Genomic DNA, 144,179 nt, shown 5'->3' with positions numbered 1-144,179 from the left:
AATGGAAAATGTGGGAGAGGATGATAAGACCATGGTAATCTTTATAGAATTTGATTTGTCTGCAGTGCAACTTCTTGCTCAAGGCATAAGAAAAGATAAAATATGCAATTGTTGTGGAAAATAAATACGCACAAATGTAGGCTTCTTGAAAATGCCATGCCACAAACTGGATCCCAAAAGTTTTTTTGGAAATCCCATTTTTACATAATGGTTGTGAATGAATTAAGAAATGAGAATGATACAATGCCACTCAGGATGAAAATAAATGCTAATTTTCATCAGTACTGAACTGCTTGTAGAACATTACAGTTTGATAAATCTATAGTTTTCTTTATCTGCAGCAGAACTGGGAGTATTTCAACAAGCCATGTCTGCATGTTGTAGCACCCAATGCTAGGGCACAGAGGCAGTTTGCAACACCTCAGAAGAAATGTTTTTTTCCTTTGTTCATGATTTCCAAGTTGAAAGTCTTCAAGAGGTAACAACTGCCAAAATAGGCAAAACATGCTGACATTTCAAAAGGAACAAAGCTATCATGACCATTGAGAAATGTTTACAAATGTAAGGACATTGGTTTTAATTTGAATTTAAGCAAGAATTCCTAACCCCCTTTTAAACACGTATCTATATTACCTGGGAATTTTGCACTGGCTGTTTGGAATAATGTGTGCTTCTCTGTATGTACAGAGTGAGATATTTATTAAGGCTGTGCAAAATTATCGTTACTCCTCATAAGTCGGATTAAATTTATTACATTCCTAATTACGACACGATATCTGACACGTGGGCATGGCCTGTGCCAAAAACTTAAGAATCAAAACTTACCCAATACTTTTTTATTTGAATTTTGTAAACTTTAGAAGCCTCGCAAAGTCAGTTTCATTTCCAGCACAAGCAAGCAAAGCCAAGCCAAAAAGGCTCCCATCTCACCATTAGGAGAGGGAAGCAGCAAGGAAAAAACAGAGTTCCCTGGGAAAGAAACTGACAATGCACAGAATTCTGGGAAATGTAGTCTGCTCAACATCAGAAAGCCCCAATCAGGATAGCGGAGAGATTTGTCCCTCCATGGCAGCGGCCAGCCAAACTGTTGAATCTGCAAAGAGGAGGACTGACTGATACTACTAGTAAATAAATCCCTGTGCTGGGCTGGGAAGAAATCCCTAAATGGAAGTTCTATTGGATAATATGAGAGACATTCAATGAGGCAGCTGTTGTAGCTTTTTAAAAAAAAAATTGTCAAAACTCTTAGAAATTCCTTAAAATCAGTAGATGTATGAATATTTCTGAAAGTTGGGGGGAGGGGGAATGATCTGTTATCTTGTGTTGTTGTATAGAAAATTCAAGGAGGTAGCTCTTGTAGGGTTGTTGTAGGTTTCTCAGGATATATGGCCATGTTCTAGAAGCATTCTCTCCTGATGTTTTGCCTGCATCTATGGCAGGCATCCTCAGAGGTACCTAACAACCTCTGAGGATGCCTCCATAGATTCAGGCAGAATGTCAGGAGAGAATGCTTCTAGAACATGGCCATATAGCCCCAAAAACCTACAACAACCCAGTGATTCTAGCCATGAAAGCCTTTGACAAGCTGTAGTTTTTAAAAAAAATGTTGTTTATAAAAACTTTGAAAATTCCCCAAAGTATAATTAGGGAATTTAAAAAATTCCCTAAAATCAGTAGATGTATGAATATTTCTGAAAGTTGGGGGGAAGGGGAATGATCTCCTGTTATCTTGTGTCATTGCATAGAAAATTCAAGGAGGTAGCTCTTGTAATTTTTTTTAAAAAAATGCTGTTTATAAAAACTTTGCAAATTCCCCAAAACTCTATGGATAAGTGAAATGTTTGGAAACTTGATGGGCTAACAGAGGTAAATGTGTTCTGCCATTGTAGCAAGTTTCAACCCAATAGCTATAAAAATGAGGGAGAAAAGAGCTCATGAAGTTTTCCCACTTGCTCTCATTATAGTAGCGAAAGTTTCACTAATGATACTTTAGAAACACTTTAGAAATGAAATACCAGTGCCCCCTAATTTTGTAATGAGTTTTGAAACATTTTTTTTCATCCATCGCACAGCCCTAATACCTATACAATTTAAGGACCGGTCCTCAAAGACAGGAGATTGGTCAATACACCTTATTGGATATGGTTTCTAGGTCAGTGGCTGTAGCCTACAGTCTATTCTAAGACCAGTCTTTTCTCAAATGAAACATTTATTATTCAGATACTATCTGGAGACAGCTTCTGTGGCAAAGATAGTTGTATCCTATGAGTTACAGTATTGGGGGAAAATGCTGCAGAATTGTGAATGACATCCTGGATTATAAATTGAGCATGTCACTTCATCCCATCTTCCTCAATATGGTGAAATTGAGATTCTTTGTGTGTGTGTGTGTGCATGTGTATTATAGATCCTTTGACTTCATATATGATAACACATAATTTTTAATACACATGTTGTTTATTCGTTCAGTCGCTGCCGACTCTTTGTGACCTCATGGACCAGCCCACACCAGAGTTCCCTGTCAGCCGTGGCTACCCCAGTTCCTTCAAGGTCAAGGCAGTCACTGCAAGGATGCCATCCATCCATCTTGCCCTTGGTTGACCCCTCTTCCTTTTTCTTTCCATTTTCCCCAGCATCATTTTCTTCTCCAAGCTTTCCTGTCTTCTCATTATGTGGCCAAAGTACTTCATCTTTGGCAAAGTACATTGCCTCTAATATCCTTCTCTCTAGTGAGCAGTCAGGCTTTATTTCCTGGAGTATGGACTGGTTTGATCGTCTCGCCGTCCAAGGCACTCTCAGAATTTTCCTCCAGCATCACAGTTCAAAAGTGTCTATCTTCCTTAGCTCAGCCCTCCTTGTGGTCCAGCTCTCGCATCCATAGGTTACTATGGGGAATACATTGCTTTACCTAAGTGTTTTTTCATTGCCAGTGTGATGTCTCTACTCTTCACTGTTTTATCAAGATTGGTCATTGCTGTCCTCCCAAGAAGTAAACACATAGAGGTCCTCTTTTATGGCAACGCGTTTCCTTATTCTGATGATACCCATGTGGTAATCCTATGAATTGTTTTTGGAAAAAGCACTAAGATTGAAAAGGAATGCACATCCCTAACATAATGTTAGGCAAAAGAGTAATGTTTGAAAAAGAAAAAAAGCCAAAAGCTTCTGCCCTCTGCCATGTGGACCTAGTTACATATGATCTTAGAAGATGATGGCACACAGGGATGTTTTAAGCTGGCATCCATCATCACGTACAAATCTAAGGAACTATAGAAAACATGCTTTAAGTCATAGATCGACATTTTATGTGAAGTTAAAGATGCCTTTCTTGTTTAAAAAAAACACACTATAACAAAACTAGCAAGTCCATAAAATAAAATATCACTGGCACCTAGGAGAATTAAAACATGTGACGTAAATGGTTTATGTATTAGCAGTATATAAATCTCATTGCACTGAAAGCATGTGTGATCTTCTGCCAATATTTCTACAGTCATGGGTAGCTCTTTCTGGAATATGTGTGCATCTGCATGTGTGTGTTATATATCTTTTGGGTTATTAGGTCAGGGCCATGCTAAGCATGACATTAAGCAGAAAGTGTGTCGCTAGTTCTCAAATGTTACAGCACCCTGCTATTAGAAGCAATAGCAACAGTTAGGCTCCAAGGGAGTATCATAAATGCTAAAGCTTGGAAGCCTGCGTTGATGAGGAAGATGGATTTCAGGCCTCCCCCCCCCCCTTATCTTTTCCTTAAGCAGAATGAGTCAAGAGAAAATTAAAAGAAAATTGACCATGTTAAGTCTGGGGAAGCCCTCCTGCATCTGTCCAGTGACTAGTTTGTGAATGCCTGACAGTCACAATGTGAAAAAAAAAACCCATGATGGCAGAAGATATATCACTTTGAACATATGTGAATGAAAAGTTTATCTCCATCGAAAAGTTCTTTTTGAAAAGAAAAGACAAGAAAGCAAGCTGCAGGGCACCAGTTGCTCAGAGATGATAATTTACACATTTTACACAGTATTACTGTGCTATCCCTTAGCAAATGCGTAGTTACCATGGCAACTCCCACATCATATGATCTGAACGCTATTTCTAAGATTTTTTTAAAGGACTTCTTAAAGAACCAGTCTGCATCTCCTAAAAATACTGGAAGAAAAAAATTGCAAGGAGCACCCAATTTTCTTCTATCCACCAGGATATATTTTAAATGCAACTTCACTATGAGTAGGAATTACATTGGGAGACATGCTGAATGGGGGATCCTAAAATCCTAAAACTCTTCCAACTCCCTGCTATGTGGGAGTACACAATGGAAACACTCCTGAAAGGTGTCCATCCAAATTTGTGTAAAATCCCCAAAGACTTTATCTGGGAGAATCTTGTATTTTACTGCTGAACAACTCTAATAGTAAAAAAGAGTTCCTCCTAATATTGGGGTGGAATTTCTATCTGTTGGTTCATGTTCTAATCTCAAGAGCAGCAGAAAGCAATCTTGGCCCCATCTTCTACATGAAATAACTTTAAAGCTTTAAAGACAGTGATCGTGTCACCTTCCAGTCCTCTCTTCTTTAAGCTGAACATACGCATCTCCCTTAGTTGTTCCTCATAAGGTTTCGTTTCTTAACCTTTGATCTTGGTTGCCCTTCTCTAGACATGTTCCAAATTGTCAATATTCTTTTTGAAGAGTGGTGTGCAGAAGTGGACCTAATATTTCAGGTGAAGTCTCATTGAAGCAGAATAGAATAGCACAAATGCTTCCCTCAATTGGATATTATGCTCCTGTTGATTGTATTGTTTGTTTGTTTTTGGCTGCTGTAACTTATATTAGTTTGTTATGTTAAGTTTGTGATGCTGTGACTTATGCCAATTTTTTTCTAAGCCTAGATTGTTTTCACATGCTCTCCCACTAAACAAAGCATGATAGGAAATGACATCGAATTTGGATATGCACTAGTTCTTGGACTCAGAGATAGTCAGTTGGGTTTAAATATGCAATCAGCTAGTTGGGCCATCAGATATAGAAGGGAGGCATTTTTGAAGGAAAGTTTGAGTTGAAGCTTACATAATAATTAGATCTGTTCCCAAAGCAACATCTATGCATCATCATCATCATCATCATCATCATCATGAAAATGGGGAGCCCCCAGTGGTGCAATGGGTTAAACCCTTGTGCTGGCAGGACTGAAGACCGACAGGTCGGAGGTTCGAATCCAAGGAGAGCATAGATGAGCTCTCTCTGTCAGCTCCATCTCCCCATGTGGGGACATTAGAGAAGCCTCCCACAAGGATGGTAGATCTTCAAAACATCCAGGCATCCCCTGGGCAATGTCCTTGCAGACAGCTGAGTCTCTCACACCAGAAGTGATTTGCAGTTTATCAAGTCACTCCAGACACACACAAAAATCATGACATTTTTTTTATTTATTACAGCCTGAGGCATAAGGAGAGGGAGATTTTGGCCTGGAAAAAGAACCCATACATTAGAAAATCAATCCTGAGAGTGTTCTTCCCAGCATGATTTAACCTTCTGTGTTTTGAGATGTGCCAATGGACCAATCTGTCAATTTCACTTCTTTTTGGAAAAACCAGCTTCTCTGGCCCTAAACATTTTGAAATGGCTCCACATTTTTCCTGGTGAGTTTTTAGGGACATCTGGGGGGAAATGGGATACTAGGAGTGCAGAAATGTCTGACCTAATGGATTTTCGCTCTTGCTGAGTTAGGGCTTGAGAAAAGCTGAGAGGCTTAGACCTCTCAGATTCACAATTCACTGGTGAACATGGATCAATATCCCTCTTTTTGCCTAGCCTCTTACATGTTAGTGGAAATAAAATGGAGATGTGGAAGAACTGTGTATGCTATTTGCTTTTACCTTAAAATCTTATAGTGTCTGTCTATCTGTCTACTTCTTTGCCTGGTACAGATAGAGCTCAATGAAACTAAGATTTATAATTCCTGTTATTAATAAAATAAAACAATGTAAAAGGTGGACTGTTGTTATTATTCTTGTTGTGTGTTTTTCCCCCTGAATGCCAGTCAGTCCCACAAGAATGTAATACTAGCAGAGTTTAATTCGGAGCAAGGACTAAACAGGATCAACAGTGCTTTACAGGACAGCTGTTTCTTGTGCACAAGGAAAGTGCTGCATTGCTAAATGCACTGGTCATAGCTGGCAGGAAAAGATTTTTCCTCCTAACCAAAAATAAAAACATGTTTTCAACATTTGTCAAAAACAAAATGAATAAAAGAACCACCAGCAAGCTTGGAAGGCTTCAGAATCAGAAATCTCATGTAATCCTTAAATGCTTCTATAATTACACACATCTGCATCATTGTATACAGATGTTTGTGATTATGAATGTATTATTAGAACAAGGGAAACAAGCAAGGCAGAACGGTTACCTTGCCAGTATGTAACTGGCCAGGGTTTCATTTCAGACAAGCCATGTTAAAGATGGTGCAATTTATCTTGAATAGGATTAACCAATAATAGCTACCTATAATACAAACATGGGCAGTGATATATATATATATATATATATATATATATATATATATATACACACACACAGAGAGAGAGAGAGAGAGAGAGAGAGAGAAGGAAGGAGAGAAGGACAGAGGGAGGGAGGGAGCCATGATAATCAGTGAAAAGCAAACAGGAACTCAAGTATGTCATAAGTTTCTTGAATGACAGTAACATATGAATTTGACTAAGTTTCATTTAGTTTCAAACTGCATTAGATAGCAAATGTATCTGGGGCCAAAACAAATATTCTCACAGAGTGAACCTTAGACTAACTTTCAGTAAGCACATCAACATTAGCTAACAACTTGTGCAACAGATAGACTTGGAACAATGTGCAATGACCATTATGCTCGAGGGCTCCCAGATTATGCTCGTGGAGTACGTGTTTAACTCTAAATGTATTGTTTTTAAATATTTTGATTATTATTAATGTACTTTTAAATTCTATTTTAATATTTATTTAAATGTACATTGTGTTTTAAGGCATCAAATCATTGCCTATATATAAAGCCGCCTTGAGTCCCCTCTAGGGTGAGAAAGGCGGGATCAAATCAAATCAAATCAAATCAAATCATTTATTTCGGTCATTGACCAGCACAGGAAATAGTCACATTTTCATACAAACTTGGTATGTTTGGTACATTCAAAATATAAATATAAGGCGGGATAGAAATGTAATAAATAAATAAATAGACTGTAAAGATCTAAAAGACCTGCATTAACTTATGCAACCCTTTGAAAAATTAGGGCAAGAATTATAATTTGAATATTTCTGGGTCCTATGACATCCTATCCCACTCCTACAACTGTATAAATATGCTTTATGCCTGAAGCACCAATATCACTCAGTACTGGACCTGAAGAAGTGAGTTTATATCAATGAAAGCCCATCTTAAAATAGACAAAACCAGTCTCTGTACTTTGCTGTACAAACCCACTATTACACTGCAGTCATGCTGTGATTGATAGCAGATGCATACTGAGTTGAGCACCTTTGATATCACATCTCCCTTCAGTTCCTCTTATCACAGGAACAAGTTGTGGGAACAAGGGAGAGAGCCTTCTCTGCTGTGGCCCCGTGGCTGTGGAACTCACTACCTGGTGAGATTAGGCAAGCCCCCACCCTAGCAGCCTTTAAGAAAGATCAAAAGACTTGCCTTTTCCAATGTGCCTTTGGAGAGTGACCATATGTTCCAGTCCTGTTATTTCTCCTACACTGTTTCCCTCATAATGCACTTTCCCCTACTTTATTGAAAGTCGAATTCCACTGTTCAGTCCCCTACAAGCTCCCCCTCCCCCCCACACACACAAATGTACCTTTTCATTGCTATCTCATCCAGAGTTTTATAATTTTATGTTGTGCATTTGGCCCACCCACTGTGTTTTATTTTTCATTATATTATTTTGTACTGTTTATTTTACTTGATTGGTTTATTTATTTTATTATGATGTTATTTTGTTGTTTATATTTTATGTTGCTGTAATATATTGCTGGGCTTGGCCTCATGTAAGCCACTCCGAGTCCCTTTTGGGGAGATGGTGGCGGGGTATAAATAAAGATGATGATAATGATGATGATGATTATTATTATTTTATTGTGCTGATTCAACAAGTCATGATCCCCAATCATCCATCTTCATCCCCTTGTAACCTCCCTTCCCCATACTGTCACTATTCCATAATTAGTTATATTTATTTCAGAGCTAGTTTGGAATTCTAACTTTGAAAAACAGAAAAAGGCAAATATAAGTATAAAATATAAAATGAAAAAAGACAACTTTGAATAGTGAGAGGAAAGAAGGAGAATCTCTCCCCCCCCCCCCCCGATGGCGAGATTCCAACATTTTGGAACAGAAGCAGAATGGGCCCAATACAAGATCGGATATTGCAAACTTGGAAGCTATTGACAGGGACGACTGAATTATAGAGAGGAGGCAGACCATCAGCAAGATGAACACAACTGGTTTGTGTCGCTGTCACATTCCCCCCTCCTTTTTTATACTGTAGCATACAATCTTATGAATTAATAGTATTGTTAATTAATCAATCAATCAATTAATAGCATTATGAAAATGAACAAAATCTGGCTACCAGTATTAAACAATTATAAAATCAGGACAATAAATAAAGATGAACACTCCAAAAACAGGGGAACTCCAGAAATTAATTCATCAGGGCCAGCTAACACCTCCCAACAAGGTGGGATCCCGCCAGGCAGCAACCAGCCAAGCTTTAAGCTGCAAGGCCATTCAGTGCTAATCAAGGTAGCAAATTGCAACATTCACACCTGCCTCAAATAGACAAAAGTTATTTCTCCCACCCTGGACATTCCAGAGATATACGTATAAACTTCACTTGCTTAGTTTTCAACAGAACTCACAACCTCTGAGGATGCCTGTCATAGATGTGGGTAAACAGTCAGGAGAGAATGCTTCTGGAACATGGCCATACAGCCTGGAAAACTCACAGTAACCCACTTATAGCATTATGATTAAGTGAGAATCAGTTCATTCCATCCCTTGGCACACTGCGTACATCCTTACCTTCTCCCATCTTTCTGATGTCAGTAAGACTTTTTTACACATTCAGATCTACTTTCTCTGCTTTGTTTAATGCCATCACAGAGGCATCTGTTATCAGAAAAGCTGCTGCCCCTTGTGGGAGTGACTATGTGATTCTTCAAAAGCACAGTGTGGTCCCCACAAACGCAAGGCTCGGCGGTGCCCCACTTCTTCACTATTATCCTCTGGGAAACAATGTGAATAATGCCACAACAGTCTTCAAGATCAGGATGGAAAATGAAATGAGACACTCTCCGCTTTCATCTCAATCAATTAAATTTTAATATGTTGCAAGATGAGATAGCAGCAGGTTGCAGTATTGGATTTAATGTGCCTCTTCAAAATTCCACAGTAGGTTGATGCAACGGAAAGAAAAGCACCGTCAGTCTACAGTATACACAATAACTGTCTATTTGAACCTCTTCTCTTACAATATGGCATTTTGTTTTGCACAAGGCTGTGTTATGAGAGGCACGCTGTAAAAATGTAGAGATGCTGCCAATAATTAGGCGGCTGGGTGGCCCACCAGTCTTCTCCATTACACTCTTGTTTCCTTGCCAGTTCTCCATGTTCTCTACTGAAAGAATGTTTTGTTTGTGTTTACACAGACCTTGCAGGCAAAATGAAGAAAAGCCTTTATCACCCTCATAGTTTTCTGCTTCCACGTGTATAGATTCTGTACTAGATAGTGTTTGGAACACTTTCCTTATTATGAAATTGACACACCATTTGACCTGGAGTTCAAACCCATTCATGGCAAGAAAACAGTGTCTGTAGAAAATGAAAAGTGACATTTTCCCTCTATTGGTACAGATGTGCAAATGTTTAGCTCCAGATAGCACCTTTTTAAGAACAAAAGAGGAGTCACAACCAAAGGACCACCTAATGAAGAACCTTACTTTCACAGTGGCCAACCAGATATTTATGAGCAGCCCATAAGTAAGACATGAAACAATTGCACCATTCAATTTGGATTCCTCACCAAGTGGTATTCTGGTACTTGATAGCCATCATGGCCCTTGTGCTGTATGTATTTGTCTGATCCTCTTTTAGAACTATCTGTATTGCTACCTATAATGGCAAATTGTGCATAATATAAGGAAGTACTTCCTTTTCTCTTCCCCAAATCTCCCAGAATTCAATGTTAATATTATAAAAGACAAGTGTTATTATTATAAGAGACAAAGGATGCATCTACAAGTATAGATTACTGCAATGCACTTTGAAGGCTGTTTGGAAGCTTCAACTGGTCCAATAGAGGGCAGCCAGGCTGCTTACAAGGTACAGGAAGCACACAACTCCTCTGCTGCATCAGCTCCACTGGCTCCCAGTCTGCTTCTGAGCACAATTCAAAGTGTTGGCTTTAGCCTACAAAGCCTTATAGGGTTCCGGCCCAGTTTACCTGTCTATGAAACACCTCAGAGATTAAGATCATCTGGAATCGGAGGACCTGATCGATGCGGTCGAAGTGGTAGGATCCTTAGGGGCAAGTGACCATGTGCTCCTGCAATTTGAGGTACAAAGGAAGGCCAAAACTAAGACAAGTCAAACCCGCATTTTGGACTTTAGGAGAGCTGATTTCCAAAAAATGAAGGAAACGCTGAGCAGCATTCCATGGACACAGATACTAAAAGACAAGGGAGCTACGGATGGATGGGAATTTCTCAAGAGTGAAATACTCAAGGCGCAATTGCAAACCGTGCCAACAAAGAGAAAAAATAGGACAAGTGCAAAGAAGCCAGAATGGATGTCCAAAGAACTTCTAACTGTGCTAAGACACAAAAGGGACATGCACAAGAAGTGGAAAAAGGGAGAAATCACCAAAGAAGAATTCAAACAAATAGCCAACACCTGTAGGGAAAAGGTCCGCAAGGCTAAAGCAAAAAACGAGCTCAGACTTGCCAGGGACATTAAAAACAATAAAAAGGGCTTCTATTCTTATGTCAGTAGAAAAAGGAAAAACAAGGAGGCGATAGGACCTCTTCGAGGAGAAGATGGGGCAATGCTGACAGGGGATAGGGAAAAGGCAGAACTACTTAATGCCTTCTTTGCCTCGGTCTTCTCACAAAAAGAGAGTCTTCAACCTCAGCAAGATGGAGTGGGTGAGGGATTGGAGGACATCCAACCCCTAATTGGGAAAGAAGTCGTCCAGGAATACCTGGCCGCTCTTAATGAGTTCAAGTCCCCAGGGCCAGATCAACTACACCCCAGAGTATTGAAGGAACTAGCGGAAGTCATTTCGGAACCATTGGCAACCATCTTTGAGAGTTCTTGGAGAACTGGAGAAGTTCCAGCAGATTGGAGGAGGGCCAATGTGGTCCCAATCTTCAAGAAGGGAAAAAAAGACGACCCAAACAACTACCGTCCGGTCAGCCTCACGTCGATACCGGGCAAGATTCTGGAAAAGATTGTTAAGGAAGCGGTCTGCAAACACTTAGAAACAAATGCAGTCATCGCTAATAGTCAACATGGATTTATCAAAAACAAGTCATGCCAGACTAATCTGATCTCTTTCTTCGATAGAGCTACAAGCTGGGTAGATGCAGGGAATGCCGTGGATGTAGCGTACCTGGATTTCAGTAAGGCCTTCGACAAGGTCCCCCATGACCTTCTGGCAAGGAAACTAGTTCAATGTGGGCTAGGCAAAACTACAGTGAGGTGGATCTGTAATTGGTTAAGTGGACGAACACAGAGAGTGCTCACTAATGCTTCCTCTTCATCTTGGAGGGAAGTGACGAGCGGAGTGCCACAGGGTTCCGTCCTGGGCCCTGTCCTGTTCAACATCTTTATTAATGACTTAGATGAAGGGCTAGAAGGCATGATCATCAAGTTTGCAGACAACACCAAATTGGGAGGGATAGCCAATAGTCCAGAGGACAGAAGCAGAATTCAAAACGATCTTGACAGATTAGAGAGATGGGCCAAAACTAACAAAATGAAGTTCAACAGTGACAAATGCAAGATACTCCACTTTGGCAGAAAAAATGAAATGCAAAGATACAGAATGGGGGATGCCTGGCTCGAGAGCAGTACGTGTGAAAAAGATCTTGGAGTCCTCGTGGACAACAAGTTAAACATGAGCCAACAATGTGATGTGGCGGCAAAAAAAGCCAATGGGATTTTGGCCTGCATCAATAGGAGCATAGTGTCTAGATCTAAGGAAGTAATGCTACCCCTCTATTCTGCTTTGGTTAGACCACATCTGGAATATTGTGTCCAATTCTGGGCACCACAATTCAAGAGAGATATTGACAAGCTGGAATGTGTCCAGAGGAGGGCGACTAAAATGATCAAGGGTCTGGAGAACAAGCCCTATGAGGAGCGGCTTAGGGAACTGGGCATGTTTAGCCTGAAGAAGAGAAGGCTGAGAGGAGATATGATAGCCATGTATAAATATGTGAGAGGAAGCCACAGGGAGGAGGGAGCAAGCTTGTTTTCTGCTTCCTTGGAGACTAGGACGCGGAACAATGGCTTCAAACTACAAGAGAGGAGATTCCATCTGAACATTAGGAAGAACTTCCTGACTGTGAGAGCCGTTCAGCAGTGGAACTCTCTGCCCCAGAGTGTGGTGGAGGCTCCTTCTTTGGAAGCTTTTAAGCAGAGGCTGGATGGCCACTTGTCAGGGGTGATTTGAATGCAATATTCCTGCTTCTTGGCAGGGGGTTGGACTGGATGGCCCTTGAGGTCTCTTCCAACTCTTTGATTCTATGATTCTATGAAAGGCCCTGCTTTCAGTCCCACCTTCTTCGTAAGCATGATTGGTGGGAACGAGATAAAGGGCCTTCTCAGTGGTGGCCCCTCAACTGTGGAACTCCCTCCCTAGCAACATCAGATCAGCCCCTTCCCTTCTCACCTTCAGAAGGAAAGTAAAATCCAGGCTCTGGGACCAAGCTTTCAGAGACGAGTGTAGTGCAATATAGATCAGATTATGTGCAATGACTATGGAATTGTCCTTGGACCACAATCTTTGGATAGCGTGATTTTAATACTTTACTTAACTCAACTCAACTGATTTTAAGTTTTTAATGTCTATATGTGTTGCAAGGCATTGAATAATTGTCATATGTAAGCCGCCTTCAAGGCAGAGAAAGGCGGCGTTTAAATAGGGTAAATAAATAAATAAATACAATGTAGACAGAATCAGTTTGACATCACTTCAACCACCATGGCTCAATGGTCTGGAATCTTAGGATTTGTAGTTTAGTGAAGCATTCCCTTTAACCAGTGAAGTCTAAAGACTTTATAAAACTATACCTCCCATGATGTGGAGTTATATGGCAATTACACCAATAGAGCCAGTGACAGCTGACTGTTATCAAACCATTATCTGTTTTTCCCCTCTAAGTCACCGCATCACATAAACATTAGCTGTCATGATTAAATTGCAGAAATACTCTTCCTAAGGTGCTATACAGGGATGATACTTGAGTTCAGAGAGGGAGTGCATTTGTTGAATGCCGAGAGAACAGTGCTCTGTTTTGACAGAAAAGAGGATATCTACATATCACTGACATGCCATTAAAGATGTCAGGTGCTACTAAGCCATTTCATTCCATTCAAGTGCTTTTTCTTTTATTGCCTGCCCTTTAACAAGATTATGGAAATGATTCGACAATAGCCAAGATGTAACTATAGATACTTCTTCAAAGTAAATAATAAAAGCATTTTATCAGAATTGCTGTCACTTTCCAGTTGAGAGAGGCGTGGGTTTCATAAAATAAATACATTCCACCCAGCCACCCCCGCTTGTGGGTTTGCCTTTGGTGAACCATCTATAATTTAGTTATATTGATAGGTGATGGTTGTAGCACTCTTCCTAACCACATTAACGGATTAATAGGGCACTCGTTTTGAGAGAGCCGTTTGCAAATAGGGACAAAGTGGATTGGTTTGGGACTGCAACCTAGTAAGAATGGATTTTGCAGGAGGAGGATTGGAAAATACGTTAGGTATGCAGTAATTTGATATCTAAAATACACCTTAAGCAAAACTAATTTGGGGGCAGGAAAGAAATCTACAGTGTTCATACAGAAACTCTGCTGGTAATGTATAGCCTGCAGTCAGAGTTAGTGGATTAGTCTTCAGTCAATTGGCCATGTATTCTGTCTACTACAACATGTCATGATACATCCTTTGAAAAGACATTTAGCAATGTGTGTGCATGTGCCTTCAAGTCACCTGTCAACTTAGGACCACCCCATAAATTTCAAGGAATTTTCTTAGGCAAAGAATATACAAAAGTAGCTTTGCCAGTTCCTTTTTCTGAAATATATATAGCCTATAGCTTCCGGTGTTCATTAACAGTTTCCCATCCAAGTACTGACCAAAACTGACTCTTCTTAGTTTTCGAGATCCATCAGGATCTGGTCTATTTAGAGTACAGATTAAATATCCCTTCTCTCATATGCTTTGTACCAGAAGTTTTGGGAATTTTGAAATCCCTGTATATCTATTTATGCACACACACAAAATAGGAAATGGGACCCAAGTTTAAACACAAAATTCATTTATATTTCTCACAAACCTTAAGAATGAAGGCAATTTTTACAATATTTTAAATAATTTCGTGTTTGGAACAAAGTCTATGTCCAGAAAGCAAAGATGCCACTGTGTTTGTTACCCATGTGGATAATGTTAGATATTGTAGCACCTCAGATTTTAGAATTCCAGACTCTCTCTAAACATGAGCCTGGACAGTCATCAACTAGGAGAGTCCATTCACCCAACTATACCTATTGGGGAGGCAACCTAAAGTCATTGTCTGCCTCCTATAAAATTCTGCCAACCCAAAGTGAAATGTTTCTTCAGTCCCCAAATGTATAGCACAACACAGAATTTTGCACACATTTGTTCACATATTTGCTGTGTTTGCCTTCCCTTGGTAATTGTGCCTGAGCTTGTTATTCCAATACCTAAACTGGATTTCTAAGCACCTTGTCAGATGGGCAGGAGGAAAGTGGGGACAACGAGGTAAAACAGGAATCAGCAGAGGGAACCATCCTGTCAGGGTCCATCTTCTTTCTTCCTACATAGTTTCCCTGTTGTTTCCCTCTTTGCCACCTCTTTTCTTCTTCACCCAACTCCTCTGGACTTCATTTCTCTCCACTGCCAGAACAGAGTGCCATGGAGTCCTGCCTTCACCACCTTGGGTCCAGTACTGGGAGAAAGGTAGAATATTTATTAATTAGTTAGTTTTTATTAGATAGAGATTTTGAACATCTGTAACTATATCCTGGAAGACAACTACTGAAATTGATCAGACTGTAAAACAAGATGATGAAACTACTGAGAAAGTCTCTCCCCCCCCTTTTCTCTCTTGCTCTCTCTCACACACAAACACACTTTAAATCTATGTATACTTTCATGTACTAAGGTATCAGCCTGGCCCCATTATTTGAATTCAAAGCACACACCTGTAATATTCTAGCTGAAGCAAGGAGAGAGGGCATGCCAGCCACTATCTGGAGACCCATTTAAATATGTGCTCCATTTAGGGGATCAGTCACACAGCTCATCCTTCATCTACAGAGGAAATGAAAAGAGTGATGTCTTCGCAGGCATTGCTGCCAAAAGATTCAAAGCTGCTGCTCTTTTCAGAGGCAACTGTCCTGTAACATAATACACTGTTCTCCACTTAAATCAGCATAGGGTCAAGTTTTATTAAGAACCACACATTTATAAAGGATATGTGAATGCTGTTCAAAAACATACACACCAGTCTCTCATAAGTCTTATTCATTTTGCTCCTAAATGGTAAGGTCAATCCGAACTTGAAAAAATAACTTTTTCCCCAATACAGTGTCTGCAATTCCCCCAACTCGAGGCCAATGTGGGATTCTGAAAGTCATAGCACAAAAAAAAACCTTTTACAAGCTCTTCCCTGCCATCCTGTACTGCAGAAGGAGGATTCAGAATATGAAGGAGTGAATTGCTTGAAGCCACCCAGATAAAACCCACTCATAGCTATTTTCACACAATCCCTGCTCTATCCTTGCACACCCAAAATATTTGAGATATTTCATTAGCAAATAACTATGTTACTGCCTTACCAGGGTAAGAAAAGAAAAAGAAAAATCACAGAACTATCTCAGGGAATTTTTTTGAGAAAACTCAAAATTCTCAACCAGCATTGAGTAGCCTGTTTTAGAGGAAATTCAAGTGAAACAAATTAAGTATGTATACATTACAACGTGAGAAACTTCTCAGTTTTGTATCCCCTAGCTAATAGGGTTGTGTAATGATCTGTTTTTCAAAACAGGCTGTTTCGGCTGATTTGGCCCTTTCAGCCAGCTATAACAGTACAGGCGCTGCCGCCATTTTTTCCCCAGCCACAACAGACCACATGGATACACAAAATGATTGTTTTTGTTTTATTTCAACTACACATGGAGCATGGAGAGGCAGTCACACCCACACAAGGTTTCCCTATGATATACTGGAACCCAGCTGGCTTGAGGCTTAGGGGGGGAAAGGGTGAGTGAAAGAGAAATAGCCAGGTCTCCCCTTTTAAAGCCTGAACCCAGCTGGCTTACTGAGGCTTAGGCTTCCCTCGTGTGATGAGGGGAAAGCCTGGATAATGCGGGATGGTTGCTGGATCAAAAAACGAATTTTTTCCTGAACCAGATTTGGGAGCCTCCTGAAAAATAGATCTGGGGCCACCAAAATTTGAATACCAAAAACAGAACGGGGTTTAATTGAATTGTACACCCCACTAACCAGTGTGGGGATTTCCAACTCCTAGTGTAAGCAACATGAAAAGCAAAATCTCTTAAGGCATGTCATCATCTGTCCAAAAATAGTCAGTCTCCCACTTATTTGCCAGGGATAGGAACATTTTGTAACCCTCAAAAGCTTTTTGTACTATGACTTCCAGAAGCCCTGGTCGATGCAATCAAAGGTGAGGGATGATGGGAGATGAAGTCCAAGGACAAGAAGGACTGCAAACTGTCTAGTTCACTACAAGCAAGACCTGGCCTATCCAAACAGAAAACCTTCTTGCCTGCATGCAACTCTGTCATTGTGATGAGATGGAACTGAGCAGAATGCAGTTTCCCTTATTAAATCAAGTTCTAATACACATGGAAGTGTTTGCTACATGCCTGGAGAGGACAGAAATGAATAGTGTTATTAAATGCTTATTATTCATACACTGGCACTAAGCTGAAACTAAAAACCCAGTGACAAAATTCTGCCTTTTCTATGCACAGACACAATCCCAATTGACATTGCATTAGGCCTTGTGCGCTACAGAAAAATGTCACTCTTCCTGCATTTTAAACTATACCTCCAAGTATCATAACTAAAAGAAGCAGAAACATAGGGGTAGTTTTTAGCCAAGGCTGACTTTTAAATTACTCTGCCCAAACAATACGTGTAAGTAGTCAGTGCTTCTTAAAATCCATCCTGCATGATATAGGTATTGTACTGTAAAGTACTGGTTTATTCATAGATATGGAGGAAACTGCTTTTGAATTCCCATATTCTCTCATAACTTGGATTTCTTTGTTTTGTTTATTACTTTTCTACATGTTTTCCTCCAGGGAGATCATGGAGATATACAAGCAGGATTATTTCAGGATTGTTCTAGGCCCTGAGGTTTCTAGGCCAAAAACCGAGACCTTGGGCTGGCTTGCTGGTGATGTCATTAAGTGCTATATATTGGAAAACCCAATGTATTTCATGGAGCTGCCATAAGTTGACAGATGACTTGAAGGCACAGACATTCATTAAGTATCAACCACATTTGCTTATAGCTGTCACTCAAAATCTCATCATTCCACTAGGGGGGTGTAGGGGGGAAAATCTTCTTATTTATATTTATTTTAAAGATGGAGTCTTATAGAACTCATCAAACGATGCAGGACTGTTTCTGGTGGATTTCATCTTCAAAGTGTGTAGAAACAGATACTTGTAAAGCTGGGGAGGAATTGACTCCACTGCTCCGTCTTCACAAAGAAACAGCTGAAACCAGATGTTTGTGATGGGATGGGAATTACTGGATTTTAAGGTGGGATGGGAACTGAATGCCATACTCAGAAGATGATTTCCCCCACTCATTCCTTTGTGGGATAAGGTCCTCAATCACACAACCACAAATACAGAGTATATTTTTACTCTTTGGAAATTAAGACAGAAATCTTAACTTTAGGGACTGTGAGATGAAACAATTGTTTATCTTCTTCTCTCATTTGCTTAGAAAGACAGAATAATTCTTTCCAAGTTGCAGCAACACATCAATTAAGCCATGGAAATTGTAGAAAGCTGCTGTTCTGCTAGCCCAGCTGGAGATTAACCCCCAGCTAATACAGGTCCTGCAAATACAGCTCCTCTTCCTCCACTCACCACATTAGTGGGCCTCTCCTGCTGAAGACAGATGAAGGTAAGGTTTCCTCCTCCTTTTTGTTGCAGAAATTTCACCTTTGTTTTTATCCTCCCTGAGAATCAATATCCTGCTACAACAAAAAGTATAGCAGCCACATCTAGATGCTGGCGGATGAAAGTAATTGATGACTCATGTCCAGTTCATTTTTGCCTGGATCCAAAGTTGATGCTCATTGAGGGAAAAGGCAAAGGTACAGCCTTTGCAAAACAAAACTTGGTTTTATCTATTCTCAAGGATCTGCTACCTTACTAACACTGAACAAGTGAAGAACTCCAGTTTCTCTCTTCCCTAACAATGTGAAAATCTGTGCACCGAATTGTTAAGGCCCTTTCATAATCTCTATGCCTTGCTGCCCCAGACTGATTCCACATTTTGTTTCTGGTGTTGCTGGATTGCTTGAATTCTCTATTAGGACAACTTTAAATACAAGGAGCATCCATTCATGACAGAAGAAAACACTTATAACTCAAAGTGGCTGCAAAACAAATATAAGACTTTTAAACCTCCTTGTTTGTGCATTAACTACAGTGTAAACAGCACTGCTATTATTCCATTATCTAACATTACAATGAACTTAAGTACCTACTTTGTTACCATTGCCAATAGGAAATGAACCAAAGTGACTTAGCTTTAATTGAAAATTCGAAGCATAACTCTTAATGAAGAGGGAAATCCTCTAGCGACTAATGTTCCAGTGCTCGTATTCTGTGGAGAAGGGAGAGACGTATTTTGGCAATGTCGTTTAAAAATGTAATAAGTGTTCAAGAAGTTAGTAAAACATATTCCCTTTTTAAAGTTTTAGCATTCAACCCTAAGTTATCATGGAGGATACATACATACAACATGCTGGAAAAATCGGTTGCCTCTCTAACCAAAATCCAAGAGAATAAAGAAGACTGAAAACAGCTTTCCTTTCTATCGAAGAATGCTTTCCATTTTTGAAAGGACACAAATTAGATGCCACCTGTTGCACTCCAGGTCAGGAAAAAGTCCTCTGACTTTAAAGCACACCACACGAAGAGTGAAGAAACAAATCTTCTTTTATTGAAGCTTAGTAACTATCCAGAAGAAATAAATGCTTGTAAGAAAATAAGAAAGTTCCAAAAAGTAAAAAGTCCATAAAAGGTGGTAATGCAAAGCAATGCCCACACCAGATATAAAAGCAATCCAAGACAATTTGGCAATTCAGGATTGTTTTCAGGTGCCAGAAGAAAATCTTGCAAATGCACAAACTGTCTTTGGCTTGGGGGAGGGGGGCATTTTTCTTTAATATAGCACAGATGTGTCTATGGCACTTTATTTTCTTTAACAAAACCATTATGACAATGCAGCTGTATGGGTAGGGCAAACATTTTTAAAGGGCTAAATTGTTCAGAATGCATTATTTGCTTCATGCAATTATACTTGACCTTTGCCTGAGAAAACCCTAAAGCTGACTATAGTGCCGTTTATGATTGCTTGTCTCCTGAATCACAGGAACTAATCCCATCGCCTCTTATTCTATTAACATCAGTGGAAACAAAGAATGCTCAACATCCTCACACAAAACATGAAGCATCTTGTAAGATTCGTGAGAGGAGATATTGGGTGCAGCTCAAGAGGAAAAGGAAGTGGTTGAAAAGTCAAGAGAGAGGAATCTCTGGTAGATCTAAAGTAGAAAATACTGAAGCTTGGTAAAATTCTTTTGGGAGAGTATAGTTCTTAGAATCCACTCTGCTTTCAATTAACCACATCCCACCAAATTCCCCTTGCTACCAGCCATGACAACTATCCCAATTTGGCAGAGAGAATTCCAATTACAGTACAGTCTCACTTATCCAACATAAATGGGCCGGCAGAATGTTATCTAAGTGAAAATGTTGGATAATAAAGAGGGATTAAGGAAAAGCCTATTAAATGTTAAATGATGTTATGATTTTAAAAATTAAGCACCAAAAGTCATGTTTTACAACAAATCAACAGAAAAAGCAGTTGAATACATGGTAACATTATGTAGTAATTACTGCATTTACAAATTTAGCACCAAAACATCGCAGTGTATTGAAATAGCTGTGGATCTGGGTGGGAGGCAGACTGAGTTGGATAATACAGAACGTTGGATGAGTGAAGGTTGCATAAGTGAAACTCTGTTGTAATCATTAGTTGTTCCACTTTTTCAGCTGCTAGAGTGCATTTACACTGTAGAATTAATGCAGTTTGAGAGCAATTTAACTGCCATGGCTCAATGCTAAGGAATCCTGGGAGTTGTAAATTGATGAGGCACCAGCACTCTTAGGCAGAGAAGGCTGAGACTGTAAAACTATAGTTTTACCTCCCTGATTCCACAGTATTGAGCCATGAAAGTTAAACTGCATTAATTCTGCAGTGTAGATGTGCCCTTAGCTAAAATCTCATGATTTTAATCATCCACCAATAAAGAATTCCCTACACCATAACTCCTTGTCACATTCAGTATTCTGATTTAGCCAAAGTACTATCAAAAGTAATTCTCATTCTCATTGCGGGTTTGGAATTATATCCTAGAAAATTCTGCAAGGTTTGTATATGTTGACATTTTTAGAATTCATAGAAAAGGCTGACAAAAACCTTCTCATAAACATCAAAAGACATGCAGACAATAGTTGCTCTCAGAGCACTCAATTTTTTTACAATAATAAGGAAAATGAGGGGGGAGAGAAGGGGAAAGAAGAAAGAAAGATAAAAGGGCTATGAGCTAGTATAAAACTGATACTAAGTGAGCAGAAGAAGTTTAAAGTTGCTCTCCAGAAAATTGTTGTGAATGAATTTCATCATTCTTGTTACAAATGTGTTTTTCTGACACTTTAATTATGAAGAAACTATTCCTGAAATGCGCAAAATGAGCTGAAGCTGCCATACATTTAAGCAAAAGGCTATCACATCTCCATATTACCAAATTCACAGTGCACTTCAAATTAAATGGCATTTTATTGTGGTTGTAAGAAATGAGCATTGCAAAATGGAAAAGGTAATACAGAAATACAAGGAACATTCCAATCATTTTATTTCATATCTTTAAAAAAAAACTCAGGAAACACTGAAAATGGGACACTGGAAACCTTGACGATGTAATGAATATAACCTCCATATTCTTCGTATACCCTCTCTATAGCCTTCATATAACTGTACAGAAAAAGTCTTATCTATTTGCAAATGGACCAGAAGGAACCATGCAAATATAATGATGACAGACTCATTAAAAAAACAGGAAGTAGACAACACGTTTTGAACTGCTGAGTATGTCACATACCAAAGTAATCATAACTATGATTTCTGTACATACATCTCATTGTATTTCACTGATATCCTGGCCTAGCCTATTTCAAATCGAATACCATTGTTGTAATTAAATGTATTTATGTTGGGGAGGGGATTGCACCAGAAAGCATACTGGAATAATGCATTCAAAATATTTTATTTCTCTTATTTTCATGTATACTATTTCATCCACAATCGTTTTAGGACCAAGGCTTGATTGCGTTGTTACCATGCATGACTCTAAAACAAAAGTCTTGGCTCTTTCCACACTACACAATAATAACACTGTGATGTCATGTTAACTGTGATGGCAACATCATACACAATCCTAAGTAGCTTGTCTCACTGAGAATTTTTGATATTGACCACAAATTGCAAATCCCAGAAATCTATTAGACCAGTGTTTCTCTTTCTCAACCTTCCTAATGCTGGTTCCTCTTAATACAGTTCCTCATGGTGACCCCCAACCATAAAAAAATGTTGCTATTTCATAACTGTAATTTTGCTGCGGTTATTAATCATCATGTAAATATCTGATATGCAGGATGTATTTTCATTCACTGGACCAATTTGGGCACAAATACCCAATTTGAATACTGGTGGAGTTGGGGGGTGGGGTGGTTTTGTCATTTGGGAGTTGTAGTTGCTGAGATTTCTAGTTCACCTACAATCAAAGAGCATTCTGAACTCCATCAATGATGGAAATGAACCAAACTTGGCACACAGAACTCTCATTACCAACAGAAAACACTGGAAGGGTTTGGTGGGCATTGACCTTGAGTTTTGGAATTGTAAACAACATCCAGAGAGCACTGTGGGCTCAAAACAATGAGGGATCTGGATCAAACTTGGCAGTATTCAATATGCCCAAATGTGAACACTGATGGACTTTGGGGAAAATAGACTTGACATTTGGGAGTTGTGGTTACTGGGATTTATTGTTCACCTACAATCAAAATCATTCTGAACCCCACCAATGATAGAATTGGGCCAAACTTTCCACACAGAACCTCCATGTCTGGAAGGGACGTGCTGGTGCGAGCCTCCCTCCAGCCTCACATGTTCCCCTTTAGACGAATTATAATAGATGAAGCAGATTATTGAGATGAAGCAGGTTATTATTGTGTGGTGTGAAAAGCCATCTTGACAGTGCCTTATTGTCACTATCCTGAGCTTCGACTGTCTAAGAATGCCTCTTTTAGCATTATCTTGCTATCTGTAGAAATTGCAGAATTTGCCAATAATGTCATGGAGACCACTTTCCTTCACTTAGTGCCTAGACATTCTTAACACACTCCAGCTGTAGATGCAGCCTAAGATGCTTGCAAACCTTAGGCTGCATCTATAGCATAGAATTACACTGGAACCATGGCAATTAAAGAGGTCTCAAACTGCATTAATTCTACAATTTAGATCCATCCTTAAATGAAATCCTGCTACTTTAATCCCACACTAACTATAAGTCAACCAAGTAGATGATCAACATCTACTACAAGTAATTCCTAAGTGAGGAAACCTTTTGAGTCCATGACAGTATGAAATGATGTTTCATGCTGCCTTCCTGATTATGAGGAAATTATGGGCAAGGACATGTCTATCCAACAAAAAGTTCCATGTAAAGCACAGACCACATCATGTATCCATTATTTATCAGCTGAGAGGAGGCTATACAATGTGACCTGCGGGTTCCTTGCCCTTTCTGTACATTGTTTTTAGGCAGTTCATACTGCATCTCAATTCTCACCTCAGCTTGTTTGAAGCCAAAACCTATCCTTATTTGAAAGCTGAATATCAGCCAAATAAAAACTAATTAACAAAGAAACAGGATATCAGAAACACTTAAAGCTGACCTTTGTCGAACAAATCCATAGAAAATTAAGCACAACTTACAATATCACTCAGCCATGAAAAGCAAACTTGAAAAAGAAGTCTGCTTGGGAGAATCAGTTTGGGTCAGGAGTGGACAGAAAACATTGTGATTAATATTTAAGTCTTTGAATATAATCCACATACAATGTCCACAAGTAAATCAATTTTAACAGACAGGCAATTCTAAGCAAAGAGGTCCAGTATTTTTTTTTTAATGAAATCCAGGGTTTGGACTACAATGAGGGTTTTAGAGGTCTAGACTTTCATTTGCATCTCCAGGAGTTCTTGCCAGGATCATTGTCTCAAACGTTAGCTGAGCCTCAGTGGAGGAATAAAACCAAAAGGCACAACTCGAGTGTTCTCCTTTCATTGTTATTCCATATCCTCCAACTGTTCCAGTTTGCTAAGGAAGGTCCCAATCAATCCTCCACTCAACTCACTTTTTCAGCTACTTTTAAAATGTTTCAGCTTCTCTCTCATCCTCTCAACTTTTTTCTTTGTTCCAAGCTCATTTCAATGGCTGCAAACTGAGTTACACATCCAGAAAGATTAATTCGGTCAAGCAAAGAGGAGGGGCAGAATCTTGCTGCTCCCAGTAAGCTTAAGCAAAAGGAAACTCTTGCAGCATCTCCTAGCTTAAATTTTCTTTCTTATTAATAACTTTTGTCATCTTGACCACATTCTGAGGCTGCTTGGCCATGACTCCTTGTTTTATTTGAGACATGTTGGAGGTTATGTCATTCCCTTCCTTCCCTTAAACTGGGTTGCATAGTAGCAGGAGGCAGAAAAGAGAATAGAGATGGAAAGGAATCCTGTTTTGAGTTAGAATACTCTAAAAATGAATCAGCTGAGATCCAAAGGGGTTCAACTGAAGCCATGAAATGCAGAATCAAAGAATCATATTCTTGTGGTTATAGGAGATGGGCTAAGCCTATTAAGGTACACAGTCCAGGCCTAAAGGACAATGATCTGACAACTTCCAGGATCCCTGATCCAGCATGCTCTCATGTTACTTACATGAGAAACCCAGGTTTTCTAGGGCTTTGTTTTCGAACTTAACTCCCAAGGCTCATCTTTGGGATAAATGGATTAAATGAATTGTAAAGAACCTCTGGGCAAGTGCAGAATGTCTTTCCCCTTTCTCTAGCAATTGTAGTTAGCTGCATGTTTAAGATTAAAAGTACTGTGACTTCAGGGCTGGCTCAAACTCTAGGCCTTCTAATTTTTCTCAGACACTGAATAAACAAATTAAAAACACCTTTTATTAAAATGCTTTTATTAAAATCTGTGCATATATGTTGTTCAGGCACAATTGTGACCTCCACTCTTCCCCCTGACCCACTGTGATGCAATTATTTCATCAGTGCTTTCAAATATAAACAATAAAATGTGAACACATTAATCAAAGATATTGATCAACATCAGATGAGAGCCTGTGTGAATACATAATTGCATCATAAATCAATCATCCTTTTTATGAAGCTACAAATTCAATACTGTTTTGAAGAAACAGCAATTACAAGGTTCTAAATGTCTGTTTGAGAATCGAAGTGCTCTGGGGTCAAATAGCCTGTTACTAAGAAATTATTTGTTCCCAAACAGCTACCTGCTACCAACTGTAGTTCATTTTCTGATCCTACCATCCATGCCTTCATCTTATCATCAAATACAATATAACAGAAATTTGCAAATACACACACAAAAAAAAAAAACCAAACAAGACTCTCTCTCCCAAGTCCAAATACAACAAATAGTATATTTGTAATTCTGAGCATCAGTGGGCCACCCAGTAAAATAATTCACAATCTTGAGGATCACCCTTTCAGAAGAAAGGCAGATAATAAATCTAGCCACTGTTTCCCCTTCAAAGACTTTCCTACAGTCAGCAAGTCTATATCCATACATTTTCCTTTCTAGGTAACAGACAATATGCTTAACTTAATGGAATCCCTTGAGCAAAAAGCCCACAATTCTGCAGAAAAACATATATTTCTGTTTTTCTGCAAAAAAATAAATAAATCATATTTTTATATCAAAACCCCCTTCACATCCTTCTGCAGTCAACTAAGCTATTCCAAAACTTGTGCCAAGCATTTCCCAGCTCTTTGGAACAATTATAAACAGCTATGAAGAGGATGCAAGGAGGAAGAAGAGGGGGAATTGCTCTACCCCATCTGAGTCTATTGCTGGAAAGATTGTATTAAAAATGCCACTGCACTATGGTCTGTGGCTGCTACTTTACTGATATCCTTTGAAGCTGCGAAATAACTCTGAAGAATGTTCAGAAGTCTTTCATTCTTTTCGTATGTTTAGCATATGGGTTTAGCATTAGAAACAAAGCTGAAAACATTAAGCATCAGGTGAAATATGTCACTACCACACACCTCTTCCTCTTTATTTGGAAATGCACTAATTGACAAAGTTACACTAAATACTTTTTAAAAATTATTCATTTCCATAGCCTATGCATCTCTTTATCTTTTAGTGCAAATGTTTATATCATTGTAAACTACAACTACCTAAAATTAGATGTTGAAATTTTCTAAGAATAAATAGCTGGTTGGGCCTGTTTTGTTTTCTCTATTTTTAAATTTAAGTTGTAAAAATGTTTATACAAGGTGGTCTGAGGGTGGCTTATTTAGGGTTTTTCTTTCTCATGCATCTCTACAGCACAAATGTTCTCATAAACATTTGTTTAAAGTTAATTTGTTTATGTACCGCCAAGTATGCCTTGTCCAGCAAACCATGTGAAACTTATGGCATCATCAAAAGTTGGCAGGTGACACAAAAGCACACTCACCATGCCCTGAAACCTATAATAATAGTAATAGTTTTATTTCTTGCCTGCTTCTCTTCATGGCTTGAGGTGGATAACAGCATTACTAAAACATAAACAAACACATAATCATTTTAAAATACTCCATAAAATATGCATATTTTAAAATAAATTAAAATACAACCTGCCCGATCATTAAGATCTTCCAAAGAGACTCTTCTCTCATTGCCACTGCCTTCACAAAAACAGTTGGTGGCAGAAAGAGAGAGGGCCTTCTTGGTAGCCACCCCAACCTTTTGGAACTCTCTCCCCATTGAAATTAAAACACTCCCTTCCCTGTTATCTTTCAAGTAACAGTTGATGACCTACCAGTTCAAGCAATCTTTTGATGAATGAATTCAATTGGTAATGACAGCAAAGTTGATTTACACTGAGCTTAGTGAAATATACTATTTAAATGATGAGTCTCTACAATGATTATAATTGGTTTTAAATGTTTTTAATGCTTAAAAATTTATCTTATTTCTGGACATTATTATGCTTTGTGTGGTTTTTGTCTTATATTTTATGTTAAATGTGCTTTGATTTGTATTGTATTATGTTGTGAGATGCTTTGGGTCCCGTTAGGGAGAAAAGTAGTATATAAAAAAGAATTATTATTATTATTATTATTATTATTATTATTATTATTTGAAACACAGCAAGATGAGTCCACAGCAGACAAATCATTCTGTTGGCTGTTGTATTGGATCACACGTTGGACAGTTCAATCTTTAAATCCTCATATCGTGTCAGCTTTTCCAGTTGTTTTTATTCAATCCTGTTGTCACCTGGTATTGCAACAACAACGATCCATACTTTGTTTTTATTATTATTATTTGTTGTTGTTATTATTATTATTATTATTATTATTATTATTATTATTATTATTTCAAAACATGCCTCCATAAAATACGTATAAAAACACACAAAACAAAAACCAGAAATACAATGGAGTTTTAAATTCACCATTAAACTGTCTATGTAGGCCTGGTGGATATAGGTCTTCACTTAGATCTTAAATTCTGACAACTGATCCAGCTGTAGGAGCTCTACAGGTAGATTGTTCCACAGTCGTGGAGCGGCCAATGAAAAGGTCCTCTGGGTGGTGGTTGCCAGTCAGGTTTTGGCTAGTTGGAGTAACTGCACCTCCAGATATAGAGTAGAATATAAATATGTTAATAAAACAAACAAGTCAATAAATATCCACAGCAGAGGAAAGAATGAGGATTGTAAAGTATTCTACTCATATTATTCCAACAAAGAAACTGTTAAATCTTATTATAGTGAAGAAGGTCTTTGCTAACTTGCAGTGCCAGGGAGCATGGCGATTTGAACATAAGAATTAAATTATTTACGGCTGTTATAAAGGCTTCTTTCTTTAATATTCATCTTCCTGTGTGTAGGCTTGGCTGACCGTGATCTCTCCAAAGCAGAATGGTATAAATCAAAGCCTTAGAAACCCTACAGAAGTCTCATTATATATGTATGTATTTTATGAATTTATTTCCAAATATTTTTAGTCTATGCCTTAATTCAGAAACTTCTCAAAGCAGATGACAGAAAAGTGGAAGAAAACAACAGTTTAGCACAACAGACTAAAAATAATAAAGCCTTAATAGCAGCAAGTTCAATACGCAAAGGCTTTAAAAAATAACATTGCACAGAGCAAAACATTGTTGTAAATATTCAATACGAAATTTTCTCTATGCCACTTTTCAGTGAAATAAAGCCTCTTGCATATAAATGTATGGTTAAATAGAAGGTTTTGACCGTACATCTGAACCTTTTTAATGAAAGCAGTGGGTTTCTCAGGAAAAATCCTAAACATATTGCCTTCGCTGAAAAGACCATTCCTGCATTTGTCAGCCAGTACACATAGGAGACTCTTGCCTCCAAAGCATGTAGGCAGCTCCTCCAATGCATGATAATATGCAAAAAATAGTTCATCCCACCTTAATAATAATAATAATAATAATAATAATAATAATAATAATGGTATCTCATGATAAGATGACTCTTCTCAGCCCACAGGTTCTAATTTAATCCTTCATATTAGTCAGCTTCTGAAAACAGACTTCGGAATTTCTAGTTTACTTGTATTTGATTTCATTAAAACTGGTATTTGAATAGTTGACCTGCTGAGAAGTGAGAGTCAGGATAGATTTCATTTTTAAAATCAAATAAAAATGCAATCCTGAGCAGACTACTACTGAAAAGCATATACAATTTTATTTATTAGATTAATTTATTCCCTTCAAATGGCATGTATTGACATGACCGAATCTGTATCTTCACGGTTGGAAAAAACAAATTAGTACAAGAACGGAAGCACCTCAAAAGTGAATGGTTTTAAGCTAAAGTATCTTATTCAAAACTATTAATTACACCACCCATGCTAGAATGACCATAGAAGATCTACTAAAGTTGCTCTATTCATTATCTTCTGAGTAACCTATCCTATTATGAATCCAGTTCTTTGTAAACTTCAGACTCTTTGCTTTCTATGCCTGGAGCTAAAGCTAACTCCATTGTCCCTCCCTTTGACAACTAAACAGTTATCTCTTGTTAAAATACCTGACCTTTAGTAAATCACAGAAATAAATACGGAGGATGGGGTTGTATGTGGAGTTGCCCACTAATTAAAATTTAATTTTGTGGTTTTGGACATCAACTGCCAGCAGTCCCAGCCAGCTTATCAGCTGTTAGGAATTGTGGGAGCTGAATTCCAAAACACCCGAAAGAGCAAAGGTTGAGAAATGCTGGTTTAGTTCATTACTTCCCTTTAACCCAGTGGTTCTCAACTTGTGGGTCCCCAAATGTTTTGGCCTTCAACTCCCAGAAATCCAAACAGCTGGTAAACTGGCTGGGATTTCTGGGAGTTGTAGACCAGCTCCCAAATGTTGAGAACCACTACTTTCACCCAATAAATTGCATGTAAATATACTTTCTGTTAACTCTGCCTAGGTGATTTTTAGAAGACAGCAGAAGATATTAAAGAATATCTAAATGTAGTAGCTTGTCCAACTACCGCCACGTTGCATAGAGCTGTGGTGCCACAGCAAACAATCAGATTTGCACATGTACTTTAAAGGAGAATTAACATTATGGCATATTGAAGTTATCACGAACTGAACAGTGAGGTGGCGATATTCTGGGTTTTTTCTAGTTCAGAAACCCATCTTTCCAGAGTGGGTGGCATATAGTTCTATCATTATCAGACTGAAAACATAAAAACAAGCTTCATAACTTCTTCATGAACCATAATGAAAAATTTACAATAAATGGAAAAGGTGGTGATTAATTAAATACTGCCTCAGTTGTATTAAATACAAAACCTAGTTGTTCATCCCAAGCAGATAAGTCAGAGCCAACAATAGGATTCAGGCTTAGTCTTGTTCTCCCCTTTTTCTATAGATACTGTTGGATTTCAGTTTCCAGTACTGGAACTGTCAATGGTAAATGATGGGAATTCTAAACTTCTTACATGGGAGGAACCATATTCTGAGGAGGTTTATAAAATCTTGTCAGCCAGAAATGGAGGAAATGGAAATAGTGATTCACTGAAATGTCCACCTGAACATTAAATTTGAAAAGATGTCTGCCTATAGCCTAATCTTGTTACACAATGGTAGCTCTCTAGTGACAAGCTCATTGAAAGCTATTGTCTTGTAGCAGTTAAAATGTGAGGTTGTGAATTGAGATATCCACGTTTCCACTGAGCTAAGAATCTTACTGGGTGACCTTGAGTTGTCATCTCTCTCTTTCTCACATATACAAAGCCTGATCTACTCATAGGAAATAAAACAGAGAGGAAGACAGCTTTGTATTTTACCTTAAGTTCATTAAAATAAAGTTGGGCCTCCATTACCAGAGAACTCACCAGCTTCCAAGGTAACGTGTTCTTCAGGTAAACCACTCTTACAGTCGTGGTCTTCCTCACAGTATCACTAATGGGGTGAAGTGCAGAATAAGAATTTGGTATATATCCTCAGTGTGCATGGGAAGGATTAAACCACTGCAATAACATTCTTCCATACAACTATTAATGGCACAGAGGCCCTCTTCACTTTTTTACCTGACTACCCAAATCTCAAAGTCTCTTTATACTACTTAATTATACCAATTTGATTCTGCCATGGCTATATCCTATGGGATCTGGTGCTTTATAGTTTGATGGACTCGGGCAGAGAATTCTAAACATGCCAGAAAATTGCAAATGTTCAGATTCCACAGAATGGAGTCATGTCAATTGTGCTATAACTGTGTCGTGCAATCTTTCCCAAACTCTGCTGAGGTTTAAGGGAGGTGAACTAGAGTTTGGGAGTTAGAGTAGTGTGGATAAGATTCATATGGTTTTAAAAACGGGGGACAATTAACAGAGCTTGTAATAGCTACTTCTTTGGGCTTTAGCTCCCAAGATTCCTAACAGCCATGGTGAATGGGGGATTTTGGGAGCCAAGCTCCAAAGGCCTATTGGTAGCATTACTATGTTGGCTTTACTTATCCTTTGGGTCTATCAACCACAATCAGTTCCATTTCCTTGTGGACTGGGAGTTCAGGCACTTTGTTTCAGTATTCTTGCTGCTCAGGAAAGTACTAAGAGTTGCTATGGAAAGCAATGATGCCTCGAGGGGATTAAATAATAGGACTTAATTCAGAAGAAGATTCAGAATGGTATCATTCTTAAAATAGCATTCATAAACAAACCAGGCAGGCCTTGAAGCTTGACTTTATTTTTAATGAGTTTCTAGATATGATTATAATAACCTTCTCATCGAACAAGATGATGCTGATACCCCCATTATGTAATGTTCAAATGTCCCTGAACAACAGCAGCAGCAGCAAAAAGGAGGGGAGCAGAATATTAAAAGGCCATGAAAGGGTCTATGTCAAAGTTCTTCTATCAAACAACTGTGCTTTAATTGTGCTTTTCCTACATGGCAGGGCAATACACTAGATGGTCCATATGGTCTCTTCCAACTCTATTAAGTCTATGATTCCAGCTGAACCCTAGGTAAATATGTATTATCGTTTTTCTTTCAGGGAAAATCCTCCTACCCAATGACACCCAATCCTGGTCTCTACCTACTGGGTAAATTAACCAAACCCAATGCTGAAAAGCCTGAATGAAAGCAACAGTGACACACAAGTGATGTTCTTTTATGTCAAGAAGGCAAAATGATCTTCCTAGGGAACAATAATTAAAAGCAATTAGCTTGTAACCAGGTGAAACAGGTCACACAGGCTACTAGCTTCTTTCAGGATACAAAGTGCAATTGATCAAGAAGATAATGGCACAGGCAGAATGAGTCACTGAGATGGAAAAAGAGGTTTCATAAGGGGAGAGAAGGATGAAATTAGTTTTCAAATAACTCCTGGGCAAGTGGCTTTTCCAGATGGGTGGTCTTCACCAACTGTAGCTTTGCTGGGAATAGATAACATCAAGCCAACAAATTTGGGATCACCTTGAGATTTTTGAGATGAATGGGGAATTGGCTTTCACTTGACTACAAAATGAGTGGATCTGTACGTCCTTAACTAACAGGAAGACTGAAATTTTCCTTCCACCCTTTTTCTCAAATCTCTGACATTTGAAATACAGATATTGTTGGATTTCAGTTCCCAGTTCTTTTTGTTTTATGTTTATAAAAATATGTTTAAGGAAAATTGTGTGCTAAATGAAATGCACATTGGTTGGGAGTGTGTGGGCAGAGATAATCCACATAGTTCTAAAAACCCACATTTTTGAGAGAGGAGAATGCAAAACAGAAAGCCAATTTTGATAGTAGTTTTTACTACCATACTATACTGTTTTGCTCCCCAGTGTGTGTGTGCATGATCATTGTAAATAAATATATTGTCTTGAACTTGATATAAAGCAGAAATTCAAGACATGAATTTATAAAAAGTAAGCTGTTGTCCCTTTGAGCCAATTTTACAGACAGAGCTTACTGCACCCTAGGGTGGAAAAGTGCTCTTTTAAAAAGAATAAGAGAAGTAAGTTATATTTTGACTTGAACTGTTTTATGTTCAGTGCCTTGGTATTTATGCACAGCATTATTTATTTACTCTTATGTGAAAACTCAAGCCTTGTGCTTTTCATTTCATTTAGTGTTTCAGGTCTGATCGGAGACCCAAGAGAGTTATACACCCACATAGTTTATGTTCTGACAGCAGTTATATAATGAACATGGTGGGGATGTTTTTTCACAATTTAAATTAAAGGTAGCTTTAATTTGCAATTTTAATATACTGCAAAGATTATTATAGAGTAGCATGCCTGCCAAAGGAGATCTATAATTTTAATGTGAAGAAGGTCTACTGTGGATGAATATGACACTAGAGAAAGGAAATAGAATAATCAAATGAATCAAATTATGAATGTGAAATAATTCCACATACTACCTATTCATCAAAGGAAAGATGATTGCTCAAAGCAGAGTGCAACCAATACAATCATTCAAAATATTCCTACACACAAAAAGCCCCATGCTGAAAAACATCTAACCAACTTATCAAATTCCTATTCTCAGTTCCTTTTGCTGCATTAGGTCAAAGGGCACAAGGTACTTAAAATAATGTTTTTGATAAGGTTAGCCTGCTCCTTTATCCTATATCATTAGCCCTGTCCTGAACATTTGTATAGGATACTTGTAAGTTGAGACAGAACAACGACTGGCTAGGTCAGAAGTAATTGAAAGATGTCTCACTAGGTTTGAGACTATATCAGGGGCGCATGATGCCAGGCAGAACTGTGAGATCAGTTTATTAGGCCCTACTTATGCTCAATTTAAGAGCAGTTAGGATGGTGAGAACCTAGAAAAGATCTTTGTTTGTTTGTTTGTTTGTTTATGTACGACATTTCTACCCCGCCTTTTTCCACCCCAGAGGGGACTCAAGGCAACTTGAGCTATTTGATGCTTTCAAAAACAATGTAAATTAAAATAAGCAGATAAAATAGAATTATAAAATATATAAAGCATTTAAAACAGATAAGCAATACCTTCACTGTTAACCAAAAGTCATTGCACATAATTTCATATTTATCTATTTCACAAGGTCTCCAAAGGCTTGATCAAAAAGCCACGTTTTCACTTTCTTACAGAAGGTCATGAGGGAGGGGGCTGATCTAATATCCCTAGGAAGGGAATTCCACAGCAAAAGGGCCACCACTGAGAAGGCTCTGTCTCTCGTCCCCACCAGTTGCACTTGAGAAGGAGACGAGACCAAGAGCAGGGCTCCCCAGATGATTTTAAACTCAGAGATGGTTCATAGGGAGAGATCCATTCAGACAGGTAAGATGGGCTAGAACCATTTAGGGCTTTATAGGCCAAATCCAGCACATCAGAGATTGGTAGTGGGTCTTTGATGGGGATAACCATGGGTTTTTTGTTTGTTTGTTTGTTTTTTCATGTCAGGAGCAACTTGAGAAACTGCAAGTTGCTGCTGGTGTGAGAGAATTGGCCATCTGCAAGGATGTTGCCTAGGGAACACCAGATGTTTTTTGATGTTTTTGCTATCCTTGTGGGAAGCTTCTCTCATGTCCCCACGTGGAGCTGGAGCTGATAGAGGGAGCTTATCCACACTCTCCCCAGGTTGGATTCGAACGAGCAACCTTCAGGTCAGCAACCCAACCTTCAAATAATTAGTCCTGCCAGCAAAAGGGTTTAACCCACTGCGCCACCAAGGGGTTGATACCTGGTGTTGAACAGTGATTGTCATGACAGGTGAATATTCAATCTATTCTAGGAGTTGGATAGCTATAAAAATATAAAAGGTGCTCAGCTTACTTGAGAGGATTAAGTACTATGGATAGCTCCTTAAAGGTGAAGTTAGTGTGCCACTGCATTCGCATGGGAGCAACTGGTGTTGATACTCATTGATGCTGAGCCATGATACCAGCCTTGATGCCAGAACATGGAGCTCAATGCAAAGAATGTTTGTCCAAAAGTAGAAAAGCTACTGCTTTTCAAGAAGAAAGATTACAGCTACCTGCCCTCCTCCACTGATTTTGCCTAATAATACTTAAAGTAACATTTCAGCTTTTTTAATGGAGATCTGATGGTTTATGCAGTCTAACTAAGATAATTATCTTGGATTCTCTCTCTCTCTCTGTATGTATGTATGTACACACAAACACATACACACGCACACATCAAAACACTACTTTCTCTAATCATATTCTAGACCTTCCTAGAATTCTATGGTATGGGTTGATGTGAGTTTTCCAGGTTGCATGACCATGTCCCAGAAGCATTCTCTCCTGATGTGGCCATACAACCCGGAAAACTCTGGAACATTGCCATACAGCCCAGAGAACTCACAGCAACCCCATGATTCCAGCCACGAAAGCCTTCAACAACACATTCTATGGTATGTTTCCTCCAGAAGTAATTAATTTCAAGTGGGTCCCATGATGTCCTATTGCAACGGTACGTCCAGGAGTGTATCCCATACAGATACGGGGATACTACCATAGTCACAATTCTCCATCCAGATAAGTTGTATACACAAAGGCAAAACCCTGATTCCAATAGTCCTTTGACTTACTGGGATTTAAGCCTACAGTGTACAGAGCTGCAGCTGGCAATTATTACTTGACTGAAAAAATAGTGCAGTCTATTTTCTTCTTTCAGGATATGTTGTAAACACTATTTATTTCCATTCTCTCACTTTTAACATTTGGTTGTCAACTAAGTGCTGAGGTGCTACAGTCAGCTGGTGCTTCAATTAACACCTTATTAACTTCCAGCAGTTCAGCTGGGAGTGCTGGCCCAGCCGTTATATTTTCTAATTCAAAATTACAAATTACATCATTCTTTTAAATGGTACTTTCCCCAGAACCACACCTAACCCCCACCCCTATCCCACCCCCATTCCAATCCGGCAATTAGTACACAGCTATTCTTCATGCCAAAAAAGCGGTATCTTTCCTTTAGAAAGAAGGACTTTAAATATATTTGTTGTCCTTTCAAAGCAAGTTAACATCTAAAGTCATGTGTTTGTCTTGGTTACACTATTATGAATAGTTGTTGATATTTTGAATGGAAAAGTAATATACAATTATTTTTATTTATTACATTTCCAGTTGATGCCAATACCAGAAATCTATAAATCAAACTAGGAAAAGTTACTTTTTTGACTGTGACAGAATCCCTAAACATAAACATTGGTCAGAGCTTTGGAGAGTTGTAATTCAAAAAAGCAACATTTCAAGGCTCTTTCCAACACATTATTCAAATAAAATGTGGTTATCAAACCACTTTGAAGTAAAAATCTTTGACACCCCTCTTTTTAAATGTACATTTACATCCTAGAATCATAGAATAATAAGAGTTGGAAGAGACCACCTAGGCCATCAAGTTTAATATTCTGCCATGCGGGAAAAGCACCCCAACTAATGGCCATCCAGCCTCTGTTTAAAAGCCTCCAAGGAAGGAGTTTCAACCACACTCTGAGGCAGAGTTCCACTGTTGAACAGCTCTGGGCTTTTGCTCCATTCAAAGTACAATAATCCTAGTTTAGTTGCCTTGCATTCTAGTGAGAGTTTAGGTTTGATTTCCATGGATCAATTTATTTATCTACTGTCAAAAATATATAGCAAGGAAACCCTTTTTGGAAGACATGGCATGTATGGAGCCTACACTTGAGTTTGTATTTTAACTAGAAAACATATTTGTATCCTTTTCATGTTACAACAGATACAATCCTAGATTGCAATAGACCACATTTAGGAAACTGCCTTGCACCCCAATAGCTATTAAAACAGAAGTATCCTTCATGCCTAATGCTGGAAATGAAATACTAAATAAATGACACATGTTATCCTTGGATATAAAGAGGCAAGAAATTCAAGACATTTCATATAATACTCTTCTAAATTTTGGCCAGAGGAGTAGTTCCAAGTACCCTGAAGCAAAATTGGAGGGAACTTACATTTATCCTCATTCCTATTAAACATAATACCAAATTTCTAGGAAGGACGTTCCTTTATAAAACACAAGAGCTTTGACAAACAGAGAAAAAAGTACTGATGACATACAGAATTTCCAAGAGAAAAATGTGGTTCATTAAGAAGACTAGGGTTTAGAAAAATGAAGGTCAAATGGTACTTATTGGCCTTATAACCAACATAGTCGGGGCCTGTCTACACTTCTTCTTGATTTTCATCTCTATAGAGAATTATTGAAGAGAGTATTGAAAAGGCTTCCAGGCAACAACACTGCACAATTATAGTACAATGCCTTCCAATATTTTATAGATGGAAGGCAGGATAGATGAGGCCAATAAACATCAGATTGTAGTCAGGTTTGCAAAAGATATTAATGAAAAACACACAGCCAAGATGATGATACATAGGTTGTTGTGGGTTTTCTGAGCTGTATGGCCATGTTCCAGAGGCATTATCTCCTGATGTTTCACCTACATCTATGATAGATATCCTTAGAGGTTGTGAGGTCAATAGGGAATCTAGGCAAGTGAAATTTATATATCTGTGGAATATCCAGGGTGGGAGAAATAACTTTTGTCTGCTTGAGGCAAACTTGAATGCACAATTGGCCACCTTAATTAGCACTGAATAGCCTGGCAGCTTCAAAGCCTGGTGGTTGCTGCCTGGGGGTCCTTTGGTTGGGGATGGGGTGTTTGTTGGCTCTGATTCAGGCCCGTAGCCAGGATTTTGATTCGGGAGGGGCTGAGTTTGATTCGGGGGGGGGGGCTGAGTCTGAGTGAAAGAGGGTTTACCCAAGCAAACCTTTTGTATCGTTACCCCCAAACCTCCATGCATATTGGATATATTGAGCATAGTGATCAGATTATGATATAAATAAACATAACAGTTTAAATAATGTACCATTAAGGCCTTCTCATGGACCACCATGAGAATTTCGGGGGGGGGGCTGAAGCCCCTCAAGCTCCCCCTCTGGCTACATGCCTGCTCTGATTGATTCTTGTTTGGAATTCCACTGTTTTTTGAGTGTTCCTCTTTATTTACTGTCCTGATTTAGAGATTTTTTTATACTGGTAGCCAGATTTTGTTCATTTTCTTGGCTTCCTCCTTGCTGTTGAAATTGTCCACATGATTGTGAATTTCAATGGCTTCTCTGTGTAGTTTTACATGTTAGTTATTAGAGTTGTCTAGCATTTCTGTGTTCTCAAATAATGTCCTCTGACCAGTAGTTTGCTTTTGCCTAAGTCTATTGTAAAGAAAAAATGGCCTCCATCTGTCTTCTGAGTTCAAAACTGGGATTTGTATAGCCAAGAAACATGAAAGTGTGGTGAATAAATTGAGTTCAATTCAAACTATCTTTAAAACATTGAATTCAGTTTGCAGCAACTGAAGAATGTTGAGGACAAAGGGGAAACTGGGAGAGAACGAAACTGGGACTTTTAAAAATCAGCGGGAGATGTGGAATGGCAGAGGATTGAGCAGGATCCCCCCTGCTAAATCTGGGCAGCTGCTGAATATGTAATATTTCCAGTTTCTATTCATGCTTGTGAAAGTTGGATAGTGAAAAGGCTAACAGGAATAATATTTGAAATGTGAAGTAACAAAGAAAAATTAATGGGTTCTAAAGCAAATCAGGCCTGAACACTCCCTAGAAGTAAAAACAACTAAACTGGGGCTATTGCTCTTTGGATATATCATGAAATCACAACAATGGTTAGTAAAGTGAAAAAAGAAGGACAATGTTACAGGTGGATAGGCTCAATCAAGAAAGCTACAGCCCTGAGTTTAGAAGATCTCAGCAGGGCTTTTAATACAGGGTCTCTTGGAAGCCTCTCTTCAAACAGACATCATAAGTCTAAGCTATGACAACAATGAGTAATGGCTTTATTCTGATTAAGACATGAAATCTGCTGCCCAAGTGTGAATAATAGAAAGTGGGCCCCTTGATTCCCAATGAACTGTATACTATTAGTTACATCAGCAGGGCAGACTATAAAGTTGCAATGAAAGATTTTGTTTGTACGGTTTTTGCAGCCTTGTGGAAAGGAGCCCTGAGGAGGTAACATTAGGCAAGAAACATTTGTGTGTATCTGCACTGATGTGCATATGTGTGTGACTTCACACACAGATTTGAACCAGCCAGTCAATTCTTTGGCTGCCATTTAATTGGATCCTTCCTCCTAGGCTTCTGTCACACCCCAGACATATCACTGTGTCAGGCAATCCAGCGTACAACACACACATTAAACAACATCTGGCCTAAGTAGAATTCCACCCCATCCTCCGGCTGTATTATTATTCACCTCCTGGTCCAGTTGAAGAAAAGAACAATAATAATAAAGCAGAGGGCAGCTGCTCTCTGCTAAAAATGCACAACAGTGGAGAACCCCCTCAGGAGAAGTTCTGACACCAAGGACTTTTACCTCATTGACAGCACAGCGAAGCTTGTTGGCTTGTCTGCTGCTCTCAGGAAGAGAAATGGCAAAAGTTCAGGCTGTTAAAGGAGTGATTGATGGGTGCTGTCAGTCCCTACCTGTCAGCCTGCTATAATGGCAGCAATGAGCTACCCTCCTGGGACTCAGCCCTTCACAACACAGCCGCCGATCCCTTTCAATAAGAAGATAATATCCCCCCACCCCACCCCACAAGTGGTAGTCTACTTCACAGATAATCTCTCCCTGTCTCTCCCTCTCTCTCTGTTTCTCCCTCTGCGGTGAGAGAACAAAATAATCCACTATTTTAACAATGAGAATGACAAACTGATACTGTATTTTACAGTGAAAGCTTTTTGACAAAATACTGCCTCATATAATGATATAACCCCATGGAATTTGTTGGTCAAAGGAAGTCCATCTGCCCTAATTTTACAGAGGCTGGTCCTCTTTTGCAGCAGCCTCCTGTGGTTGTGGGAAGAGGGGACTGTACAGCAACCCCTACTTCAATGCATATGTAGGGCCCTTCCAACAGCCATATAACCCAGAATATCAAGGCAGAAAATCCCACAATGTCTGCTTTGAACTGGGTTATCCGATCTGCTTTGAACTGGGTTAGTAGATAATGTGGGGTTTTATTCAGCTGTGTGAAAGGGGCCTTACACCTTCTGGCAAAGCTTCCGGCCATTATAATTAGACATCTTGGCTGCAGCTGCCCTAGCAAATCAGCAGCAACTTTGGCCAGCCTGGATAGCACAGGAGGGTACAAGATTGCCCATGTGTATCATACAGCCCTGCCCTTCCAAAGGAGTGTTGTTCTCAAAAGGAAGGAAAGTGCCAAACACTTTGCCACTGTTTTTGAAAACAATTTTGTTGATGTATTGTCAAAGGCTTTAATGGCTGGAATCACTGGGTTGTTGTAGATTTTTCGGGCTGTATGTCCATGTTCTAGAATGTGGCCATACAGCCCGAAAAACCTACAACAACCCAGTTTTGTTGATGGTTGTGGCACCAATTTCAGCAGTTCTGTTTTGAAGATGAAACACAAGAGTCCACACGATAAATTCAGTTGGAAAGACTGTGCACTCCAAATTGAAAGATACAGAACCCTAAGAAGAAAAGGAAGGAATCTGAGAGTTGTATATCAACACCTAGACCTCAGACTAAGCAGGCACACAGACCTTGGTCCCTCTATTATGGAAATCATAGAATCATAGAGTTGGATGGAGCCTCATGGGCCATGAGACCAAATCACTGCCTAATGCAAGATCGCCAGTTATTGTATTTCCAACATGTAACTCTCAATGCTCTGTTTGAAAATGTCCAGGGAGGAAATGGCATCGCCTTTTCTAGCAATTGAATCCATTTCCAAACCACTCTGTCAAGACGTCCCTTCAAATGTTCAATCAAAATCTACTGTCCTGTTACGTAAAACCATTAGACCTTATGCTACCCTCAGAGAACAAAGATGTCTATTGTATTTCTGTATAATTTATAGTAGTCCTGTCTAAGCCAGCAGCTGCACAAATAAATCTGTGTCTGATTTTGTCATCTCTTTTGGTGATATAAGGGACAGGGATAAGGGACTGGGGATGTCATTCTTGGCTATCTTGTCCTTGTATATGAGGATGGACATTTACAGTAGCTTTCTCCTTATAGAGTTATCTCATGATTTCTTTTCTGAGGCTTGAATAGAAAACGAAGGAAGCTGGGAATCTGTAGCCTTCCAAAGAGATAATTGCACAATAGAAAACAGGATTATCTACTCACGTATAATCTTGAGGAATCTGTATAACAACCAAGTAGAAACAGTAAGAACAGACCATGGAACAACAGACTGGTTCAAGATTGGGATACAGCAGGGCTGTATGCTCTCATCCTACCCATTCAGCTTGTATGCAAAACACATCCTGCAACGTGCAGGGCTTGATGAATCCGAGGGTTAAAATTGCTCGACAAAACATTAACAACCTTAGATACACAGATGATACCACTTTGATGGCTGAAAGCAAGGAGGAGCTGAGGAACCTTCTAACCAAGGTGAAAGAAGAAAGTGCAAAAGCTGGGTTGCAGTTAAACATAAAAGAAACCAGGATTATGGCAACCAGACTGATTGATAACTGGCAAATAGAGGGAGAAAACATGGAGGCAGTGACAGACTTTGTATTTCTAGACACGAAGATTACTGCAGAAGCAGACTGCTAACAGAAAATCAGAAGATGTTTACTTCTTGGGAGGAGAGTAATGACCAATCTCGTTAAAGTAGTGAAGAGTATGTATCACACTGGCAACAAAGGTCCACATAGTTAAAGCAATGGCATTCCCCATAGTAACCTATGGATGTGAGAGCTGGATCATAAGGAAGGCTGAGAGAAGGAAGATAAGACACTTTTGAACTGTGGAGGAAAATTCTGAGAGTGCCTTGGACTGCAAGAAGATCAAACCAGTTCATACTCCAGGAAATAATACCCAGCCGCTCACAGGATGGAAGGATATTAGAGGCAAAAATAAAGTACTTTGGCCACATTACGAGAAGACAGGAAAGCTTGGAGAAGAGAATGATGCTGGGGAAAATGGAAGGAAAAAGGAAGAGGGGACGACCACGGGCAAGATGGATGGATGTTATCCTTGAAGTGACTGGCTTGACCTTAAAGGAACTGGGGGTGGCCACAGCTGACAGGGACCTCTATGAGGTCACGAAGAATCAGAAGCGACTGAATGAATAAACAACAACAAATGAGCTTTGACGACCTCCTAACTGTGATACCTCATCAATGATCCACAATAATTTCACTGACATTTATTACTTCAGAATGTATTTGCTATTAAATTGAATTGAGATTATTGAGAGGAAAATGTTAAAAATATTTTTGGCACAATAATACTGTGCCAAGCTACTAACATTTGATGCTCTTGGGGTGAGGTAGGCCAAAAACAATGTTTAAATAAACTGCTAATTAAAATTATGCTCATTCTATCAGAAACAATCTATGAATGGAGTTTTTCTAATTATGCTCTTTGGTCCTAAACCATGGGTAATAATTCCAGCTGGCCAGCATCTAGGGTTTCTCTGCAGCCCAATAGTCTGCACATCTGGATTATCCTACTCTATAAAGGAGCATTTAATTTTGAAAGATACGAATAAGTCTTTCATCGAAACGATTCCACAGTTCCCTAAGTTAATTAAATGCTAATTTTCTTCTGAGGTGACAATAATGGTAGGGACCTGTTATCAGCATGGTAGCTGATGCCAGCAACCAATGAGAGAGCTTGTGCTATTATTAAACCCCATTCCTAGATTAATTAATTACCTTCACAGCTGTATTATTCAGAAGTGGGACAGCAGTGTGGATGGTAGTTAAAGAGGAAAAATATACATTATTAGCAGTCACTTTGTGATAGTTATTGTTTCTATGACCTTGTTGTTCTCAAAACCTCTTGTGTGTTTGCATTCCTGTAGTGCTACTTTAGAAAGAACCATCCAGGGAAAACTCTTGTTAAGTATAGGCTTCCTCTTGCTAAAGCCATTTCAGCAACTCAAGAACTGGGTACTTGAGTAGACTGTTAATTAAGGACAAAATGGTTTCTCTGAAATGTTTGCATGTGGGGAAAATAGCCTAGGAGGAACTGCGCCCTTATTCCCCCACAGTTTGTGAACAGGACAAAGTAGGTCTTGTGTGTGCCATAATTTTGGTTGAAATATAAGAACATATTCTCAAAAACCAATGGAATTTATATTTTTAAATAAAAATGTAGGAGAATGTGTGAAGATGAAGTTGAATGGTGGCAACAAGTGAGATAAATTTGTGCAATTACCTTGCAATGATATCTATCCACATCCAATGACACTTTCTCTGGTCATTCTCCATTGTCAATAGCAAAGCAGGCTCTAGCAGCTAGGTTATTTATGGGACATGAGATAGGCAAAATACTGTATCACTTTTCATATATGTCCATGCATTCTAGTTCATGTTTGAACTGCCATGTAATTAAACCTTCAATCCTGCTTTCCCAAATTTACCTGCAAATTGTTGTCTGCTGGCAAACAATTTCCGTCTTATGGTGACCCTAAGGCAAACCTATCACAAAGTTTTCTTGGCAAGATTATTCAGAGAGAGTTTTGCCTTTGCCCTCCTCTGAGGCTGAGACAGTATGACTTGCCCAGGGTCACCTGTTGGGTTTCCATGGCTGAATGGGGATTTGAATCCTGGACTGCAGCTTGTAGTCTAACACCCAAACCACTACCTGCCACTCAGTACTTAAATACATACTATAAAAATATTTTGCGCTTAGAATACAATTTTCTAAATATAGTGTCTTTTGAAATATTTGAAAATGCATTTTTAAACACATTTTATATATTTTTTCTACTTCAATGTGTTTTGGAAGAGCAAAGGCCAGTGCAAAACTAAATTCTGAGACTCAAATTAGCCTAGACCAACACTTTCCAAACTGTTTGTTGCAGCACATTAGTGTGCCAGCTGCAGTGTGGTGTGTTGCACAAATGTGACAAGAAATGCGACAAGAAATAATCTTGGAAATGTATGTCATTCTCTTACAAATCATGTATTTTAAATACTATAAATGAAAGGTTTTATGAGATATGTTGTGTTCCCACACATCTCGTTATTACACTTTGTGAATGTGTCCATATCTCTTATAAGGGGTTGGTTTAACCCAGGCATGGGCAAACCTTTGCTGTTAAGAATTGTGGGAGTGGAAGTCCAAAACACCTGGAGAGCCAAAGTTTTCCCATGTCTGGTTTAACCCCTGGTTTGCTAGTTAACCTGAATTATTGACTCGCAAAATGATGCGTGTCTAAAAAAGTGTGTCACCAACATGAGAGTTTTGGAAAGCTCTCGTCTAGACAATTGACACCAAGAACTGACACAGATATTCATAAATATCCCATTTTTCAAATATCATAAAATACCACAATTGTTCCTCCTCCAATGCCGCCTCTTGTATACAAAATTGACCCTTCAAACATATCACAGCTTGAAAAAGATCATTTTTTGAACTACAACTTCCAATGGCCAATTTGGTTTAGAAATTCTACAAGCTGTACTCCCAAAAGTAACTTTTCCAAGCTCTGGTCCTTAGCATTCAATAGGTCTAGGCCCATTTTATGCAGGTATTTTCTAAGTACTTAAAAATGGGAGAACTGACTTCATAAACTGAGCCTAACATGAGCAGGCTTTGTTTGTGATGTTCCAAACCGTTGGGCTACAAATCTGATATATATATTTTAAAATATTTTCTCTTTTACAAACCATGTAAGGCTGGTGCCCTTTAAAATGATGTTTCATGTTAATAATGCAAATTGTTAAGAGATCAAGAAGATTTTTTTTCCCCACAGCCTTGATATTTTTCACTTGGTTTTGACAGAAAAACACAGTTTAGCTGGTGCTAATCACTTTCTAGCTAGGGCGTTTTTATAACTATCATCTTAGCAATACCGGTCCAGTCATAATAAGTAACAGGTTTGGCACACCTGTAAGGATTCCTTGGAGTGTTCTACATAGCAGATGTAATGATGTTCTACAAATGAATTCAAAAACCTGCCAGGATAATAAAGCTGTAATGTGAAAATCATGTTTGAAACAGTTTAGGGAGGGGGAGAGTAAAAGCTCAGTTGTTTATTGAATTCACATAAATATCTCTGAGTGCCTCTTACAGACTGCAAGTCAATATAAAAATCCAGTGCGGGGAAAGAAAAAGAAATCCGGAGGAGTAGGCAGACAACTATTATGCATGAAATGCATTTTGCTTAATGAAGAAGCGACACTTTTTTCTCCATTTTATCTGACCCACTTTCTAGATGGCAATAAGATCGCTTGAGTTTTATGCAACACCTTTTCTTTTGAAGCATTTGAGAAAGAAACCGTTTTAACATGTTGTTGAGGAATTCTTTTGTCCTGGGATTAAACTGTTTCTGCCCCTTCTGATTATGGGTGTGTTTGTATTTTAATAGTGGGGGGTGGTTCTCAGTGGAAGAGGTAGAAAGAACATTTTCACACAAAAATATAACAATGTTGAGGATTTTAAAACATCTTACATTCCGTATAATGTACTAGCAGTAGTAGGATTGGCTTTCATCTTCTCCTGAAAAAGCCTTTTACAGATGGCAGTAAACTCTTCAATATAGATGACCAAACATGCAGTTTAAAATATATTCCCTTTCCTGAGATCCATTAAAAATAAGATTTGATCCAATCATCAACATGCCGAGTTACTGTGTGTAGCAATCATCGTATGTCTACTTTGATGTGGAGGCATGGATGGCTTTCTGAAGGTGCATGTACACTGTAGAATTAATGCAGTTTGACACCACTGTCATGGGTCAATGTTATGGAGCAGGCATGGGCAAACTTCAGTACTCCAGGTGTTTTAGACTTCAGCTCCCAGAAATGCTTTGGATTTCTGGAAGTTGAAGTCCAAAACACCTGGAGGGCCGAAGCTTGCCCATGCCTGCTATGGAGTCACGGGTTTTGCAAGGTTGTTAGTCTCCTCTGCTGATGCCTCACCAAACTACAACTCCTAAGAGTCCACGACACTGAGCCATGGCAGTGGAATCAAATTGTATTCATTATACAATGTTGGTGCACTCCTAAAGACTTTTCTTTCTTCTAATCAGTAAAAGCATGATAAAACTCATTTGAAAGATGTGCTGATACACACTGAGTCCTTTCACACTACACAGTTATGATGATATGATTCCACTTTAACTGCCATGGGTCCATGCCTGTGATTAGGATTATATAAACCCTGCTTTTTTCCTGCATCTTTTTACAATTTCCAGCATAGTATAATGGCCAAAGCACTTGCATTCAGGAATGGTAAAGGCTTTTGTCATTAGTAAAATCGTGATCCAGTGGACTTTTTGAGAGACTCCACTTGGATGCTGGGATGCTAGGACGTTGTGGTTTTTATAATCTCTGCTTATTTAATTGGGCTTATCAGAGATATGACCAGATTTCTCCATAAAAATGAATATAGTTTCTTTTCTCTCTCTCTCTCTCTCTCTCTCTCTCTCTCTCCTCCCCCCCCCCCCTTTTGTCCTCCATCATGCCAGTGCTAATGCTATGGGTATCTTTCTGATCATTTCTAACCAACAAGTCAGTAGCCTGGTGGGACCTGAACTTGCAGCCTTCAGATGATAACTGTGAAATTGATTCAGTCTGAAATGTGTATACAAATCTATTTTCTGCCTAAGGAAAGAAATGTGTTCTTGCTCCAGGTGCCATGTGACTGTGTCTTCCAAAGTAGCTCAAAGAAGCATTACAGAAAGTCAACTAAGCAGCTAAGGTGTCTCTAAAAACAATGTCTAGGTAAGACAACAAATAGAAGTCACACACAGAATTAACAAAAAAAAGGGGGAGGAGGAGGAAATAACAAGTTTCTAAAAGCAAGATATAACAAGCAGAGTTAGAGTCACAATACATAAAGTCCTGCCAAGTGCAAGGAAGCCAGAGACAGAGACTGATATCAACTTGATGTTACCAGACTTTATGTTATGAATGCAATGAACCTTAGTTGGAAGAGACCACAAAGGCCATCCAATTCAATCTCCTGCCATGCAGGAACATTCAATCAAAGCACTCCCAGCAGATGGCCATCCAACCTCTGCTTTAAAAACTTCAGCAAGTCACCCACCGCACTCAGAAGCAGCATATTCCAGCTTTTATCATCAGGGAGTTTTTCCTAATGTTTAGGTGGATTCTGTTACTGAGTGTGTGTGTTTCCAGTAACAAATACTTCCCCTCATGATGTTCTTATGATAGCTCTATGGGCATTGGCATAGTGTGGGTAGGATTCAGTACCTTGATGGATAGGGTTCAATACCTTGGATCATTCCTTTAAAGTAGAATCTAAATACTGGATTTGAATTCAGCACTCCACTGAAATGGAGACCAATATCTACTGCCAACATTGGCTAAAAGTAAACAGCCTCCACATGAAGAATTCGTGATTCGGCTTCTGAGAACTGCAGCCTTGTATTCCTTTTAAGCAGGATCAGTTTAGGCTTTCTCTTTAAGCATCATTACCCCCCAGTTCTTGGGAGTAGTTGTTTCTGAATCTACTTCAGATTTCCCTTCTCTATCAGAAAGTGGATCTGTTGAAGAGACCGAGTCCTCCAGGACTTCAGTAAATTTTGAGATGTTTCCTGGGAGCTCTGTGTCCTCCAACAGGAACAAAATAGATTGACACACATCAGATGGACATCCCCTTCCACAATTTTAGGCTGAACAGATTGGGGGGAGGGGGGGCTTTCCATGTCACTTTTCATGGAACACCTCTACCTGAGCTCAAATGTTACAGAGAGGGTTAAAAACATCGTAAAACTGCTGAACCTAAACTTGCAACAAAGTTTCAGAGATCATTTGGGACCAACCTCAATGCCAAATATTCTGTGATGTGTGTTTCTGTCTCTCCAAGTCCACCAGATTGGTTAATGATATTACTTAACACCTGATAGTTGTCCAACCTTAGTATGTATTTGCATGTGATTGTATGTGTGGATATATACATGAGTGGGTGGGAGTTAGGTGTGAGAATACATGTCCAACCTTAGTATGTCCTTGCATGGGATTGTATGTGTACACAAATACATGAGTGGGAGTTAGGTGTGAGAATACATGTATGTAGGTATGAAAAAGAGATTAACCTGAGTATTTTAATTTCACACTATTTTTTCATGAGGCTTTGGCCAGCTTTAACATACAACCTCCCACAAAGCTTTCTCAAGAGTGGATTTTGGCCTTTGGCCCCTATCAGGTTCCCTTCCTTTGCTATAAAACAAGGGGGTTTTATTTTTTTTTCCAAGCAAAACTATAAAGATGTCAGAAAATAAAATTATCCCGTGCCTCAACCATTGTTCTTCAGGCTCATTTTCAGTCACACTCATTCTTGCAAAATATGCAGTTCTTTTAAGGCTTTTCTCTTGCTGCCGTGTCAGGAACCTTTATAAATGGGACTGAGGATGCCACCATTGCCTGCTCAAAGCAAGGCAGTTTGTAACAACTGTCTCAAGAGTTCTCACCAGCTTAATGAGCTGGTTGCTGCTTGTTCTGGAAAGGCAGGCAATCATATGCGTCTTTATCTGTCCATTAATCTTCGCCATTCTCAAGCTGCTCCTCTCTGGCAATTCTTTACCTTTGTGCTGTATCGCGTCTCCCTTGAATACCACTGAGTTGCAATATAAATAAGAGACAAGCATTACAGGGCTCCTCCGTTCTGTTATTAAAGCTAATAATCAATCTAAAAGGTTGGCAATATATCCTGAGAGGAGATTTCCTCATAATTGGACTCTTTTTGCCTTTGCCCAGTGTCATTTTAGGAGCTAATGCCTTCAGAAACCTGATCGAATAGAGGTGTATCTCAGTTTGACAATCTATTTGTCATTGAGAGCTTACTCCAGCAAAGCAATGATACACTAATTTAAGCCCTCTTTTGTGCAGTGAGTAGCGACCACGCTAAAGTGAGTGTTTGGCTTTAGAGCCCATGACAAAAGTCAGGTTTGTAAACACAGAAACTCAGTGCAGAGTAGTTGGACTGTGGTGAACAAGACTATTCTGGGATAAATGATAGCACTGGTCTATCGCCTCCATTTATTACCACTGCTTTTATGTGGATTTATCACTCCTGTTACAACACAAAAACTTGTTAAATGCTTGTGAACAATCACCTGGTTGCAGTCTTGATTCAGAAGCAGGGATTTTCACACAGAACTGGGAGATTACCCTTTCTTAATGCACTAGGAAAGTGTGATGTGTGAGAAAAAGATATAGCTTTGTGCAGTTGTGGCATCATAGTCAACGAGGTGAAGGCTGATAATTTCAATAGTGTGAGAAGATACTCTATCAAAAAATGCCCTGAATCCCCTTGTGGGAAGAAGGGCGGGATAGAAATGTATGTAATAATAATAATAATAATAATAATAATAATAATAATAATAATAAATGTGTCATTTACTAAAAATATATCTATACTACATAGTTATAGCAGTTTGATACCACTTTTACCTGCCAAAGTTGTATCCTACGGAATCTTGATAAAACATTCATAATGTTCTGCTAGAGAGCTCTGAATTGCAATACTGGAATTCTCTGGTAGGAAATTCCAAGTACCCCATCAAGCCTCAAAATCTCAGATTTTTTTTGTGGGATGGATCCATGACAATTAAAGTGGTATCAACCTAATCTAACATTCTATGAAGGGGTAGGATTAGTAGGTTGGTAAGGCAGTAGAGTTCTTTGACAGAGAATGTTAAAGACTCCATCCTATACTGCAGTGATGGTGAACCTTTATGAGACCGAGTGCCTAAACTGGGGGAGGGGGGAGGGTTGGGCACTCATGGCTAGTGAGCAGAACAGTGGAAGCTTGGGGTGGCAAGCGGGGGAAGTGAACAGCAAGTGAGCAAGTGGGTGGGCAAGCGAGTGAGCAAGGTAACGGGAGCAGGAGGGTGAATAAGCAACTGAGTGGGCAGAGGTGGGCGAGCGAGCAAGAAAGGGGAAGCAGGGGAGCGAGAGGGGATGGATGGGATGGTAAGTGGGGGCCAGGCAATGTTGTGTGCCATATGTTCGCCACGACTGCTGTACTGCAATTCTGGAATTCCATAGTGTGGAACCCTGGAAGTGTAATCAGTAGTCTAATTTTCTCGTGTGAAAGGGCCTCTTAATGATTAAGATGAATAGGAGAATAATGGGTTGCAAACTCTTAAATTACTGGAAACAAGAAGCAAATACTGATTGAGTTTCCATTAATAGAAATATAAAACTGTGTTGTTACCCAGATCTATCGTTGCTAACAGTTATATGAAGATGCTTCTTTTTATTAAGTGTGCACGGTGCCATTGGAACCAAAGTTTGTTGCCTCAAGCCTTCCAACCCATGGGAGGGCGGAGAGGACCCGAACCTCTCAGAGGCATGCCCTCCAAGGCAGAACGGACTGGCACCAGGCACTTAGCCGGGTGCAATGCCGTTGGTGCCAAGCTTGTTGCCCAGGCCTTCCAACCATAGGAGGGTGGAGAGGGCCTGAACCTCTCAGGGGCATGCTCCCCAAGGCAGAACGGGCTGGCAAAAGGCACTTGGCTGGGTGCACTGCCATTGGCGCCAAAGCTTACTTACAGAGGAGTGCTTTCAAGGTGGACTCTCTTGTCTACCTTGTCTGGGTAGAAAGGCCTGGCAGATGGTACAGGCCCGAGAAACATCGACCTCCTCCAGGCATAACAAACACATCGTATGGAGTCAGGAATAGAGAAATAAAGCAAAAACAAAGTCCAGAGAAAATGTTAAGAGAAAAAGTAATAAAGGCACAAACCGAAGGTTCCTAGCTGTAGACAGTGCGGAAAAAAGCAACTGAGGCTGTAGCCCCGTCTTTGGACATATATACTCTCTGGGAGAGTAGAAGGGACTACCTTCAAATGTTTCAATAGAAAAGATCTAGAAGGTTCCAAACTGCATTGCACAAAGTAAAGCCATATGTGCAATTTCACATACACCACGTAGAACAAAGGTTTGGGTGGAAAACCTGGAGTGGATGCTTCTGTGAAATGATTTGTGACGTTAGATCACTAATTCTTGAGGGGGAGTTTGTGCTCAGAGGCAAATGTTTATTCATTTTTATCCTATGCTCCCAATATAGAAATAAGACTTGCTTGCTTTCTCTTTTTCCCCCTTAGTGCTAGTGTGGCATCACAAATTATTTATATATAGTTATCTACCAGGGGGTAAATGTGTTATTGTTTTTGCAAGCTTGCAAATTTATTGACAAAGCTGAAGGTGCAATTTTTCCTTTTCATGTTTCCTGTAGACCCCAACCATCTTGGTATAAAATCTAAACATGGGGCATGAGGCATATTTAATATGTCTCATCAAGTTCAATGGGACTTTCCCCCTAGTACGTATGATTTCAGGCTAATCATCTCTCCCCACATGATGAAGGCTTGAGTTTGGGGCAGACACAATAGAATAACAATTCATGATTGGATTTGTTGCTATACTTTAATCCAAAAATTAAATATTATTTTGGGGATGTGTGGGGCTAATTGCAACAGAGCATTGGAATAATAACACTCGTTGTCTTTAATGTAACATACAAGTGTGGTAGCATTGTACAAGAGTGCCAAAAACTAAAAAATGTTTGTGTTATTGTCATTTCCAGGTACTTGCCCAGTCCATGTGATTAGAGTGTTTAGCTACTGCTATCCAAATCTGGCAATAACTGACATTGTTGTCTCAATTAGGACAGTAAACAGATTGTCCAATTTTGAAAAAAAAAAACATTTTAAAAGGTTCATACAATGTAACATTTCAATGTTGCGCATGTTTATTCATCCAAGCAAATTACAAAATAATGCTGAGACATCTGTTAGAGAGACAATGGTACCTAACATTTGCCTGTCTCCCCACAAATTTGGCTGTTATACTAAAAGAGGAGGGGTGCTATCAGTTAAGTGCATTGATATGCCATATAAAATCTCCTTCTTGAAACATTTATATACTATACAAAACATTTATATACTATACAAACATGAATGTTCTGAGGTAACCAACCAGCATAAAAAGATATGTATTGTATATTTCTGGTATTTTCCTGCTTTGTGCCAAATTAATTTGCTTTTACCTGAGGTGTCATGTGGACACGCCAGGTGAAAACTTGGGAGCTTGTGAGCTGTCTGGATGTGCCCCCAGCACACTCCTGAGCAAGTACATTTCTGTTCCACAATCTCCATTCAATATTTACATCTTAGTTGGGAGCAAGTCTGCTTCCCACCCACCCAAGCCAAAGTGGCCACTAAACTGGTTTGAGATATATATACACGCACACACCGAAAGCTCCAGTCGTTGAATGACTCCACTCTCCTCATTAAACCACAGATCCAGCATAAACATGCTGGTGCGGCTTTTTGCTCTTTTGTCATTATACTAGATCTCACCAATACCCTTAGTGTGGTTGGGGGCATGCCAACAGTTAAGTTGTATGAATTAAGACCTCAAATTAGTCAATATTCTGTTGAAAAGAGGGAAAATACCCATACAACCATTCTTAGTTTATTCTCTCATTTGCCAGTTTCATTTCCAAAAGTAAAAACAGGATTAACCACCAAATTATTATAGAGGTTGTCCCAAAACCAACTATGTTTGCAGTCTCAATGAAACGCCTAAGTATAATTTCCTAAACTGTAAAATTGTTCCATTACCATACCAAGTGAAATAAAAATTAGGTCCCACTGGTTTCTATAGGTTTACTTCCAGGCAGGTCTGTTTAAGACTGCAGCTTGAGGAATGTTTTGTTATTATTATTTTTAAAAAAAGATGCAACACTTTTTAAAATGTGAATTGGTCCATTAACTGAACTGAGTATAATGATCAAATGATTAATTTCTTTTAAAGATTGCACCATTTCAATTAAGCAAAATTAAGAACCTCATCATACAAGGCACCTAAATCGCTATTACTACAGGACAACAGCAAGACTTATCACATAATATCATTCTGCTTCTGATGTTCTCCCAGTGGGAGATAACTGAAAAGTATTTCTTTTACAAAAGGAGATTGTTAATGAACGGGGTTGTTTAAAAATGTTTTCCAAATAGTCTGCCATTAGAAGAACACCAGAAGAACAACACTATTATTCTGATGTAATTGTGATTTACTTGCTTCGTGTGATAACTTCCTAACAGCTAGCATTGGCTGGTGCTACAGTAAGTAGAATCTGCTGAGCTGGGAAGAGACAATTTCCCCCTCCACAACAGTCTCCCCATACTTACCAAAAACTGACCCCAGGGACAGCTGGGAAACCCTTCAGAACCAGTTTTCCAATGGAATAGCAGGCTTCAGAGAAGAAGGGAAGGGAGGGGAAGAATATCCTGCTGCACTCAGCAACACAATGTTGGCTTATCTCAGTATCTACTGAACTTCCAAATCCTGATCAAGACTTAGACTCATTCTGAGACCCCAGAATTTCAGAAGCAGCAAAGATTGCAGGATTCAATACATCATAACCAGAACTTGGAAACAGTACTATTTTGAACTATCACAACAACTTTTTTCAAGTAACTTTTTTCAAGCAATCCTTCCTGAAGAGGAGCAGAATGTAATGGTTTGAGCATTGGACTATGATTCTGGCACCTAGGGTTCGGGTTTCTAAGGGTAAGTGCCCTCTGATCAAATCTTGCCAAGAGAAACTCATATTAAATGGTTACCCTAAGTCAGAAATGACTTGAAGTCACACAATGACAATAACAATCTTTCAAGGAATCAGATATGTATAGTAAATGAATCACAAAGGAAAAAAATGTCAGACATAATTCTATACTCATATGACATTGTTGTTTATACTATTTAATTCTGTTTGGAATTGAGGTCATTTGAGGTATGAACCTCTTTGAACAATGGGTTTGGAGTCACCTTTTCTAAGTCATTGTAATGAAGTCACAGTGGTTTTAATTTACTGGGACTATGCATGGGAGAGGTTTTCCATCCACCGTTAGAACAAATGAAAAAGACTACAGTATGTAGTAGCAAAAAAGATTTTTTTTAAAAAAAACCACTCCTGTATCTTCCATGAGATTGGAGGCAGCAGCAATGGTTTAATTAAAACAGAATTTCAACCTCATATTAATGAAGCATTCAACTAATTAAAATCAACACAGAGTGAACTTTCTATTTACACTCTTTCAGATAGCCCAAGAGGCAACGAACTCTGCTTCAGAGGCATATGTGAATGCTTCAGCTTCTGTCATCCAGGTGCCATTTCTGACAGAACACATGTGCCTTGAACAGTTGGCAATGAATGAAAAAGCTGACTGCTGATACACACATACACACACGGCAGAGTAACGCTGAAAATAAACTTGCACCCTTAAAAAAAAACCACAGAAAGCTCTTTCTGAGCAGGAAAGCTTGCCATGATTACAAAGTACTGATTACTGTGTGGAAATTACAAATTAATAAAGCATGTTTATTTTTCTACTGATACTTCTTGATAAGTTGGAGGCTTTGATTCATCTATGCTGATCACAGTTGACTCCAGAGAGTCTTTATCAAGCAAACGCTCTTCATATTCTACTCAAACGCCCATCTGAAGTTACAGCAGAACTTGTACTGATGGGAGGTGCACTTTCCCTTGTCTTCTTGGGGCAGAGAAAACTGGCATCTCTTCTCTTTTAGTTAGTCCTGGCCTTAAAAATAGTTGGATTAAACCTCCTTTTTTATTTGTGATCCCACAATGGCTGTCCTTAAGCAATTTAATTTACTATTGGATAAGAATTCCAAGTTTACCACACGTTTTCTGTTATCAGAACCTATTTTTATTCATGTTTTTATAGTTTTCCCATTAAAACCCCAGCTTTGTCTCCTTAGGGAGACTCAAGATAGTTGACTCAAGGTGGTCTGTTATAGCAGAAGCAACAACAAAAAACTGCATAAAATTTATTGTCAAAGGCTTTCATGGCTGGAATCACTGGATTGTTGTAGGTTTTTCGGGCTGTATGGCCATCTTCTAGAAGCATTCCCTCCTGACGTTTCGCTTGCATCTATGGCAGGCATCCTCAGAGGTTGTGAGGTCTGTTGGAAACTAGGAAATTTGGGTTTCTATATCTGTGAAATTTCCAGGGTGGGAGAAAGAACTCTTGTCTGTTGGTGCTATGTGTGAATGTTTCAATTAGCCACCTTAATTAGCATTTGATGGCCTAGCAGTTTTTAGGAAGATTCACCCAGGCACTAAGAAGCCACACCTAAAAAACCCCGGCCATCAAATGCTAATCAAGGTGGCCAATTGGAACATTAACACCTAGCTCCAACAGACAAGAGTTCTTTCTCACACCCTGGACACTCCACAGATATATATAGTGTTCCCTCACTTATCGCGGGGGTTATGTTCCTGAACTACCTGTGGTAAGTGAAAATCCACGATGTAGGGAAGCCCAGGACCTACATCGGGCCTCAGCTTCCCTTCAACAGCGCCCAAGGGGCCTCTGAGGAAAAGGAGGAGGAAGAGGCAGAGGAGAAAGGGGATTGCTGCTGCTGCGCTGTTGCCGCCTGCTCCAAGTGCTCAGGGGCATTGTTCTTTTCCTTCTCCTTCACTCTTCTTCTAATCCAGCCTGGGCTCACCCTCTTCCTCCACCGCCACCTCCTCCTCTTCCTCCTCCTAGCCCAAAGGGATCAAGGCCCCGCCACTTCCCGGGGCTCTGGCATCCCCCAGCCCCACCATTTCCCAGCACTTGGCTCCCCCTCCCCTCTTCCTCTTCCTCCCCCCCTCACAGTTGGGGGGGGGGAGTAAAACCCATGAAACAGCAAGTCTGCAATAGGCGAACCATGAAATAGCGGGGGAACACTGTAACCCCAAATTTCCTAGTTTCCAACAGATCTCACAACCTCTGAGGATACGTGCCATAGAAGCAAGCAAAATGTCAGGAGAGAATGCTTCTAGAACATGGCCATACAGCTTGAAAAACCTACAACAACCCTGCATAAAGATTGCTTGCTAAGCTGCCCTCTGCAGTTGCAAAGTTACAACACATTTTGGCTAAAATCTTATGAGCAATCATTTGGAAGTAAGTCCCATTGAAGGCAACAGATACAGTCAGTATTGCATTTCAGGGCCACCTTTAAGCTCTGGGTCTTGACACAGCATTGTTGATACTGATAACTGTATCCCAGCTGGAGTTGACCATTTTGAAATTTCACCATTCTGATTGAGATTTAGAATTAATTGGCCAAAAATGTGTTTCTTGGCATCCTGCCTAGTAATGCAAGAAGGAATTCCTTGTGGCATTGGTATGGATAAGACTTTGCATAGTGTAGTGACTTCTCGGTTCACTAGCTTGCATCCAGGTCGTGTCTTGCAAAGTAAACAGCAGTGTTCAGTCCTTGTTCTAACAAATACTGGGCATGTTGAAAGCAAAGTTAAGTATATTTAAATTTCTACTGATCTTAAGCCATAAATATAAGACTGAATCTTTCTTGATGTAATTCATTCAATTTAGCAGTTCTAATAACAGAACAATGCCCAGAGAGAGCATAATGTAATTTAATTCTAGTTCATCGTATTTGATCTTGGCTTCTATTTGTTGTCATCCTTTCAAAAAAAGCAAAATGGTCCTGCAAGCTTCAAGGACATCAGGAATTATAGACTAACATCCAATGCTAATTCAGGTAAGAAACTGTTCACTTGAATCAAATATTTTCAGCTTCCCAAATTAAGAAAATAGTCAATATCAGTCAGTAAACCAGTCTGAAACTCAGATGAAACTCATAAAAATCCACAATTCTGAGGTATTCTCCTATGTAGTCTTAGCTTCTGAATGGAAGTAGTTTATGTTCTATCCATTTCTGTGGATAGATTGCTTGTTTGTGATCTTGATGATCAAGGTTATCCGGTTTTTTTACAAAGCAAATTTGTAGAGACTTCTAGTTTTCATCTTGCTCCAGATCAAGGTCAACTTCTTCAGATAGTTTAAGGTAAAAGAAAGCATAACACGCCAATAGAAAGACCAATATAGCTGCAAGGACGAGGCTGACTTCCTGTAGCAATGACAAAATTGTTAAAAAGTTAAGATATATAATCATTTCAAGTTAATTAAAAGCAAGGAACATTTAAATTCATACATTCAGGCAACTACAGTAACAATGGAGCTCATACTCTGCTGGCTATGACCCAAAACCAAAAAAGCCAAAAAGGCAGGGAAAACCAGCATGGTAAGAGTAAACCTGACTATGCTTCTTCTGCCATAATATTGCCACAAAGTCAGTACACAGGAAAGGAAATATTCAAGATTTTCCAACTGGGGTGAGACAACAGGATGTGAGAGAAATCTACACCTCAAAAGGGAAATTCTCTCCTGAAGGATTTCTCATGGGGAAAGGGGGTCTCCACTGAAGTGCTATCATCAATCCTTGTTTCCACAACAAGCCATTTTTTTTTTCAAAATCCAGTTATCATAGGGAAAGAAAGTGAGGTGACATCTTTTGAACAGGGGCACAGACAGCAAAACAAATAACACAGGGGTTTTAACCCTTCCCTATGCTATCCAAAGCTAATATATATACATGTTTGGATGGAGTTAAACTTTAAAAATGTATCTATTTTGACTTACATACAGGACCTAACTTGTTTGTAACTTGGAGACTGCCTGTATACTAAATTTAAGGTTGTCCCTGTTATAGTATTTCACATTTCTGTGTAGGGCTGTGAAAGCTGGGCAATGAAGAAAGCTGATAGGAAAAAAATCAATTGTCATTATTAAAGTAACCCGGTAAAGTAATAGGGGTTTAACCCAGTGGCACAGTGGGTTAAAGCCCTGTGCCGGCAGGACTGAAGACCGACAGGTCGCAGGTTCGAATCTGGGGAGAGGCGGATGAGCTCCCTCTATCAGCTCCAACTCCTCATGCGGGGACATGAGAGAAGCCTCCCAGAAGGATGATAAAAACATCAAAATCATCCGGGCATCCCCTGGGCAACGTCCTTGCAGACGGCGAATTCTCTCACACCAGAAACGACTTGCAGTTTCTCAAGTCACTCCTGACACAACAAAAAAAATTAAAGTAAATCAACCCTGCTCTCTCTTTAGAAGCTAAGATGACTAAATAAAGATCGTTGTACTTTGGACATATCATGAAAACAATTACTGGTTAGAAAATACAGTATTTGGCAAAGTGAAAGGCAATAAGGAAAAAAAGGAAGAATGCATTAAAGGTGGCTGGATTCAAAAGGTATCTGCCCTAAACTTGTACTACATCAGCAGGGCGGTTGAGGAAAAGGTGACTTGGAAATTTCTCATTCTTAGGGTTGCCGTAAGTCAAAGTTGACTTGAATGGTATTTAACAAAGATAGTCCTAAGCAATTCCCAAACATCCCTCATCTATGAAGAATTTGGACTCAGAATAGATTCAGCTCACCTAGTCTCAGCTCAGTGGGCCTTTGGACATATTGGACAACTAACATTTACACTCTAAACAAGTTCTTTGTGAGAAGCCATTATGTTGCAGAACAAGCAAGCATGTTTTCAGCTCATTCTCAAATACGTGTATTTATACATTGTGTGACATGAATCAATTTCAATTGTTCAAAATGGATTTAAATATTTTCACAGGAATGTACAACCTCTCTGCACAAACAATTATGCAAGACTCGGGACAAAGAGGGAACATGAAACAGTATCATTACAAGACCATGAAAGAGTTAAAATCCATCTGTCAACTCCATTTTTTATTTCATCTCTGAGATCTGGCAGGCTCCTTTGGAAGACACTTCATTTGCATTTACATGAATCTGTTTTATATTTTATCAGTATTTTAGATCCATAATTCAGTATATGCCACCTCATACACTTTTATAAGTCCTCAGAGTATAGATCTCTCAGTGGATTGTCATGCTGTAGGTAGTTTCAATTTCCTTTCACATGGAAATAATTTGGCTCATAATAGTTTAAAACAATTGTTGATACATAATCAACCCTCCCCCCCCCCCCCTACAAATTCTGCACCCATAGATTCTACCATCCATGGCTTGGAAATAATATTTTTAATTCCAAAGAAACCAGACCTTGAGCTTGCCATTTTACATGAGATAAACCATTTCACTATGGTGTTATATATAATGGGAATTGAACATCTATGGATTTTTGTATCCATGGGAGGGTGTGTGTGTCCTGGAACAAAAATACTGTAGATACAGAAATCCCACTGCACTTTCACTTTTAATCTCAACTTGTGCAAAGGAACTTGTGCAATGGTTATATTATTCTCATAATCAAAGTATCAAGGGCTATATATGAAAAGGCAGCAGCAGTCTACAATGGGATTTATTTCATTTTCTTGAATCTGCTACAGCTGTGTTCCCAGATGCATTTGGACACAAGGAACACAAAATTGCAAGCACCATCTGCTTTGGAGTAGACAACTTAACCTTCCAGCAGGGATGGAGAAGATGTAGCTTTCCAGATGTTTGCAGGGCTGCAAATCTTTTTTATCCCCCACTGATGCAAAGGACGACATGATAGCCATGTTTAAATATTTGAATATGAAATCATGTCATATTGAAGATGGAGCCAACTTTTTTTCTGCTGCTTCAGAGACTTGGACATAGAGAACTGGATTCAAATTGTAGAAGGGATTCCACATAAATACTAGGAAGAACTTCCTGATGGTAAGAGTTGTTGGACAATGGAATGCACTGCCTCAAAGGGTAGTGGAGTCTCAATCTTTGGAGGTTTTCAAACAGAGGCTGGATGGCGATCTGTCAGGTATTTTTGATTATGCCTTCCTGCAAGTCAGAGAGTAGCACTGGATGGGCATGATGGTCTCTTCCAACTCTGATTCTACGACAGTATGCTGGATAGAACCAATGAGATTTATAGCCCAACAATATTCGGAGGCTGCACGTTCCCCAACTGTATCATACAGCACAGTGTTCACAATGACAAAGTAAGGGAGCACATCCCTCAAAAAGGGTTGATGACTCCATTGGCTTCATTTTTTTTAACATGTTCATTTTCTCAAAATATCTGAGAGCATCCATCCGACAAAATGAAAAAGCATGAATTTTGGAAAATTCTCATCAAGAAATGGACCAAGTAAAATTCTTACTATCTGCAATGGTCAGATTCATTAGACACAGATATTCCTAGAACCTAGAACTTTGTTGCATCTGCCTGCCATGTCACTGTTAAATATGAGAAACATAACAGAAAATTAAATTTAGTGCAACTCTAATTCAGTCCCATAAATGTGACATCAAAATTCAGACATTTAAGAGCGAAAGTTCACAGCCTGAATGGACAAATCTGTTTTCCTTTTCCCAAAATCATTTCTAAAACATATGTTCCTTCCATTAAACTCATGGAAAACAAATTAGAATTCTAATGTGAAAATGAACCAAACAACATTTTAGTCCATTCAGTGTTCTCGCATTGTTTGTCCATACAAGTTAAAAAAAAAGAGTAAATGTAGCAAAGCAAGTTTTGTTAAAACTTAAGAGAAATCCAAAGATATAGTTGAATTATGACTAGGAAATTATTCAAAATTCAAAGAAAGGCTGTTGTGACAAAACTCCGTGAAACGAACACTATTCATTTCTGAATTTATACGAAGAGCAGAGAGTGAGGAAGAAGTGGTTGACTGTCTTAGTTACAACGCTCCCATTAATTTTTCTTGGCCAATAGAAAATGGAATCAAAGAAACCTACGCTAGCATTTTTAACAGAAAAGCTATTAACGCATGGAGAGCTTTTAATATACACAGAAAAGCACATAAATCCTGCCATCGAGCACAATCAACGTGCTTCAATAACACAGAGTTAAGAAATGTTGGGTATTTATTGCTCACAAGTTACTGTGTTGACATTATCAACACAGATAAAAATCACTCATTGGGGAAATTAACAAAGTATTAAATGGCAATGACTAAATGAAACTTTGCTACTTTCAATCCGGAATAAAAATGACAGGCAATCAAAATTTGACAGGAAAGACTAATTAGTATGCCAGTTATGAAATCAAAAAGTACCGCACTGGGATTGGTTAAGAAAAGTTTGGTGCCTGTTTTGAGGGACTCGGTTGAACTGTGCGTTTCTTAGGAGACCAAAGTTTGCTAACTTTGGGCAAACTATGTCACAAGTGGGAGTCAGTAATAATCAAGCGATGAAATCAGTGTTTGTGAAACATCATGAAATCACAATGTTCTTCACAATTTAATGGATTTTCAGTGCACTTAAAACTGGTGGTGGAGCTCATTTGTTAATTTTCTCACTACGATCATTTCCACAGAATTTGTAATATGCAAAGAACTGCCCTAAAACACAGAATGGCTGGAAATCCACTTCCAATTCCATCCGTTTTGAGTTAAAGGGTAACAGAACATAATGTATTTGTTTATTTTATTTGTATGTATTTGTGCGGCATCAAATTGTTGCCTACTCTAAGATTGGGATGAGAAGGGCGGAATATAAATGTGGTAAGTAAATAACTTTCTGTAAGGTTTCAGTTGTGAAATTCTTCCCTTCCTTACTGAAAATGAAATAATGGGACTTCTTCTGGAGCAATAAAGTGGGCATTATGAAGCCCTGACCTAATATCCAAAAACATTATTGCTCTACTTCAACATATTCACACATCCCTTCCCTGCAGCTGCTTCAAAAACAATGCAATTTAAGTATGGATGACAATTTTTCATGAATTTGAAAATGAATGGAAATTATGGATGGTAATAGGTTAGTTCCAGTAGTCCCTATGCAAATATTTTACTCCATGCTCACCTGTTAGGAATGGATGAGAGGTCCTTAAAATGACATGTCGAACACAGACCTTCTCACTCACATATTATATAAAACCACTCAACACTGTTTGCAGAGGTAAAATGGTTTTAAGATGTCAGAGAATTATGTATCTGGAGCAACAGGTTAATTGATGCCTAGAGCTTCAATATAATATCAAGTCATGGTTTGGAGGCTCCAGGAAAGGAATATAGTGTAGATTTGATAGTATTCTCCTTCCCTTTTTTTCCTACACTCAGATTGAATTGCTTACTTTTTATCCAAGACAAACCATGTCCATCAGAGACAAAACGCGGCTTGCAATTTTATTTTATTTTTATATATATTTTATTTTAGGAGACATGCAGAAGCCAGTTTTCTATGTTGATATATCAGCAAATTATGGTTTCCTTTCAGTGGGAATTGATTGACTCTGAGCACAAATGGCATGAGAAGTTGTTTCTTTTTAATGGTTGACTTCACACTGTAGAATTAGGACTTCATCACAATAGAGAATGGATCCACTTTAAATCCAGTTGCTGCCTCCTGCAGAATTCTGGGGTTTGTAATTTAGGAAGGAACCTTTAACAGCATCATTAAACTACAAACCCCAGAATTCTGCAGGAGGCAGCAACCGGATTTAAAGTGGATTCATTCTCTAGTATGATGAGGTAGTTAATGCAGTTGGACACCACTTCAGCTGCTGGGGCTCAATGCTATGGAATCTGGGGAGTTATAATTTGGTCAGGTACGAGCACTCCATGGAAGAGAATGCTACAGAACGTGTAGAATTACAATTCTCACGATTCCATAACTGAGCCATGACAGTCAAAGTGATGTCAAACTGCAAGAATTCTATGGTTTAGAGCAGGGGTCCCCGAACTAAAACCCGCGGGCCAGATGTAACCCTCTAAGGTCTCTTACCCAGCTCCTGACCTAAACTTTAGACTTAGGTCTTTCTAAGTCTGAAATGATTGTAGAAATAAATAAATAATACCCAGAAAACATCCCCTGGGGGTATAAATCAAAGTATAACTCATTATAAAAGGCTTTGTGGCGATTAATTATTGGAATGCACTTTTAATATGCAAAGTGCTGCATTATCTGTATCTTCCTCAACCATCATAAATCAAGATATTTTTACAGATAGGAAACTAAAGGTGAGAAAAAGAAATAAAATTTAATCAGGAAAGGGATGGAGAAACAGCACAAATCAACAGGTTAATAATCAACCTTTTAAACTAACAACAAAAAAGGCAATTATTTTTTCTCATCAGAGCCTGATGCACAGCACTAACAGAGCAGATTATGTTGTGAAAACAGACCACATTGCGTGGCAATGCTTGATCAAGATCGTCTATCAGGGTGGGAAAAGAAACCACTGTTTCATGATTATAATAGCAAATTCTGGAAGACAACCAAATGCATCATCTGGCGGCTCAACAGCTGTTACAGTATGGTAGTAATACCTTTGCATTTGCTGGAAGCTATAACGTAGGGGGGAAAATTATTTCTCATCCGCTAGAAACAAGAAAACGATCTTCTTTGAACATTCCTGAAATTTCTTTCAATAGAAACAGCTCATTCTTTTGCTCAGCATGGGCTGCTAAGCTGATTTTATGCTAATTTATTCTGAACCAAAAATAAATTGAGGGGAAAATATTGGAAGCAATTTAAACAAACTACATATGTTTAGCCAAAATTTACAAACAAGGTCAGGGGTGTATTTGGGTGTCCCTGTGTAAATATATTATATATGCTTGTCCTGTTATTATTCATTGCTTTCACTTGTTAAATAAATCATAATTGCAACTTCCTTATTCTTTCAAAACACGAGGTTTCAGAATAATTTTAAGTCCAGCAGCCTCCTTGCTGGGTCAATTGATAGAAAAGGCAATGATTTTCCATGCTGGAGGCAAGGATGAAAATGGTAGCCTGGATCCACGTTATATGTATTAATAACAAAACACTAATTCTTAATAGTTTAGGATCATATCAAATTAGACCATCGATTGAATAGTTCCCAACAGCAGAACATTGTCAGGGGCTGTTCCTCCTGCACCTCCCTTCCTTTTGTTCTCAAATTTGGATTGTCCTTATTGCTGGATCCTCTAGATTAGATGGGAGGAGGCTGCAGTGGGAAGGAAAAGAGGGGAAATCTAGTCAAGCAAGCTTAAATCTATCTTCTCTCTATGTTCAGTTACTACTATTTTTGATTCTGATATTCCAGTGTCAGAACCTGAGATCTAGGGAAGACCCCTTGTGATAGCGAAATGGGTAGCCCCTTATGGTGCATACAACCCAGAGCCATTAAGCACCAACCACAGTTGCACAGATACCATTCAAATAGAAAACATTACGTCTAACAATTGATATCTCACTCTCTTTTTCTCTTGATAAATACAGGAACATCTGAGTGTTTACTTATTATATTATATTATATTATATTTACAGTATTTATATACTGCCTTTCTCACCCCTGGGGGGACTCAATTATATTAATTCCATAATTATTTATTTATCGTGTCATCAGCAACCATTGTATTACAATTCTAACAGAGCAAAACAAACACAGAGATTAAAAAGAAAAAGAAAGAAAAAAAGAAAGGAAAAAAAAAACACACAGATTTTGCAAATTTGGTATTTGGTTAAATGTCCTCTGACCAGCATCCGGCCACCTGGAGCGCCCCTGGGGCTGCCGCAAGAAGGCCCTCCATCGTGCATGTGGCAGGGCCCAGGGTGCATTGCAGCAGGTGGTCAGTGGTCTGCTCTTCTCCGCACTCGCATGCCGAGGATTCCACCCTGTAGCCCCACTTCTCAAGACCGGCTCTGCATCTCGTGGTGCCAGAGCGCAATCCGCTCAGCGCCCTCCAAGTCGCCCAGTCCTCTGAGTGCCCAGGGGGGAGTCCCTCATCCGGCATCACCCATGAATTGAGGTGCTGGGTTTGGGCCTGCCACCTCCGGACTCCCGCCCGCCGGGGTGCTCCAGCGAGTGTCTCTGCAGATCTAAGAAAACTATGTCTTGATTTAAGTCGTTGACGTGCTGGCCGACACCCAAACAGGGGGTGAGCTGGAGATGTCCCCGCCCTGGTCCTTTCACTATTGGCTGCTACTTCCCGGCGGATGCTAGGCGGTGCAACACCGGCCAAGCAGTGCAATCTCTCCAGTGGTGTGGGTCGCAGACACCCTGTGATAATGCGGCATGTCTCATTAAGAGCCACACCCACCGCTCTAGTGTGGTGAGATGTGTTCCACACTGGGCATGCACACCCAGCAGCAGAGCAGCACAGCGCAAGGGCAGATGTCCCCACTGTGTCCGTTTCCATAATGAAAACATTTCTGACTATACAATTGCATTGTTACATGGACTATTTCCAGCTCTATACTCCCCTGCTTAGCAAGCCTTGAAAATGCTGATTAGTAAAGGTAAAGGTTTCCCCTTGACATTAAGTCTAGTTGACTCTGACTCTGGGAGGATTGTCCTCATCTTCATTTCTAAGCAAAAGAGCCAGTGTTGTCTGTAGACATGTCCTAGGTCATGTCGCCAGCATGACTGCATGGCGCGCCGTTACCTTCCTGTCAAAGATATTGATCTTCTCACATTTGTATGTTTTCGAACTGGTAGGTTGGCAGAAGCTGGGCCTAACAGCAGGAGCTCAGCCTGCTCCCTGGATTCGAACCACCAACCTTTCAGTCAGCAAGTTCAGCAGCTCAGTGATTTAAGTCGCTGCACCACTGGGGCTCCCTAAATGTTGATTAGTTGTCAGTAAATGTTTGATTTTTGTGCCTATATAGTTGGGGCAAGATAACAATTTCTCAGGAAATAAGGGGTTGTAAGTAGAAAAGTCTATTGAGCCCTGCCCTAGTTAACAAGGTTTTTGAGACAGATGCTACTTTTTTCAAAGTACTTTAATACCTCTCCAGACATCCTTTTCATTCTTGGGCTCATCTACACAAGACTCAAAGTCTGAGTCCAGTATAGACATTGCTGCATCGGACAAGTTCCAGATATCAAGGAATTCTGTTCCATGCTCTGTTTCTGAACTGCAGGAGTAGTAGGAGTGGAGTTCAGACCATCCAGTTGAGCCAAACTGCTGGAGAACAACCCTTATCTGGGCCATTTTTTGCCGCTGTAGCAGCAAAACAAGGAACTGCAGAAAGCTCCTGGACATCAGCAAGCATCTCTGTTGACATTACTAAAGGCGACCATATGACGTGGAGAAAAGAGGAGCTGATCTCCAGACTCTTCACAGCCAGCTGTTGTGGTGACAAACGTCAACCCATGTGAATTCTAGCCTCATTCCCCCATGCCACTGAGTGCAGGTAAAAGGGGATGGTGAACAGTGAAACAGTCCACCTGTCCATGCCAATCAGTGCTAATACAGAATTTTTCTCCAGTGTGGACCAGCTCTTTGTTCTCTGTCTAGCTAGATTTCTTTAAAACAGTATCAGTGCTGGAAGGACAGGGAAGAGGAACTGGAGAAACACAAACTTTGGACATTGCTAGTAAACAATGCAATAAAGTTTAAATAGGGAAATGGCACAATTCTACTCTAGCCAATCCAATTGTAACTATGTATGCCTGCTTCCAAGAGACAAGGAAAATAATAACTGCCTTTGAAATCCCTAACTGAGCATAGATGGACAGAGAAATGGAAAGAGCGTGGTTAGGACTGAGAAAGTTATTAATGAGGAAAACCCTATAAACTAGGACAGGATGCAGAAGTTTGGTGTTGCCTGAGTCTCCCGCGAAGGGCAAAATTCCACCACTTCCTCTCAAATTGACTGAATGCAAACTACTTTGCATGTTAAACTCAGGCCCCTTCTACACAGCTGCATAAAATCCAGATTATCTGATTTGAACTGGATTATTCGGCAGTGTAGACTCAGATAACCCACTTCAAAGCAGATAATGTGGTTTCCTACACTGCCATATAAAATCCAGATTATCTGTTTTCAACATGATTATATGGCATATAACCCTGTTCAAAGCAGATAATGTGGTTTGTCTGATATGATGATCCGAATTGCATGGCAGGGCAGAAGGACTCCTACATTGCTATATAAATCCAGATTATTTGTTTCGAACTAGATTATATGGCAGTGTAGACTCATATAATCCAGTTCAAAGTAGATGATGTGGACTATCTAATTTGATACCTGGATTATATGACAGTGTAGAAGGGGCCTTAGACGCTATTTGCCAAACTGAGTCACTTGGCGAGTATGCAATACATAAAAACCAGTAAGGCAGCAATTATGTAGGCAGTTACTTAAATTCATTTGGCGTCAGTCTGAATAAACATGATAGGATTATGCCCATGGGTGGTAGTTACTTTAAAACTGAGCAATGACAGTGGCTTGTTGACAGCCTTAAAACACGTTTGCTTTTTGTGAAGCAACCAAATAATCAAAAACCTTTAGTTGCCCTATTCTATATATATTAAGTCATAAATTACTTTCACAGAGTTTAACATGAATGATTCCTAAGCAAAGCTATAAGAGAGTGGAGTTTCTTAACTCTCATAATGATACTTGGGCTGTGGGAGAAACTGAAAGAAATACAGCATGAATATTTTAAATTCTAGCATTCCACTTAGGGTTTGGAAGTGTCATAAACAATATCTCACAGAGATCAATATTCACACAGGATATCTATGGGGAAAAGAAACTCAAAGCCTACAGGAAGTTGGTGTAAGCTATCATCTAGATATACCTTTATGCCTGGTGCGGTTTTCTTGGCCTCTGCTTTTAATCGCGTTGCTTTTAACATTGGCCTGGTTTTCTTGTAATCTTGTTTTCCTATTAAAGGAAGGAGAAACAGTTGCTGAAACCACTCCACAATAAGGAGGAACAATTATCTTAATGTCTGCACCATATCCAAATTTTCCCCTACAAAGCACAAAACACAACTGCATCCTTTTAATGGTCACAAAGAGGAAGTGTACACATTACAGCTTTTTTGTGTGAAGTTACAAACTTTGAAACATTTGTTCTAATAGGGAATGCATAACAGTATAATTTGCGTAATTTATTATTTTGGGCTTCGGGAAGTTATAGTACTTGCAAATGTTACAAAAGTTAGTCTAAAACAGCAAACCATACAGTATACCAATCTTACCAGCCTAAAAGAAATTTTTATGATGAAGCTGAACATATTTGAGAAAACATATAAAGACAGTATTTGCATGTGTTAGGAATATTAGTCGTAAGATCAAACCACTTTCTAGAGACAATCCTGGGGGTTGTAACCATTTTGCTTGTCTATCATGAGGTTATTAGACGCAAACTCAATTTTAGGAAACGAAAATGGACTTCCTACCTGGTAATAATAGGCTCTAGCCAGGTTGAAATTGTTTTTAACAGTATCCATTTTCATGCCTCTTATCACAAGACTGCATTATGGTGACATGCCTGCCTGCCTATCAGTGTTAGATTAGCTGAAAAGCTATACTTTATAACCTTGACTTTAAGGCTGTGATCTTAAGCAAATGTGTTTAGGACTGGTGTTATGCCATATGTTTGTCAGGTTCAGGTTTGATCAAAAAGTTGTCAGTTTAAGTAAGAACAGAGAAATTCCTATGGAGAAAAAAATGCTTTCCATGCACCCAAAAAATAAAAATAAAATAAAATACAGGCTATTTGTGTTAGAATCTCTGATCTGTATGGCTGCAGTGATATTATAAAGAGGGCCTTTAATTTCTATGATCAGCGCCGCAGAACATTTTGTAAAAATTGTGATGCCACAACATACACAGGCAGTCCCCAAGTTACAAACGATAGGTTTCAGTAGGTTTATTCTTAAGGTGAATTTGTATGTAAGTCAGAACAGGAACTTTTAATGGCCTTTTAATGGCCACAAAAAAAAGAAGTGTATTAATTTCAGCTGTTAACTATGAGTTGTTTGTATTGTTGAAGGCTTGTTGTAAGTTTTTTGGGCTGTGAACTCACAACCTCTGAGGATGCCTGCCATAGATGCAGGTGAAACGTCAGGAGAGAATGCTTCTGGAACATGGCCATAACGCCCGAAAAACTTACAACAACCTATGAGTCATTTGTAAGCTGATGTTTGTAGCTCAGAGGCTGCTTCTATTTATTTATTTATTTATTTGCTATACTTGTATACCGCCGTTTCTCAGCCTAGCCGGCGACTCAACGCGGTTTACAACAACTTATAACAAACAACAGTATACAGTTTAAAAACATAAAAACAAAATCCACAATACATATATCAATAAACAATCCAATTCATCTCTTGACTAAAATCGCGATCCAGTTTCGTCGTCCAAATTGCCAGTCCTTCAATCATTACACTTATTGCACTGAGTTAACCGAACGCCTGCTCGAACATCCAGGTTTTTAGTCTTTTCCGGAATACCATCAATGAGGGGGCTGATCTTACCTCCATGGGGAGGGCGTTCCATAGCCGCGGGGCCACTACAGAAAAGGCCCTGTCTCTCGTCCCCGCCAGCCGCACCTGTGAAGCAGGCGGGATAGAGAGCAGGGCCCCCCCAGAAGATCTTAGGGTCCTGGTGGGCTGATAGGCCGAGATACGTTCGGATAGGTAAGTTGGGCCAGAACCGTTTAGGGCTTTAAAGGCCAACGCCAGCACTTTGAATTGAGCCCGGTAGCAGATCGGCAGCCAGTGGAGCTGGTGCAGCAGAGGAGTTGTATGCTCCCTGCGCTCCGCTCCAGTTAGTATCATGGCTGCCGAGCGTTGGACTAATTGGAGCTTCCGGGCCGTCTTCAAAGGCAACCCCACGTAGAGAGCGTTGCAGTAGTCTAAACGGGATGTAACCAGAGCGTGGACTACCGTGGCCAAGTCAGACTTCCCAAGGTACGGGCGCAGTTGGCGCACGAGTTTTAACTGTGCATATCTGGAAAGCTTCTACTCTGCACTAGAGTCTTACAGAGCAAATCTTGTCTTACAGTGAGGAGATTGCAATGAGAAACCATGAAGGTGAAAAAGCCACCTTCACATTGGTTCACACTGGCAGCATGGAAGATAGTATTGAGAGATGTTTCCTGCCTTTCTTTCTTTTCTATTTTGGTCTTTTACTATTGCAACCCATAAGAGGGAAACTATGTATGACAATCCTAAAACTGATGCACTTTCTATTAGTATTAGAGGCATACACGGGGAGGCATACAACCAGAATAAACACCCTGATGTACCCAGTATTTGTTTTATTGGGAACTCCAGAACTAAAGAGGCGAAGTTCTCTGGGGTATCCTCCACTGAGATAGTGGAGGAACATCCAAGGTTGAATTTCTCCTTACAAGGTAAAGCCTCTTTTCCACCACTGGAGAAGAAGATCTGATCAATCCTGGGATGTCTTCCAAGACCACAGTGTTGCAAAATAAAGGTGAAACATATGGGAAAATCAGTTTTTTTCTTAGAAAATATTCAAAGATGGTCACAGTGGAATACGGGAAAGACAGCCTGCATGGATTGCTCCCTACTAGTCATTATATTACCATGTGCTATGTGATGGTAAAGAACCTGTCAGAATTTCCATTATGAATTGACCAAGTTTATGAGCTTATAAAAGTTCACTCCAGGGTAAAACTTGGCTCTATATATATATATGAACTTGTAATACTTTCTGGAGCCAATCTGAACTAAAGACACACAGCTGCTAAAAACTTGTACTACAGAACAACTCTAGACATTTATTCACAAAGGTTCTGGATACAGATTAGGAACATTTTAAGAAAGGGATAAACAGAAGTATTTGCTCACTTCAAGATTTAAGAAAATCTGAAGTATTTTCTTTCTATGTCCATAGCAATGAAGTAGGACAAGCAAGATATGAATCATGTCCCAAAGATATGAGGCTTTTGAAGTCCAAGTTGTTATATCTACTTTAAATGTGTAGGAAATACAGACTGCAATGTGGAAGACTAAGCAAAGATTTACCTGGAGTTTTGCACCATGAGGAATGCCAAAGGATTTTCATGGCATAAAATATGCAATTTGCTGGCCCTTTATATTATATTCCAAGCTGTTTTGAGTCTCATTTTTTGAAAAAAGGAAGAGGGGGTAGTGACTCAAAAACTATGGTGGTGAAAAGCAGAGGACATAAAAGTGTTAGATTTCGGAAAGATTTATCATTTGCTCACAATTTAGTTTATATTGAAGGATTTGAGAAAAGCAGTAGCTACCAAATAAACAAAAAACTATTACAACTGTTGTGTGTGTATGTATGTGTACACACACACACACACACACACACACATATAAACCTTATTTTTTTGCTATGCAACTAGATTTAGTTTTATTATGCTTTCATTAAATAACTTTTTCCATTCATTTCACTGAAAACAAAAACTCCATGTGGCTTAGCCAGCTACAATATGCACTGGATGGCAAGGGTTAATTTCTGGAAGGGGTCAAGTAGGGCTGAGCAATATTTCCCTCTGACCTTTCTTTCAGACTATGTTTTTCAACAAAAGACAGGGAGGGGGGCATAAACTTGGGAACATTCTTTGGAGAGTGGGAGAGAATGTCTAGACTTTCAGATCAGTGAAAGTCTGATCTGAAATACGTAAGTTATATCCCTCCACAATTTCCTAATGTTTAATAGCTCCACCATGGCTTAGCTAAGCACTCAGTAGCATTATGCAAAAATGGGAATACAGGGATCCATTATATCATTGGTTCATCCCGTATAATGATGTCAGCTCTAACAGTAGCAACCTAGGTATTCTTTCTTAAGGCCCTTTCATACTGTACAATTATAGCAATGGGATTCCACTTGCCATGACAACATCCTATGTAATCTAGGAATAAGTAATTTGTTTAGGAACGATAGCTTTCTGAGTTAGAACTCTAAATATTCTTTCCTCAAATACAAAATTCAGGACTGCCATAGGAAGTTGCCATGGCAGTTAGTAGAATCATGGTGATATACCTGCACAGTGGGAAAGGGTTCTCTGTCCGACCTAAAGATCTCTGATATTCAAGTACTAGCCAAGCCTGATCCTGATTAGCTTCCAAAATCATATGAGAGTGGGATGTTTGCAATAGTGTATAACCTCTTCCTTTCTTTGGAAAAGAAAATGGAAACACAGCCTAAAGACATCTGAAAGCAGACTTTTTTTTGTATATAGTGATGATGCAACATCTATGAAACATCTTCTCAAGAACATTTAGAGGCCCATTTCCAAATGATCTGAAAAATGTGCTGCTTGTGATGGCTCAGTCAAAATGCAGTTGTGACTTAGAAAGTGTGACCAGAAATCTCTCAAATCACCTTGCTATTTATAATTGTCATCATTATTGAGGTCTTCAATGAAATCTTCAACACACCCACTTGAAGGTCCATCTCGTCTTTCTGATCTTTAGGCAAGATTTCATCTTTCCCTTTCCCTTTCCCTTCAATATATACTGAACGAACACAGGTTTGGTGTGGGAGAGGAACATTTTAATTAACTATAGAGACAAAAAATTCCTTTTGCACTAAGCATAAACAAACAGCCATGACCTAGCACAGAATATGACTTAGGTGGGCAAAATGTATGCAGTAATGCTAATTGAGAAATCCATTCATTTAAATGTACTGGTTGAGCATCCTTTACTCAAAATGCTTGGGACCAGATGTATTTTGGATGCTGGATTTTTTCAGAAATTTGAATGCTTATATTTGTACATAAATAAATAATGTGATATTGTGAAGAAGTCTAAACATGAAATTTATTATTTGTGATATACATCTCATGCACATAACCTGAAGATAGTTTTATATAATATTTTTAATATTTTTATGCATGAAACGAAACTTACATTGAACCATCAGAAAGCAAAGGTGATCCTGTCTCAGCCACTTAAGAGGGTAATTTCAGATTTTGGAGTATTTCAGATTTTGGAATTCCAGATAAGGGATGTCCAGCCTGTTCCTATAAGCAGACTGGGCTACAGTGTGAAGCACAATGCAGATAATGTCAACTGTAAGTTTATTAGGGTGCATTGTTCCATAGCACTATGGCATCTTAAGAAAAATGCATCTATTTTTTCCAAGAGTGAGAACATTTATTGTTCTGTTTATATTCCTGCAGTCACCAATTCCAGAGAAAGTCTATGCCCAGAAACAAGACTACATTTGAATAAGTGGTTTTGGAGCTTCAGCTTACTGTTCCTGTTTCCCTAAATCTGACCTTGGTGCAAGTTAACATGGCAATATTTGCAGACTTAAATTAAAAGTTGATATTAGCAACTGAAACTACTTTTATTGCAAACAATCTATTTTAATAATGACTCTACAGCTGGTAAGTCTCCAAAACAAAGCATCTGTGATTAATTTACCACTCTGCTTGCTAAGTGCTATAGCCAGAAGAGAAAGTACATACTGGAGAATACTAGTCTGAATCAACTGTGTGTAAAAATGTACAAAGGACATCTGTTAGGTTTTTGGTAATGAAAACCACATTTTACTATTGGACTTTTAAAAAACTCACCCATTTAAACAGCTGAACTTTCTTTAAAAATCTCAAGGTAACCACCTGTATTGCAAAGTTGCAATATATACTCAAAGTGCTGTCACCTGAAATACTTGGCTAATATGAGCAATATTTGATAGTTGTTCAACCAATACATTTGAGTAGATCAATGATGAGGAACATGTGGCCACCCAGATGTTGGACTGCAATTCCTATCAGTTCTAGCTAGCAAAGCCAATAGTGGCAACAATAGGAATTACAGTGTAATAACATCTGGAAAGCCACATGTTCTACACTCAATGACATACAGATTACATTAATTTGGGCTGTAAATCTGTGAAATACTAATATATATGAGTACTCCACAGATTTACAATGAAAAAGTTCAACAAATTCTCTATATTTATTTGCTGAATCAAGCACTGCATTTAATGCAATGTACTGAAGGTTTTACTAAATACAGGAAGAGCACATGGCCTACAAATGTGTGCTGAGTGTGTCACAACATTTTGAAGCTATTATGAAACAGTCAATCATTGGCCATTAGGATAGTTCAACTGATGGAATTGGCCCACATCTCCGCTGCAGACCTCCCATGGGCATGGAACATTAAAACCATTAAAACTGACTCTGGGGGGGCTAGCAAATCTTCTGAATCTGGATTTAAGGCACTATGGAAGACCAGGAAAAGGAAGGGAAGCTGGAAACATGCTAGCACACGGGTGCTTATGCAATGTTGGGTTAAGGAGAATTCTCCCGCTACTTTGTAACACCAAAAGAAGTACATTCAGACTTTTTTTTCAACAAATATAGAATACAAACAAATTGTGTATCTTTCCCTCCTGGTAAGGCAGTGGTGCACAACCTGTGACCCTCTAGGCATTTTGGGTGAGAGGTCCCAGAATTCCTGACCATTGGACAAGCACCTGGAGGGCCACAGGTTGTGAACCACTATTCTAGGGAGAGAAGTTTTTCTTTCCAAAAAGGAGTTGAGAAATGCAAATACATGATGACAAACAGAAATGACTAAGCATCAAACTAGACAATGTATTAAATATACATTTAGAAGAGATGCTTTTTCAAGTGGTGAAAGATGTCTGTAATAGCAAGTGCTTTTCCTTTGCTTTGTGACCGGTCACTGGAAAGCAAAACAAGTCTGATTGCTATGTTTAATTAAATCATTTTGCTGGAGTGAAATATTTTTTTTTACAAAAAACACAAGGTACCTTTGACATATAGTTTGTCGCTGTCTCAGTTCTTAGAGGACCCCATCAGCATTTTACAAAACTACTACGCCCGTCAGCACTCCTTCTTGGCAGCATCCAAAATTGCTCAACGGACAATTTGGCCAAATTCGATAGATCAGTTTACATAGGAATCAATATCGTCTCTGATATACACCAGCATTTTAAGCAAGCTCACTACTGACATTAAACAAGCAGTAAAGAGTATAAGGCAGTTTTTTTTTTTTGCTTAACTTTCTTAGTAATTAATGAGGGGTCTTCCTCTTTGCCCTTTGTTCTTGCTGCTGTCCAATCTCATTATCATAGGGATGCGTGGTTATTGTTTTATGAATGTTCTCATTTCAGAAGCCCCTTTGTTGGCCTTCCTCCCCCACCTTACAGACTTTCCGATATCCACCCTCATTATCATCATGAGGCAGTGCTGCTCTCTGCCTGCATTTGCGACTTTAAAAATTAATGCACTCCTATTTTCTGAATACTGTAAAGCGTAAGCTGCTTAGGAGCACATTGTGCTATCAAGCAAGCACATTCTTTCATGGCAAATACAGCTGGTGGTGATTCAAAGACGTTTCTTTTCACCTGTAAATGGACTCACTTCTAACTGGTTCCTCAAATACATTGTCTTTTATGGGTGCCGGGAAATCTTTAATTGTCTTTAATTCAAAAACAAAAATAAACTCGGTTCTTTAACTCTAGCAAACATGTTCCATCGTAATTCCTCCTGGGATGATTACCAAGTTCCATTCACTGCCTGATCTTGCAAACAAAAGTCCGCAAATTTATTGCCCATTCATACAGACCACACCAATTATGCCACAATTGAATGGCAAACAAGGAAGAGTCAAAATATTTGAAAAGAGAAGTGTGCAATCTAAATTTAATTACATAGGCAAATTATTTGAAAATGAGTTATTTACTGCATGCCAAAAACTGACAGATAGTAAAAGAAATCAACATTACAGATTTAAAATCCTTTTCAGCACTTTGGCTCCAATTTATAACTGCCAAGAAACTGCTGCCCTGAATATTTTTGTGCTGGTGCCACAATAATATCCAAAAGAGAGGAAAAATTATTTCTTCATCTGCAGTTTGCAAGCTATCTTTTGCATTGCAATAATAAATAAAGCTGTAATAAAGGCAAGGCAGCATCAAAAATGTTGTGAATCGAATATCGCTTGTTGCTAGAATGACTGTAATGCTCTCATTCCAGTGCAACCAAGTGTATTGAGATTTATCTAGTCTTTGAAGAAGACCCCTAAGATACAGACAGAACTGGGCTGATAGATACTCAAACCCAAAATTTTAGTACCCAAGAATAGGTATGACCTGAAAAGACACCTTTAACGTCATGATTCAGAACAGATCTATTGTATGCCCAGAGCATTCATATATTGTTAACCTTTGACATATTTTTAAATGACAGGAAAAATATTTCAAATTTATCTAATGTGTTCGGAGCATTCAGTATTACCCACTGGCAGCCTATCCGGTTCAAATAAGCTTCTCCTCCTTCTTAATCCCCAAGTATAGCCATTTAAACATGTGGTGTGAAAGAGATAAATTTAAGCTACACGGAAAAGGAACTGTAAAGCCGCAGGGCCTTCACAGAGAGCCGAGTTCTACTAATGCTTCCTTGTGCATCTTTTAGCCACAATGCCTGTGCTAAACTGAACTGAACTGTGGCGGCATGGGTAACCTCAACTTTCCCTCCAGCAGGAAAGTGCTAAACCATTTTATGTTTAAATAGAAAGCAAATGAGCCGCCATTTAATGCTAAAGTCCCTATGTTACCCAGACGTTATTTGTTTCTTTATTGGATTTATTGTCTTTCTCTGGAAAACAGTATCTAAAATAGCATACAGTGATATTGAAGAGTGTGCAATGGAAACACAAAGCAAGATCAAATATTCCTTGTTGTCATTGTCTTTAAGTTATTTTTGACTTGCTGGTAACCAATCACATTTTTCCCAAGCAGGATTTATTAGGGGGCTGAGAGAGTGTGGCCTGTTCAAGGTTACTCCGTGAGTTTCCATGCTAACTGGGAATTTGAACCCTGTGATCCTGAGCTGTAGGCTCAAGCCACTACACAACAGTGGGTTGTTGTTGGCTATTCGCGCTGTATGGCCACGTTCTAGAAGTGTTCTGACATTTTACCTGCATCTATGGTAGGCATCCTCAGAGGTTGTGAGATCTGTTGGAACAGACCTCACAACCTCTGAGGATGCCTGCCATACATGCAGGCGAAACGTCAGAACACTTCTAGAACATGGCCATACAGCCTGAAAAACTAACAACAACCCAGTGATTTCAGCCATGAAAGCCTTCAACAGTACACAACACAACAGCAGCTCTCTAGCATACAATGATGTGCAATGGAAACACAAAGCAAGATGAAATATTCCTTGTCGTCATTGTCTTCAAATCGTTTTCGACTTGCTGGTAACCAATCACATTTTTCCCAAACAGGATTTATTAGAGGGCTGAGAGAGTGTGACCTGCTCAAGGTTACCCAGTGAGTTTCCATGCTAGAGATTCGAACCCTGTTATCCTGAGCTGTAGGATCAAACCACTACACAACAGCAGCCCTCAAAATATTCATACAAATGTTCACATAGAATGAAATAAAAGAGGCAAATTATAACAACTGAAGCCAATTGAAGAGTCCAAGCTACCTGGGAAATTATATCCTCCTATACCAGTGGTTCTCAACCTGTGGGTCCCCAGGTGTTTTGGCGTACAACTCCCAGAAATCCCAGTTTACCTGTTAGGGTTTCTGGCTGTTGAAGGCCAAAACATCTGGGGACCCACAGGTTGAGAACCACTATCATATACAAAGGATGTTAAGACTGCCAGAGTCTTAAGATCCTTGGGCAAACACTTTCTCTAGGTCCTGCCAGCATCATAGGGAAAGACATGAAAAGAGCCTAGGTTGGCATCATCTGTGCTCTCTTTTGCCGGCAAAAACTGTTTAATTCAATTAGACTTTTAATGTTTAATTGGTCTATGGAACCTTTTATGACATGTGCATCCTGTCTTTTTTTCTTAAATACTATATTACTATGTTTTTGAAAACAACCTCCTGTATCCACGGAACTATTATGAGTGGTTACACTTATCCATACTTTCACTTATTTTTGATGCTTCGATACATTGGAAAAATAGAGTTCGCTATTATCTGCAGCTTCCTGTATCCATGCCAAGTTGTAAAAAAATCCTACCTAAATGATAATAATTAATAATAATAATGACTTTGCCTGGTAGCAGGACTAGAGGAGATGAATCTATGTGTTGTTGAAGGCTATCATGACCAGAATCACTGGGCTGCTGTGAGTTTTCTGGGCTATATTGCCATGTTCCAGAAACATTCTCTCCTGATTTTTCGCCCACATCTATGGCAGGCATTCCCAGAGGTTGTGAGGTCTGTTGGAAACTAGACAAATGGGGTTTATATATCAGTGGAACGATTCTGGTTTATTCCATTTTTAAAAACAAAATCTTACATTCTTTCCCTCCTGCTTAAGAAATCTGTAATTACTGATAAACAACTATAGTGAAAATAAAACTATATTTTTAGCATTCTCACCTAGCCAGATTCAGTAAGTATTTTCCAGCATGCTCCAGCATGGAGGAAATGGTTTTATAATTGTCTGCTCTATCAAATATGAGGTGTCTGTTAGTGAAATGCAAAGGCAGTAAACTTTGTTCAGAATAAAATGCATGGCTGTATACATAGGAATTCACGATCAGATTATAAGCTGCTAAATATTCAAAGTCCTTGGTTTCAATACACAAATTGATCTGTTTTGTTGTCTTACGCATTCATATTTTTGGTATCTACTATTCTTTTGTCACACTTATGATGAAATTTACAAATACCACAATGCTATATTTTGGTTTGATTTTTTTAAATTAACTAAATAGTTGCCTATTCCTCAATGTGGAAAGAATACATTCTGCAATATTTCAGAGACAATTTTGCAATGCATGCAATCAAAAGGTTTGTTCACAATCATGACACCAATTCCTTATTCCAATAAAACAGAACATATGTACTCATTTTCCTTTGGCTAATTTTGAGTGCCGCAACACACAATGATATCGAATTTTCCGATGAGATGGGACAATGAGATATTTCGAGAATTACTTGAATTTGCAAAACGAAAAATCCCTGTTTTAGAGAAAAGGAGCTCAGCTTCACTATCATTCACATTAATAGCAAACCGGTTGACTACAACATCAGCAGCACTCACAATGGCTTCTTACAATATCTCACTATTAACATCCTTGGGTATAGCGAGAATTTTCTCCCTATAAAGGAAAGATTTGCTTTAATACAGTTTTGATTGCCATGATTAAAGATGTTTTTGGAGTCTTCAGTGAACGGAAACATTTTGATTCGTACTGAATAGAGTCGGAGTGAAAGTACTCAAAGAGAGCATGAAAGCCCCCCACTGCCCATGTCTTTTTTATTCAGGTTTAATGGTAGCTCAAATCGCCAGCCATTTCTCAATCTTGAGAGATGGAACAGCTTGACACTAATAATACATTTGCAAAGGACACATCATCATTTAACACAACATTAAGTGCTCAGGGACAACTTTTTTTTACAGTAGACACAACGTGTTCTGAGCACCGGGTTGACATATCATTACATTTTATGCTACAAAGATAATCCAGCCAGTCATTCATGAGAGGTAAATTAATTTCCAAGCAACTGCATTTCAGCTTTAAGCCAACAAGAAGGATGCATTAAAGTGAATAAGTTTCTTTTATGCTACCAGCAAGGGTTTCTTTGCCCTGAATAAAAGACTTCCTTGAGTATACCAATATCTATACCTTCAATTATTTCCATTCTCCCTGCAGTTTCAGCAGCAAGGTCTGTGTGTACAAGTTAAGCTACAATTTTAAACCCATAAAGCAAACATTTCACTCACGCTAAAGGAAGGCAGGAGGCAGAAATGATATAAACTGAATGGAAAAGAAGGAGAATTATCTTTCTTTTCTATCCAAGGGACTGTGTAAGATCCTTCCTTTACTCAAAGATGTATGTACACCTTTTAGCTAAAGTGTCTTCTGAACCAGCTGGGTTAGACCAATGATTATGGAAAACCTTGAGTTCCTATCAAGATATTCAGTGTTCTTGGTTGTTTTTGTTTTGTTTGTAAAGGAACTGGGTGTGTTTGGGACACAAATGACTTCTGTTTTGCATATATGTGCATCTTTAAACATATAGTGGGTCCTTGGTATCCAATGGATTTGGTACTAGGGCCCCTGATACATACAAACTGATGCTCAAGTTCCATTTTGAATATAATGTCATAGTAAAATTGTGTCCTTTATATAAGATGGCAGAAACATTAACAACCTTAGATATGCAGATGATAGCACTTCGATGGCCAAAAGCAAGAAAGAACTGAAGAGCCTTCTAATCTGGTTTGCAGTTAAACATTAAAAAAACCCAAGATTATGGCAACAAGACTGATTGATAACTGGGAAGTAGAGAGAGAAAACATGGAGGCAGTGACAGACTTTGTATTTCTAGGTACAAAGATTACTGCAGACGCAGACTGCAGCCAGGAAATCAGAAGAAATTTACTTCTTGGGAGGAGAGCAATGACCAATCTCGATAAAATAGTGAAGAGTAGAGACATCACACAGGCAACGAAGGTACACATAGTTAAAGCAATGGTATTCCCTGTAGTCACCTATGGATGTGAGAGCTGGACCATAAGGAAGGCTAAACGAAGGAAGATACATGCTTTTGAACTGTGGTGTTGGAGGAAAGTTCTGAGAGTGCCTTGGACTGCAAGAAGATCCAACCAGTCCATACTGTAGGAAATAAAGCCCGACTACTCACTGGAGGGAAGGGTAGTAGAGGCAAAGATGAAGTACTTTGGCCACATCATGAGAAGACAGGAAAGCTTAGAGAAGACAATGATGCTGGGGAAAATGGAAGGGAAAAGGAAGAGAGGCCAACCAAGGGCAAGATGGATGGATGGTATCCTTGAAGTGACTGGCTTGACCTTGAAGGAGCTGGGGTGGCCACGGCCGACAGAGAACTCTGGCATGGGCTGGTCCATGAGGTCACAAAGAGTTGGAAGCGACTGAACAAATAAACAACAACAATATAAGATGGCATAATCGAGGTTTACCTGGGGGGGGGGGGGGAGATATTTTAAGCTGTGGATAGTTGAATCCATGATTACAGTATCTGTGGATATGGACTGACTGCACATTTTTAATGTTAATTTTACTTACAGAATCAATGTGGTTTAGTGAGTAGAATCCCCACTGAGGAAGAACATTAATGTATGTAGCTTTCATCTCACTTGGGGAAAGATGGGTAGAAATACAATTAATAAATGTTAATTAATGCATAAAATAAACCTGTGTTTACTAGTTCATGCACATAGAATCATAACAGTTGGAAGAGACTTTGTGGGCCATCCAGTCCAACCCCCTGCCAGGAAGCAGGAAAATCACATTAAAAGCACCCCCAACAGATGGCCATCCAGCATCACTGTTCGGAAGTTCTTCCTAATGTTCATGCACAGATCCTAGACAAACCAAGTACAGGTATACCTGAGTTAATAAAGGTATTTCTGGGCATTATTTCATTAAATGAAAATAATCTTACTGGGGGTAGAAATAACACTGAAAGAATAGGGATAGGCCTTTTTCCACACCAGAAAAAAGAACAGTTCAACATGTTTCAGCAAACTTTTTGTCCACAATTAATAATATGCACATGTAAAATGAAACCAGGGTAATACCTCACAATTATTATATTGATTCTTTAGGAGGCAGATACATTTCTCCCTACCATCACAACCATCATTGTTTACTATCAAAATCCCAATGAAGCATCAACAAGAAGTATTCTCTGAGACATGTGCTCCATTTCCTAAATTAACTGGCTTTTCTGATGGAAGTGGTGTTACAACAACTGGAAGTATGGGGGTGATAGAAATGTCATTATATTCTTAAAAATCCGTACATAATGCATACAAAAACTGAGGCATGTAAGGGAATTGACAGAAAAGAGATCTATTCTTGTATATCTCACTAATCTCTCTTGCTACATTTACTGGGGGGAAATAATCCTTCCCAAGTAACTCATAACTGTAGTGCTCCAGAGTCTTCAGAGCCCTTATAATGCCACATTATTGCCTCTAGTATAAATGCCGCCTGACAGATTTGAACTGAAACAACAAATGACATCAATAACAGGTTACATTAAAACTGAGAAGCTGTACATATTTATGAATGATTAGAGCACTGACACATAGATAAATGATGTACTTTAGTTTTACAGAAAAAAATATTAACTACAGAGGTCTATACAAGGAATATCAATAAAGGAGCAAGTAGTCACCAAAGCATTTATACAGAAGTAAATGGATAAACATTATTGATAAATGACCACTTTATAGTTTATTATTGCCTGTCAACATGCAACTATCTTCCTATATTAATATATGACGTTCTAAAAAAATAGAAACTTTAAGTTGAATCCAAGAATATCTTCCTGCAAGTGGAATGAATTGCACTAGCCTACTGAATTCATGCCTTCCACAGTCTTCCAAATCTCCTCGAAAATCCAAGAATTTTCTGAAGTAAATTGGTTGTACCCAGGATTCTGAATAAGGAAAAGCAAATTCACACACATTCTAAATGGTAAATTTAGTTTACATTATCATACAATGAAATGCTAGTCATCCCTCCACATATGCAGTTCTGACCTTCATGGATTTCATTATTCACAAATTTGATTTAAACCAGTGTTTCTCAACCTCGGGGTTGGGACCCCTGGGCGGTTCACGAGGGGATTTCAGAGGGGTTGCCAAAGACCATCAGAAACTGATATTTCTGATGGTCTTAGGGACTCCTTTAGCAGAGAAGACTGAAGATCTCTCCACCTGTCCTTTTCTTCCTTTTTGGAAACAAATGGCGAATCCTCCCACCCAAAGCCCTCCTCCGCTGTGATTGACCAGCCTCCCAGCCAAGAGGAGAGCTGTTTCTGAAACTCCAAATGGGGAGGGAAGAGCAAGTGTGCTCAGCACATGGCAGCGTGGTGTGCATGTGTGGACAAGGGAGAGCGTGTGAGGCTGGAGGGAGGCTCACACCAGCAAGTCCCTTCAAGACATGGGGATTCTGTGTGAGAGGTTTGGCCCGATTCTATCATTGGTGGGGTTCAGAATGCTCTTTGATTGTAGGTGAACTATAAATCTCAGCAACTACAACTTACAAATGTCAAGTCTATTTTCCCCAAACTCCACCAGTGTTCACATTTGGGCATATTGAATATTCGTGCCAAGTTTGGTTCAGATCTATCATTGAGTCCACAATGCTCTTTGGATGTAGGTGTACTACATCTCCAAAACTCAAGGTCAATGCCCACCAAAGCCTTCCAGTATTTTCTGTTGGTCATGGGAGTTCTGTGTGCTGAGTTTGGTTAAATTCCATCATTGCTGGAGTTCAGAATGCTTTTTGAATGTAGGTTAACTATAAATATCAGCAACTATAACTCCCAAATGACAAAATCAATTTCCCCCACCTCTCCAGTATTCAAATTTGGACCTATCGGGTATCTGTGCCAAATTTGGTCCAGTGACTGAAAATGCATCTTGTATATCAGATATTTACATTACAGTTCATAACAGTAGCAAAATTACAGTTATGAAGCAGCAACAAAAATAATGTTATGGTTGGGGGTCATCCTATGAGGAACTGTATCAAGGGGTTGCGGCATTAGAAAGGTTGAGGAACACAGGTTTAAATGGTTCTCTCTAAGGAATCTCAAGGTCCTGCTTTGTGACCGTATGGTCAACATCTCCCAAAAATGCTGTAGGATCTTGAGATTTCTAGAGAGTACATCTAGGAATCTCTGGGTTCTCCAATGTGTTTCTATGGTAAGCATCCAGCAGAAGTTAATTTCTGGGAGGGAAATAGCATTTTTGAGCATTTTTTCCACTTTCACTAGAATACAGTGCCCCTAGCCCAGGCATGGGCAAACTTCGGCCCTCCAGATGTTTTGGACTTCAACTCCCACAATTCGGATTTGCAGGAGTTGAAGTCCAAACACCTGGAGGGCCGAAGTTTGACCATGCCTGCCCTAGCCCCACAAATGTGGAGGTATGGCTGTGATGATGATGAAGGTGATGATGATGAAGAATGTGGGATCATAAAATCCAAGTACCTCAAACTTGGCATGGATATTAAGAGACCCTTGGAGTATGTATTTTGAATTTATTTTGTTTCAAAATTGATAAATGAATTCATTTAAATCTTTCTGCAGCATGCAGCACAAATATTTGCTCACATCCAAACTGCAAGAGAGGATATTCCCCCTAAACATCTTGATAGTAAGCACTGTTTACAGTGAAATGGACAGCCAAAATGTTGCAGGCTCTTGTTCATTGGAAGTCCTTTAAAAAGAGGTTGGATGACCATTTCTCAGGAGCGCTTTAGCCATAGATTTCTTTTTAATACTAAAAGAGACTAATACAATTTATCTTTTTGTAAGATGAAATAGAATGGGAAACTATGTCTGCTTTGGACTTGTTTTGGAATAGTTAAATCTGAAGTGGCCAAAATCAGTACAAGAGATGGATAGGAATGGAAAGATGGACAGAATCCTACCCTGCAGATGTTAACGTATCTCAGACAGAGGCAAAGGGATTTTCAAAGGCAGACAGGAAAATACCAATGCTTACAGCATACAGAATGGAAATTAAAATTACTCCACATCTGTCTATCTATTAAATGCCAGCCCAAAGCCCCTCTGTTTAGCTACTGAGGTTCGGACTTCTTCTCTAGGGGAAGGCAGTTTCAACAAAAGAATTGTGAGGGAGCCGTTGGGAAATGTCTACCTTCATAACCTTTCTGTTTGAAGTTAATGCACAGATGGTACAGTCAAGAAAGTGAGACAGAACAAAAGAGATGAGCAGTCGATGTGCATCAATACCAACAATCCTAACAGGAGGGCCCACACCTTATATCACCTTCTCTTCCCACAGAGACACTCTTTGCTTTGCCCTCTTGGAATTTTAACTCAGCTCTGTATTTATTAACCTCCCTGTGAATATATTTCCAGTTTTATGCTGGGCTGTTTTCACTGATTTTATTTACTGAGCTTTTAAAAAGCAATCATGTTTGAAAGCTTAATGATTGTTTCAAAGAGATTTTACAACACCCCTTATAAAATTATTATTGATCCTTAACCTCACAAATTACTTCTAAATGGCACAACATATTGCTTCACAAATATGATGGCATGCTATCTGGATATTCTTGGTAAGTTTTATAATTTGTTGTTTATTTATACTGGATAACTGGAATGAATATGCAAGAACAAACTCTGTATCTTTCTCAATGACTTGTAAGACAAGACTTTCCAATTCCAATGCACTTGAGCAATTCTAGACTATAACATCCATTTTCCCCCAACCAGTTAGTGAAGACTACAGCAGGTGATTTTCAGCAAGTTATCAGGACACATTCCTTAGCAACTTCAATGCTGATTAATACAAGTTGAGCAGCCCTTATTCAGAATTCCAAAATATGCTAAAATTCAAAATTGTCAACATGGGTGGCTGAGATATTTAACACTTTTGTATTCTGATTGTTCGATGTATACACACTTTCTTTCATGCATAAACTTATTTGAAATAGTAGTATAAATTACCTTCAGCTTGTATGCGTAAGATGTATATGAAACAGACATCAATTTTATGTTCAAACTTGGATCCCATCTCGGAGATTTTATTTATTTATTTATTTATTTAATTTATATTCCACCCTTCTCACCCCAAAGGGGACTCAGAGTAGATCACAGAACACATATACGGCAAACATTCAATGCTGTTATACACTGACGAGACAGACAACTGTACATAGATAGAGAGGTATATATAGTCTTTTCCATCTTCGACACCTTGGAGGTTGTGCTCGGTTCTAACCACCGGGGGGGGGGGGGGGGACGGACGGCTGTCGCTCCATCTTCCCTGCCCAAGAGCTTTGTTTGTAAACTTCCTTCTTGACTGAATCTCTGCCATTTTTCTGGCTTTCCTTTTCTGGCATTTCCTTAAATACCTCCCCGCTTTTAAAGCGGTACCTATTTATCTACTCACATTTGTTTTCAAACTGCTAGGTAGGCAGAAACTGGCCAAAAGCTCACCCTGACCCAGACTTGAAACTGTCAACCTTCCAATTGGCAAGATTTACTGCAGCTGGCAGTTAACCTGCTAAAGCCTGGGAGATACCACATTATCTATATGCAAACACAAATATTCCAAATCTGCCTAGGGGTGGGGGGAATCCAAAACACTTCGGATCCAAAGTGTTAAGGATAAAAGACACTTCACTTGTATTTATTATTCATTTACATTGTGGATTGTAATCCATTAAATTTATTTGGAAAAAAAATCTGTTGGTCGGAAAAGTGTCAAAGGACACTTTTCTTTATGGAATGGCACAGCTTGCCAAGAAAGACTTCTATCCTTGAGCAAGAGGACCTTTCCTCTTCCCTTTAGTTCAACACACAGTCATATGTATTCATTCATTTACCTACATACATCACCTTCACACCATGCCAAAAGAAGGATCATTTGGGGAGAACAAGTCAAAGCACTTTCATGTGGTCTTAATCAAAATGTGGAAAACTGATCAAAATTCTTTCCAGCAGAAGCTTAAAAGTATTACAGTGTAAGTCTAAGGTTTGCTCACTGCCGCATTTCAGCAGTAGCTGCTGGTTCTTATGCCAGTGGGACAGTGAATCCTTTACAGGTGATAAACCCAGATTTAAAGGAGCCATCCAAGGTGCTTAACCTGTTGTGGCGATAGGGATCAGCAATTTGGATACTCTGTTTTAAATCTGCACTAAAGCCCAGATCAGACTCACTGCTCCACTGATGTGGGAGCCCCTAGCTGTTTCTGTCTCAGAGCCCTTCCACACAGCCATATAACCCATAATATCAAGACAGAATAACCCAGTATCTGATTAGAACTGGGATATCTGAATCCGCACTGCTATATATGCCAGTTCAGATAATGTGGGATTTTATTCAGCTGTGTGGAAGGGGCCTATGATGAGTGGAAGAAGCAAAGCAGGAGTAAACGCGATAGGTGTAGTAGCATACAATTTAGTGTCATTGTTGTTCAGCAAGCCAGGATTCTCCGTTTATTGTTCATATGGTTTCCTGCTTCTGATTCCTGACTGCAAGACAGGGACATGGCCCAATTAAAATTCATCTATTTTCTGAAATGCAAGCAGATAATCAAGAAATCCTTGGAAAATATTTTGACTTCAAAGGACAGGCATAAGGTGCTTTCTATGTGAAAAATATTAAGTGTAATTATTATTGGTTCAATACCGTAATGTATTGCAAAAATCATTTCCCTGGTGGCACGTTCTAAAAATGATCATAAATTACATTTACTACTAGTATGGAAAACCATTGCAAAAGTACCTCTTTCAAACTGGCTCCTGCTATTACCGGACTTCAGAATCAATTTCTCATTTATAAAAAATTAGTATTAAATATTTATGGACAAATGCATAACGATTCCACTTTCTGGAATTAAACACAGGCCATTGCATGGCTCATAAGGAAAGCCTTTAAAAAACATCAAAAATGGTCAGTTTGCAAATACACCAAGGCACCTTACTTTTCAAACTAACCCATATGCCACAGGAATGTGTCTGTGGCAGTCAAGGCTCCACTACCCACAACTGTCACTCATACTAATGAAACTGCGATGTTTGGTTCTTCTCTCACCCTTCCCTGTCACATCATGATGGGAAGTGTACTACAGAAGTATTCTCCTTCAGTAAAGACAGCCTCCAAAGCCGCAGTAAATATTGTAACTGCAATAATTTAAGGGAGGGGGGGCAGTCATACACACAGCAAAATTGCCTAATGCAATTTATGTTTTTTATCACATGAGAGCTACATCTGAATGAGAAAATAGCAGCAAGTGAGGCTCTATTTGGGAACAACAACACAACCCACAGCAATTGGTATAAAGGAGGCCAGTTTTATTGGTGATAGTTGAAGAAGGTTGGTGCCAGGATGGGTACGTATGCAAGAATTAGCTTAGCTGATCCACCTGCTGACCAAGGACAACCAATTCACCTAACCGCCTGCTGGATAATCTCATGGCAACCCAATAACCCATATAATACAGTTCAATGTGTGACGGAGGCCTTAAATAAAACACATGTGAGATTCCACATAAATGGAAACTACTATGTGATTCCCCTGCCATCTGGAGCTTAGGCAGCTGGGCTTGACCCTGACTGCTCACATACCCAAGGTGCCCAAGAGGACCTGTGATATGAGCATCAACCTGATTTCCCAGACTCCAACTAGATCTGGGTCCCATGCAAAAACTTTTAAAATTGAATCATAGGCACATTATCTAAAACAAATCAAAATAACAATAAGGGCCAAAACATAGAGAGAGTGAGTAGGAATAGAAACTACTTTATAACGTAAGAAGACAGACTATAATGGAGCTCATGCCGATGCCCAACTAGTCCTTCTTGCTGATGACCAACTAGTCCATTTGGATCCATTTCCCAAAGCCTGTGTAAACGATGTATGTTTCTTGGAAGGGCAAAGTGCCTGGAAGGTGGCTTCCTTGGGCTCCTCCTTCTTCAAGAAGCTACAAATAGTTATCCTTAACAAGTCAGGAAATACTATAAAATCTAGCACAGTGCAGTAGGTCTTAGTATAACATTACAGTAACACAAAGCCACACTTTTCTGTATTAGGGAGGCAGAGAATATTCATATATTCTGTGCCCATACCTTGGGAGGTCAGACTTGGCCATGGTGGTCCATGTTCTCGTTACATCCAGGATAGACTACTGCAATGCGCTCTACATGGGGTTGCCTTTGAAGATGGTTCGGAAGCTTCAAATAGTCCAACGAAAGGCAGCCAGGTTAATAACTGGGGCAACATACAGGGAGCACACAACTCCCATGTTACGTCAGCTCCATTGGCTGTCTGTTTGCTACTGGGCACAATTCAAAGTGCTGGCTTTGGCCTATACAGCCCTAAATAGCCCCGACCCAGTTTACCTGTCTGAATGCATCTCCCTTTACAAACTAGAAACTAGTATCTTCTGGGGAGGCCCTGCTCTCAGTCCCGCCATCATCACAGGCGCGTTTGGCAGGGATGAGAGACAGGGCCTTCTCAGTGATTGCCCCCCGGTTATGGAATTCTCTTCCTGGCAATATTAGATCAGCTCCCTCCCTCCTGACCTTCAGAAGGATGGTGAAGACCTGGCTGTGGGACTAAGCCTTTGGGACAGTGCAATGAGACAAAATGGTGTCCTGAGATGGTTTTTAAGTAACTTTTAATGTGCACATAAGTGATTTCAATGTTTGTATATATTTATGGTTTTATGTCCTGGCATTGAATGTTTGCCATATATATGTTGTGCTCCACCCTGAGTCCCCTGCAGGGTGAAAAGGGCGGAAAATAAATGCACAAAATCATGCTTACATGATGTATATACATACATACATACATACATACATACATACATACATATGATTTGTTGTCCAATCAAGAAAGGGGTCTCCAAACAGTTGGCAAACCTTACTGGAGAGAATACAGGCAACATCAGGAGAAATATTTGCTGCACTTTCGAAAAATATTCATCTGCTCAAAAATACACGTAATTCTTCTGTGTAGAAAAGCCATGTGTATTTCTGCACATAACATGCATTTATGAGCATGAAATATATATTCTGCAAAGAAAATAAAAATCCATGTCTACTTCTGCTCAGAAAGTAAAAACCCCTTTCAAAATTACGAATACCAATCTGAAGCAACATAGAAATCTGCATGTTTTCATCCATCAATGAAAATACTGCAGAACTTTCTATTTGGGTTTGTTTTTCCTTGCCAGGACAAGAAATACAAAGATCAGCATACTTAATCAGTAAGACCCTTGCCTCCTTAATCTAGCATTGTTATTCAACCTATTGCTACCTCTCCCCATGTAATTTCTACAGTCCCTTTACAGATATCCTGGCTACTATCCGCAGTCCTAAGTAGGTCCACACATAATGAATCACACTTCCTTTCAGATCTGCATCAGATCTGCTTACCATACATCAGCATTTTTTTTTTTTTTTGGTCATCTCCTAACATTGCAGCAGCTTGAGCCAAAGTAGCAAAAAGACTCAAAACTGTTTTTCCCCCATTCAAAACTTATTTTGTGCTATATATATATTTATACAAGATATAGCAGTGACAATCAGATATTTATTTGACAAGTTAAATATACTGGCTGTACTGTTAAAAAGTGCTACGTTGGGAAGAAGCACATTTCTGCTACTTTAACCTGTGTCATTTTGATGGTTTTGCTGTTTTGTGCTAGGAGTTCAAGGGATGCTTGACAAAGGTTAATAGTTACTACAGTCACTCAGCATGAATTTCCTATTCACTTCAACAAAAGGAAACAACCTGTTTAATTCATGATTGTATTCTCCCATTTCTTTGAATTGTACAGTTGGCTGTGATAGATATAGTCTATTATCTCCAAATGGCAGAAATACCCCAGAATTTTGGATATGCCCATCTGTGATGCAAAGGAAACAGCCCAGGTTTATGGAAAACATGACCCCTTCTCTCTTTCTTGCACTTTGAAAATAAGGGTAAAAAGGTACTAGAAGGTCTAAGAAAGAATAATAAAAGACACTGTCTTTTTTGTTACTTGTTTTGCTGTATGCACAACTGTACATAAAGCAAGACAGAAAGGAAGTAAAAAGGATTTTACAAGCCACTGTGCCTGCAGCTTAGAGCATAGTTCAAATGACTGTGGCAATGGGGTTGGCAGTGAAAACGGAATCTCATTTTCACCCTTTGTTTGAGAGCTGATACATACTGTGTGTATATGTGCCTTCAAGTCGCTTGTCAACTTATGGTAACTCCATGAATTTCAGCATTTTCTTAGGCAAGGAACACTCAAGAAGTGGTTTGTGCAGAGTCTTCCTGTAATATAGAGCCCACAGCTTCTGATATTCATTGGTGGTCTCCCAGCCAAACACTAATCAGGGCTTAGTCTGGTCATCTTCCATGATCTCATAGGATCTGGTGCCTTCAGGGTATCTGGGCCAGACAGGTATTTCAAAAATCCCTCAAGTCTCAATTGCTTGTATTTTCTCAATCTCAGTTGTAAAACTGCCCTATTTTTTTATTCAGATTACTTTGTGAAGGGTTTTTTCTTCTTCTTGCATATGCCTTACCCACATTTTTATTTTATACATTCATTTAATTAATGTATATCCTGCATTTCTCTTGAAGCAAGATCCAAGGTGAGTACAATGTAGATATTCCTTTATAACATTTCTAATGTATATAATATATGCATTTTGTACAAATATGTAATTATAGTAGTAATAATAGATTTTATTGATACCCAGCCCCGTCTTCTCAAAAGGACTTGGGCGGCTTGCAATATAAATAAATACAATGAATAATATATGCAAAGTAAAAAATAAACCAGATAATAACATGAAAAATCAATATAAAAACAAAGCAAAACAAAATAAACATATTCAATAATAGGCAGTATAAATCATTAGTTAAAACACAGTGATCGCTATAATTTAAATAAAAGCCAAAATACCTGAGTCGAAGAATATAATAAAGACCTTATTAACTAATTACTGCCAAAAACTTATTTAAAAGTCATGAGGGTGGTTGCTTGTCTAATCTCCCTGGGGAGGGTGCTCCAGAGTCAGGGTCCACTATTAAGATGGACCTCTCCCTCATCCCCACCTTCCTTACTTGCGATGGGGGTGGGACTGAGAGGAGGGCCTCCCCAGCTGATCTTAAAGCCTGAACAGGTTCCTAAGATTTGTACCATTCATTAAAGAACTACTACCCTATCACTAACGTCTTGTGTTTGGGCAGGTTTTAAAACTTGTGGTAGCTGAGCAGCTTCAGACATTCAGATATGGATACATTCCATTGAAGCTTTAGGCCACGGTATGATATCAAGACAGCCTCAGTTGTTCTGAATGACATTCTGCTACAGGAAAAAGGTAAAATGAGTGCTGTTCTCTTACTTTTCCTGGATATTTCGGCAGCTTTTGACACAATTGATCAATGCATCTTAGTGGATCAGTCATAGCAAATGGAAAGAAGCAGCACTTTGTTAATGCAAGAAAAAGAGACAATTTCTTTTAAAAAACAACAACAATAAAGCCCTTTTTTTTTTGCATCTGTACACATAGCAAGTACAAATTAAAATTCTGGTGGTAAGAGAAATAAAATATTCACAGTTTGCAATAGGCTCTTCAGTTTACGTTTTGGAACACCAGTACCCTGTTGATACCAGTAGTGGTTTTCAGGATGATTACATATATATCATTGTGCTTAATCAGCTTCTGAGTAAATAACATGCCTGCTTAACTGAAGTAGAGTGATGAAGAAGAGTTCATAGAGAGAACTTCCTTTACTTTAAGCATGGGATTATAGACGAGTCTTAGCTGTCTGGAAATCAATTCTCAGTAGTTAATGAGTATGAATTTGTGCTTACGATGATAAATTCCTGACAGTAGAAGCTTTCCTTCATTTTATTTAGTGTGATTCCTACACCAATCAATTAACTAATCAATTACCAATTGATTGACTACGGAGGTATTTAAAATCTCACACTTTGGGTCCTAAGGGACCACCCCAAGACAGCTGGCAAACAGGCCGTTATATTGATAGATACAGGTGAAAGCATTAGAAGTGGACAGGACGGGCCAGGGATAGAGATTCAGTGTTGCTTCTCCTGGAACTGAGAGGAAAAGAGAGAAAGAAAAAACTCTCAGCTTGTACTTAGAGCCATCACCTGCGTCCCAACACTAGGTATCTTGCAAATATTGGTTAAGGAAGACCAGAGGTTGAGCGCAACTAGCTTTGCTTCTCCTTCCTCTTCCCTGTTCAAATTAATTATGTAATATAATTTTAATAGTGATTCACAAGCCATGAGAGGGGTTATAGTACAGTGGCAGAATACTGTATGTGCATAAAGCAGGTCCAAGTACTTTGGCCACATAATGAGAAGACAGGAAATCTTAGAGAAGACAATGATGCTGGGGAAAATGGAAGGAAAAAGGAAGAGGGGCTGACCAAGGGCAAGATGGATGGATGGTATCCTTGAAGTGACTGGCTTGACTTTGCAGGAGCTGGGGCTGGTGATGGCTCACAGGGAGCTCTGGCACGGGCTGGTCCATGAGGTAACGAAGAGTCGGAGACGACTGAACGAATAAACAACAACAGGTCCAAATTCATAATTTAGCATCTGCAGACAGATTTGAAAAAACCCTGAAACTCAAAAAGTAGATGCCAGCTATACTAGATTAGAAAGATCAATGCTCTGGTGCAATATAGAGCAGATTCTCTCTACATACAACAAAGTCCATTGATTACATTGTACTGTGTACATACGAAACCATTTGTGCCCTTTTTACCATTGACATGATCAGCTCCCCAAAACATGTTAAAGGCTGGGTACCACTTTGGAGTGAAATTCTACATGTGTTTTAACACTGGAATGTATTTTAATTATGTTTAATATGTATTAATTTTAATCCAAGTTATTTTTAAGTTAACATTGTATGTTTTACGGCTCGTTGTAGGTGCCAGATGAAAGCCGCCTTCACTTCACTTCAGGCTTTTTCATTTCTTGTTCCACGAAGGCATTTATGTATTTGTCATTTGGCATCTACTGACAAAAATAAAAAAACAATAAGGTGAATATGGTTTGTAGTCACACCTCTTCTCAATTTCATGACATTCGCTTAGTAGACTGATGTTATGTTGAAATATATATTTTCTGATCAGCTGTGTCACTGGTCATTATTTCAGTCAACAATTACTTTTCTGAGCATTTGAATTTGGAGAGTTCATAGTGCTTGCAGAAATATGATGAAAGTGCTGACTGCTGTGAAAGCTCTTCTTCAATTCGCATTAAAATTCTTCTGTCCTTTCTTGGTACCTTAAATATTGCAACACAGCTTCCAAGGTGCCAGGCTACAAGGAAATGCTATTTTAACAAGGCCTAAGTCATTAGCATGGCCATCATGTAATCCTTGTTCCTAGAGCATTGCTATTTCTGTTTCCAAGTATTAGGAAGATACAGATACTATCTTCTAGAAATTGGTGTGTGAACAAAATTGTCTATTTAAAACGAGTTACGGGAGTTCTCTCGTCTCAATCTTCTTTGTGAATGCTGATGTTCGGCTAGTGTAAACAGTCATAGCTTTTATGCAGTGAAGTTTCCATTAAGGAAAATAACACATCAAAAATTTTGAACACACTGCCACTACTCTGAGAAATAAAAATTAGAAGTGAGTCACAATAAGGTGAAGAAGACCTACAAAGATTGTAAACGGAAAGTCTGAAACTGATATGCTTCAATCCAGAGAAGACCGTTATGAGACGTGAAATTGACAAGGGCTGCAAAATCATCTATGAATTTCAAAATACCCCATATCCAGGTGCAAAAAATGCTTGTGAGTTTAACTGTTGTTTGGGTCTCTTTTAGGAAAAATAAAGCAGGATACAAATAAATATAAATAAATATAATAGTAATAATATTTTTTTTCGGTTGCTTTTTTTTGGGGAACAAGATCATGAGGCTCCAGAATTCACAAAGAAATATGAAAACCCTTGGAAAATTGATAAATGGTTAAACACAAGTTTGTGAAGGAGAAAATACACAAGCTCAAGAAAAACTTGTGAGAAACTCTACAAAAACCCAAGGCACACCATAGAGCAATTGGCATGACAATGCGATAAAACAGACCAATACAAAACTAGAACTTTAGAAACAAATTTCCTACACTCTTAATTGTGTTACTGTAGCAGATAAGTCACATGCAAAAATTATTTCAAAAAGATTAAATGCAGTTATAGCAAACTGGATGATTGGGCAGAAAAAACTTTAGGATCTATTATCTGCCACAAAGAATAAAGGGAAATGAAGCAAACCATGTGCCAGATGCAGTTCTACAAACTGCATCCCATGGTTGCTGAGGTGCCTGAAATAAAGCGAAAAATAAGTCTTATTTTGAGTCTTTCCCCCATAATTTACTCATGGTAGAAAGCTAAAGAGTGGTTTTATAGCCCATGCAAAAGAAAGGATATAGCAAAAAGATGTACAAAATACCATCTGAGAGACATTTTTTTTCTTTTTGAGGAATCAGAAGAACATTCAATTGCCTTAAGCAATTGAAGACAACCTTATGAGAAGATCTAGTATTCGATGTACATCTGTGGATTCACTAGATTCACCCATCCAGCTGTATTTACTTTCAGATGAAAATTTAGTTTCCCAGTTGAAGAGTCACAGATTTGGGGGCTACAGCAAAGCACTTGTGTGTGAAACCAATTTAATGGCACAAATAATAGTTCTAGCCTACCATTAAACTTAGGCCTGATCTACAGAGCCACATAATCTAGTTTCTGCATCCAGATTATCTGTTTTGAACTAAGGCTCCTAATCTAGAATAATCTGGATTCAGAAACTGGATTATAGGGCAGAAGTGCTGTATCACCTACCTTCTACTGCACTGAGTACATTTCAAGCTCCAAGTCACACTGTACTCTTTCCTGATCTAGGCTCGTTTGGACCTCAACTCTGCAAACTGGGAGACTTTACCAAAGTATGGACCTTGTTACATGAAATAGCTCCCTACAAATTTAAAACTATGCCTAGACTTCTCTATACCACGTTTGTTTAATGCGAGTGCTTTGGTATATGATATAGTACTCATCATCTCCAGTCCAAAGTTGTATAGCTCAGCAAGAGTAACACCTCCTGATTCTCCAATGAAATATTTTAACTGTCACAGCCTTTGTGCTAGAGCTGCATATAATCACATATTCACTTGATCATATGCCCAAAGTCAGCCTACATTCATACAACTCATGATTCAAGAAGTCTTCACTTAAGACTAACTTAGTAGACATATATCTTATAAGCATTCACTCTTCTTAGCTGGAAGACTTGTATTACTGGCATTACACTACGCTTTTAAACTACCCTTATAAGTTGAGTTCATAGTGCACAACTATCTGTATGCATAGTGAACTTGTGACCCTCCAGATGATGTTGAACTACATGTCCCAGCATGCCTTCTCTTTGCAGAGGTTGGTTGGAGCTGGAATCCAACATCATCTGGAGGCCAACAGGTTCTCCAGTCCTGCTTTAAAAGCATACTTCAGTGAGGAAAGATTCTGAATACTTTGATAGATGGTTATAAATAGCTAGCTTTAGTGCTCACTGTCTTTTCTTGTGGAATGTATAAAATTCATGAATAATTTAAGAAGAAGTCAAGACTATATTGTACAGGAAGATCCAAAAAACAATTTTTACCTATTTGTTTTCTGTACTGATCAACAGGTATCCTTGCAGAAGAAGCATCTTTTCTACCCATGTTTCCGTATTCAAAAACTCTGTAAAAGAAATAAAGAAAGAAAGAGTAGTTTAACAATGTCAGTGATCGTTTTTAAACCAGTACATGTCCAGGACCGACTGAAGTTTCTTGGAGAGCATTTGGATGATCCAGAAGAGTATTGGGAGAATGTCATATGGTCAGATGAAACCAAAGTAGAACTGTTTGGCAGAAACACAACTCATTGTGTTTGGAGATGAAAGAATGCTGAGTTGCATCCAAAGGACACCATACCTACTGTGAAGCATGGAGGTGGCAACATTATGCTTTGGGGCTGTTTCTCTGCAAAGGGACCAGGGCAACTGATCTTTATACATCAAAGAATGAATGGGGCCATGTATTGTGTGATTTTGAGTGCTTTTGAAGATGGAATGTGGCTGAGTCTTTCAGCATGACAATGATCCCAAGCACACCACCAGGGCAACAAAGGAGTGGCATCGTAAGAAGCATTTCAAGATCCTGGTGTGGCCTAGCCAGTCTCCAGATCTCAACCCTATAGAAAACCTTTGGAGGGAATTGAAAGTACGTGTTGCCCAGAGACAGCCCTAAAACATCACTGCTCTTGAGGAGATCTACACGGAGAAATGGGCCAACATACTAGCAACAATGTGGGCCAACCTTGTGAGGACTTACAGAAAACGTTTGACCTCTGTCATTGCCAATAAAGGATATATAACAAAGTATTGAGATGAATTTTTGTTATGGACCAAATACTTATTTTCCGCCATAATTTGCAAATAAGTTAGTTAAAAATCAGACAATGTGATTTTCTGGATGTTTTTTCATGTTATCTCTCATAGTTGAGGTCTACCTATGATGTCAATTCCAGGCCTCTCTCATCTTTTTAAGTGGGAAAACGTGTACAATTGGTATCTAACTAAATACTTTTTCTCCCACTGTACCATGCCGTTCCTTGTGCACCTCTTTTCCCACTTCCACGCTAGGAACTGAGTGTGGATGGGCAAGTGTCCTCCACTGGCTAGTGGCCAAGGAGTCTATCCCACCCAGTCCTCTTTATGCAACCAAGGCTTCTGTGTGCAAGCAAATTCCATATGACACAGCTGTACCCATTGCTACCTGTGGCACATGCTTATAGGCTAGGCATGTGCATTCTGGGTAAACCACGATCCATTTCGGTGTCCTGGATTTTGGTGGGGGCCCTGATCTGTTTTTTGGAAGCCTCCCAAATTTGAGAGGGCATATATCTGTTTTTGCTCTGGGATGCAGAAATATTCGCTTTCTATCCGTTCCATTATTGGGGAGGGGTGTCTTTACAGTCATTTTAGGTATTTAAGTTGTTTCTACTCTAGAGGAGAGGCGCTGCAGGCAAGCACACATACTTTCTCTCCTGAGCCTGCACAACACCACACATTTTTCCCAAGGTATTTTAAGGAGGCTTCCGACTTCCAGGTAAGGAAGAATGACCTCCTGGGGCTATCCTTCCTGGGCATCCTTTAAAAATCCCTCTTTTTTCCTGGCACGCTTTGATCTCCTTTCTGTTTTGGATTTAATGCTTCCTTACACAGCTATTTCCTGCTTCTTGGCATACGGTTGGACTGGATGGTCCATGAGGTCTCTTCCAACTCTATGATTCTATTTTTTCTACTCTAGAGGAGAGGTAACTGGTAGTAGTTTTCAGGGAATGGGGATTTTCTTTTTGTTTACTGAGATTAATTAAAAAAAGATCAAACTCTGGTGCCGAATAGGGGAGGAGGGGCCGAGATCGGCTGCCAGGTGGTCCCGTTACGGAGGGCAATTCATAACGGCTGGGGCCTTGTCGATTCATGCACCCAAACAAACTGCAGGAGACAGATTGGCCAGAGGAAATGGTTAAAAATGGATCCGTACACAACTCTACTCAACGGCAGATGTGGGGAAAGTGAGGTCTGTGGAAATGATAACTAGAGATTTACACTCTTATATTCATTATTGATTAAAAGGCTTATATCCACCCCCTTTCTAAAGAAAACATGGAAATGTCAAAAAAGTGCTTTAGACACCTTAGCTTCTTCATCAAAGTACAGTCTCCAGGATTCTGTGTAGGAACTTAGAGCACTAAAAGGAATATAAAACTGATACAGGTAATACAGAGAAGACAGTGCCATACTGGTCCATAAAAAAAGAAAATTAAGACAATGAGAACATTTTGCCTAATCTTTGGCACATCATATTCCAGATGAGAGAGAGAAGAAACAAAAAAGGAAGGCACTATCTAACTTTGTAAAGCTGTGGGATAAACTTTTATGCCCACCATCCAGTTCACTCAAAGAAGTCGCTTTATTTAATTTGCCATTTGCAGTTTCAACAGATTTGTAATGTTTTGCCACAAAATGTCAGCAGTGAAAAAAGTATTTCACTTTTGTTGCGGCCAATAAACCAGGGACTGAAGAATAATTTCATTTAAAAAAAAGTTTTGCCTAGTTAATATGAGCCACAGAGCCCTTCCTGGATGTCTGTGTGGCTGAAGCTGTCACTGATTTTCCAACGCCAGGACCTCTAAAATGGCTGTGACTTTTCTTTGTTCTTCAAAGCTGTGCAGTAATCATCATTCATTCCAACCGCTTTGATGGTTAGATAGCAAACTCCCAAGAAACCCACGGAGACATTAGCACATACAGCCGCAATGTCTAATAAGACAGCTATTTGCATAAAAGATCAGCCACAATTTAAAACATCTTGCAATATACGCGGGAAGGGAATAGCAGATCTATATTTGCATGGATGAAGCCAAGATTGTTTTCACAATTTAATTCCCTGGAGATCAAAGCTCATCACCTTCTCTTGTAAAATAAATAAATAAGTTCTGGGTTCCCTGAGGAGGATGGAACTTGCCATGCGCCCAAGTTAAACTGAAATATGGATTAATAAGAAAATATATTCATTATAGATGACTCCTGCTCAGGAATGGTTTCCATTGTGATCATCGAATCAGGTTTCTGCATTTTACTGAATAGCTTGAAATCAGCCTTCTCTCAGAACAAAGGCCTTGTCTAAAATAATACAGACTATTGAAATACTTTTTTAAAAAATTAACAAAGTAGGGAAGAACCCACAAGTTTTTGCAATTGGCAATTAGAGCTGAAAGAAAATAATTTCATTTCTTTATTTGCCATATTTATACCCCACCCTTCTCACCCTGAAGAGGACTCAGAGCGGCACAATTTGATGCCACACAAACATACATCCAACAAAATAAACACATAGATTTAAAACAACTGCTAAAAACATCTCAAACATTAAAACCAATTATTAAAATCATGTAATCCAATATCGTAGTCCGAAGCTGTTCCAGTTGTCATTGCATTATTCCGCATTCAGATACGAGCAGATACTGCTGAACTTTGTGTTTTGCTTCTAAGTCAACCATGCATTCCTTCACAACAGAGAACGCCAAAAGCTTCGGGCTGCATCTTCGCTGTACTATTAATGCAGTTTGACACCACTTTAACTGCCATGGCTTTATGCTATGAGAGCATGGAGGTTGCAGCGTTACAAGGTCTTTAGCCTTTTCTGCCTAAGTGTGCTGTTGCCTCACAAAACTATAACTCCCAGGATTCCATAGGATTGAACCATGGCTGTTAAAGTGGTGTCAAACTGATTAAGTATCAATACACCTGCATTCATCAACTTCCCGGATCTGGTCTTGCAGATTCCGGACCATGGTTTCCTTGATTGATTCTATTCTTTTTCCCATTGCCTTTTCCATCTAGCTGGCATTGCACCACCTGACATCGGTCGGAAAGTAGCAGCCAATAATGAAAGGACCAAGTCAGCAGCAAGCTTTCCAAACTCATGTCGTGACACGTGTCAGCTGCGAGTGTGTAGATGCACGTCTAACAAGAACCTTATGAACCTATGTGAAACAAGCAAGATAATCCACTTGCTTTACCACTACCAGAACCTCTGAAAATGCCAATCACAGATGCAGGCAAAATGTCAGGAGAAAATGCTGCTAGAACACGTCCATAACGCCGGAAACCACATAACACTCCAGTGATTCCGGCTGAGAAAGCCTTTGACAATGCATTAAGAAAGAAATTGTGTCTTTTCAAAAATATAGATAGAAGGTTTTCATGAGAGAGGCTATTTCATGATCACAATTTTTGTATGCGTCCGTAACTCTTGTGAGGGATTGGTTTAACCCTGGCATGGGCAAACTTGGGCCCTCCAGATGTTTTGGACTTCAACTCCTACAATTCCTAACAGCCTAGGAATTGTGGGAGTTGGAGTCTAAAACACCTGGAGGGCCCAAGTTTGCCCATGCCTGGTTTAACCTCTGGTTTGCTTGTTTGACTGAATTACTGTGTTGCAAAATGACACATGAAATGTCCATGAAGCCCTGATCTTAGTGTGTCACAAATCAGAAATGACTTCAATGCACATAACCGTGGCATTTCCGGCCTTGCCATGAGTGAACCATTGAAAACCCATTCACTCCTAGAGCTCTTGTACTCACATTCCCTTGCTATAGTATAGCAGTTAATAAGTTTTACAAGCTCTTCGGCATTCTCTGCCAAAGAGAAATTGTGCCTTATCAAACCACAATTCCCATGATTCCATAGCATTGCTTCACGGCAACTAAGGGGGTGCCAAACTGCATGCACCAATAACGCTATCATTCCACTTCAAGATGTTCAGATTCCACCTGGACATTAGGAAGAACTTCCTGACTGTGAGAGCTGTTCAGCAGTGGAACTCTCTGCCCGGGAGTGTGGTAGAGGCTCCTTCATTGGAGGCTTTTAAACAGAAGTGGGATGGCCATCTGTCAGGGGTGCTTTTAATGTAATTTTCATGCTTCTTGGCAGGGGATTGGACTCGATGGCCCAATGGCAACTAAACTGCATGCACCAATAATGCTATCATTCCACTTCAAGATGTTCAGATTCCATCTGAACATGAGGAAGAACTTCCTGACTGTGAGAGCCGTTCAGCAGTGGAACTCTCTGCCCTGGAGTGTGGTAGAGGCTCCTTCTTTGGAGACTTTTAAACAGAAGCGGGATGGCCATCTGTCGGGGGTGCTTTGAATATAATTTTCCTGCTTCTTGGCAGGGGATTGGACTGGATGGCCCAATTGCAACTAAACTGCATGCACCAATAAAGCTATCATTCCACTTCCAAAATGTTCAGATTCCACCTGAACATTAGGAAGAACTTCCTGACTGTGAGAGCCGTTCAGCAGTGGAACTCTCTGCCCTGGTAGAGAGAGTGGTAGAGGCTCCTTCTTTGGGGGCTTTCAAACAGAAGCAGGATGGTCATCTGTCAGGGGTGCTTTGAATGTAATTTTCCTGCTTCTTGGCAGGTGGTTGGACTGAATGACCCACAAGGTCTCTTCCAGCTGTATGTTTCTATTGCAACATCCAATGAAATCCTGGGATGTGCAGAATTTGGAGAGGCATTTAGAATCTTCAATCAGGCTGGATCTACACTGCAGTAGAATCCAGTTTCTGAATTCACATTTATCTGCTTCGAATTGGATTATGTGAGTCTACACTGCCATATAATCCAGTTCAAACAGGATAATCTGGATTTAGGGACTGGATTATTGTGCAGTGTTGACCAGGCATGGGCAAACTTGGGCCCTCCAGATGTTTTGGACTTCAACTCCCACAATTCCTAACAGCCTACCGGCTGTTAGGAATTGTGGGAGTTAAAGTCCAAAACATCTGGAGGGCCCAAGTTTGCCCATGCCAGGTGTAGATGATCCCTGCGTTTTGAGTCTTGCTGGGTAGTTGCAATGTTTAAGGAGGGAAAGGAGCGTGCAATGTCTCCTCCTCTTTCCTGATACTGTGCAGGCCAGGCAGCCTTTGGGCCCTATTTCTGTCTTTCAACCCAAAAGCGCCTGGAGAAGGACTTTATAGAGCGGGACGCTTCCCAAAGGGACGCAGAGCTTGGAGAGATTGTCCTGGTCTCCTTCCAGGATGGAGCCACCCGGGGAAATGCAAACAAAACACACATACGGAAATGCAGAGAGAGAGACAGAGACAAGACAAGCCCTGGCTGACATCATACAGAAGCAAGCGAAGGCAAGGCACGCGCACAGGCGCGCGCGCTCCCGAACCCCGAAAAGCCCGGTCCAAAGCAGGGTTTGGATGTATTATTTATTTATTTTTTACCTACCGCCGGGCGCGCAAAGGGAGGCGGAGGGAAGAAGAAGGCGCGGAGGAGGAGGAGTGGAGCCGAGGCGGAGTCGACCCGGGAGGAGGAAGAGAAGGAGGAGGAGGGCCCACGTGGCTGGAGGGCTGGCTTGCAAGCAAGCAAGCAAACGAGCAAGCAAGCAAGCAAACAAGGGCTGGCCAGTGCCCTGGTCTCCGTTGTGGCACCACCTTGGAGAGAAGGATGGGCTCCTCTCCCTTCTCCAACCTGGGATGGGGAAAGCTACAGCAGTGGTTCTCAGCCTTCCTAATGCCATCACTCCTTAATACAGTCCCTCATGTTGTGGTGACCCCCAACCATTACATTATTTTCGTTGCAAATCGTTTTCTAAGATCTACAGAGACACTCGCTAGAACACCTCAGCAAGCGAGAGAGTCCAAAAGTGGCAGGCTCAAACCCAGAACCTCAATCAATGGCTGATACCAAATGAGAGATTCCCCCCTGCTTACTTACTTAGGTGATCCCTTGTAGTCCGAGGATGATGGTCCTCCAAGTTCGATGTCCTGGAGGTGGGTTCGTAGGTGGCTGTGGAGCCCTATACTTGACCTGCATCTTCTCCCACAGTGAGGGCACTGGTTTCCAGGTGGAAGGCGGTCTCATTCGGGGTTGGCTTGACGCACCTTCCTCTTGGCACGTTTCTCTCTTTCACCCTCCATTTGTGTCTCTTCAAATTCTGCAGCACTGCTGGTCACAGCTGACCTCCAGCTGGAGTGCTCAAGGGCCAGGTCTTCCCAGTTCTCAGTGTCTATGCCAGAGTTTTTAAGGTTGGCTTTGAGCCCATCTTTAAATCTCTTTTCCTGTCCACCAACATTCCGTTTTCCGTTCTTGAGTTCGGAGTACAGCAACTGCTTTGGGAGACTGTGGTCGGGCATCCGGACAACATGGTCGGTCCAGCGGAGTTGATGGCAGAGGACCATTGCTTCGATGCTGGTGGTCTTTGCTTCTTCTAGCACACTGACGTTTGTCCACCTGTCTTCCCAAGAGATATGCAGGATTTTCCGGAGGCAGCACTGATGGAATCGTTCCAGGAGTTGCATGTGACGCCTGTAGACAGTCCATGTTTCGCAGGCATATAGCAGGGTTGGGAGGACAATAGCTTTATAAACAAACACCATGGTATTCCTATGGATGTCCCGGTCCTCAAACACTCTCTGCTTCATTCGGAAAAATGCTGCGCTCGCAGAGCTCAGGCGGTGTTGTGTTTCGGTGTCGATGTTGAGTTTGGTGGAGAGGTGGCTGCCAAGGTAGCGGAAATGGTCAACATTTTCTAATGTTACACCATTAAGCTGTATCGCTGGCTCCCCCCTGGGCACACATAAAACTGGGCGACTTGGAAGGCGCTGAACAGACTGCACTCTGGCACCACAAGATGCAGAGCCAACCTTCAGAAATGGAGCCACGAAGTGGAATCCACAACATGCGAGTGTGGAGAAGAGCAAACTACAGACCACCTGCTGCAATGCAACCTGAGCCCCGCCACATGCACAATGGAGGACCTTCTTGCGGCAACACAAGAGAGGACTCCAAGTGGCCAGATACTGGTCAAAGGACATTTCATCAACTACCAAGCTTGCAAACTTTGTGTTTTGTTTGTTTGCCTGTTTGTTAAAAAATGCAATGCAACTGTTTGGTCTGCTCCTGACACAATAAATAAATAACTTCATAACTGTAATTTTGCTGCTGTTATGAATCGTAATATAAATATCTGATATGCAGGATGTAGTTTCATTCAGTGGACCAAATTTGGCACAAATAGCTGATACGCCTACATTTGAATACTGATGAAGTTGGAGAGGGGCTAATACTGATTTTGTCATTTGTGAGTTATAATTGCTGGGATTTATAGTTCACCTACAATCAAAGAGCATTCTGAACTCCACCAACAATGGAATTGAACCAAACTTGGTACACAGGACTCCCATGACCAACAGAAAATACTGGAAGGTTCTGATGAGTATTGACCTTGACTTTTGGAGTTCTAGTTCACCTACATCCAGAGAGCACTGTGGACTCAAACAATGATGGATCTGGACCAAATTGGCAGGAATGCACAATATGCCCAAATGTGAACACTGGTGGAGTTTGGGGAAAATAGACCTTGACATTTGGGAGTTGTAGTTGCTGGGATTTATAGTTCACCTGCAATCAAAGAACATTCTGATCCCCACCAGAATTGGGCAGGACATCCCACACAGAGGCCCCCATGACCAGCGGAAAATACTGGAAGAGTTTGGTGGTCATTGACCTTAAGTTTTAAAGTGTTCATTCACCTACAGCCTTTATGAACATCCATGGTCTTTCAAATAATCTGGGCACAAGCCATATCAATCTTTATAAGTCAAAACCAGCATGGCAGTGTAAATGGAATTAAACTGATTTAATAGTGTAATGTGGGTGTACCGAATAGTAATGTGTTTTCAAAAACCAGTCAGAGCAGAGCATGAGTAGAGAGGTTATTCCTGCTTGTAGGCTTGCCATACGCCACTTGTAGTCCTCACTTTGAGGGAAAGGTAGCATAAATAAAACTAAATAGTAATAATAATAGCCACTGAAGAGGCAGTGAACTGCCTCTGCAGTGAACCAAATAGGCTCCCATTGGTTCTATCTTGTGTTTTTAACAAGATCCATATTTGGTTGCCAGCACACAATGCCAAGATCTTCCATTTACAACAGGGAGTTGTCATTTCCATAGCAGTAGAATTCATATAAAAACAAAGCCAAAATACAACGTTGTTTAACACGTCTTGTGTTTAAGTACTTTAACATCCAGGTCTTAACATGCATTCCGTTTTTATGCTGCAACTTGTATATCAGCCAGAGCAGACATCTATCAATAATGCTCATGTCCCACTTATGCCATAACTAATCTCTGTTTACTAAATCAAAAGCTGAAGTAAAATCGATGTCGGCTACAAATAAATGTTTACTTGGCCCTTTAATATATTTCGAAATTAAGTGGTGGAAGAAACAAAGGCTGGTTTATTGTACTCCATCATTTTAAAATCTCTAGACTGATCTTCTTTAATAATAGAGTTTTCTTTATCTCTCAGTTGCAGCTTTTGGAAGAAAACCACGTGTATAATTTCACAAGAGCCTGAAAGGTTTCCTGGGCCAGAGAGAAGATTCTTTTAAAAAAAAATCTGTAACAGCTATTATAAATGTTTGTTATGAGAAAAGAACTCATTGAACTTATTGTTCAGATAGATGGATGGATGGATGGATGGATGGATGGATGGATGGATGGATGGATGGATGGATGGATGGATGGATGGATAAATAGTGGCCCCTTGGTATCCACTGTGGTTTGATTCCAGGACACAAGCGGATGCACATGGATACCAAAATCCATGGATACTCATTATATAAAGGTAAAGGTATTCCCCTGACCTTAAGTCCAGTCGTGTCCAACTCTGGGGGTTGGTGCTCATCTCAGTTTCTAAGCTGAAGAGCCAGCATTGTCTGTAGACACCTCCAAGGTCATGTGACTGGCATGACTGCATGGAGTGCTGTTACCTTCCCACCAGAGCGGTACCTATTGATCTATTCACATTTGCATGTTTTCAAACTGTTAAGTTGGCAGAAGCTGAGGCTAACAGCAGAAGCTCATGCTGCTCCCTGGATTCAAACCTGCGACCTTTCGATCAGCATGTTCAGCAGCTGAGCAGTTTAATCCACTGCACCACCAGGGGCTCATTATATAGTCCCTTATATAGTCTCATGGTGTTTCACAGACCACAGCCTGTGGTCTGTGAAACACCAGTGGTCCACAAGAACAAAAATATGCTCCACGGCCTCACCATTACTACACCGTATCCATGTGGCAATGAGAACAACTGGCCTCGCGAAACCCTCTTATAGTACTGAGGCAACGGAGTTGTCAGAATAAGGAAGGGGGGAGGCTGACTATCCACTAAAGATTACTACTACCACATCAGCAGTGGAGTATTAAATATGGTTTTCTGTTGGCAAGCAGATGCCGACTACTGGATGGCATATGTTCTGTGTCGGAAACTAAAGCTAGTGCGGTCCATCCAATGCAGTTATGTGAATTATCACCACAAATAACCAAATCCAATCTAAAGTTGACCGAAAACTGAGTCATTACTCTTTTGGTACTAATGTTGGAGAGTGGTCCCTGGTCAAAGTGGTCCCTGATTAAGTGATCCCTGGTCAAAAAAAGGTTGGGAACCACTGCATTATATAAAATAGCATTGTAAAATTGTGTCCCTTATATAAAATAGTAAAACCAAGGTTTGCCTCCTGATAGTATTCATTTTATTATGTGAGTATATATATTCAAGCCATGGATAACCAAGTCCATAGGTGCAAAGAGCAAACCCTAAGGAATGCACACGCTGAAATGAGACTTGTTTTGCCTTACGAGAAATGAATATTTGAAATGAGGGTGGAGAGATTCATAACAAATGGACAGAACAAGGAAAAAGTTTTACTTTTGGAACAGTGGAAGAGTAAAAAGGAGGCAGAGAGAAGTAGAATATCAGACTAAAAGAGGTTAGGATAGGTGGGTAAGACATGAGAAGATTTTAGATTTCAGAAACCTAAAATCAGGTTTCAGAAACCTAAAATTAACAATATCACTGCTGTGGTCTCTGTCACATTTAAATTGTTTACTACAGAACATCACTTCATTTCCAACAAGTGAACCCTTGTCTAATCAGATAGCTAACATGGCCAAAAGTGCAGGGGTGTAGCGGATGGTCATACATGTTTCCATATGTTCCATCACAATTTAAGACCTATTTGAATTGCAGATGAAGTGTTCCAATGAACGCTCAAATGTCCAGGTGCATGAGAGAAGATTCCGCCCATAAATTATATAATTTCTTTAGGTTCATTCATTTTGCACAAACAAGGCTTTTTCTGCTTCCTCTATTCATGCAGAAGAATGGAGCTCAGTTCGCTTTTTTAAAACTTGTGTAATTTATGTATAGGTTCTGAAAGAATATATTTCAGCTCCTTATGAAGTACCCATTATTTTTTTACATTTTGAGGGAATTTATTGCCGTATCCCACTATCTTAGGCATCATGCATTCCCTTTCATTAATATCAAAATATATTGTAAATGACTCAACTAATAAAAATGAATAGAAGTGCTATAAACTACATGGCACTGTGCTTTGTACATTTACAATCCCATATAAATGATTAACAAGGATAATAAGGTCCAAAGGGACTTCCAGTGTACGTAGCGATATCTGCCAGCACACAAAATTTCATGAAAATTAAACTAGATCTTGTACAATGTATTTTTGTTCTTTAGTTGTAGAAGATACTAAAATATTAATATCAAGTATTTTTGATCATAAAGTTAATGAAATCTGGAGATGTAGCACTACCTGACAGGGAAAAGAAATTAAGAATTTGTGATTAATCAAAGGAAATCAAAGGAGCTGCTTTTTCAGCGGTGATATGCCAGCAAAATTGAAATGTGTATCCAGGTTTGTATATTCAAAAGACATGGCACATTTCTAGGGGAGGATACAAAAAGAATAGAAGAATAACTGCATATCCCATGAATCAGGATAAGCTATTGTTCCTCCTTTGGCAGAACAACTGTTGGGAGTTTGTTCGAAAAGGAAAAATGTGGTTCTTGTTGGTGCAGGAACCATGATATTTTGCTGCAAAAGGCAAAAAAGTAAATAGTATTCCCCATACTCCCAAATTTAAGGAGAACCATGTTATTTAGACTGATAACACACAAAATCTTATACATTTATCTATCTTCTTTCATGAAATTAAAATTCAATGAAGAAATATTAAATAACAGTGAGTTGCAGTGAGTTTTCTGGGCTGTATAGCCATGTTTCCGAAGCATTCTCTCCTGATGTTTCATCCACATCTATGGCAGGCAACCTAGTGATTTTAGCTATGAAAGTCTTTGACAACACATATTAAATAACAATTTGTTGTCCTTTTGGCATCCAAAATCTGCGCTCTGAGGTGACTACCTTATTCTGAGTTGAGACTGCCTTTGGACATATCATGGGGAGACATTATTCAGTAGAAAAGACACTAATGCTTGGTAAAGTCGATGGCATTAAGAATAGAGGAGGATTTCAAAAGGATCGACTCAGTCCTGGAAGACATAGGACTAATCTTGCAAAACCTGAGCAGACCTATTATTTGGAGGTCTCTCATTCATAGGTTTGTCCTAAGTCGAAATCAACTGGATGACAATTAACAAGAGCAACATACTTTTTCTAAGTTTTCTAAGTTCTGGTAAACAATACCATTGTGTGGAAATGCCACCCATTTGAATAGTGTGGGCATTTCTCATAAACATTTCATAATTTGCACACAGTGTTCAGAAATAATTATCTAATTATCTCATTAAATTATAGGTTAATTAGACTCCCACCCTCCAAATGGCTTTACTCTCTAAATTTCCTCATTAAAACTGATGTTATTTCCAAAGTTTAACAATTTAATTATTGTTGTTATCAGAAGTTTTGTTAAGTCTTGTAATGGCTTACTCTTTTTTTCTGAATTTGTTGTAGAGGAAAGAGAAGCCCAGAAGAAGAAAGGGGGTTGGGATTGTAATATAGCAGATGGTTCTATGAAAGCCATTTCTTCTAAATTTGCCTGAGATCTTCCGTGGGAGCATCTGTAAAGTTCAATGTGATTATCTTCCATTCACCTTTTCTATTAACTGTTGTTTCTATATTACTATGTGTGGGAGCTGCTATGAATGCTTTTGTACTCTTCTAATGTGTTCATTCTTTCTCACATAGTGGCAGGTATTTGGCAATCAAGTACGTAAAAGTTTTCATCACAACTCCCCTTAGTTTTTCCCCTCTTGGCTTATCCTTCTCTCTGCATTTCCGCCTACCTGTTCTTTCATTTCCTAATCTCCCACTCCCTTCTTCCATTCCCTGCTCCTGTAGGTTAAATACTTTTCAGGATTTGGTTGCAGCTATTATGCTCTTAACTGTCAACCGTCTAAGCCAGACTGGCAAAGTTGATGTTTGGAGCTTCTTTTTAACAATTATGTATGTCAGTCCCTGAACTACTTTGTTTTCTTCTGAATTCTTGCTGAAATTATTTATTTTAATGTTTAATGAAGGGGGCAGTTCAAGGCAAGCAGGCGTGTTATGAATTTTGCCTAGTTGTTGGTGCAAAATCCACAAGAATGTATTGCATTAAAATCATCGTTGGATAAATGAAAATGTTAGATAATACAGAGGCTTCTGGGAGTTGAATTCCATATCTCTATCCTGGCAGAGATCAGTGGTGAGTGAGTTCTCCGTCTGTTTGGTTTTCCAGACACAAGGAGAGAACTCACTCACCACTGATGGAAAAAAGAGCAACAAATAAGGAATTGTAATGAAAAGATAGATAGTACACTTATGCACATCCTCAAGACAACTGCAACCTCTGAGGTTCATTTCTATTCTTTTTTTTTTTTTCTTCCCATATTTCCTACAAACTCCCATGTAACCAACTCAGACCGAACCATTGCTGCGCGCGGGGGGGGGGGGGGGGAGAGGAGAGGCAGAACTATTATGCTTTAGCTCAGGGGTCCTCAAACTAAGGCCCAGGGGCTGGATGCAGCCCTCCAAGGTCATTTAACTGGCCCTTGCTCTGGGTCAACCTAAGTCTGAAACGACTTGAAAGTACAGAACAACAACAACAACAATCCTATGTCATCAGCCAAAAGCCAAAAATATTTCCCATTGAAATACTAATAACCTTACATTTGTTAAAATTGTTCTTCATTTTAATTATTGTATTGTTTTAAAGTGGTTTTTGCACTACAAATAAGATATGTGCAGTGTGCATTGGAATTCATTCATGTATTTTTATTCAAATTATAATCCGGCCCTCCAACACTTTGAGGGACTGTGATCTGGCCCTCTGTTTAAAAAGTTTGAGGCAATAGTTCCAGGGATCCCCACATCAGTATTTTATCCTAAAAACTGCAGGACTATGTCACAACACACCTCCTCCTATCCAACTCATTGATGCCTCAACACTCACAAGCCAGGATCTAAACCAGGCATGGGCAAACTTGGCACCTCCAGGTGCTTTGGACTTCAACTCCCACAATTCCTAACTGCCTACTGGCTGTTGGGAATTGTGGAAGTTGAAGTCCAAAACACCTGGACAGCTGAAGTTTGTCCATGCCTGATCAAACTATATCATACTCTTCAGAAGTGAAGCCACACTTCTGTAACTAGAAAACTAACTAAAAGGTACAGTTGCATTGCAAAAGGGGTAAAATTATTCCTTGTTGTGTTACTGTCATAGTGCAGTGGAGGTGTATCTTTGGTACCGGAGGAAAGGAGCTAATTACAAGTACCTAGAGTTTCCCACTTGCTATTTACAAAATGAGACCAGCAGCAAATAAAAATTCTGAGATTGAGATCAAAACAGAAATCTTTGTTATCTTCTCAGCCCCATTCCCATTCACCTCCTCAGTGCGTGTGTATTAACATTTCTTTCACAAGTTCTGGCTGTGCACATTAGTCCTGGAATATGCACAGCCAGAACTTGTGAAAGAAATGCCAGGTGACAGCAGATCTAGCAGGGTGATCATATTATGTAAACAGCCTGAGCACAAATACAGAAGCTATGCCACGTGGAGTATTATTAAAAACTAAACTGGCAGAACTCTGGCATCTGCCACTGCTAAACAATGTACAAAATGCAGCAAAGTTATATGCATAAATGTAAATGTTTCCAAATGCATTTCTCTTCTACCTTAGTTATTAAGGGAGGGTATCAACTGCAAATAAAATATGAGAGAGTTTTAATTTCCACTTTGATTCTTTGCATGCACACATGCAAACACTTTCTGCATTTTGCCCCTTTGATGCAGAAACAGGGAAAAATAAAATAAAAATACCCAGTGATAAATGTACATCCCACATTCTTACCACTTCAACGCATGAGAGAAAAAGTCCACTTAAAACCTGGTTTCTGCCTCCTGCAGAATTCCAGGGTTTGTAGTTTAATGAGGCTGTTAAAGGCATCTGATGCTTCTAAAACAGTGCTGTGACTATCTGACCATCCATTTGTGCATCTATCACACCACAAAATACAGTTGGCCTTCCCCATTTGCAGGGATAATTTGATTATTCATGAATTTGATTAATATTGCAAATTAACATGTTCTGCTGGAAGCTGGTGCATGCAGAGATTTCTAGTGGGAACACTTCTTCCGGAATCTCTAGATTCTCCAGTCTGATTCTGTGATTAACCTCTGGCAGAAGTGGACCATAAAGTCACTCTGGAAGACCTAGAGATTTCGAGAGAGGTGTCCTTGTAGATTTTAAAAAATCATGTTTTTTGTGATCTTTTTCCCATCCATTTTTATGGGGGGTTCTGTGCCCCTAAGTCCTGCAAAAGTGGAGGGTCTGTTGTACCAATATTTAAATACTGATTATACCATACACAACCCAAAGGAAGTACCATATTTCACCAATTCTAGTAAAAGGTAAAGGTTTTCCCCTGACATTAAGTACAGTCATGTCCGACTCTGGTGGGTGGTGCTAATCTCCATTTCTAAGCTGAAGAGTTGGCGTTGTCCATAGACACCTACAAAGTCATGTGGCCAGCATGACTGCATGGAGCGCCATTACCTTCCCACCTGAGCGGTACCTATTGATCTACTCACATTTGCATGTTTTCAAACTGCTAGGTTGGCAGAAGCTGGGGCAAACAGCAGGAGCTCATCCCACTCCCTGTATTCAAAACTGCAACCTTTCAGTCAACAAATTCAGTACCTCAGTGGTTTAACTCACTGTGCTACCAGGGGCTCCAATTCTAAAGAGGTCCAAATATGGGATGTGCCTTAAAATTGATGGAGCCTAAGGTCCATGGGTTTCAATATTTTTCTAATCGGATTACCTCCAAGAGAGGAGGAAGGGGAGGAAGGAAGGGCCACAGCCACAGCCAACCCAGGTTGCTTCACACTCCCCTTTACCCCCAGGAAAGATGGCACTACAAAGCCAATTTGAAACAAAAATAAGGTATTGTTCATGCAGAGGAAATTCTAAAAAATATATAAGAAAATTGTTTGGGTTTTTTTTTTCTTCAAAAATTGAAACTAAAAAAGGATGAGGAAGTTTTGCCTTACATTTGATGAAATATCTAGTTAAAGGAAGATAGATATTTTGGAGTTTGGATTCTTTTGGAGTTCTGATTCATTTTAAGTGATGCATTCAATACTTATCTTTTCAGATCTTCAGCCTTCATTACAGTTTTGGGAAATGCATTAAAACTAACATTCATTTTATAGTTTATGGCACAATAAGAACTTAAATCATTTTTTCCATCCACCCTTTTTTCTGTTTTATTTGTACCTTCGTTAAATGTCATGGTATAGTTTATACAAGTGTTATGGATGGAAGCTGTTAAAAGTTACATTTTTATGTTGAGTTATGATTTTGACTTTTAAAAAACAAGCCTTCTTTAACAAGGAAATAGATAAATAGATGTTAGAACCACTTTTTTTAAAAAAAAATGTGATTCTAACATCATGAAAGGAGTCACCCTGGCTGATATGAACACCAGTACATTCCTCAAGTACAGTGCAACAGAATGAAGAAGTAGGCAATGTAGTAATAGACTTTTCCATTAATCCACCTGTAAGTAGAGAAGGCTCAAATTATTAGGGAAAAGTGGAAGAGAACATCCAAAAAATCTACAAGTCTTACATCCTATTTGTGCACCTCCCTTGGTATTATAATTTACCAGAACTGCTAGGACTGCATCCCTTACAACAGCAACTAAGAAACCTACGTTATAATTTGGGCAGAGATGTAGAGGACATAATTTACACAATTTAGAAAGAATATCACCAAGAAAGAAGAATTCTTCTTCACTTCATTATTTATAATACTAATTTTCCTTTCTATTTATTCCATGGCAGCAGATTACACAAGGAGCTTTCACAACTGGCATCTTCTTTCTCCATACAGCTCAAAAAGAAAATGCTTATTGTACCATTTCAGAGCTATTCCACTTCATTCTAATGACTTCAATGTCCAGATCCTTTATACCTAAGGCATAAAGGTAATTCCCTCATGTTTTGGATTGCAACTTGTCTTATTTCGAGACAGAATGGGATAATGGGAATTGTAGTCCAAAGCAACTGATGAGCACGGATTGTGGAAGGGTGGGCAACTATGGAAGGCTAAGGAGGCAAATAAGATCTTGACGGGCTGCACTACTCCACTAAAAATCCTCCCATGATACAGACAGAGAGACAGGGACAACCCTGAGGCCTAGAAGTCTTCCCTACAATATGGAAATGCCTTCTACAACTCCTAAAAATAATCTTCAGACATTCTAGAACAAAAATTAATTTGACCCACCCTAAGGAGGGCGGCTGAAAGCCACAAAATCAACATAAGGACAACATGTAGCCCATGAGTTGCATCTGTGCATATGTCTTACAACCTTATCAACAGGCCGCTGGAATTGGCATGGATTGTGGCAAATCCGGTGGTGTCCGTTGGGGAGGATGGGGAACCCATCACGTCCTGCATCACCTGACCCACCGATAACCCCATCCCTAGGAGGAAGTGTGCCTCTGCTTCCTCCTATTGTTGCTGGTGCAATACAGTAAGCTTCCCGCTGCCATAGCACACAGCCCTGCCGGAAGTAGTATTACGTCATGGGATGGGAACCTCCAGGCTCCATGGCTAAACTACCGAGGAACTGGTGTATGCCACTGAAAAAAGCCCCATCTGATGAGATTGTTAGCTGTAACAGGTCTCAAAAGTTCTTCCTCCATGGGCCAAAGAATGAATAGGCTCCCAGTGTTTGCTAAACAAGTCTTGTGATATCACCATGGTTTGAAGTGTAGCTAAGTTAAGATGAGTATTTCAGGATGATGAGATCTCTTTGATAGTGAAATAGGTTGCCTTGGATTGTGATGGAGTCTTACAGAGGTTATTATGGAGGTTTTAAAATAGAGGCTAGATGTCCATTTGACTGGAATGCTTTAACTGTGTATTTCTGCATGGCAGGGGGATGGCCCTTGGGGCCTCCTCCAACTTTGTGGCTCTATGATTGTATGAACATAAAGGCAAAGGTTTCCATGAAGGTGAAAAATACTGAAATCCAATATGGAACTTATATGGCAGAATTTTGTAGATGGGAGTCTTGAGAAATTCTCTGAAAATTAAAATGAAAGATTTTTCACATTTTTGCTTTTTCAAAAATCTCACCTGATTAAGAGAGGAAATACTCCCCTCTACATGCACTTTGGGTGCTCTGTGATCTTCTGAACATTCAGATAACATTCAAATAATTGTTTTTCTCTTCTTCCTTCATGCTGGACTTTTATAGAAAGCAAATACACACACTTTCCCTTCCTCGTGTTTTATGGAGACCCTGGTAGAGGGCATATTTAAAGTAACCAAGTGAATAAGATGGAATAACAATTGTGGAGGAAAGTGGGGGAATATCCAGAGAATAGGAGTATTTGCCCACTGCTGCATTTTGGAAAAATAACTTGGATATGAACAGGATATGCAGTAAAGTTCAGGTGTTCCTGCATATGAGTTCACAGAATGCTTTTCCATTTCAAAACAGTCCACTGGCAACTCTCCAAAGAAAGGCGGGTAGATTTGCTGCAGACAACAGATTGGGATGCCAGATGTGCTTTATTTTAAGGGATTATCTCTTATTCTGAAACCTCATGATCCTACAGAAAACAACATCCATCCTTTACTCCAAGCACAAGAGCTCATAAGGTTTTTGTTGTTGATGATGTTAGAAAAACTGGGTTCTGCCAAACCTAACTACATACAGGCTGTTTAGCATTATTCTTAGTGTGCTAGTAATACTGTGTGGTAGGCATGTGTGATCGATACAATATGTTTCAAAAGTCATTAGAAAATTAGAGGACACTGGCATTTCGTTTCTAAAGTATAGTTGAAAATGTCTTTACTATAACAAGACTAACAAAATTCCATTACTATTTTGTTATAGTAATTGTGCATAATTACTATAATTGGGGAAACTTTAGGGACTCCTTTCTCCCTAATTTTTACTGCTATTGGGGTGAAAATTGCCACAATGTTAGAACACATGTACCACTGTTAGCCCATCAAGTTTCAAAATGTTTCACGTATCTATGGATTTTTGGGGAATTTTCAAATTATTATAAACAACATTTTCTTTTTAAAGAACTACAAGAGGTATCTCCTTGAAATTTTTACACAGTGATACAAGATAACAGGGGATCTTTCCCCCCAACTTTCAGAAATATTCATGCATCCATTGATTTTAGGGATTTTTTAAAGTATTGTCGAAGGCTTTCATGGCCGGAATCACTGGGTTGTTGTAGGTTTTTCCGGGCTATATGGCCATGTTCTGGAGGCAATTTTTTTTTCTCCTGACGATTCGCCTGCATCTATGGCAAGCATCCTCAGAGGTAGTGAGGTCTGTTGGAAGTAGGAAAAATGGGTTTATATATCTGTGGAATGACCAGGGTGAGACAAAGGACTTTTGTCTGCTGGGGCTAGGTGTGAATGTTTCAGCTGATCACCTTGATTAGCATTCAATGGCTTGGAAGTGCCTGGGGAGAATCTTTTGTTGTTTCCTATCTCTTCATCCAACTGTTAATTCAAGCTCTGTTTAATATTATAAATATCAGAAGAAAGGAATGATTGCAAGGAGTTCTAATTGCTTTCCCATTGTGCTTCCCTTTAGCCACCCGTGTGTCCGTGGCTCCATTTTTGTACAGCTTGATCATCTGTTTCAGGCTTTTAAAACACATGCGCTGGAACAGTCCACACAGGGGGATGGGAAGGAAGTCACATGTTTTCCATGACTGCAGGAATACATAATCATGTGAAGGTATGCATTTTTGAGGCGGAAATGGGTTTTAAGCACACCTTTTAAACATGTGTTTTTCAGCTGTTAACCCAATACCTCCCACACTTTCTGTAAACATTGCTTTCCCCCCCCCTCTTTTTTTTTCATCCCGGTTACTTCTGCATGTGTTGAAGGTCCCTAAGTTGAAAAGACTTCTGTGTTTTAGAAGTCTTAAGTCGAATAACTATTATTCATCTCATTCCAGGCCCATAGCCAGGATTTTGATGGGGGGGGGGCTGAGTTTGTTTCGTGGGGGCTGAGTCTGAGTGAAAGAGGGTCTACCCTAGCAAACCTTTTGTATCGTTACCCCAATACCCCCATGCATATGGGAAATATTGAGTATGGTGATCAGATCATGATATGAATAAACATAACAGTTTAAATAATGCACCAGTAAGGCCTTTTTGCGAACCACCATGAGAATTTGGGGGGGGGGGGGAGGCTGAAGCTATATGCCTGTCTCATTCATGTCACATTTCTTGTTTTTAAAATCTAGAATCAAACACCTGTAACAAAAACTATTCATCAGGTTTTGAGTTGAAACAGGGCACTCCAAATTCCACAAACAAACAAAAAAAAAATCTTGCTGAAGCTGGAACTGAAAAAGTTAATGACTGACTCTTCCTGATCCACATCACAGAGCCAAATACATGCCAGCATTTTTTGCTTGAGAGACCCAAGAATGAAATGGCAAATGCTAATGCTTGGAGCTGAAATGAATTGGTGACACTTTCTACACTTTTTGCTATCCTTCTCTCTTGTCAAAGTTAATGTTATCACTATCTCTTCATCATAAGCACTAAATTTGGTGCTAATGTGTTGAAAAATGGCTTCAGCTCATGTTTCAATTTGCAATTTGCCAAGATCATTTGATTGTAAAGAGAAATGAGGATCAGCCCAAACACTACATGAAATGTTTAGTAACTGAATCTATGATCAGTCTCCCAGGACATTTCTGTTACAACCCAAAAATGAATAGACACAAATTTATCATAATCTTCTATGGTTATCAGTTCCAATGACACTCCATATTTCAGTGCAATATAACAGATACGTTCACCACAGACACAAAAGTATTTCAAAACAGCATAACGTGGCATTCTTAACAAAGATTAGTATATCTCATTGTCTGAGTGTTCATTGATTCTTGACAACACCCTGCCAAAAAGAATTCACTCCAAATGCTTTTCGTGCAACATGTATTTACTAATTTCAAAATGTAAATAGTGTAAAATTGCAATCATTATTTTGTCACAGAATAGAAGATGTACAAAATATGAAGCCTATTATGAAAGCTAATTCCCAGTTTATCCTGATTCTCAGTTGTATTCTTTTTACACACACACACACACACACACATATTTGGAGGTACTGACCTGAGTTTTCAGTGCGTTTATGTAAGAGAGTTCTTTGTAGGCAGACAAGTATTTCTGAATGGAGAAAATGGACAAATGCATGATCAAATAAACTCAGCTAACAAAAATACCTGCCAAGCTGGTTTTGGCATGTGCAAAACAAGATATTTCTAAAGCAAACAAATCAATGTAGTATAAAGGTGCCCACATTTGAAAAGAAGTAGAGAGAAATGGTTCCTCTTATCTTTATTTAAAAATTCCTTTCCACAGTCACACTCACAATGCTTACTTGTTGCTTAAAATCTTGTTTGGGTACTTTATTTTATTTTATTTATTCTTAGTATGATGTTCCTATTTTCAGTTAATGCTACACAATTAAAGAATACTCACAATTTTTCTCATCCTTGAGAACAAATTATGTTTTGATCTAGTGAAATACCCCATGCTTATTGTGCTCGTGATTTTATTTTACAAAAAAAAGTCTGGTCACAAATCACACACTGGGAAGAAAACTCTTGAAATAGTTTATTCTAGTATGTAACAATATAATAGGCAAAGATTTGCATCAGTTTAAAAATAATAATCTACTAATACTGCAACCTTGAAGTTTGTTATAAGGGTTAGATTCTATTGAAATCAATGGCGAGATAACCTATTTAGAATCAGGGCTTTAAAAAGTTACTTGCTTGGTCTACAGTTGCAAGACCACTATCCACCCACAGCAAAAAACAAACACTGGTTTTGCTGAGGGGGCACTCTTCATGTTGAAGCCTCTGAAAGTAACATTTTGAGCAGTTTGAACATTTCAGTATTGTACTGAAAAATATAAGTAGTGTTTACATCTTATTTGTATGTATGTCAACAAATACTCTATAGGTGCTTCTATGCAGGAACTATAATGCATTTTGGGGGTGCATTAAAACAAGTTTGTTTCAATGTGCAGTGCCTACACAACACTCCATAAGGCTGGGGTGTTCATGGCTGGGACAGTGACTACAGTATCCACTGATTGAGGATTAGAACCAAACTCAGGAACCACAGAATCCATGGCTAGGAAAATCTGGGGGTTTTTTTTCTTTGCTGGGATGCACTGATGCACATATATATGTTCTGTGATCCGCCCTGAGTCTTCTTTGCAGTGGGAAGGGCGGAATATAAATAATGTAAGTAAGTAAGTAAGTAAATAAATAAATAAATACGGCCATTCAGAATTGGCACTAGACCATGATAGGACACAGGAAACAAGAACACATTTTTCGGTCTTGGATTTGAGTCCTGCATGGGATATACTCTGGTCAACTGCATTGCATTATCTGGCTTATTTCGGACTTTCTGGTGAGGCTTTTTTTTAACGTGCTGTTTCTGGTTTGATCCATAATATGGTGCACACTGAGAATGTACATTTTGTAGTTTTCCCACCCTCAAGCTGGCTTCAAACTGTATTATATGGTCTGCATAGAAACACACTATGTGAGCTACCTTATAATTTTGTAAGAAACTCTCTGTAATCCTTACCAAATCTAAAGTAAGAGTTAAGCCTTTTTGTTGTGCGTTGATTTTAGATTCTAATTTCCATTGATTATTTGGATCATCTTACAGTGGTGGTGTGTTCTAGAGCTATCTAATAACGCTACTACCACAGTTTTTCCCCCAGATATGTTCTGGGGGGTATATTCAGTGCTCCATTATTTTATAGCTTGCTGCTATCATTTTTAGTCCATCATTGTCCTGCCTGATTTTAGTGCTTTTAGATCATAGCACTCTTCCATCTTGCTGCTGGCTTTATTTTGGTTTCAGATGTTGTAGTATTTTTATATATTTCCTGCTGGTTTTAACCTTGGTTTTATTATAAGCCCCTTTTCCACATTGCTCTATTGTTTGCTTTGTAAAGCCTAAATCTAATTGCTAGTGTATACGCCCTTTGTATCTGTTGCTAGAGGTTAAGTCAACACTTCTCTAAATACCATTGCTTCACCATGTCTACTCTAGTTAAGGTTGGCAATTGGATTCAGGCTAACGTTTTAAAGTACTCTACACTGCCCATAAAATCATGGTTAGAAGATAGCTCTAAAGTGCATAAATCTGTAATAATAAAACAGTGTGTGCAGAGAGCATGCACAAAAAGTTTGACAAGCCCTTGCACAACCCATTTCCCTGATTGCTGTCTTGGACTTTTCCTGCATTACCCTTGGAGATAACCTGAGATCTTTAATGTTTGTGGATCGTGCATCCATTTTTCTTAAAATACAAACAGCTGTCCGCTCTGAGCCATATAAACATGAGCTCATTGAACATCGTCATCAAACTGGCCACCCAAAAGCTGTCATGTTCATTCTTTTGTGCTTCTCTCAGATGTTGAATGAAAAACAATGGGCTTTATATCCTATTTCTCGGGCCCTGAGCCATCAAGTCTGCACTTACTGACCCATACCCACCTTTCCTCTATTGATTTTATAGCATTTTGCTAAATACTATCATCGATACAGATGCCTGCAATCATTTTGTTTGCAAGGTGAGTCAATACTTCATTAAATGTTACCTTTTGGCTTTGCCCTTAATTGTCTAAACTATATATAGCATTATTTATGTCATTGAGATGTGAAACTATGCATTCTTGGATTTTTACAAAAAAAATAAAATATCTTGTTCCCATTTATTATTATTACTCTGGCATCAACTTTTAGATTTCTATGGAAAGAAATTAATCTTCTTTTGGAGGGGAAATGGGAGATGACAAGCACTGCTTCCTACCGCCTCAGGGACATAATTATGCTCCCAAATACAAGAACAGAAAAATCATAAACTGAACACAGTTGAGACTCTTGAAAGTTTCATCTCAGCATGAAGCTATGTTTTAATTATTATTTTGGTCTGCATTGTTCAGATTGTCAGTGCACAAGATAGAATAAGTGCTTATCCTAGTTAATTCTTCATGAGACTTGTGTCACTGGATGATGCATTTAATTTCTTTTCTGTGCCTCTTTTTTCATACCAGTACTTAGAAAATTGTGGCATACAGTTCAAGTCAAAACCTTGGAATGTCTCTGACTAGGGTTTATAGGCAAGGTTATAGCTAGGGATGTGGAAATCTGTCAGTCCCATTTTCACTGTATTTCTCAGAATCTTGTAGGCATTTCTGTCTCATCCCAGTTCTATATTAAATTGAGAATGAGAAAGCACTTTGTAGGATTTACTGCTTCCTGTCTCTTTTTTTTCAAACCATATCGAAGATTCTTTAAAGCCCCGTCTAAGGTAAAAGTAAAGGTTTCCCCTTGATGTTAAGTCTAGTCATGTCCGACTCTGGGGGGTGGAGCTCATCTCCATTTCTAAGTCGAAGAGCCAACTTTGTCCACAGCCGGCATGACTGTGTGGAGCGCCATTACTTTCCTGCCTAAGTGGTACCTATCGATCCACTCACATTTGCATGTTTTTGAAATGCTAGTTTGGCAGAAGCTGGGGCTAACAATCGGGAGCTCACTCTTCTCCCTGGATTCTAACCACCAATCTTTCTATCAGCAACTTCAGCAGCTCAGCAGTTTAACCCACTGTGCCACCAGAGGCTCCAAAGCCACATCTACACTGGTTTATTTTGGACTTTCTGGTGAGGTTATTTTTATGTGCTGTTTCTTGCTTGGTCCATACTATAGTACAGAGCCATATAATGCATTGAACTGTATTATATGAGTCTACAGTGATCATATGAGGTATAGATGGACCCTAATACTGCAAATTACATTAGAAACTTCTCTCATTTGAAAAAAGATTTGATGTTTGGAATGAGACTGCTATTTGCAAACACAATGTCATGCTGTAGTCTGGACTAAGAATCAGGGAGGCCAAGTTCTCTTAACAGTAATAACCCACTGCATGATTTTGGGCACGTCACTTCTTTCTTAGCCCAATGACAAGGTTATAGCTCCTCTGAATATAGCAGGCCAAGAAAACCCTATGAAAGAATTACCACAACTTGAAGTCACATAATAACAACTCAAAGAGTTTTAGGATGTGTAGCAACTGTTGTGTGATCCTTTGTTTCCTCCTAGCCATTGCTTCTCATATCCATCCCATGTGTGCTAAAGCTTAATTCTATGGATTAGTCCCAACTGGAGCTTATCCACTGAGCCAACAGTTAAACAGGTGAGCAGATCCCACTGATCTAGTTGGAAGCAATGATAGGATTCAGTCCTATATATTGCAACCTCCTCTAGCATGGTGCTATTTGTTGGCCTATAATTCTCATCATCTCCCATTCTCATGCTCAATTCTCTACAAAATGTTAGCCATAAATGTATTGACATAAAACTCCTGTAATAGGCCTTCCACTTCCATTTCTTCTCTGTCCCTTGTTCCTCATAGATGCTCAACCCTTCCCAAACTGTCAGGAATGATCCAGCTCTGTAGAAGAGATTTGAGGGACACTACAGAGTGGAATGGTTATCCATTGTGCCACTAGTGTCAGTGAATTATTGGATACTGTAGAGGAATGTCTTCTCCCAGTAATCCCAGGAACTTGCTTATTTACTTACTTAGGCAATCCCTCCTTGACCAAGTAAGATTGTCTTCCAAGTTCGGTATACTGGTGGTGGGTCTATAGGTGACTGTGGAGCCCTATTCTTGACCTGCATGTTCTCCCGCAGTGAGGGCATTGGTTTCCAGGTGGAAGGCGGTCGCGGTTGCCTTTCTCTTGGCATGTTTTTCTCTTTCACCCTCCATTCATGCCTCTTCAAATTCTACAGAACTGCTGGTCACAGCTGACCTCCAGCTGGAGCACTCAAGGGCCAGGGCTTCCCAGTTCTCAGTGTCTATGCCAGACTTTTTAAGGTTGGCTTTGAGCCCATCTTTAAATCTCTTTTCCTGTCCTCCAACATTTTGTTTCCATTCTTGAGTTCAGAGTAGAGCAACTGCTTTGGGAGATGGTGGTCGGACATTCAGATGACATGGCCGGTCCAGCAGTTGATGGCAGAAGACCATTGCTTCAATGTTGGTGGTCTTTGCTTCTTCTAGCACACTGACATTTGTCTGCTTGTCTTCCTACGAGATTTGCAGGATTTTTCAGAGGCAACGCTGATAGAGTTGTTCCAGGATTTGCTTGTGACGTCTGCAGATAGACCACATTTCTCAGGCATATATTTTAGGATTGGGAGGACAATAGCTTTATAAACAAGCACTTTGGTATCCCTATGGATGTCCCAGTCCTCAAACACTCTGTGCTTCATTCAGAAAAATGCTGCACTCGCAGAGCTCAGGCGGTCAATGTTGACTTTTGTGGGGAGGTGGCTGCCAAGGTAGCAGAAATGGTCAACATTTTCTAATGTTACACCATTAAGCTGTATTTCTAGCATTGGAGAGGGATTGGCTGGTGACTGCTGGAAGAGCACTTTGGTTTTCTCGATGTTCAATGACAGGCCGAGCTTCTCGTAAGTCAACAGGCTTTTTCCCAGGAAAGTGTCCTCTTCAGTATAAGACACAATATTATAAATTTTCTTGCCCTTATAAATAGAGGAAGTTGCTATCAGGGCAGAAGTGCAGAGTCTTTGAAATACTTTTGCTCCTGAAAGGATTTTTAACGGCTGTAGTTTTATAGCCCATATAGTCTATCATACCCTTGTGCTAAGCATGCCAAGCACGCAAGTGATACATAAAAATAACTTCCTATAAGTTTTAATCACATATATACTCGCAACCTCAAATGAAGAGTTCAAACAATGCATTTGTTGAAGCTGCTATTACAGTACACACTGCACTAGCGTGTGATGAGAGATGCTACATTTATTTTGAAAGAGAAGGAGATCTGTATTTCATTTGTTACACTGCTAACTTCACTTTAGGTAATTGCATTCAGCTTTATTATTGCCCAGAGCAATAACTGATTGTTAGTTATTGAAGTCTGAAATGATTTTCTCATCTCCTAAGGGAATCTGGAGATTTACATGGTGCACAGCAGTAACTAATAGATATAATCTGGTCATAATGTAGCAAAAGAATGTGTTATTTACTGAGGTACTTGTGGGGAACATGGATGTTGAACATCCAAACATTTCCTTTAGAAGTAGGGAAGATTTTACTTCTGATTATGTGAGCATTTTACATGGTGTGTCTTACTTTTGTTGAATTTGTAATTGGCCACCAATTTTGAAAGACAGTAAGCTGGCAGTAAATAAAATTGTAAAGTCTACATTATTGTTTTTATAATGTACTTTTGACACTTTTCTATAACTATTTGGCCCCAGTTCCATCAAGAATGAAGGGTCTTAAAACATATTCCCAACCAGTTGGATTAAAAGTCAATATTTACATGTAAGTCCACTTATAAGTCTTACGACATTTTTTGTAAAGTATACATTTCTTTGAAAATTCAGAGCAAGGATCATGTTTTTCATCTTTCTGGGTCCTATTACACTCTATCCCACACCCAAAAGTGAGTTAATATCTTTATATTCAGGGCCCAGATATCATTCTGGGAAATAAGTTCATATCCATGACAGTTTGTGCTAAAATAAAAACCAGTCTAGCCTTAAAAGTGCTACTTCATTCTTCTATACCCTTCACTCTCTTTTTTTTAATGCTGTGAGAGACTAACATGGTTACTTCTTTTTATTCAAATTGACCAGTAATTCCAAAACTTTGGTCATCCAGGTGTTTTAGGCTGCATCTGTATGGACCCTTTACTATAGGGCTTATCTGGAATGGGACCACCAGCCCCTAAGCTGCTGTGGCAGTGGGAAGGAGTCATGACCGTCCCCTTCCTGACCTTAGTGTAGTGGTGAACACCAGCTGTGAAATAGTTGGTGGCTGCCACTCATTAACTGGAGTGATGGCTAAGGTGCCAGAGCACCAAAAGGAGAGAAGACCAATTGATGTGTGACCCTCACTAGTCATTTCAGGGCTGGCGGGCCCATTCTAGATGAGAGAAAAATGAATGGCCCCCTTTTCCTTGCTCCCTTCTTCAATCACCCTTACTTCCTGTTCCGCATCACTTCAGCTAAAGAGTGACAGCCACCAGCCATTTTGCAGCTATGCCGAGATTAGGAAGGGGACGGTAAATGCCATCCTTTGTCCAAGGGAATGCAGAATGTCCCAACTGTTTACATGGGCCCACATTCCAGGTTTGCTTGGACTCTTGGGAAAATTCTAGACCAGTGCTTTCCAACCTTTGGCCCTCAAAATGTTTTGGACTTCATCTCCCACAATTCTTAACAGTTGGTAAACTGGCTGAGATTTCTGGGAGTTGAAATCCAAAACACCTGGAGGACCAACGGTTGGGAACCACTGCTCTAGAGCAATCGTGATTTTTCTCAATGTGGTTCAAAGCTCATGTAGATGCCCTAGAGCTGATTCATTCAATCCACCCCTTTGGGATTAAGTGTCCATGTAGATGTGTCCTTAGATGTTCACATCTGCAATTCCTGTCTGTTGCCCTTATCAGCTAGGGGTTATGGGAGCTAAAGTCCAAAATACCTGGTAGACCAAAGTTTGGGGATCACTGAGATAAACCTAGACTGATCAAGGCAGTCCTGATTTTATTATAATGATTTTACTTGTGTTTGATAGATTTCTTTTTTATATAATGAAATAAATCAAATGATAATTTGTTTTTTGTTATTTTTAGCCACTTCAAACACTTTTTATTGGGGAAAAATCAGGGCACAAATTCAGTCTATGAATAAATAGTGTTGTTTCCTTTTCAAAACCATTAGTGCAGCTTTCGTATTCTTTTATCCTTTTAATGTAAAAAACGTATATGGCATTTTTAAAGAGACAGAGTAAACTATGAGGCCCTATGTAAACACACATGTGGTAAATGTAACTGACTAAAAAAGTTTTCTTCTTCAGCATCATCAGCGTTTTAAGAAAATATCAATTCATTCCTTTTGGAGAGAATTATGAAAAATGTCTCTTGGTGAAAAATCTAGACACTTATGTATATTGTTCACATCAAAGCTATTTAAACCTGTTTCCACCTAGGTCAGGAAATCTTTGAGAATCTCTCACTTCTTACATCTGTGAGTTGTGGGAAACATTTCACTCTTCTGACCAGATCTTGGAAAATTCATTTTTTGGAATACAAGTCCTCCAATACCTGAGCATGTTTTGGGCTGTATCTCCACCAGTTCAAGGCACATGGTAAATGGTAAAGATATATGGAAATTATAATCCAAAGTATCAGGAGGATAAATAATATCCTCATTATATAGTAATTTTATCATTACGGTATTGCATTTTGGTATATTACTATGCAAATGTTACCTAGGGATCTTTATGCTCCAAGAGAGAGGTTTTGATTCATGAAGTTCATCTGGTTGCAGGGTAGAAAGAGTTTACTCCATTGTGATGGCCACCACACAAAGTGTGAATGTTTCCCCTGTTACATTCTTCGGCTGTCAACTGTTGACCTATTTGTCAGGCATTTTAAAAAATTATTTTCTTGATTGTTAAAGGTGTTATTTAATGGTGGATATTAATGGGCTGGTCCATGAGGTCACGAAGAGTCGGAGACGACGGACCAATGAACAAATTAATGAATTGTTTTATTCTATTATTGTTATTTTCTATATTTAGCCATTAATTTGAATGCTTCTGATTTTATAATAAACTGTTAGGGTTTTTTAAAAAATGGTATGCACATATTTGTGGGATTGTAATCAATTTCTAGTGTACAACACATAAGAATGTAAAAATTAGATGCACATTGAAAATGAAAACATTAAATACAAATAATAAATAATTAAGTGAAATACTTAAATTCAGAGGATTAGAACAAAGTTCTCAAACTGGGAAGTCAGTTTGGGATGATAATATCAATACATACATACATATTTAGAGGATGGTAACATTTCAAAGATAAGTGTCCTATGCTTATTTATTGTAGCTTGCAGTAAATATAAGAAAACATGCATTGGAAGCATTTGGAAACAGTTTCCTCTCCATCAAATCGACATTGCAGTCTGGTGAACAAAATGCTTTGTTCTGCTCATGCAAGTTAGATTCCCTGGCAGTGCAATGGAGCCATTTGACCAAAGCTGTTCGAAATTCTCAACTAACCACAAATGAAGTCACCTAAATCAAACCAGGAAGGCTCCAGCAGCTAATGTGACACATTATTCTATGATGGACTGCAGATAATGTGCACTAAAACTGTCATGTTTTGCACTGAGGTCGTACATCATGTCGATCCTCTGCTAGAAACCCACTCAAGCTTCTGCTACAGATAGAATATTCCTTTAAAGTAGGCAGAGTTGCAGGTTAAATTAAAAATCTTCAATTTTTGCAGAGCACTGCCCATCTCTACTTTCATGTATATCTTCTTATTAACTTTCTTGTATATCTAGTAATATAGTGCACTTGCCTTCTTAAAAACACAAGCCAGAGAGCTCATTTATAAAGAACTATGCAATGGTGACAGGTTCTTCTTCCCTCTGGGGAATGCTACCCAGTAATACAAGGAACCAAATTACTTTTAATTGAAAACAGAATAAATCATGCAGTGAAAGGGCTGCAGCCTAAGTTGGGTAAAGAAGTAGCATGGGGAAGCTAAAGAAATGAATTCAAGTCTGTAAGAGCTGATGAGTGGCTTCCAAGGATATTAAAGAAACTTGCCAATGTAATCTCAGAAATACTACCTACTGTTCAAGAATTCCCTATGAATATGGGGGAGTCCCTACAAACTGGAAACAGGCAAATGCTATCCTATCAAGTATCTACACTGTAGAGTTAATGCATTTAGATACTATTTTAACTATCATGGCTTAGTGCTATGCTGTGCTGCTTAGAAAAAGATCTATGCTAGTGCAAAAGCTGAGGGCCAAAGAAGGACCAGACAACTCAAGAACATTTGATGGACAAAAAAGGCTCAGGAAATCAATACTTCGCAAATGTCCATGATGCAAGGGGATTCTTTTAAATGACAAATGTCATCCTTGGCCCAATAAATCATGGCATACACCCTCTACATTCATCAGATGGAACCAAACTTATGAAGGATAAAAAATAAATTGCATTACGTTGGAAAGAACGCTACCATAACCTCCTTAACTGTAGTTCCAACGTGGCCAAAGAGATTTTTTTTACCACATTTATATATCACCTTTCTCAGCCGGATGCAATTATCTCACAAAACCCGTAGCACTGCCTAGTTTGAGGAAGCCAGCAAAGCTCTTAGCCAATTAAAAAACAACAAATCCAGCGGACCTGATGGGATCCCTGTTGAAATTTTTAAATAGAATGGACCTGGGATAACACAACAACTCCACCAATTCATTGAAAAAGCTGACCAAGAAAATCCCAGCAGACTTCCCCCCTTTTCAAAAGGGGGGAAAGAACAGACTGTGTAAACTACTGAGGTATCTCCCTTTTAACCTCCACTGGGGCAATCTTCTCAACCTCACAACCTCTGCAGATGCCTGCCATAGATGTGGGAGAAATGTCATGAGAGAATGCTTCTGGAACATGGCCATACAGCCTGGAAAAATCACAGCAACCCTGTAATAATTATTATTTTAGAATTTTCAATGTTGCCATTAAAAAATTAATACTGGAATGCATGCAGTTTTTTGTAACATATCGAACTGATGACCTAATTTGCTTTGATTTAATTGGATCCAAATGTAATGATCTCTGAAATGAGTGGAACATAAGTTTGTCAAGACTGAACTTAAGCCTCACTGATTTCATTGGGCCTACTCTAAGCATAGTCTCTGGATTCAACACATAATACTGAAACGTAGATAATATCAAATATGTCAATATAACATACTTTCTCTAAGACAAGTTGCTTATTTAATATATTGGGCACAGAAACTAAACTATGCATTAAGTGATGCTGACAGTACTGTAAATAATTTATATATTATATTACATAATTTAGGTTTTAATATCATTATAGAAATCCAAAGCTACTAAAATCAATTTTTAAAATGAATTCTGTCAGAGAAGCTTGAAATGTAAAATAGTTTCCATTACTTAATATAAGATGTTTCAGTATAAGTAAGTTAGAGATATTCCATTTACAAGATGAGTCTATTATTATTGGCAAAAATAAATATTTCAACACAATTCAGTTCAGCATCAACAGCATCTACCAATAAACATTCTAGAATAGTTTATTTTTAATGGCCCCTTACCCTTTACGTCATTCACTGTTCAGTCAGACTCTTACTTTTTAACAGCGGCAAATATTTTATTAACTTATCCTACTTTGGATTTATGCATAGCTCTACATTATAAGATAGTACCACTTTACAAACACAAAATAAACTTTCAAAAATAAAATGTTTTAAACAAACTAATCCAAAATTTCTATTAGAACACCAGAGAGGCTACTACACCACAGAACTGTCACAGGGTTTATGGTGATTTGAAATTAGTCCAGTGATATTTATCTTCACAGCCATACATCATTTGGTGATTTCAGTTGGATTACCTAGTAAAATAAATTACCAAGTGTAACATGAGTGAAAAACATGTAGAAATTAGGGCTGGGTAACCATGGAAAAATTTGTTTCTAAACTCAATTCGTTTTTAGGGGGTTTTTGCGTTTTGTTTTTTAAAAGAATTCCGAAATTTTTCTTTAAAAAAGTTCGAAATATATGAAATTTCGTAAATTACGAAACAACTACGAAACAATTATGAATCGATTCGTTAATGGCGGACGCGATTGCGCAATATGCAAAAAAAAAAAACCCTCCAAATGGGACAGGGGGAACTTCTGAAGCTTCCCTCTCCCTCTGTTGTTCACTGTTGGTGTGATAATTTATTTTTTATCACTGATAAAACAAACAACAACCCTAAAACTTGCACCAGACATACGGAAATAATAACGAAACAATTTCGAAACGATTTCGAACCAATTACGAAACAATTACGAAATAAATTGAAAAATTCGTTTCGATTTTTAGTTGCTCCTGCATGGCTCAATATCGGATCGTAAGCTAATTTAAATACGAATCAATAACGAATTACAAAATTAACGAATGAAACCGCCCAGCCCTAGTAGAAATGGCTAAGGAAGCAGGTAGTACTTAAGCTTATGTAATGCTGTTCATGACATTAACTGTACAAAATAATTGTATTAATGTAAACAGCATATAGGTCCTGCCTAAATACCATGAAGGCACCAGATACTTGGAAGCTAAGCAGAATCAGTACCTAGACAGTACTTGGATGGTAGACCACCAGGGAATAACAAGTGCTGTAGGCTAGATTCAGAGGAATACAAAAGCAAAACCACCTCTGAGTACTTTGCACAAGGAAACCATATGAAATTTGTGGGGTCATCATCAGTCAACATGCAACCTGAAGCACCTATATATGTACATAATGGCATTTGGATTTATTTTTAAACTCAACTCATAATACTGGTAACTGTCAAGCAATAACTGGTGATTATGTCTACTCTGTCTATAGTTTTACCCAGGGTTTTTTTGTTTTTGTTTTGTTTTTTCGTGTCAGGAGCAACTTGAGAAACTGCAAGTCACTTCTAGTGTAAGAGAATTGGCTGTCTGCAAGAATGTTGCCCAGGGGACACCTGGATGTTTTGATGTTTTACCATCCTCCTTGTGGGAGGCTTCTCTCATGTCCCTGCATGGGGAGCTGGAGCTGACAGAGGGAGCTCATTCACACTCTCACCAGATTCAAACCTTTGAGTTGTTGGTCTTCAGTGCTGCTGGCACAAGGGTTTAACTCATTGCACCACCAGGGGCTCCAGGCTAACAACTCCCAAACTGACTAATTTGTTTGCCTGAGTCTGAATGAATTGTGTATAAACTTCTCAGATTTTATATTTGTAAATAAATAGATGTGTTATGATGGAGCCACGCCTCCCTCTTCTCTCCATCTGAGGCCAGGGCAATGGCAACTGGGATGGAGAGAAAATCATAGAATCATAAGTTGGAAGGAACCTCATAAGCCATCCAGTCCAACCTCCTGCCAAGAAGCAGAAAAATCCAATTCAAAGCACCCCCGACAGATGGCCATCCAGCCTATGTTTAAAAGTCTCCAAAGAAGGAGCCTCCACCAGAAAGTTCCACTGCTGAACAGCTCTCACAGTTAGGAAGGTCTTCCTCATGTTCAGGTGGAATCTCCTTTTCTGTAGTTTGAAGCCATTGTTCTACATTCTAGTCTCCTAGGCAGAAAAAAAAACAAGCTTGCTCCCTCTTTTCTATGACTTCCCCTCACATATTTATCCATGGCCTTCATGTCTCCTCTCAGCCTTCTCTTCTGCTGGCTAAATAATTTAAGAAATATAACAATAGGAATAATAGCCAAAATATTAGAGGTACCATACGAGGAGATGGAGGAGCTCTTTAAGCCACTCCTCATAGGGGTTATTCTCCAGACCCTTAATCATTTGAGTCACCCTCCTTTGGACACATTCCAGCTTGTCAACATCTCCCTTCAATTGTGATGCCCAGAATTGGACACAGTATTCCAGGTGTGATCTGACCAAGGCAGAATAGAGGGGTAGCGTGACTTCCCTGGATCTAGACACTATACTCATAGATACTATGAAAGGAGGCTTTCATCTTCTTATGGGTCTCATCATGATGGAGCTGGCATCATACATCTCCTTTGGCTTCTCACGGGAAGGGCAACTTTTCAAGCAACCTTAGTGTAAGTATTTTATTGCTTGAGGAAGAGGGGAATATACAACACTATGGCATATATTTTTTTTGCTGAAAAAAATCACAAGGTCTCTGGACTTGCTATTTCATCATGCTCAAATCATATGTACTGATAAATGTTTCAGTAGATGATTGCCTCCCATTGATTGTTTGATACATTGATTTTGTTGTTATTCGTTCAGTCATTTCCAACTCTTTGTGACCTCGTGGACCAGCTAGCGCCAGAGCTCCCTGTCAGCCGTGGCCATCCCCAGCTCCTTCAAGGTCAAGCCAGTCACTTCAAGGATAACATCCATCCATCTTGTCCTTGGTCAGCCCCTCTTCCTTTTACCTTCCATTTTCCCCAGCATCATTGTCTTCTCCAAGCTTTCCTGTCTTCTCATTATGTGGCCAAAGTACCTCATCTTTGCCTCTAATATTCTTCTCTCTAGTGAGCACTCGGGCATTATTTCCTAGAGTATGGACTGGTTGGATCTTCTTGCGGTCCAAGGCACTCCCAGAATTTTTCTCCAGCACCACAGTTCAAAAGTGTCTATCTTCTCCACTCAGCCTTCCTTAGGGTCTAGCTTTTGCATCCATTGTTTGCTACGGGGAATACCATTGCTTTAACTATGTGGATCTTCGTTGCTGATACATTGATAGTGTCTGTTTATGTTCCCATCTCTGGAATAAATCTAAGACAGACCATATTTTTTATTTAAAGTTTTAAAGATGCAAACACATGGAATCATGCAAGGTTTGTGTGTGTGTGTGTGTGTTTTCCCCAACATTCCCCTAAGAAGTAATCATTAAGTGACCTGGTCAAACTGTTGGAGACTAACAAACAGAACATTATTTGCTGTGAAAGTGAGAAGAGTTTTCAGTTTAAAAAATTGACTGTTGTGTTTTATTATTGTAAGGAAACACAGATCCACTGAATTTAGCACAGACTCTGAGGTCTCAGTGAGAATCCCATGATTAATGAGTTAGCCATTAATGTCAGTAGATTGAACAACTAAAATCTGATTATATTAAAGTGCTTCCCAAACATTAGGGTCACATTAACAGTTTATTGAAACAAGCTGATAAAATTTTAAATGGTCATCCAATTCCCTAGGGCTCCTAATTGTTGCATGATAAATCACTCGGCAGAGAAATCTATTACATTGTTCCAAATGAGAAAATGCAATTTACTGTACCATTAGTGGGGTGGCCAAAGCATTTCGGTTTTTAAAAAATAATAATCTGAAGATCTCTGGTCAGAAGATGACAAATTTCCAGATACACATGCCTGTCAATATCAGCCTTCAATCACAGAAGTAAATTCATATTTTCCGAAGTTATATTTCTAGGTGTTTACATAGTAAATTGTGAACCAGGCTTTTAATTCTTCTATATAAATAAATTATGTACATATGAAGTATTTTATTCCAAACTAAGGTGCTCTACTTTGAATTTATTCTATTTCTTTGAGAAAGCAAGATGAGCTGGTGGCTTGCAGGCTCAACCTGTTTGTTGGTAAAAGCCTTACTTTAAGTTAACTGGAGGAGACTTGGGTCTCTTTTCTTACTGATAATCAAAGCCGCCATCTCTGTTGTTGAAGATGCGTTTTAGAAAACCAACAGCTATCATCATTTGGTAATTATCCCTGTTGTGAGCTAAATGGTTGCAGTTGAAAGACTTGTGGATAAAGTAATCATGCTAAGAACTTGAAATACTTTCAGTGATTGCATTGTGGAATAAAAGGGACTTGCATCATTTCCATTTTGGTTCAGGGTTTGTGGCATCCAGATTTCTGTTCCTGATTACAAGGTCTGATTAAGCGTCTGCTACTGACCTGAGTCAATGCTTACAGCACAGCTCCTAGAAGAACCCCCATGTCTGATTTGTGAAGTTGGCACAGCATGTGCTTTGTAGATAGATGATCTCAGAATAATTTTCTGGTCTTTCTGATTAAAAAGCTATCAGAAGACAGAACTGGCAAGGGACTTGTTTTGATGACAATTTTCAGAGTTCTCCAACCATTATGAGCACTAGTAATTTTTTTGGTTGATGCAGATCAAAGTAACTCCAACAAGAGTGACAGTATAACCCAAAAATTTAAACAGGATTCGACACATTTTCAACACATAAATGAAAAAGAAACAATAGTTACATTCAGTAATAATATCCCATCTAAGTTAAAGCTCTTCTTTCTTTCTTTCTTTCTTTCCTGACAGAGAGATGTCAGGAAAAGGTTAGTCGAACCTCTCTTGGTAAAGAGTCACATTGCCTGGGAATGAACAGAGTATTGGAAAGGCCATGTGACTATGGCCCCTTTTACACTGCCATATAAAAACCAATTATCTGCTTTGAAATGGCAGTATAGGCCTATATAATCCAGCTTTTTTTGTGCCAGGAGTGACTTGAGAAACTGCAAGTTGCTTCTGGTGTGAGAAAATTGCCTGTCTGCAAGAACATTGCCCAGGGGACGTCCTGATGTTTTGATGTTTTACCATCCTTGTGAGAGACTTCTCTCATGTCCCCGTATGGGGAGCTGGAGCTGACAGAGGGAGCTCATCTGCACTCTCCCCAGATTCGAACCTGCGAGCTGTTGGTCTTCAGTCCTGCCAGCACAAGGGTTTAACCCACTGTGCTACCTGGGGCTCCATATAATCCAGTTCAAAGCAGATAGTGTGGATTGTCTGCTTTAATAATCTGGATTATATGGAAGTGTAGAAGGGGCCTTGATTAGTCATTGGTTTTGTTTCTATTCATTTCTGAGAGCTAATAAGAGAATGGTGTAGAGCAGTGTTTCTCAAATTCAGCTCCTTCAGGTGCTTTGGACTTCAACTCCCACAATTCCTAACAGTGGTAAAATTTCTGGGATTTCTGGGAGCTGATTTCCAAAACACCAGTTTGGGAAATACTGGTGTAAAGAGAGACAGTGTGGTGTAGTGGTTTCTGTGTTGGGCTACAACTCTGGGAAATCATAGAGTTGGAAGAGACCTCGTGGGCCATCCAGACCAACCCCCTCCCAAGACAATACAATTTGAATTCATGGAAACTTACAGAGTGACTCTCTCAATCCTCAGGGAAAGGCAAAATACAATCTTCTTTGAACAAATCTAGCCAAGAAAACTCTGTGATATGGCTGCCATAAGTCAGAAATGACTTGAAGGTACAAGACAGCTATAAATTAAATTTGAACAAGTTATGTCAGTGCCTTAAGCATGCCTTAAATGCATTTTCAAATAAGAAAAAAAATCATTTTTATACCAATAAAAGTCTTTTACTGGATGGCCATTTGCCAAAAGTGCTTTGATTATGAATTCTTGCAAGGCAGAGAATTGGACTAGATTGGTCCTTGCAGTCTTTTCCAATTCTATGATTGTACTCATATATATATTTAAATTAACACACATGCACTCACTCACACACACCAGGACCTGCATTACTTGTATGAAGTAACCTCCAAGCTCAACTTACCAGATCATGTGGCAGTGAACATGAAATCATGAAGAACTGCTGGGGCATGTAGTTAACTGGCACTGAAACATTGTAGGGACCTCATGTAGCCAATGCAATCCTGCCACTACTACAATAGCAAATGCAGGCAGCGGACAGTGGAGGTTTAATATATAAAAATGACCCCTGTGTGGATGACTTCTTAACCACATGTTAATCTTTGCTCCATTAAGTACCCAGCTTGCAGTTCCAACATTGAAACAAATTAATCATGATTTTTTTTTCATCAGAACTCCCGTTTGTCTCCCACGAGGCTATCCATTCTCAGTGGCTCCATAGACAGGATTAAGTTCACAGTGAAATACAATGAAGAGCAGGAGGGGAATTCTCTATAACAAAATGACTTCTGGAAGTGCAGAGCTGCAAATTACTTCTGTGTCAGCCAGGTAATTTTATGTGCAATCCATATTTAATTTTGTTTTAATGTTAGGAACTATTTTAGAAGTAGTTTGGGCTGTCTCTTCAGAGGATGCAAAGCAGAGCCCGATTATATCCTAGAGAGACTTTCTTTCCCACTGAAGATGACTGAAATGGACGCCTTTTATTGATGGCTGATGTGAGTCCCATCTGATAGCATCCTCTTAACATCTCTTAAAATGTCACCGATGGCATAAATATCACAATAATGCTTAATTAATGCTAAGTTGGCACATACCCAGGAAAAACACCATAAATACTGACATTCCCACATACTTTAGTACAGGAAAGAAAACTCCAATTTAATTTAGTCAGGGGTGGGATCCAATAGTCCCTTGGCATAGTGTAAAGATCCACCAGTGTACATGCATTGAGCGTCAACTCCCTGAAGATTGCAACTTGCTGGCACTAGGGTACACTCTCCTGGTCAACTGTTTTTGTTTTGTTTTTTCATGTCAGGAGTGATTTGAGAAACTGAAAGTCGTTTCTGGTGTGAGAGAATTGGCCGTCTGCAAGGACATTGCCCAGGGGATGCTGGGATGTTTTGATGTTTTACCATCCTTGTGAGAGGCTTCTCTCATGTCCCCGCATTAGGAGCTGGAGCTGACAGAAGGAGCTCTCCCCAGATTTGAACCTCCAACCTGTCTGTCTTCAGTCCTGACGGCACAAAGGGCTCCTGGTGCCAACTGCGCCACCAGAGGCTCCTGGTGCGAAATAGTGCCAGGCAGTGTGTTAGGTGTCAAAGAAGTACTTCCAACTATAGTTATGCAGCTGGGACAAAATAACAGTCATCATCATCTCACATCTCCAGCAAGTAAACTAGGAAGAAATAGTTGTTCAACTAACAATTAGAAATAGCAAGTTTAGCAAAGCAAGGAGCCCCCGGTGGCGCAGTGGGTTAAACCCCTGTGCCGGCAGGACTGAAGACCGACAGGTCGCAGGTTCGAATCCGGGGAGAGGCAGTTGAGTTCCCTCTATCAGCTCCAGCTCCTCATGTGGGGACATGAGAGAAGCCTCCCACAAGGATGATAAAAACATCAAATCATCTGGGCGTCCCCTGGGCAATGTCCCTACAGATGGCCAATTCTCTCACACCAGAAGCGACTTGCAGTTTCTCCTGACACGACAAAAAAAAAATCTCACATCTCCAGCAAGTAAACTAGGAAGCAATAGTTCTTCAACTAACAGTTAGAAATAGCAAGTTTAGCATGCCTGTACAGGATGGTCCTCATATTCATAGGGCAATATCTGCAGTTCCATTCCTGTCTCCAAGTGCTTTACCTCTACACATTTCCTTTCTGTATGCATCTAAGTTGCCAAACTAATCTATGACAAAGGAGGCACCACTGACTGATCCAGTCAGGATGCTGGAAATGCTAGTCTCAATTAAAAAATGCAGCCTGGGGAGGTTGTTGGTCTCAGGTTGGAGAAGCGAGGAGCAGGTGTATGTGGCCTTATTTCACGGGGGGCGGGGGGAGAGAATCTTGGGCTCCAGTTTATGTTAAAATGTCACGATTGGCTGTTTTAGAGAGGGGGTGGTGAAATATAACAGACTGTTATATTTAAGATCCTAACTTCTTGCTTTTGCTGCTTTTCTTTTCTCTTTGCCCAGAGTTTCTCAACCTGGGGGTCGCAGAGGGGTTGCCAAAGACCATCTGTTCTGGAACAGCTGTTCCAGGAGCTCCAATTTTATTTGCTTTGAATTAAATGTTGGTTTGCAATCCCAGGCTTGGGATTTTGCAACAGGGTGGCTTCCTGTTATAGTTTGCAATCATAGGGCAAGCCACCTGTCTATTATAGTTAGGATCCCTGGTCCCGCCCCTCTCTGGGCTTTTTGGAGGGAAGAGGCCATTTTTCAGTTAGTCTCAGCAAAGGAAGTCAATGCAGAGGATGTATACAGACGTCCCCCTGTGCAAAGGCTTCGTCCCTTAAGACTTTCCGGGGGAGAACAGTCTTGAGAGCCTCTAAAGATTCCCAAAGGTTCCGGGGAAACAGCCTTACAGCCCTGAGGAATTCCGGAGGGAATAACAGCTCTAACCATCAAAGCAGCTAAGTGGTTACAGGCCTGTTGGTACGTCTACTCGGTTCTGAGATGCAGTTCAGCTGGTAGTGGATTCAAATCAGTCAGGTTTAGGTTCACAGCAGCCTGGGAGGAGCTAGAAAGGGGAATTTTCCTTTGAACAAGGTTTTTGAAGATAGTGCCTGTTCCCTGTGAACAAGATTGCAAGAGTCAAGAGACTGTTAAGAAAACTTTACAATTCCTGTTTGTTCATCAATAAAAGACTGTTATATTTAAGATCAAGCCTCATAAAGACTGTTTAATAAGGGAAATTTCTCTAAAGGCTTCTTTTCGGGGGGCCTGGCTTCCCGCTGGATCCAAGCCATACATCCTCTCTTAAAGGCACTTTATTTCAGGTCCAGCGGCGACAGAACACCATCAGAAAACATTTGGCAGGGAAGGCTGAAGATCTCTCCACTCGTCCTTTCTTTTGGAAACAGACAGCGAATCCTCCCACCAAAAACCCTCCTCTGCTTTGATTGGCCAGCCTCTCAGCCAAGGGGAGGGCAGCCAAATCCCAGCAACTCCCAAATGACAAAAGCAATCCTCCCTTCCCAATCCCACCAGTATTCAAATTTGAGCGTATCACATTTTTGTGCTAAATTTGGTCTAGTGAATGAAAATACATCCTGTATATCAGATATTTACATTACAATTCATGACAGTAGCCAAATTACAGTTATGAAGTAGCAATGAAAATAATTTTATGGTTGGGGCGCACCACAACATGAGGAACTGTATTACAGGGTCGCAGCATTAGGAAGGTTGAGAACCACTGCCTCTTTTATCTCCATTTCATTTGGCAACAAAACTGCAAATTCCACACCATTCATTTATCTCATTTCTGAGGGAGAAAACTAATTTCACCATGAAGTTGTTGTAGGGTCTTCATGGCGAAGCTAAGTTTCTCCCTTGGTGATTCTTCCCTCCCTTGGAGGAGGAGAGGACAAAGGTAAACAAAAAGGAAGTGCAGCAGAGGCAGAAACTGAGGCAATTCTGTCCTCCAGAAAAGGACTGAAACCTACCTCTAGACTGACGGGAGCTGGAAAAATCAAGACTGTTCCACTTTGCTGCTTTCTCTGAGTGTGCCCTCTCCCAAACTGTGACAGCTAGTAGCCACATTGATTGAAAATCTACTTAGTTCTCCACTGGGGCAAAAGAGGATGATGTTTCTTGTACTCCTCCAAGGACTTGTGACCCACCTTCTAATCGTCACAGCCACATTCACTGGTGGAAATACCTTCCTTGCACCCTGATTGACAACTAAACAGTACTATTTTGTCTAATGTGGCAAGCTCTGGCTGTTAAGATGGGCTTGAGGGAACATTTATATAGTCTTACAATAACACTATATATATAGAATCATAGAGTTGGAAGAGACGCCATGGGCCATCCAGTCCAACCCCCTACCAAGAAGCAGGAAAATTGCATTCCCCAACAGATGGACATCCAGCCTCTGTTTAAAAGCTTCCAGAGAAGGAGCCTCTACCACACTCCAGGGCAGAGAGTTCCACTGCTGAACAGCTCTCACAGTCAGGAAATTCCTCCTAATGTTCAGATGGAATCTCTTTCTTGTAGTTTGAAGCCATTATTCCGCTTGCTCCCTCCTCCCTATGACTCCCTCTCACATATTTATACATGGCTATCACGTCTCCTCTCAGCCTTCTCTTCTTCAGGCTAAACATGCCCAGCTCTTTAAGCTGCTCCTCATGGGGCTTGTTCTCCAGACCCTTGATCATTTTAGTCACCCTCCTCTGGACACATTCCAGCTTGTCAATATCTCTCTTCATGGTAGTTAGCCCTTTGTACTGAGGCAGTCTTCTTCCATGGATTCAATCAACCATGTTTTGAAAATATTCATAAAACCTTTTCCAAGCAACAGTCCTTGATTTTGCCATGTACTAAACATTACACTGATTTATAGGCTTATCCTGTTGTAGCCTCCCGGCATTTCACCGGCTCTTTCCTGCATGTATTTGGGTAGTTTGTCATTTAATATAAGGATGCCATTTTGCGGCACCATTGCATATAATGGGACTTGAATATCCATGGGTTTTGATATTCATGGGAATTCTCAAACCAAATCCCAGCAGATACTGAGGAACCACTGTAGTCTTACGGTGTTGTTACAGATCCATAACTCTAGGTTATGAGGAACCGTAACTGCAATACAGAATGCCAGGCTCATTTATATACAAATGTATTTGGCCCAGAAGGATGCATCCATTAATTGCACTCTTGTTATTGTGTGTATTTTGGATTAGGTCCCATTCAGTCAGCCCTGGGTGTTAGTAAAGCCAGACCAAGCATAGGACATGATGAATGAAAAACAATAAACACCCAACTTCCATAATGTTTTTGTTTCCCTGAATATTTATTCCAAATCCTACAGATTCATGATGCTTTTAATACTACTGTCATCCTTGAAATAAATCACTGTGTGTACTTCCTGTGATCTTTTCAGAAGGCAATAAAACAGATTGTATTTAATGGCTGTTCCAGCAATGAAAAATATCTGTGTTAGGTGGAAACAACAAATTGGATGCTTTTTCAATTCCTTTTAATGGCGCGAGGATCTTTGCAACATGCTGTGAAAAATATTCTCTTAATGACAGGCCTGTGGCACAACTTAAGGAGTCATCAAGAAATAAACGCTTGGCTGTCTGGCTGGCAGCTTGGTGTCCCTTAATTGAAGTATTATAAGATTCTGTGAAGAATAAACCCTCCGGGGTTTTGTAGCTAAATGGCACGGACACCTCTGATGAGACATGTAGATGAAGACATGTCAATAGAATCTTCACCAATTTGCGGTAATAGGAAGGCCTGATTAATTTGGTAACCATGGTCACTTCTATTAGCTAACCCAAGGAACGATTTAGACTTTATTAAGCAAGTCATTTCTCTCTTTTTGAGAGACTCCTGCACCAGAGTTATTTATTTCTAAATGTGATATGCTTTTCCCATTAGGATCTTGGGTATGTTATTAACTTCATCCACCAATGTGAGGTAATTTTACCCTGAGTGCACTTTTCATTACAGAAAACATCCAGAAGAAGCCTTCTTAATCCTTCTAAGGCATAGTCACCTGCAGGATAGTTAATTTGTGGTCTATGGGAGATCCCAGTTGATGTAATATGTCGGGAGTAAACTCTAAACCCTTTTCAACAGAAACTGATTCAAGAAGCAGATTTAAATGCCTATGCCATTGTCTTTCTGAAAACCATGAAGAAACTGAAGAGAAAACAAGGGATGGAGAAAGGAGAGTATGTTTGTTTGGTTGTGTTTGTATTTGCTTTGAGATTAAACTCTTTCATGTGCAAAGGAAAATACTAGTTTTTTTAAATAATCTCCTTGGCATTATTATTTTTTTAAATAATCTCCTTGGCATAGTGGGTTAAACTGCTGAGCTGCTGAAATTGCTGACCGAAAGGTCAGCAGTTCAAATCCGGGGAGCTTCTGCCAACCTAGAAATTCAATAATATGCAAATGTGAGTAGATCAATAGGTACCACTTTGGCAGGAAGGTAATGCCACTCCATGCAGTCATGCTGGCCACATGATCTTGGAGGTGTCTATGGACAATGCCGGCTCTTCAGCTTAGAAATGGAGATAAATACCCCCCAGAGTCGGGCACGACTAGAATTAATATCAAGGGAAAACCTTTAATAATTTTTTTTCATGTCAGCAGCGACTTGAGAAACTGCAAGTTGCTTCTGGTGTGAGAATTGGCCTTCTGCCAGGATGTTGCCCAGGGGATGCCTGGATGTTTTGATGTTTTATCATCCTTGTGGGAGGCTTCTCTCATCCCCCTCGATGGACTGTCACCTTGTCGTGGTGAGGGGGCTTGCGTGTTCCGATGAACCTGTGGGCACAACAACTGGAGTCCTGCACTCCCAGGAGTGGCCGCGGGGGAGATCCCAGACCAAGCACAGTCCGAAGACCCAAAGACCTCAACGGCAGAGCAGGCGGAGGATAACATGGCACATGTTACAACGGCTGCGAAGGCGGAAGAAGGCTGCAACAGACTGAGAAGCCATGGTCATTGTGTTAAACTACATCACCAGTGGAACCTCACTCTGTGAAGACTGTGTGTTGATCAGTTGTGCACTGACCTCCACACATTAAAAAAACCCACGCACAGGCGTCTTCCAAAGAAAATAAAAAACAAACCAACCAAAGTCCCATGGCGATCAGCGAGTGGCGACGGGGGCAGGACTGTGAAATCTGGAAGCCCCTAGTCACAGACTGGCACATGAGCGGTGGGTACGGACTCAGTCGTTCTACCTCAAGGTCCGAGGCAGTTGAGTAGTTCGGCAGCTGTATCCGCGACTGAGCAGCCCTTTTTAGGACCCACTCTGCTCACCCCACACGGGGAGGGGGCTAGAAAAGGTGCCCTAAACATAGTCTGCCTCTCTTATCCCTGACTGGACTGCCGCGTCCAGTGGGGTCACCATCCTGCGGCCAAAAAAGAAAAATGAACTTCGGTACGTGGAACGTACGGACACTGATGGACAACAGTGACAGTGAACGCCCCGAACACAGAACTGCCATCATTGCAAGGGAGCTGGGACGCTTTAACATCGACATAGCAGCCCTTCAAGAGACCCGGAGAGCAGGAGAGGGACAGCTGGAGGAAGAAAAAGGAGGCTACACCTTCTTCTGGAAGGGACTGCCCGAAGAAGACCAAAGAATGCACGGAGTTGGCTCTGCTATCAGGAATGATCTGGTGAAACATCTGACCGAAGCACCCACTGGCATCAACGAACGACTCTCCACCCTCCGAATTGATCTTGCCAAAAACCAACGGGCAACCATCATAAGTGCCTATGCACCAACACTAGATGCTGATGAAGACATCAAGGGGAAATTCTACTGTCAGCTGGACACCGTCCTATCGGGGATACCTAAGGAGGACAAAATAATTCTCCTGGGGGATTTCAATGCAAGAGTCGGGCGAGACTTCGACCTGTGGCCAGGCACCATAGGAAAAGACGGGGTTGGAAACAGCAACTCAAATGGCATCCTGCTTCTCACCAAATGTGCGGAGCACAACCTTGTCATCACCAACACGCTCTTCTGCCAGAAAAACAAGTTCAAGACATCATGGAAGCACCCCCGGTCAAAGCATTGGCACCTCTTAGACTATGTAATCACACGTGCCAGAGACCGCCGTGACGTGCTCCTCACAAGAGCCATGACAGGTGCTGACGACTGCTGGACCGATCACAGGCTAATCCGATCCACGATGGCTATCAAGATCGCTCCCAAGCGCAGACTCCAAGGAAGGAAAACAAGGCGCAAAATGAACACCCAAGCCCTTCAGGAGCCCTCCAGACGAGCTCATCTCCAAACAGCACTCAAGGACCATCTACCCACAGTACACCCCGAAAATGTTGAGGAACATTTGAACAAACTGAAGACCTCCATCATCCAAGCCTGCGAAGAAACTATTGGATACCAAGCCAAGAAACATCAAGATTGGTTTGACGAAAATGACATCGAGATCCAACAGCTAATCGACAAGAAAAGGAAAGCCTTCCAAATATGGCAGAGAGACATCAACTGTGCTGCTAAGAAAAAGATCTACGCCAGTGCAAAAGCTGAGGTCCAAAGAAGGACAAGAGAACTCAAGAACGTCTGGTGGACAAAGAAGGCTGAAGAAATCCAACACCTGGCAGATACCCATAATGCTCAAGGATTTTTCAAAGCCACAAAGGTCATCTATGGACCAAGAAACCATGGCATACAGCCTCTACGCTCATCAGACGGAACCAAACTCCTGAAGGACCAAAAGTCAATTGCGCTACGTTGGAAAGAACACTACCAAAGCCTCCTAAACCGCAGCTCCAATGTGGCCGAAGAGGTCCTCTCACAAATCCCGCAACAACAAACCAGAGATGAGCTTGCAGCACTGCCTAGCTTGGAAGAAGTCAGCAATGCCATCAGCCAACAAAAGAATAACAAAGCCAGCGGACCGGATGGGATCCCTGCTGAAATCTTTAAAGAGGGAGGACCCGAGCTGACACACCAACTCCACCAGCTCATAGAAAAAGTGTGGGTGACCGAGAAAATCCCAGCAGACTTCAAGAATGCCACCATCATCACCCTCTTCAAAAAAGGGGAAAGAACAGACTGCGGAAACTATCGAAGTATCTCCCTTCTAACCTCTGCTGGGAAAATCCTCGCAAGAATCCTTGCAAACCGCCTTCTGCCCCTCTCAGAAGACACCCTCCCAGAATCCCAGAACGGCTTCCGCCCCTCCAGAGGAACCGTGGACATGATCTTCACTGCACGACAGCTCCAAGAAAAATGCAGAGAACAAAATCAACCTCTGTACATGGCATTCATCGACCTTGCAAAGGCATTCGACACAGTGAATCGCAGTGCTCTCTGGACCATCCTCCAAAAAATCGGGTGCTCAAGCAAATTTGAGAACATCCTGCGGCTCCTCCACGATGACATGATGGCAACAGTCTTGGACAGCAATGGCTCCCAAAGTGACCCATTTAAGGTGGAATCGGGTGTCAAACAGGGATGTGTTATTGCCCCAACTTTATTCTCCATCTTCATTGCTATGATACTTCACCTTGTTGATGGGAAGCTTCCCACCGGAGTGGAAATAATCTATCGGACAGATGGCAAGCTGTTTAACCTCAGCAGACTGAAAGCCAAAACCAAGGTCACAACAGCATCTGTTATAGAACTCCAGTATGCTGATGACAATGTCGTCTGTGCGCATACAGAAGAAGATCTACAAGCCACCCTCAACACCTTTGCAGAAGCATACACAAAGCTTGGCCTGTCGCTGAACATCGAGAAAACCAAAGTGCTGTTCCAGCAGTCACCAGCCGTCCCCTCTCCAATGCCAGAGATACAGCTTAATGGTGTAACATTAGAAAATGTCGACCATTTCCGCTACCTTGGCAGCCACCTCTCCACCAAAGTCGAAATACAACACCGCCTGAGCTCTGCAAGTGCAGCATTTTCCCAAATGAAGCAGAGAGTGTTTGAGGACCGGGACATCCGTAGGGATACCAAGGTGCTTGTCTATAAAGCCATTGTCCTCCCAACCCTGCGATATGCCTGTGAGACGTGGACTGTCTACAGACGTCACATGCAGCTCCTGGAACGATTCCATCAGCGCTGCCTCCGGAAAATCCTGCAAATCTCCTGGGAAGACAAGCGGACAAACGTCAGTGTGCTGGAAGAAGCAAAGACCACCAGCATTGAAGCGATGGTCCTCCAACATCAACTCCGCTGGACAGGCCACGTTGTCCGGATGCCTGACCACCGTCTCCCAAAGCAGTTGCTCTACTCCGAACTCAAGAACGGAAAACGGAATGTTGGTGGGCAGGAAAAGAGATTTAAAGATGGGCTCAAAGCCAACCTTAAAAACTCTGGCATAGACACTGAGAACTGGGAAGCCCTGGCCCTTGAGCGCTCCAGCTGGAGGTCAGCTGTGAACAGCAGTGCTGCAGAATTCGAGGAGGCACGAGTGGAGGGTGAAAGAGCGAAACGTGCCAGGAGGAAGGCGCGTCAAGCCAACCCCGACCGGGACCGCCTTCCACCTGGAAACCAATGCCCTCACTGCGGAAGAAGATGCAGAGCAAGAATAGGGCTCCACAGCCACATACGGACCCACAAGGAAACCCATGATGGAAGACCATCTTACTCGTCCAACGAGGGATCGCCTAAGTAAGTAAGTAAGTAAGGGAGGCTTCTCTCATGTCCCCGCATGGGGAGCTGGATCTGATAGTGGGAGCTCATCTGCGCTCCCCCCGGTGAAACAACCTCCAACTTGGTTGTTTCTCCAGGTTGTTTCTCTACACAGAGAAACAACCTCCAACCTGACGGTCTTCAGTCCTGCCAGCACAAGGGTTTAACCCATTGTGCCACCGGGGGCACCTAATAATAATAATAATAATAATAATAATAATAATACACTTTATTTATGTTCTGCCCCTCTCCTCTAGGTAACTCAAAGCGATCACAGCATTTACGGCAGACATAGGC

General features: G+C 39.8%; 1 protein-coding gene across 2 annotated transcripts; it reads right to left on the bottom strand.

Moving 5' to 3' along the window:
• Nucleotides 1-51,122: 51,122 nt before the first annotated feature.
• Nucleotides 51,123-116,696, bottom strand: TRIQK (triple QxxK/R motif containing). 2 transcript variants are annotated; one of them, XM_060775596.2, is made up of 4 exons: nucleotides 116,608-116,696; nucleotides 95,148-95,227; nucleotides 66,789-66,874; nucleotides 51,123-56,346 (listed from the first exon to the last, which is right to left on the bottom strand). In XM_060775596.2, the coding sequence occupies exons 2-4, from the start codon at nucleotides 95,206-95,208 to the stop codon at nucleotides 56,233-56,235; spliced, it is 261 nt and encodes an 86-aa protein (XP_060631579.1). In that variant the 5' UTR covers nucleotides 95,209-95,227; nucleotides 116,608-116,696; the 3' UTR covers nucleotides 51,123-56,232. The 2 variants fall into 2 exon arrangements, with proteins under 2 accessions (XP_060631579.1, XP_067323466.1); XM_067467365.1 differs by lacking the exon at nucleotides 116,608-116,696 and adding an exon at nucleotides 101,344-101,431.
• Nucleotides 116,697-144,179: the final 27,483 nt, after the last annotated feature.

The sequence above is a fragment of the Anolis sagrei genome, chromosome 4 (assembly GCF_037176765.1).
Source record: "Anolis sagrei isolate rAnoSag1 chromosome 4, rAnoSag1.mat, whole genome shotgun sequence".
Lineage (NCBI taxonomy): Eukaryota > Metazoa > Chordata > Lepidosauria > Squamata > Dactyloidae > Anolis > Anolis sagrei.
This window is presented reverse-complemented; position numbering and strand designations above follow the sequence as displayed.

Coding starts and splice junctions, on each gene's coding strand:
- TRIQK (XM_060775596.2), bottom strand. CDS start 95,208: ATGGGTAGAAAAGATGCTTCTTCTGCAAGGATACCTGTTGATCAGTAC. Junction 66,875..95,147: donor TCAGTACAGAAAACAAATAG/GTAAAAATTGTT, acceptor TTCCTTTAATAG/GAAAACAAGATTACAAGAAA. Junction 56,347..66,788: donor AAACCGCACCAGGCATAAAG/GTATATCTAGAT, acceptor TCATTGCTACAG/GAAGTCAGCCTCGTCCTTGC.